Source organism: Lepisma saccharinum, chromosome 15, assembly GCF_977018435.1.
Source record: "Lepisma saccharinum chromosome 15, izLepSacc3.1, whole genome shotgun sequence".
Taxonomy (NCBI): domain Eukaryota; kingdom Metazoa; phylum Arthropoda; class Insecta; order Zygentoma; family Lepismatidae; genus Lepisma; species Lepisma saccharinum.
In genome coordinates this window covers 53508927-53635037 of record NC_139243.1, presented here as the reverse complement: position 1 = coordinate 53635037, position 126111 = coordinate 53508927, and the positions used below count along the sequence as shown (strand labels likewise).

The window sequence follows — 126111 nt, the reverse complement described above, 5'->3', positions numbered from 1 at the left end:
CCATTATATATTACCACACCTTAAAACGTATTATGATCTTCGATTACAAAGAAATTTTTCATTTGCAAGATTTTTTAGCAAGTGTTGTTTCTAAAATACTTTGCTACGCATCGGCTACAACACTCGTGCACAAAAACAAAATGTCAGAGGTGATTTTGTAAATGCCATTGAAATGAATATGTATTCATTCGAATGTATTGGAAATGGAAACACATAAATGTGAGACATTCCATTCCAGGATGAAACATCCACACATTTAACACAGTTACAGTTTTACAAATTAAAATAAAACATTATAATATATGCAGTGTTATATAATTAAAAGTGTAATACTAACAAGGGAGCAGGGGCGGCCGCTCATAAGGACGATACGGACGCCGCACTGCCGTGTGTAATCGCAAGTGAAAGTACATTACATTAACATTTATATATTGGCTTTTACATTGTCTGAATTGCAAATATTCCGTTGCTTACAGATCGTTGGTTAGTCGGTTCTGTATTCATTCTTCCGCGACAATTGCGAAGTTTGCACGCCACCGTGCGGGAGAATAAGCAACTTCGAGAGAAATCTGGCGGGGCGCCGTCCTCCCACTTTACGAGACGTAGAGCATTCTCTGGCGCGGCCGCGAGGGGTGAGAGGCGAGGGAACTGGAGGAATAACACGCGCAGGATTTGTAAATGGGAGGACGGAGGGTTTGTCGTCCGAAACCCACCTCCTAGGCGAAACTGGCCCTCTCTCCAGAGAATGGTAAACAATGAAGAGTTGCCAGAAGCAATGAAGTTAACAGAAGATAGAAAATTAGCAACCGTTGAAAAAAACACTGGTCTACGTCCATTTTGCTGACTGGAGGCTGATGGTGGTTCTTTAGTAATTTGGGGGTGGTAAATCCAAAACCGAAATCCGTTTTTTTCTATCACGTCAGGTTTCTGAGGAAAGTAGAAAATTATCTAAGATTAGGGCTGTATATTTAGGGCAATGAAACAACGTAGTCCGTAAAGAGGTCACAAGATGGCAGCACATGGAATATTATAATGGATATTATTTCAATCAGTTATTCGAGCATTGTTAACCCCAAAACAAAGGACAAATATTACTGACTTTGTAACGAAAGCATATAGTGCATATTTCGGAATTAAATTGGGTCACCAAGATAAATCCTGGGCACCTCATAAAGTATGCAGGACCTGTGTAGCCTAAAGGAAAGAAATATGTTAGTGTCTGGAACATGTATCGGGACAGAGAGAGGCATCTATTAAGATATTTTCAAAGGGACGAAGAACTTGTCTATTGTACAGATGTGAAGGGACTAATTGAAGCTATGGGATGTACGTATAACGCAGAAGAATGGAGGCTTTTTATTGATAGCTCGAAGAGGAGTTTGAAGTGTGTGTTGCTGCATAATGGCAATAAGTTAGCATCCATTCCTGTTGTCCACTCCGTACATTTGAAGGAAAGCTACGAAACAATGAAAGAACTGCTTCGAAAGATAAAGTATGCAAATGACAGTTGGCTTGTGTGCGGAGATCTCAAGGGCATTTCAATGTTACTTGGTCAACAAGCAGGTTTCACGAAATATCCATGCTTTTTGTGTTTATGGGACAGTCGAGCAAGGAACGAACATTGGGTACGAAGTCTGTGGCCTGCCAGGGAAAGCTTTGAAGTCGGGGCGAAAAACATCCAGAACAAGCCGCTTGTTGATCCTGAGAAAGTGTTACTTCCTCTACTGTACATTAAGTTGGGATTAATGAAGCAGTATGTAAAAGCTCTGGATAAGAATGGGGCTTGCTTTAAATACATTTGCTCAAAATTTCCTGCATTGACGCATGAGAAAGTAATAGCAGGTATTTTTGATGGTCCTCAGATAAGGATGCTAATGAAAGATGAAGAATTTTTACAAACAATGAACCGCACAGAGAAAAATGCATGTGTGCCTTTTCTGATGTCATTACAAACTTTCTTGGAAACTTCAGGGCGCATAACTACGAGGTTCTAGTTGAAAATTTGTTGGTGACGTTTCAAAAGTTAGGAGTAAATATGAGTGTCACGCTTCACTTCCTGCACAGCCACTTAGATGTATTTCCGTCCAATCTTGGTGCTGTAAGTGAAGAACAGGGCGAACGCTTCCACCAAGACATAAAAACCATGGAGCACCGATATCGGGGGAGATGGAATGAAAACATGATGGCCGACTATTGCTGGTGCTTGCAGTGTGACATTCCTAAGGCCACCTCCTCCAGAAAATCAAAGAAACGAAAATTTTTGCCTAAGTAGGTATGCATGTTGTGCTATTCTGTGGTGTATGTTAAGTTTAGCATAAGTACAGGCATCAGGTGTTGACCGTATGTGTTCGTGAAACAAATTGATCAATTTGCCGGAATTGCCTAAAACTTTTTGTCCATTAAGAACTCCCTATTGAGAAAATAGAAACGTATGTTTGTAAACAACGTGACGTGATACTCTGCATGGACATCTGACTATCACGCAATCTCTTTGCAAGTGCTGTTGGAATGTAGCCGGATATAATTTTCTGAAAATTTGGAAATGTGACTTGTGAAACAATGCAACTTAATATATGTTATCAGCTACGCCACCTATGTTTGTAGTCCTATAATATCATTATATGGAGATATCTATATGGAAAATTGTTGGAGTTTAGCCCAGTATTATAATATTGTGAAAATTTTCAAATGTGGTTTGTGAAAAATTGTGACGTGATACACTTTTTCTGACTACATATTTGGAATCAGCGACCTCAAATTATATAGAGTCAGCTAAAATATCTAAGTCAGCAGAAAATGAAATTTCATTATGTACAGATATCTATATGGAAAATTGTTGGAGTTTAGCCCAGTATTATAATATTGTGAAAATTTTCAAATGTGAATTGTGAAAAATTGTGACGTGATACACTTTTTCTGACTACATATTTGGAATCAGCGACCTCAAATTATATAGAGTCAGTTAAAATATCTAAGTCAGCAGAAAAAGAAATTTCATTATGTACAGATATCTATATGGAAAATTGTTGGAGTTTAGCCCAGTATTATAATATTGTGAAAATTTTCAAATGTGATTTGTGAAAAATTGTGACGTGATACACTTTTTCTGACTACATATTTGGAATCAGCGACCTCAAATTATATAGAATCAGTTAAAATATCTAAGTCAGCAGAAAAAAATATTTCATATGTAGACCAGTGAAATCATTCTGTATTCCATAATCTTATTCACTTATGAAAAGTGAGCAATAAATTACGCAATTTGCAATGAGGAAAGAAAATATCGGTAACTGAAAAAGTACAGACTCTTGCTTGATTTTTATTTACCGTCGCTTTCTGCTACTTTTCGGTAATCCGACGATGAGGATGAGTGATGATATAATGAAATTGATGGAGGGGCACTCACAAAGAACACCTATGCCCCTGCCGGAATTCGAACCCAGGACCCCTGGCTTTGTAATGCAGTATGCTAGCCACGGAAGTGAGCTACAACTTCTTGTTACTGGCAAAATTAGATTTAATTACATGTTTTGATTAGCACGTTTTAAAAAAGATCTTGATAGTGTGACAAAGCTTTACAATTTGTTTTCAAGTCGGCTGTTATATAATTAGAAGCTCGTCATCTAAACTCACGAAGAACCGCTACAAGAACCTGTGAACTACGAATTTCTGAATATTTGGCAAAATTGTCTGGCAACCACGAGGCAATAAAACGACCGGATAGGAAGACGATACTATTGAATTGAAACTTGTTGTTTCTTCGTTTTCCAGAGAAGTGAAGCTTTTTCGGCAAGGTGTGCTGTAGTTGTGCGTTTGTCGCGATGAACAGTGTGGAGAACTTGTTGGTGCGAAGTTTTTCTACCAGAAGTCTGGATGAAAGAAATAAACATAAAAAACCTAGGCCGAATTTGAATCTAGAAGATTTCTGGTAAGTGTGAAGTTTTTACTCTAGAGATTCTGCTAATGCACATATCACCGTTCCAGTGATATATTTACATTGCTGCCCTATTTCACACATCAATTTGTCATGTTGGACAGGAATATTTTTCTGTGTAACTTTTTTACTAGTAATTTTCGCGTTCAATGCACGTAAATATTCGTCATTGTGCTTATCAAACTGTGTAAAAATTAATATTGCTTCTTCTGAATTTTCCCCTCTGTTAAGTTAAAAAATGCTAGAACTAAATCTGATAGAATTCTTTTCTTCTTCCATCTTTCGTAATATTAGCATTACTGTTAAATAAGTATTAATTTATCATAATATGTTCAAACGTGCAAAACATGATATTCGGTAAAGACAAATATATCAATTTCTTATCACGTTGGCTGTTATGTACGAAATTCACCATTTAAACTCACATTACTAGTAAAGCAAATTTGTGAGCTGTCGCCCCTCCACTTTGGTTCACCACGAGCCGCCACTGCAAGGGAGGTTATCTAAGTGTCCCCCTCCGATTTCCATGAAACTTGGCAGGTGTATAGAGGGACCCAAAGGAAGAAATGTGTTTTTTGTTTCGGCTAAAAAACTGTTTTAGGGAGCAAACCCCCTCAAATGTCAAAACGAGGACAAATTTAAGTGGGCATTTGACCCCTGTGTCCCCCTCCGATTTTCATGAAAATTCGCAGGTGTATAGAGGGGCCCAAAGGAATAAATACGTGTTTGTTTCAGCTAAAAGAACTGTTTTAGGGGGGAAACCCCGCCTTAAATGTAAAGATGAGAACAAATTGGCGTGGGGATCTGACCCCTGTGTCCCCCTCAGATTTCCATGAAATGTGGCAGGTGTATAGAGGGTCCTATGCCCCCCGTTTCTTCCTATGCCATATTTACATGGTTTCGGGGTCAGATCCCCACTTCAATTTTTCCTCAGCTTGACATTTGACGGGGGGGGGGGGGTTGCCCCCTAAAACAGTTTTTTAGCTGAAACACAAAAACACGTACTTCTTCCTTTGGGCCCCTCCATACACCTGCTAAATTTGATGGAAATCGGAGTGGCACACAGGGGTCAGATCCCCGCGTCAATTTGTCTTCATCTTGACATTTGAGGGGGGTTTTGCCCCAAAAACCTTTTTTTTTTTTAACTGAAACACAAAAACACGTATTTCTTCCTTTGGAGCCCTCTATACACCTGCCAAGTTTCATGGAAATCGGAGGGGGAGACTTAGACCTCCCTTGTAAGTGTATTAATTAACGCACACACACTATATTGTTGACTTGTAGGTAAAAATTAGAAGGTGTACTTGAAAACGAAACATTACGGAGATAGGATGTTCTCGTCGGTTTGGAATGGAGACCTTACAAATTCCATTACTTGCCTCGTCCGTGAAAAGGTACCAGCCTGACAGACGGATATGAATCGACAGGTATTGGAATTTGTATAGCGAAGCAACCGAACCGATCTGAGAAGATCGGAAGGAAATTTCGAGATCAGTTTTGGATTTGGTTTGTGTGAGTCAACATCGAGGAATCTAGAGCGCAGGTATGTACCTGGCGTCACTCCGAACTATAAAGGTCTGAGCCTTGTTACACAACCTCTCGCTAGTCCCTTTTCTTCACCCTATAATTAAAGTCCGGTACTAAAATAATAAAATAAGGGAAAGAGGAAACAATATATATATATATATATATATATATATATATATATATAGTGTGTGTGTGTGTGTGTGTGTGTGTGTGTGTGTGTGTGTGTGTGTGCGTGTGCGCGCGTGCGCGCATCCCTACCCCGTAATTGCTTGGAGCTGTCATTGTGTGGAAAATACTTACTTTTTCCTTAGAATGAATTTATATATATTGTGAAGGACTTTTCCCAGCGTCCACCCCAAGGTTTATTTTTTTGTTTATTTTTTTTCTTATTTTCGAAAGTTTGCGTGGGTCGTGGGAACTCTCATGGACGTCACCCCTATTTTTGACCACCTTCTTTGCACAGCATGGTGCTGTCACAGTTATGTTAATTTACCACCATGCGACTTTCACGGCCGAGGGACAGAATGCAGCAGCCAGTCTAGAAAGCTGAAAAAAATGTAACAATAGAGCTAGCTCTCCTCAACGAAATGCGCGCCTGGACGTCAGTGTTGCCAGGCATGTCAAAATTTCACCGGCATAAGTACGTAAAGGTATCACTGTGTCTTTTCCTCTTTCAACTTTCTAAATCTAGTGATTTTCTTCCATCTTAGATGGCTCCACACCCTCCATTCTAGGGGGGGGGGGTCTCTTCCGATTCGAGTCGCACCATATTTTCAGACATTCTCACGTCAAGCCTTTCCTCTGTCCATCTGTGCGACCATATATTTGTCTCTCGTATATTTACAGCCTGTCACCATTTCGAAAACATCCCTTGCGTGTAAACTTTAGAATTAAGCTCAAAGGAGGACTATTTACCTTCATAAATTTCGAACCTAGGCATGTTTCTGTCCACTTTAGTAAAAGGGTGAGATATATATATATATATAACGTTGTAAACTTGCGAGGTCACACATCCTCCATGTTCATTGTCAATAGTGCGTCAGTTGTGCATAATGGAGAAGAAAGTGCAAGCTCCTGATTGGTCAGTGGAGCACAATAGTGCAAAATAGTGTTTCCAGGAGTGTAGAGAGTCCTGGGACAGACAGTCTAAGTTTTAACGGTGAAGAAGTAAGGAGGCGAAGTGGTCGCTTTCGAAAAGTTCTTTGATTCCTTGCCTTGTACGCATATGAGAGCAGTGCGTGCGGATCTGTTGACGCTCGGGCGCGTGAACGTGCAAGTGTTAAAACAGCGCCAAGTACGAACTGTGTGCAGTGCTGATTTGTTGACGCTCGGACGTGTGAACGGGAAAGTGTTGAAGCACCGTCAAAGTACGGCGAGTCCAACGTTAAGATGCCTGCAGAACAGCTTATACAGTAATCAAGCGTGCTGAAATGGACTGAACCGGAGACGACCAAGGAACCCACCAGTGGTCCTAGCTGCTATACAGAAGGATTGCTATCATTTCATCTATTACCCCTCCCCCCTCCATCCATATCTCTACAAACGTGACATCAGGACCACATCAGAAGACTGGGCCCCAACGATGAACTCAGTGCGCGCTAATATACATATTTTTCTTTCTGATGTGCATCGGCAGACAAGGTAATGTGCAAACTGTAGTGTAGTACGCGTACTGCATGCATTATGTAATTGGCCAAATAATTTCAACTCTTCATTGCTAATTTAGTTTGTGACAGGGTGTGTAAATTTTATAAATATGTTTATAGGTCTTGATTCTTGGATCAGTTTTGTTTCATGCCTCAGTTAGCTAAAATAATATAAATTAAAATTATGCAAATAATAATGATTGTGTTTGCATCTCGATTTACCTACTCATATTAAGTTTCACCTGCACATGTGTGTGTTACAAGGAGCCAGTTGAGGTTGTATGTATAGCTAGCCGTGGATTTAATTTTTGATTTGTCTTGTTTTGTTGCCCAACTGGTTCCCGGAGGCACTGTTGCCTCCATGAGGTGGTGGCTCCCTATTTCTACCGGTAGGCAGTCATTACAATATATATATATATATATATATATATGTGTGTGTACAAGTATATGTATGTATGTATATTATATGTATATTAGCAGGTAACAATATGTTATAAACACATTCTTACTTTTCAAAGAAGCGCTCATGTGGGATGGCAAAACGGGTCCGGATCCGGATTTCGGATCCGGATCTGGCCATCCCTAGTCGGGACCAGGTGCCTGCAGTCTCGTATCACGCCTTGCTTTCGTTTTGAAGCCAGTGGGCGGAGCTTAAGTTTGTCTGCGTAAGATGGCCGCATCTACTACAACAAATGACTTCAACAGACAGAAGAACATCGCATCGGCTGGAAGGAGCATGGAAGTAGGTTCCAACTACAAACGCAAACTCGAGGTTTACTTTACACTTAAATACTACAAAACAAACTATAACTATCTTTATTTGCATATAGAATATTATTCCTTCAGGTTTCCTGTCGCTTCTGTTAAGTAGTACAGCCGTGTGTTGAGCAGGCACCATTGCTTCCTAAATCTTATTCAAAAGTACACAAAATTACGTGCTTTTTTACGGCGTCTTCGATTGTTTTGGTCTGACTTCTCCGATTCTGTCACGTGACCCAGCTTCAGAAATAGCGCGCAGGGCTTACTCGGGCTCGTTGGTGCCAACCCGAAGGAAGGGACCGCCTGGAGACTGGCGGCATCCTTGTCATTAGTCCCTGCGCCAGAAAAGGGACAAACAGTCACCTGTAACTAAATCTTCATGCTTGGCCGTTTCCGGGAGTGGCCGACATGGTGCCAGTCCAGAGCTAGATGAAGAGAAGATGTTACAAGCAGAAAGATGTTTGTGGGAGGGGTGACCTGGTTAAGGCCCCTGGCGTGCGGGAAGGCAAAGTGTGTTTTCAAAAGGTCTCCGACTTTCCTGAAAGGGGCGGGCCATAAAATCATTAACGGCATTTCCTAACAATACATCTATTTGTGTTGAACAAGGAAGTAAAGTCCGCCCGGACAAAGAATGGACTTGAAGAAGCCCAGACACACTGCCCAGACTTTTCGTCTCCAGTTCAAGGGAAGCGGTGTTGCTACCGGTTGCTACACGCCTGATTTTTTTTTTTTATCCAGTCGGTACTTCATAAGGGATACACCACACCTCTTCCTGTCAACATGCCCCCTTCGCTTGCATTTCAGGGAGAGGCAAGGAATCTGAGACCCCTTTGCTTGCTGCGCTGCGGCAATCATTACAGTGAAGCACAAGGACCCTTGCACATCGACACGGAGACAGGTCAGGCCATAAACATTTTTGGGATCCAATGAACAGTTTGGGTGCGTTCCGAAAGTCTTAACGAAACGAATGAATGTAACTGGCCTCGTGAACCTGGTGAAACCAGTTATTTGTCAGACTTATGGGACGATGAGCCTCCTTGAGAAAGTGACCCTCAGAATGAGAACTCTCTTCCTGAAGCCTTGGATAGCTCCAGAAAATGAAGACACGGTAGACTCAGACGATTTATCGGAGAGCTCTGATGAAGCATCCTGCAACACTCCATCTAGCCAAAAGAAGAAGAAGGAAAATAGCATTCTGACTCTCCTCTTCACTCTGTTCTTGCCAGTCTGGCTCTTCTGTGTCATTGCACTGTCCCAAGCTCCGGGAATCATGACCATTCCTGTGGCGATATTAATTACAGACACATTCTTTATCCAATGACATTTTATAGTGATAATTACCCTCTCGTTCCGGAACGAACATGTAGTATGCAAAAGCTTAAAAAATATATTTATGAAAATTAGCATTTCTGTGCATAAAGTGGACTTTAAACTCAAATAGCAACACTTCAGAAATAAGGATTTTAGCACTAATCAAATGGGACACCCTGGTTTGGCACCCCTCCGAAGACGGCACCCGGACCTTAACCCTTAGACAACCGGGTGTGTTTTCCCGGTAAACGCACGAACGACCGAGGCGTTTTCAGCGGGAATTTTAAATTTCCGCATGCTTTTATATAAAAACATTTATAGTTTTTTTTTCAAAGGATTCCGCTCCCGTCAAATGAGCACAACGCGCTACAAAATCAGAGATCCTACAGTCCTGCCGTTGTATATTCTGTCAGAAAAGTACCGGGAATTGTTAAATAAAACTCACAATTTTAATTTATTCATCAATATTTATTTTGTCGCCTTCAAAGTAGGCCCTATTTGATGCGACACACATATGCCAGCGTTTTTTCCAGTCTTGGAAACACTTTTTATAGGCGCTTTCCTGTATGGCCTTCAGCTCCTTCCACGAATTTTGCTTTATGGCTTCAATCGAGTCAAAAACGAGTATCCCGGAGCGGTAATTTCAGTTTTGGAAACATAAAGAAGTCACACGGGGCCAGATCTGGTGAATACGGTGGTTGTTCGATGGTACTTATTGTGTCTTTGGCCTTAAATTCGGTCACAACTGTCGCTCTATGCGATGGCGCATTATCGTCGTGTAAAATCCACGAATGTTCTTCCACAAATCTGGCCGTTTCTGACGGCTTTTCTCACGCAAACGCTTCAATACGGCCAAATAGTATTCTTCGTCGACCGTCTGTCCCTCTGGAACAAATTCATGATGCAGAAAAACCACGAATATCGAAGAAAACAATGAGCATCACCTTGACTTTTGAGCGACTTTGACGTGGTTTTTTCGGTTTCGGTTCGTCTTTTGTCCTCCATTCTGATGACTATTGACTTGTTTGCATGCCAAACTTGTAGGCCCATGTCTCATCACCAGTTATGATGCATTCCATGAATGTGGGATCAGAATTGGCGCGATCCAGCATGTCTAAAGAGACCTCACGGTACTGTTTTTGAAGAAAATTCGGCTCTTTTGGAACAAGCCGTGCGGCGACGCGTCTCATGCCCAAAATGTCCACCAAAATCGAACGAACAGACTCGTGAGAGATGTTAAGGTCAGTAGCTATCTCTCTTAAGCTGGAATGCCGATTATCGGGCACAATTTCCTTCACTTTTACGATGTTTTCATCGGTTGAAGAGGTCGAAGGTCGTCCTTTTCCTTTTAAATTACAAATTCCCGGTACTTTTTTGACAGAAGGTATCTCCCGGTGTCCAGTCACAGCGCAGAATGGTTATTTTGACAAAATCCAATTTTCTTGCTGGCTGCTTCGGGGAGGAGGGAGTTTAATGTTGCTGCTTCTTGCCCAAGCAGTAGGCATAATTGGTTGCTTGACCGCGAGTTCCTTCGTACGTAAACGCGGCAACAGAGGGTCACTCCCATAAAGGCGGTCTCCGGATATAAGGGACGGTGGGACTGTAGGTTTGGACCCTAGTCAGCCATGGTTGCCTTATCGCGCTATTTATTCAGGTCATCATCATTCATCCTCATCGTCGTAGTTGCCTCTAACTAACTAACTAAACTAACTAACTCTCTAGCCTTCTTAAACCCGAAGGTTCATGGCTGCAGCAACACAGGCCATCCATCTCTCCCTATCTTGAGCAAGATCTATATACTCTTTTCCATCCCTACCGATTTCCTTTAGGTCCATCTCAACGTTGTCCCTACATCTTCATCTTGGCCTTCCTACAGGTCTCTTACCATCTGGTTTCCCAACAAGAATCCTGTAAACTCCTCTTTCCTCTCCCATTCGCACCACATGGCCTGCCCACCTAAGTCTTCTTGATATAATTATTCTAATAATATCTGGACATGAGTACAAATTATGTAGTTCTAAATTATGTAACCTTCTCCACTCACCTGTCTCCTCATCCCTTTTAGGTGCAAAGATTTTCCTAAGGATCTTATTTTCAAATACTCTCAATTTATGTTCCTCGTAGTTGCTTCAGAAGAAAAAAAGTGACATAAAAAAAACAAATTAGAAAAGATAGTTAGAAAATGCATCTTGAAGTTGCAGGAGTTGAGTTCAACACACAGGTTTATATTTCCGCTCACAAGAGTAGACAAATGGCAACAGAAAATGCTTGATAGGTAATTTGCTTCTCCACATTTTAGTATTACATTATGTAACTATTATTAGCTATATAAATTGTAAAAATTAAAGTGCTCCCCCTATGCTTTGCACCACGACACGAAGGTGTATAGGGGGTGTGGAGTTAGGGCACCACACTTTCTTGATCACGCCCGAAAGTGGGGGTTGATGTGTTCAGCATCACGCCCCTGGCTGCCTTTACCCCAAGGTACCAAGGTGCCGGGAGCAGTTTGAACAGGTGGAAAAAATCCTGGATTTCTCACTATGGGAATCGAACTACTCTCGCATGGTAATCAGACGCCCTTGACGACTAAGCTACCACTGCTCTTGCTATATAAATTGGCATTAGTTATGTATATGTGTATGTCTGTGCAACTTTACAACTAAGCAGCTGCCGCATTTGCTAGTGGAAATGAAGAGAAATCACAGAAAGTCAGAATGATAGGCGGAAATTTTTAAACCTAACATTCCTAGGGCATGGAGGCTATTATAAAACTCTTACTACATACCTTGGTTTCTTCCTTTATTGAGGAGTGACTTATTCTTCATTATATCACCTGTGTTAGCTTTAACCCCTCCATTCCTTTCGAAAGTCTATCTTGCACCTTCTATCACACGCAACCTAGTGGCTGATCCAGAAAAGTTTTGAGGGAGGGGCCCAAGATAATAAAAAGTCAGTAGTTACAGATGCCTCTCAGATCACGCCTGCCATATACACAGGTCGTGACGAGGCACAGGTAGATGGTCGAAATTCCAGTAAAGTTCTGAATGTGTTTCGGTACGAAAATCCAAATTCTGCCGCCTCCGGTCTAACTGCATTCTACACATGACATGACGAGGCTAAGTCTCTTCCTGACCAAGACTATTCAGACATCTGTAGTATTCCTCCCGACATCTCACGAGACAGTGACAAAATGGTTGAAGAGATGGTTGCCACGAATTCCAACCAATCAGAAGTTTACCATGTTCTGTACTGAAATGCCCCTTCCGGATATATTTCTTAGCAGTTCATGAGATTTGCAAAGAACTCTGAAACCATGATTTGGATATAAAAGTGTTGATGTCTCAGCAGATGACATCAGGGCCTCTGCCACTAGTGAAGATTTGTTGTCTTTCCATTTCTGCGTACATATCAGTGGTCATTTTCCAAATAAAAATATCTTTATCGAACAGGACAAACTCGTCAGTGTCGATTTTGCGCTTGAAGTAAGTTCCTCTTCTGATCGCCCCCGAGCAACTGATTCTTGAAGACATTCAAAGTTTTCCACATCCTTCAACTCACTATTCAGACACAGGTTATCAACACCAAGAAGTTGCATCAGAAGATGAACAAGGTCTTTCAAGGAAAACCCAGTAGTTAGGGCTTCTGAAGGCATAAGGTACGAAACTGTACACGCTATTTCCCAGCAGGAGCTGTTGACCACCTCCCGGGTAAAGCAACCGGAAGGGCCCATCGAGCTGGTAGAAAAGGGTTTCACCGAACCGACAGATCAAAAAGGGCACAAAGCTGTGAGAGAAAATGAGCCTCCTTGGGGAAGTGACCCTCAGAATGAGGACTCTCTTCCTGAAGCCTTGGATAGCTCCAGAAAATGAAGACACGGTAGACTCAGATGATTCATCGGAGAGCTCTGATGAAGCATCCTGCAACACTCTGTCTACCCAAAAGAAGAAGGAAAATAGCATTCCGACTCTCCTCTTCACTCTGTTGTTGCCACTCTGGCTCTTCTGTGTCATTGTACTGTCCCAAGCTCCTCTCCTGAGATCTGGGAATCACGACCATTCCTGTTGCGATATTAATTACAGACACATTCTTTATCCAATGACATTTTATAGTGATAATTATCCTCTCATTCCGGAACGAACATGTAGTATGCAAAACCATAAGAAATATATTTATGAAAATTAGCATTTCTGTGCATAAAGTGGACTTTAAACTCAAATAGCAACACTTCAGAAATAAGGATTTTAGCACTAATCAAATGGGACACCCTGGTTTTGCACCCCTCCGAAGACGGCACCCTGGCCTTAACCCTTAGACAACCGAGTGTGTTTTCCCGGTAAACGCACGAACGACCGAGGTGTTTTCAGCGGGAATTTTAAATTTCCGCATGCTTTTATATAAAATTCTATATAAAAATCTCTGGAACTAAGTATGCTGGAGTTACAAATCATACCTCGTTTTGTTCAGTATAGATGTGGCTATAAGCCTATGACATAAAAACCAAATTTTCCGTTATTGGATAGAAGAAGAAGAAAGAAGTAAAACTTTTTATGTTGTTGTTTTTTTTTTTTACGAAAATTGAAACTCTGCGGCCCCCACGGGGCGACACTGTGACGTACTTGTGCAAAATTGTACCAGAACATTGCATGATATGTTTTGCATTATCGTACAAAATATCACGCACATATTCGAGATACTGAGAAAATAACAAAAAAAAATAAAAAAATGGAATGAGACTTTCGGAGGGCTGCACCCCCAATATAACCCAAATGAAATTAAACCTTACTGATTGTTTAGCACATACCTCAAGACTCATGCAGAACTAAAAACATGTATATCACAACAAAAACAGACTCACATAGTATGTCCCAAAAGTCAGATACTACACGCAAAAACATCTTGTCCCCTATAGGGGACGAAAGGTTGTTGGCGAAAATACTTGCTGTCCCCTATAGAGAACAAACGGTTGTCTAAGGGTTAAGCCACCCCTGGATATTTGGCTTTTATTATTTTATTTATATAAAACTGGTGGCACATATTATGTACCTCCATGTCCCATTTGATTCATAGTCCATGCTGAATTGGTGACCCATACTGTGAAGAGCAGACTCCTGATTATGTAACAGACTATTAGGGAGCCCAAGTAGTGCATCGTTTAAAGGATGGAGGTTCGGTTTTATGCTCCAGATGATGAGGCGCCACCAGTTTGTAATATATTATGTAGACTCATGAAATATACCAAAATAATGTCAAAAGCAGAGGCACAAAAGTTAATAGTAAAATCCATCTGGAACGAATTTGTATGCAAAACTGTCTGTGAAAGAAGAAATGCACTTGCGGTGGGATTATGCAAGCCCACCTGGGGTGTCTCTAATATCTAAGTGATGCTTACTGAGCACTAGTTTCGCTTGTTGAGCAGATAGATCATTTACTTGACGGTGTATGCTCATTGATCAAAATACCAGTGCAGTGTCTAGTGGACAAGATTTCAGTGATTTGGAAAAACCGTTAACTAAGGAAATGGTTGACGTGGGCAAAACTTTTCCACATACTTGCACAACTTTCCAAAACTACGGTGTACATTTGGAATAAACAACACTTTTATTATAATCTAATTACAAAAAGTGGAAAATTATATTATCTTTTGTTACTTGGACTACTTCTGTAATTACTAGGGGTGTGCAGAACATAATTTTTTTTGGTCGGGACGGGAAATTTTTTAAATCCAGACATTCTGGATGGGAAAAATTCATGTCTGAAAATTTTCGAAATTTCCCAAAGCCCTGGAAATCTCTAATTCTACACATAATTTTCACCTTAAGTGATTGTTTTTACAATTCTGGAAAAAAACTAACAGTTTCCGATAAGTTTCAGACACTTACAATGCAAAAAAACGTCAAGAATTAAGGACTTTTTAAAATTACCATTTGGTATTTCCCGACTGCTCGAAATCCCGAAAAGTCATTTCCCGAAGTCTGGATCGGGACGGGAAATTTTTTTCCTGATCCCAGTCCCGACTTTTCGGGATCCCGCACACCCCTAGTAATTATGCTATATCGAAAGCTGTTAATCACAAATGCTTCATTAGCCGCCATCTTCATACAATGTTCCACTCGTGATCGAAAATAAAAACGAAATATTCTGTGGCTTGAACCTGTGGCTAGCAAGGTTCAAGTTCGCTCAGTAAGCAAGCAATGCTTATTTGGCTGTCAAGTAGCTGAGCAATCACATTGCTCACGGAGTGGTCAGATGCCCAACGTGCCCCAGCTGATACATTTCAAAATTCACAAGTTGTTAAAATTAGCACAATAAGAAAGAACGAGCAGCACATCTCGAGTGGTCTGAAGCGGAATATCCAAAATTTAGGAAACAATGTTTCCGCTACAACTTTCAATTGAAATAATAGAGCTCCAACTCAACCACTAGATTCGCTTTAGATTTTTTTTCTGCTACTTAGTTCCACAATAGACTGATTCAAAATAATAGAACTTTAACATTGGTCAGAACATTGTCTGCTGCAGATCCCTAAAAAAACAAAAAACACCATGGAGGAGATTTGTTTCCTTGACCTCTATCACCTGGTCCAACTGACGTAAGCATCAGACCACGGTGCTACTAGATTTGATTTGATTCAGTTCAGTTCAGTTTGATGATTCATGTACCGAGAAGCCTCCAGTTGTAAAACACCATCTAAACTTTGGAAATATGCCAAAACGAGGTCAGAAGTAGGAAGACCAAAGTTACTATGATGTGGAGAGAACACTTTTCTATGCAAGAGTGCCAGGCTGTTCGAGGCAAGCAAAAACTCTAGAACAGATGGAGCTTATAGCAATGTTATGCCAGGCCATCTGCAGATTCATTTTCAAATTTCTAAAATAAAAAATAATTAAAAGCAGTGTATCTCGAGTCTGTAGCAGAGTAACCAAAATGTACGAAACGTTTGACAATAGCTTTCCCGCTACAATTTGAATCGAGATAATAGAGCCTTAACTTTGTTACTAACATCAACTGCTGTTGGAAATCTTGGAAAAATGTTTTACAAATTAGAACCTTTAGATCACGAAGCTAGAAGCTGTGCATCTGACTTTTTATGCTACTTTAGTTGATCAATGGACTTTGAATCGAAATAGTAGATCTTTATTCTTGTTCCGAATATCAACGGCTGGGGTAGGTCCCTGAAAAAAAAAAAAATCCACTATAGAGGAGATTCGTTCCTTCGATTTCTGGCACTTGGATCAGATGCCTTAACATTAACAGCAGTCAACACTACCCAAGCTTCTCTCTTGAGTTTTCTTGCTGCAGTATTTTAGTTGGGCCATATCAAATTCAATTGCACAACTAAAATAGCACAAAAAGTAACGTGCAAAGCTATTGGCAGTGCGGTCTGTTTGTCAAGACAATGAAGGGACGAATCTACTCCACTTAGAATCATTTTGCAGAGATCCGCAGCAACCGTTAATGCCTGGAACAAAGTAAGAGCTCTATTATTTCAAGTCAATTGCATGTCGCAAAGTTGCAGAAAAATTCAACAGCAAAGTTACTGGCTGCGTTGTCTGGTGGTGATAGCTGATCCAACTGCCAGAGGTTGAGTCCTAATCTTCTTCATTTTGAAAAACTCTAGAGGTAGTGACAGCGTGGACAGGTGGTTAATTAAGGCAGCTGATCCAAGTGCCAGAGGTCAATGGAACAAATCTCCTCCATTGTGAATCCTTTAGCAGAGACCTGCAGCAGTCCTCTATGCCCGGAACAAAATTGAAGATTATTTCAATTTCGATTCAAAGTCCATTGCACATTCACAGTAGGAGAAAAATCAAGACCAAAGCTAGTGGAAGCATGGTCTGGTGGATTACACACCTGTTCCAAGTGCCAGAGGTCAAAGGAATGAATCGTTAATCCTTTATCAGAGACCTGGAGCAGCCATTAATGCTTGTAACAAAGTAAAAGCTTTATTATTTCGATTCAGAGTCTATTGCGCAACTAAACTAGCAGATAAATTCAAGAGAAAAGATCGTGGCGGATGATCCAAGTGCCAGACATTTGTTGAATGAACAAATCTGCTCCATGGTGAATCAGAGACCTACAGCAGCTTGGAATGAAGTTAAAGCTATACACTGTGTGTGAGACTGTGTGTGTAAAAATAAAAAAAAAAGGTAAAGTGCTCCCCTGTCCATAGCACCATGCCATGAAGGCGTACAGGGGGTGTAGGGGTAATGCCCCACACTTTCTTGATCCGGTCATGAGTGGGGGTGATGTGATCAGCATCACGCCCCTGACTGCCTTGACCCCCCAGGGTTTCCCTAGGTACCCATGTTATTCGATGCTGGGTGGGCACCGGGGCCGCTTCCAACGTTAGAAAAGTTCCCGGATTTGAACCAGCCGTAGATCGAACCCAGGACCTTTAGCATGGTAGTCAGACACGTTACCGACTGAGCCACAGCGGCCACCCAGCTATACAGTGTGTCCGAGAAATAAATATACCAATAAAGAAATTAAATAACTCAACAATCGTTAACGACAGAAATGTCAAATAATGTTTATTTCGAAGAGAAAATCATAGAATTTTTTTTAACCAAAGAACAAGAAAAAAAAATCACCTTAGTAGATCTCAATGTGTGCTCCTTTGGTGGTGCGACAAACATCAAGGCGGTACTCAACCTCCATCCAAGTGTTCTTCAACATTTGATGAGTGAGGGAGCCACATACATCGATAATTCTTTCACGGAGATCATTGAGGTCTTGCACAAGTGTTTGGTAAACCATAGTCTTCACATAACCCCAAAGGAGTCAAGTCTGGTGACCGTGGTGGCCATTTAATGGGTCCCAATTACGGAATCTTGTGTCAAACCACACCACACATTCAACTTTGGACTGCGGCGTTCATGTTCAATAACTGCATGGAGATTCTGCTCACGCCATATTCTACAGTTATGCCTATGCACTTTTCCGGAAATGTGGAAGTTAGCCTCATCTTCGCGTCAGGAATTCATTGTCATCATCAATGCATGATAGCACTTCACTAGCATAACCAAACCTAGCGGGTTTATCACTGCACTTTAGTTTCTGAACAAGCTGTAACTTGTAGCTCTATTATCGTACCTTTTATGTACGATATCATGCACAGTAGAACGTGGAATTTGAAGTTGAGAACTAGCCCGTCTCACAGATTTACGCGGGCTTCTCTGGAAAGCTTCCTGAACTGCAACCACTTTATCCTCGCTCACACGCTTCCGACCACTATCTTTCTTCCTCAACAAAGACCCTGTTTCCAGCAATTGTTTATGCCATTTAACAATATGACGTTCTGGTGCTTCCTGTCCATATTGTTGCCCGAATCATCTTTGTACCATTACAGAAGACTTCAATTCTGCAAACCAAAAGCAGCACTCAACTTTCTGACAAACAGTAAACGGCGCCATTGTACAGACTACTCACGAACAAAGCCGCGCATGCACTTAATTATGTTAAGATTTTTTCCCTTCTGGTGGTAAAAAAAATTCCTTTCTTCCCTCTTCCAAATAAATGTTATTTGACATTTTTATCGTTAACGATTGTTGAGTTATTTAAATTCTTTATTGGTATATTTTTTCTCAGACACACTGTACTATTGTGTAATTAAAGTAGCAGTAGTGAAACATCAAAATTTAGGTATTTGTTGTCTTAATATATTTATTTTGTCTTTGGTATGACAGTAAAAGATATGTAGGGAACCAGTTAAGAACTTGGGGGAGGAATACCCCGAAGTAATAAATCCTGAGATACACATTGTGATATAAATATGGTAACACTAAATCGAGGGATACCATGAAGAGAGAATGAAAATCCTCATATGCTGCTTCTCAAAATATTTTATTGTCTACTAAATGAGTCTAGATAACAGTAAGTTCCAATTCTTTATCACCATGAATATTTCTAATTACTTTTTCTTTTTTGAGATTCGCTGTTACAAATAAATTCAAAATAGATTTTATAACAAGTGACTAGTAATATTGTTAACGAACACGACAACTATTTTCAAAAATATGCTCTTATTAATCTCACGATTAATTTCTTTTCTCAAGCATTTTACACACACTTGTGCTTGACGTCAACATTAAACCACTATAGATAGTAAATAGTGACACATGCTTACCTGAGTTATTATAGAACATGTGCCATTCGTACATTACTTTAGAAGTCATTGGTCTGCATTTGTGAAACAATGTCCTCTTTCAAATATATTAACCCACTAAAAGCATCGTCAAAATGAGCTGTGCTGAATACAAAATCTTATGTAAACTGCCCAGTTCAATACAGTCCCTGCTGTGAAAGTCGTACACTCATATTACAACAGTAAGGGGAAAGGGGTAAAGAACACACACTATTCTTAATGGTCCACATATACAAAGCACGAATATTTGTGAATTTCTAGTTTGCAGACATACTTGTTTGCACTTTAGAACATGTTGCATCTAGACTGAATATATGTTTCTCATATTAGCAACTTTTTTTAACCAATGCTCTAATGTTGTTATATTTATTCTGGTTTTGAATTTAATGATATGCATAGCCTACAAACTTTGAGCAAATTGCTATAATTTACATCAATATCAGTTTCTAAACCTAAATTGCAATGCCTGTTGTAGGTCATGAAACTTAGTACCCCTGCAATCCTTAAATGTGTTTTGTATAATGTTATAAACATTTGTTATTAGTTTTGAACTTAAATCAGAAGTGTGTAATAGGACAGTATAGCCAATACAACCTTGAAATATCACTATTTAATTGTAATATACAGCATGATTTCAAAATTCATTTACAAGGAAATACAATACATTTCATGTTAGAAATACAGCTTTGCTTGCAGCACTGAAGTATGATTACGTACTGGTATGTTTCAATACTGGGCAATAGATGGGTTAGAAGAGTTAATACATGTTTGCAACTCAATTTAATGAATACAGAAACACCCCACAATAAAAAGAAAATGCTAACGTTGAAACGCTTCACAACCTGAACAACTTTCTAATAATATAGTATTCCGTATTGAATAATAATATGGAGTACTATAACAAATCCTATTTGTAAGCTTTCTTATCTTAGAGACCCTGTCTATAATATTTTGTATTGTAGATTTATGCTCCACAACAATGCTATGATGTAATTTCTGTCAGTCAAAGTACATTTACAGTATTTCATTTCCACTGCTACATCTCACACACATACTAATATTGAGTACAACAGCTGCAACAGAAGAAAACTGTTGTATGTAGATGCATCATAAACATAATTGTATGCTGTTTAGTTCTAATTACCATTCAGTATTGGATGCAAATAGTTATGGTGCACACTGACACTTCTTTTGTGAACAAGAATTGGAACTGTGCAAATTGTGAATTAGCATTTACAGAAATAAGCAACTTAGGCTCCAAAATCATCAAATATTTTACCATGAAGAAAAAAATCTTGTGTTACCATTTGTGAATGAGAAGTACGTCATCAACTATATATACACATGTGTGCTAATATACACATTCACATGTAACAATTATTTTCACAAGGATATTCTTATTTTCAGCTCTAATTTTCACAAAAATAAATCTATCACATAATACTGAGTTTCTAGAAGCAAATACGAGTACATGACTTAATATCCCTTGTGCAAAACAAAAACTTCCTAATAATACTGGACGCAGCATTACAATTTTTACTTATTGCCAATAACAGAAACTGCAAGGTATACTTCTTAGTCCTGAGATAGCTCATTAGTGTTTTCACTTGCTATCAACATTACTGAAATCAGAAAAGAAATGAAGATAAGCACAAGTGAAAGAGAAAAATCATGCAAGAGGAAAAAAAACTAGTCTAAAATTAACAGGCTACATGCAGTGTGACTGAAAACTCAATTCAAATTCCACCAGATTAAGGTTCCGAAAGCACACAGCATTTTCTTTTGTGCTGCTTGTAACTCCATATTCTTAAGTGAGCATGTTAATAAAGTTTGTAAAATATTCAACATTTCAAACCTCATAAGTTTTTGTTAACCCTTCGTGGATCGCACGAGAAGGTTACGTCTCAGAGACCAGGTTTTTAAAATATGCCAAATTAATGATCTAATATTATTACCAATAGATCATTTCTTTCAACAATTGAGATTCTATAAAACTTTAAAAACTGAAATTCTATAAAATTATAAAATGGTACTCTTTGTTAATCAAGCATGGAACGGCATATTGGATTTTCAGTAAAACTAGGTACGCCTATAGCCGTGCATGGACTCAAGACAGCAAGGGGCTTCAACAATCCCTCCCTAGCGGCTCGAATATCTTACTAACTCTGAAAACAAAATCGTGATGTACAAGGGTCGTTCAAGGTTGATCAGGACTTTTATTTCTAGACAGGAAATATACATACATAGAAGCACCAAACTATGTCAGTTTTTCAAAGTATTCCCCCTGAACATCCAGACACCGTTGCCGTCGTTGTGGAAGTTCCTTGATGCCTTTGGCGTAGAAAAAAGTAGGTTGGTGTCGTAACCACTGCAGGACAGCGTTCTTGAGTTCCTCATCTGTCTGGAAGTGCATCTCGCCCAAATGCTCTGAAAGTGCCCCAAACAAGTGGAAATCACCGAGGCATAAATGTGGACTGTAAGGACTGTGTGGTAAAACCTCCCAGTGCAAGCTGGCCAGTGTTGTTTGAGTCAAATGGACCGTGTGGGGCCTGGCATTGTCATGGAGAAGAATGACGTGTTTCGACAACATTCCAGGTCTTTTCTTCCGAACAGCCCCACGTACAGCACCGTGAAGCAGCGTTGAGTAATACTTGGCATTAATTGTGCCACCCTTCTCCACAAAATCCTTATGGATAACACCTTTCATGTTCCAGAAGACTGTTCCCAAAATCTTACCGGCAGACGGCAGCGCTTTGCTTTTCTTGGGTGGAGGGGAACTTTTATGACACCATTTGTACACTCTTGCCCGTGACAGTGTTTGTTCACCATACTGTGCTTGCAGTCTACGCCAAATTTGAGCAGGTTTCACCTTCTCCTTCACGAGAAATTTCATTATACACCGCTGTTCCACAGCAACACATACTTGCAGCCATCTTTGTTTACACTACTGCGCATGCGCCAAATGTGTCGCAAAGGATCATGGTTACTCGCAAGGAATCATGGTCTGTCCTGCCCTAGTAATGCAGCGCTACATTGATTCATTAATATTTTACGCACGAAAGTCCTGGTCAACCTTGAACGACCCATGTAAAAGAGGAAGGTCAGAAACTCGGCTAGACGGAAGGAGGGTGTTGAGAAAATAATGATTGATAAATAACGACATTAAAATCACACACCCGGAACGAGAGACCGTGCATGACCAACGCAGGGTTAAACTTGTGTTAGGTATGTACAAAGGTCGGTCAAAAAGTAACACACAATCAACTGTAGCTCAGGGATGGTAAGGACTAGGGAAATGAAATTTTGTAGATAGAAGCATAGGACCTTAGGAAATGTCACTCAATGTATGATCCATGTGCTTCACTGCACTGCAGCCATTTTTGTTTCCATGACATGAATGCATGTTCGTAAAACTCTTTACACCACTTTTTCACACATTCAATGAGCTCTGTGTCATCTCCAAATTACCCATGCAGATGAGCCTTCATTTGTCCAAACAGCAAGAAATCCGATGGTGCTAGGTCAGGACTGTATGGGGGTTGTGGCACCACTGTCCATCCCAGTTGACCAATCTTTTGAACTGTCATGAGTGTAGCATGCGGTTGTGCGTTATCGTGATGCAACTTGATGTCCTTTGCACATAACTCCGGTCTCTTTGTTCGAACAATAACATTCTTTGTTAATGGTCGTTCCACGTTTGAGAAAGTCTATGCAAATCATCCCCAAAAGAATGTCGCCATCAATTTCTTGTGTGACTTGACACGCCACGGAGATCCGGAATGCCTCCATTTCATAGACTGCCTTTTGCTCTCCTGATCGTAATGAAACAGCCGAGTTTCATCACATGTGATGACGCCTTGAAAGCATTGTGGACAATCCTTGGAGAAACTTTGCAGAAGATCATCACACGTGGTGTAAAGACCAACCTAAAGAGTTTTACGAAAGTGCATTCGTGTCATGGAAACAAAGATTGCTGCAGTGCAATGAAGCACATGGATCATACATTGAGTGACATTTCCAAAGGACCAATGCTTCTACCTACAAAATTTCAATTCCCTAGTCCTTATCATTCTCAAGCTACAGTGAATTGTGCGTTACTTTTTGACCGACAATTGTTATTTTCTGTCATATTTAGGTACATGGAGGAACACCTGTCAACCAACCCTTTAACTATCTTTAGCATGTGAAATACACCATGAATTATACTTCACAACAATGTTATGATGTAATTTCTGTCGCCCGAAGTACATTTACATGTGCATCTGTGCTGAACGTTCTTTGTCTTTCTTCTAGGATCAGCTGCACTCTGAGTGATGTAATATTATAAAGTTAATGTCAGTCGCATGCTTGTGGGCCAGTTATCACCACATGCCTAAACACGTAAAAACTGAAACATTGTCATGATCACTTTTGGTCACGTGGTCACTTTTATGTTCACTTTCGTCACTAACACATATCTACATGTCCTGCTTTTCCTCACTAACCCACTTCTGTATAACATCTGAATTTGCTGTGCACTCTTGTCTTTCTCACTTTGATATTTTTTTTTTTTTTTTTTTTTTTTACACATTTAGTCCCTCAAGCATGCAACTGACATTAACTTTATTATATTATGTAGCTTAGCAAAAACTCAATATGCTGACCAAGGCAGAATTTATTTTATTTTAAAAACAAACTAAACTTTACATTTCAACCTTCTAACAAGGTCTTCTTCAGAATCTGTAGAAGTCTGAAGAAGACCTTGCTACAAGGTTGAAACTTAACGTTTAGTTTATGTTTTTAAAATAAAATAAATTATGTCTTGGTCAGCATATTGAGTTTTTGGTTATCATGGAAACAAAGCTTATGGTGTTATCAGTAGCTTAGCAGTGAAACAGAAAACAGTTGAACTTAGAACGAAGATAAAGAAAGAACATTTTGCTACACAAAAGCACCCATGGGCAGTATAGTTCACAGTGTTGCAATCTCACATGTCTAATGGAGAGTTAAAATAAGTAAAAATGGAAACTGTATGCATCTGTTAATTTTTGTTATTTACGTCACTTTTCTGCCACTTTTGGCTAATTGCAACAATGAGGACCACAGTGAAATGTGCCTCTACTGGGAATCCAACCTAGGGCCCCTTCATTACAAGGCAATGACATGACCAGCAGGGAGGCCCCTCATTCTTAGTCTCGCATCAACTAAACCTTGATTGGTAATAAATATAATTTTCTTTTTATTATAATGCAGTTTCAAATGGTGGCCAGTGAGAGCTCCTTTACAGCTTGACTCAAAGTTGTAAACCTTCTGCCACCACTGAAAACAGCTGTAATATTCATGAAATCTGCAAAATATTCAGGCTCTGAAGAGTTTGATTTGATTTGATTTAGTTTATTTTACTTCGCGTTTTGTGCCTCTTGGCTAATTTGCGAAGATGTGGATGAGTGATGAAATTGATGAATGGACATTCACAAACAACCAAGCCCGACCGGGATTCGAACCCGGGACCCTTGGCATCGCAGCGCGATGTGCTAACCACTCGGCCACAGGGTCGGGCAGGCTCTGAAGAGGTACAAGCTGGCATCTGAATAAATTTGACTCATACATCTTGATACCTTATTCTCGGTGGAGTTGAATTAAGATCCAGTAACACTTGTTTACTAATAAGAATCACAGTGAAACAGTTTGCTATAATCTAAAAACTAAATGCAGTTGTAAAATAAAATGTTCAGTCCTCCTAAGAATCTACAACAGCAATCTAATAAAGTACTCTTTGCAGCAAAGGAGAGGTTTACATGTAAGAGACAAAGAACTAATTACACAGTAATTGCCTCACACACATTAGATATAGATTAGAGGAAGAACTATTGTGAAAGAAAAAAAAATATATTTTTCTCCACCTCCACCACTTTAAACTGCTCCTAAAACTATAAAAATACAAGCAAAAACTATTTTGTGGTCAATGGTATAATGTTTTTACCTTATTTGTCTGATGGCTACTTCTTATAGTATTTCTTAACTAGATAAACAATTACTGCTAAAAGAGAGAAAACAAATATATCATCATACGAGAACCTGATGAAAGTAAAACACCGAAAATCTGGTTTTCAGTTTTGTTTAAACTCCTTGGAAGAGTTTTATTTGGAGTCACTGGCATATCTCCACTTCTATTCCTTAGCATTAAAGGTGGAGTCATGTATCTTCAATTTATAGACTTCTTTTACGAGTCAGAATACATTATTTCCGCTCTTCTCTAAATTTGATAAATTGGAGTTACATACGTGTCCTCACACGATGATATGGTACTAGCTAGAATACAGTGTGAAGAAATGGTAACTTATAAAAAGATGCTTCGTTTACTGTGTTTCATGGGTGCATCTCTAGCATTCTAAACTCTGATGCAACTGCCCACAATGTCCATGAGATGCCGCCGAGACTACCAAAATTGCTGATTTTGGTTCCATTCGCTTCGAAATACACAACAGAACAGTGCTACACTTCAATTAGTGTATTATTCTTCGTAACTTACATGGCCTGTTAATATGACACTAGATACAAGCCTACTGCCATACGATGAATTGTGTTATATATGGGGTGACATAATTTATAATTTAATCATTTTTTAATTTTTTTTTGTAAATACAGAAATGGGCTTGTCTCCTGGTCAACCCCACTTCTTTTCAGGGGGAGGTGCCGGAAATAAACGCCAGCAGTCCCCGGGCGACTAGAGTTCGCCGGGAGTCTTTTGATCGAGAGAGTGAAGCACAAAGTGTGTTGCGAGACACAGTGTTAAGTCTGTCTGTCTAAAAGGTTTGGGCGAACTCACTGAGGACACCGTCGATGGACCGATACAGCACCACGTCGTGACTCAGCCGAGGAACCGCGAAGGAAACCAGGTACAGTGGTGACACTTTGGGTTTATCATTATCAGTGTTTAGATATCTTGCTGGCTCATGCATGATCATCTTCCCTCACTTGTGCAGATTCTATTAAATATTGGTCAAGGGCAATGAGCGTAATTTATTCCATTCCCCATACACACATCCTCTCGCAGCCAAGCAGTTCAAGCCGGCGAATTGCCTAAACGTAACACTAGGGCTTGTCAATCACCTCTCACTGAGTGGGGCATTGTCAGAGCATAGTCTCCCGTCACTGTTTTCTACCGTTTGAGACCGAGTCCACTTTTCATTGTCTTCAAACAGCAATGAAGCTATTATGCAATCAATGGACTAAATATGTGGCCGTGGTGTGAAATGTGCATGCTTATTAAGTTTCTACAATCATATTACAAGCTATGAGGGAAAATCAAGTTTCTATGGCTGATTCAGGACTATGGAACTAAGTATTAAGGCTCAGCCAGACCTTTGACGTATGCCAGGGCAGTTTGTTTCGAATTTTCCTCTCCTTTCGGAAATACACTATGATATTCCAAAAATCTGTGCTTATAATATGAACATCTAAGCAACAGCCAAAACAAAATACACCAAGACTCGCACGACTGCTCTTGAAGGAATTCTAAGCACTTGTCATTTATCAGATTTTGGAATATCACAGCGGTTTTTCAAAAGGAGAGGGAAATTAGAATACAGCTGCCCTGGCATTAAGTCAAAGGTCCGGCCAAACCCTTAAAGCCAGCTTTAGACGAAAGCATTTCCTTTAACATTTTTGCTAGCATAAATGCTACGTAAATGCTTCCAAAAATCATATAACAGATAGCATTTTACATGAAAGCATTTCATGGAACATTTCGGTTAGCTATTTTAATTACAATGTACAATACATACAGCATGAAATACACTGAGTTACACCGTCAATGCTGTGTGCACTGTGTTTAACAATTGAAAACATTGTAATGTATGTATTTATTCAGCACCATTCTTCACTACCTAAAACCATTTAATAAAAAGCGATATTCCTCTTGGTTGAATATTTATTGTTGTGTAAAAGTGTGAAGTGATACGTTGTTTTCATCTCACGTGACTGCCATTACATTTGCACTTGTGAGCATGAGGTCGCTTCTGATTGGTTATGCTACGAAAAAGAGCCAGTTCTATCCTTGAGAAATGCCATAACATTTCTCAATTTACACGGTAGCATTTTGGTCATGGCATAAAGGTTTGAAAAATGCTAAGGAAAAAGGCTTTCGTCTCGGGCGGGCGTAAGTCAAAAAGCCTATCTTCACATTATTTCTCTGTCAATTGTCCCCATGATTGTTTAAACCTATTTTTTTGTTATGAAGACTTAGTTACACATCAGTGGATTCTTAAATTCTTCACGATTTCACATGTATAAATTACATTATTCATAGAACGAGTACTAAACATGCATTCCTCATGCAGTCATTTCTTAGATTTGGAAAAAATAATACTAGCAGCCTAATACACACTATAACTAATGCTTTTCTACGAGCTAAAATAAATACACATTTCTTTTGAAACCCATTAAATAGGTGAACATGTAAAAGTACACACAGAAATGATTGATGAACAGAAATTACTAGTTCCTTTCTCTTTCTGCACAATCCAAAATTAATACTGAACATTGGAAATAATATAGGTCTATAAACAATGAAAATAAGCCTCATTTGCAATACAAAATAATACTGAAGATTAAAGCTACATCGACTACAATAGGAAATTATGCTTTGGCAGCTCTACAACAAGGAAAATGTTACCACGATTCAGCATTGTCAGATAATTCTTGTACTTGCAAAAGGTTGAATTTCTATTACGTCAATTAGTTGTAAACTGACACAGAGTCAATACTTATACATACACTACTCTCATGGTGTTTGTGAAGCCTGACCCCTGGCGCCATCCAGTCACTACGACAACTGCGTCACCTGACTTCACTAGTTGGCGCTTCTTTCCAAAATTGATTCCAAATTGTACTCTGGCATCAACGTCCTTGATCCAGTCTGGCAGTGGGGCCTCTACGGAAGACAGATGACCACAGTGTAAATTTGGAAGGTACATGTATGAGGAAACAGTGCAAGTTAAACACACCCATAATCTCGGAACTTATTCAAAAGAAATGGGTACAATACTTTAGTAGCGCATGTTATTTTAAATAATGGACTCATCAAAATAACCATAATTAGAACAATGCGTACAGGGTAATTCAAAATGAATGGTGCAACTTTACAGTTATTATGACGTTAGCGGGCTTTTTCTGCTTAGCCGATGCTCCAACTAGGATCGCCAGTGTCGCGAAATGGCTAATGACCAGTAGAAGGCGTATTGTGTGTTGGAGCTATCGAGAACTGATTGAATCACAATGGTGTAAACACATTTCTGCATTCTTTTCGGTAGTAATGCATATATTTCACCCTTCAGAAAGATTTGTCACAGTTACAACTGCGAATTGTTAGTGCCTTCGAAACCGTTGACAACGACTTCCTGTCTCGTGCATACCAAGTACTTGATTATTGTTTGGATCTTTTCCGCATTACACACAGAAACTTTGGACACAGAAGATATAAATTTAGTTTGCAACACTGTAGTAAATTTTCTCAAGTAGCTATAATATTTCGAGTATAAGGTACAAATCAACAATGTGCTAACTTATTTTTCTAGATCGCAAAAAGGTTCGCTAAACTACCATGAAAAAATTTAGGCTATACAATTTTAACTATATTCACAAATATTCTGTGCATCCAAATCTTGCATCAAAGACAGTTTAGTAATAAATGTTTTTTATCATAACATTTCCAACATGGAATATTTGTGAAAAACTTCACAAAACCACGAAAACATATTATGCATATATGCTTCTGTATGCTAATCATGATAGAGAGAATAAATGAAGAAATTTTGGCTGAGCTGATACTGATGTATGAATATCGACCAATACCAGTAGTATTGATTGATTTGTTGTTTTAAGTTCACTTTATACACAGAAAGGCTAATCGGGACTGGACCTACAGTTTAAAGTGGGATCTGACCCACTATATGCCTCCACCTGGTATTGAACCTGGGACCCCTTGATTACAAGGTGACGACGCTACCACTGCACCATCGAGGAGGCCCACCAGTGGTATTGGAAAGTATTAGTTTACTTTTATATCCTTATAGCGGCAGATATTTTCCCGATATTTTGTTTCTTCGCAGGGTCTGTAAAAATGTAATTTGGCACTTCACAGTCTAATTAAACTGGAAAATTTGCAAAATTCAAAATCTACATTTATTTTGCATCAATATTGTTTGAAAAACCTGTATTTCATGATTACATAACAGATATTTCTGAATATTTTGAATCAAGCTCTGGTAAATTTATTCTTATAATCAGAGTATAATACCACGCACCAATACATAGGTAAGTCAGTAAGTAGATCACAAACGTTTATTATAAAAATACTAAGTGAAATTCTGACTTGAAAACCATTATTTTTCAACATAATCTCAACCAACATTGATACAATTATCCCATCGATTATATCAATCTATCAAAACCTTCTGGGCTGCTGGCCCCGCCAGAGTCGCACCTCACTTAAACATCATCATCCCTGAAACGTTTGTCACCACCGTGCACACACTTCTCGGAAATTCAATCATGCATTATGATGTAGGCTAAACCATGAGAACACACTATTGCAGTTGGTATGCTGCCTTTTGTCAATCGCCTGTTAGCTCGAATCATCTCCTCCACCCATGCCATCTCCACATAGAGTCCTCTAGTACGGTTGGCATTTCTTAACTGAGCTGCCCTTGCGTGTCTGCTATCTAGCGACTACTAACTGAATATCATCAAGCTTGTTTGTGCTGCCACCTGATGACACTACTATTTTCGGCTATCGCACAGTGTGTGACCTATTTACGGACTTCCCCTAATATATATCCCATCCATCCGCTAAAGACTTATCATTCATTATAGCAAATTACAGAATCCTTCAGACTGGTCAGCTTGACTTACCTGTGTAATTCAGGGGCAGGATTCCTCTCCACAAGTGGCACTGTCTTGCTACCTGCAAGTTGCGAGTGACAGCTATGATTGGGCACCTGGGACGGTACTTGGAGATAAGCCTAGCTGATCGCCCTGTGGTGGTTATCACAATAATAGCGGTTGCCTGACTCTTGAAGGATGCCTCCACGCTAGCAATGGCTGTTGTGTGTGCAGTGTCTGTTGGGGGCTTTGCCTGAAATAATTATTACAATCAAATAATTATTACAATCAATTATACATCAAGCACTGCAGAAGGGGGTTGATCTGAACCACAAAGAACAGATATGAAATTTACTGGCAGCTACAAGAGATAAAAATCATTATTGTTACTTCCCTTAACCAACTTTAAACACACACTGTTATTACAATGGAAATTTTACATTTTTCAGGGAACCAAGGTGACAAAAAAATATATGAAGAAATATAATGAAAATATATTTTAAATTATTAATTTTATATATATATATATATATATATATATATTACACACACACACACACACACACACACACACACACACACACACACACACACACACACACACACACACACACACACACACATACATTGTATAACACCATTTCATTAGGAAATTATATGTTTAAGCTTAAGACATTGCCATTGTGTTAATAGTGGCTTTACTGAGCTCCCTTAGGTTCATAGAAAAGATGTCAATGGTCTTATTTTTGATTAACAGTTTATTGTAACTGGTGCACATTCTCCACAATGGAGGTTTCTTTTCAATTGCAGATCTAGCCTTCTTCATAAGAAAAACTTCATTCTTAAGTCTAGTTTTCGACGACTGGATTCGAAAATGAATCCGACAGAGTAGATTTTCAGCATCTATCTCGTGATTTAACAACTTCCACAAGAATACTATTTCATGTAACGTTCTTCTGTGACACAGCTTTGTAAACCGACATTCATATATTAGGTTTTCGTAGTGTTCAAATGTGGGGTAAACTTTCTGAAATTTGAATTTTAAAAATATAAGAAATCTTGATTGGACTCTTTCAATCGCTACACTGTACTTTGCTGTGTCTGTATTCCATATAACATATGCATATTCAAGTTTTGGTCTTACATATGAATAATAAAAAAACTTTTAATGTGTCAGCACTCTTGAAATCCCTCCCCATTCTAAGAATAACCCCAATATTCTTGAACGCTTCACTAATTATTTGTTCTACATGTTTATTAAAAGTAAGATTTGAATAAAAAATAACCCCTAAATCCTTGACTGTAAAATTTCTAGCAAAGTATGGTTGTATATTTGATATTGAAATTCAACTGGGTTTTTCTTTCGAGTATATATTATAAAATGGCATTTATTGATATTTAGTGTTAAATCATTGTTTATTGTTCACGTTTCAAACTTTGTAATATCATTTTGAAGTTGAACACTGTCATCTTGTTTTCTTATTTTCCTGTAAAATTTCAGGTCATCTGCAAACAGCAATTTGTGTGAATTTTCAAATGAATCAGGCAAGTCGTTAATAAGTAATGTGAAAAGAAGTGGCCCAAGGTTAGACACCTGAGGTACTCCTGAGGTGACTTATCTCTGAAGATGTGTGACCTTTATACGTCACGTACTGCTTACGGTTCTGCAAATAGGAAGCAAACAATTGGCACAGTAGTTCAGAAATATTGAAGCATGCTAATTTACTTAATAGGATATCGTGGTTAACCAAGACGAACGCTTTGCAAAAGTCTGTATATATTGCATCAACTTGACCTCCTTCGTCCAAGGTTGAACTTATAAAATTGGTAATATCTGAGAGATTGGTCAACACTGATCTACGTGCTTTAGATGCTGATGAATTTGGATTTTGTATGCATGCAAACGCAACCTTTTATGGAGTACCCTATGTACTGTCTCTGGTGGGATTTGAAGCTGCATACTTGCTTGCCGGATTAATTTTCTAGGGCTTCTAGTGAATGTCTCTTGAATCCTTTCAACGTTTTCTTCAGAAACCTTACGCTTTGCATGCTTCCCAGTCATCCGCAACAAAGATCCAGTTTCTCTCAGCTGCTTGTCCCATTTCATAATAGACATGTACGTTGGGACATCACCTGCTGCACCAACGTTATAATGAGTGAGAAAACTTCGCTGCACACATTTTACAGATTTAAATTCTGCAAGTGCCAAAACAAAAAACACCTTCTGTTGTGGTGTCCACATGGCAAATGATGCCTTCGCGGCAGTTTGAACGAGCCTATAGCTTCTGCGCTTGCGTGATCTGCCCCAGCACGTTACATTTAAAACTTTTTCAGTTACTCTTCACAGTGTTGCCAACTATCTGTCATTCCAACTATTTGTTTCAATTTTATGAATTTTCCTTTTATTATACTATACAGCGTGTTCCGCTTAGGAGTAACTTAACTGTGAAACAAGCAGTCAGTTTTAAAAAAAACATCCATTACATAACTGATTTTTTGTTAAAAAAATTTAACCATTAAATTTAACCATTATTATAACTGTACCTTTAATCAAACTAAAAATAAATATCTGATGAAGGAAGTATGAAACGTCAACGAAAAATTGTGTTTTTATGCTTGTATTAACTGTAGACTACCAGATAAATAATTCTACAATGCAAGCAATATGATCATACAAGAAAAATTATTATTTAATTTAAGGTGCAGAGTTTACAATACTCAGCCTCGAAATAAATCTACAAACACAAGTCACAAATGTTATGATATGGGTTGGTTTTGATTTGGTTCAAGTTGGTGCTTTATGCACAGTAAGGCTAATCGGGACTGGACCTACGAAAGTGGGATCCAAACCACTGTGCCATGTGCCTTCACCAGGTATCGAACCGGGGACCCTGGTAATTGTATGAGAATTTCGAACTCAAATTTACCTAATCAAGATATCTTGCAATAATCTTTCATCTGTCAAGATAGATTTTCCTGTAAAGGACACTAAAAAAGAAAACTGATTGAGAGAATTCTGTTGTATTTTCCAGGCAACTTCCTTTTCTTTTCGTTCCTCGATAAAAATAAATCCTAAACTGTAAAAAACTTACCTTATATCTACATATTTATTAATATAAATATGTACAAATTCAATGGGATTCGGATTAACAAAAGTTGAAATTTTTCACATCTACGGAGAAAAATTCATGCAGAATTTGCGCATACTTCCCAGAGCTCATAATTTATGCAGAATTCACGGTGAGTAGCCACATTATTCTACAAGGACCGTGACGATTGAACTCAGGAAATATATAAATTTCAGAACGCAAAATTACAGTTCCACTATATTTATCTTCACACTAGATGTTAGAACTTCTTCACTAGCATGAATACAGTAAGGTTGTTCGCTTTATATCTGACCATTTTTGATGGGTACTCACCTTAAAAGCACTGCCACCACTGATCATGTTCTATTGGATCTCCAGCATTGTGGACTATCGTCCGGCATCGCAGTTTCCATTGCAGCAAGCTCCGGTGCAGGACAGGCATGGGAATTCTGTCCCACTCCTCCTTGCAAGTCCACAGACCATCCAGGGTGCGGAGGCGGCGATGTTGAAGACGTTATTTCCAATTAATTTCGAAGGCTCTTCTGTCTTCGTTCACTAAGGGTACGGTGTCTGGAGCGGAGATGGTACCGCATCAAGGCTTTGCCCGGAAACTAACAAAGCAGTGATGCGGCACCATCTCCGCTCCAGACACCGTACCCTTAGTGAATAAGACAGAGTCTTCGAAATTAATCAGAAATAACCATAAATTGTGCAACGTGGAAATATGAAATTTCACGTAAGACTGTTTAGTTTTTACTTACTTTTTCGGCAAGCTCCACAAAGAGCTGCTTGTGCCACAAAGCACTCTCTGCCTCCTTGCAGATGTTGGCCATCGTTCGAACACATTCCAGTGGGTAATCTCCTTTGGCTGTCTCTCCAGACAACATGACACAGTCTGCTCCATCGAGGATGGCATTGGCTACATCTGAGGATTCTGCTCTAGTAGGACGTGGCTTCTTAACCATAGACTCCAACATCTGAGTGGCACAGATCACTGGCTTTCCTACCTGTAATTCAAATTAAGTGACATTTTACATCACACTACCAACAACAACAACAACCCAACCTTGAGGGCCAAGGTCTACCTACAGACTGCCGGCCTCTCTCTTACATGCCTCAGCAGAGGTGGATGATCATCCAGCGAGTTACGGGGTGAAATATGGTCAGCATGACGAACCCCCAGTTGTTGTACGTTTCCACAATCAAGTTATGCTGCTCATTTGTATCTCAATTTCCTTATGATGTTGGGTGGTCACTGGTCCCCTCGCACTGACCGAAATATCCAGAGAAAAGTTGTTACGCTTCTCCCAAGAAAGACTAGAAAGAACGTGTGTCGCACAGCCTGAGCCCAAAGCCTAATGCTTTACATTGCAAGGACTTGCATCATATTACTACTCTGGTATAAGAGTAGCAGGACAGATTCAGTACCACTTTGCAGTGATGCTGGTAGTAACATTATATCCTAGTCTGACATTTTTCATTATTATTGTATTTTGTTATAATGTATAGATCTTTGCAGACAATCCATGTAACCACATCAATTTTACATTAAACATTAATGTAAAAAATGTACATTTTGTGTTGAATATTAACTAAAGGTTAAAAGGTTATAAATCAGTAACTTACGTGTGTGAGCAGGAGATTTATCAAACTACATTTCGAAGGTTATACTACCTCCTTATTCAGGTTGAAGCGATGTTTTCTGACACCTGACATGGTGCCTCATCGAGAAAGTGTTGGTTGAGGATTTAGGTCAAAAGGTATAGGAAAAGACACTTACTAAAAAGATGTAAAATATACATACTAAAACCACGCAGGAGGATGGCTGGATAAACTTTTTTAAAAAATGGGATAAAGCCACCGGGAATAGAGCCGAGATGGGCTTCAAGCCACCGAGGTGGAAGTCGAATTCACCTTGGATTGGTGACTCATGAGCCCCAGTTGGGGAAAGGCCAGAGGGGAGGAGCTTTCCTTCTCCAAGCATGAGCTGACACCGTACATTTGCCTACAGCACCGATCGGCAGTTTGCCTTCAGCAGCTTTGAATGTTCGTTTTAATAGAGTTTTGCATGGTTTTAGTATGTATATTTTACATCATCTTTGTAGTAAGTGTCTTTTCCTATACCTTTTGACCTAAATCCTCAACCATCACGTTCTCGACGAGGCACCATGTCAGGTGTCTGAAAACATCGTTTCAATCTGAAGAGGGAGGTAGTATAACCTTCGAAACGTAGTTCGACAAATCTCATGCTCACGCACGTAAGTTACTGATTTTTAATCTTTTAACCTTTAGTTGATACTCGATTGTGAGCAATTTGCACATTATCAGTATGTTTGTGTTGAAGCATAGCTTACGCCTTGTGCCAACATTAATGTTAAAGCATAGCATTATTAAGAATAAATAATATATGTGATTTGTTTTCACTTTTATTAGTGGTACTGACACATACCTGCCTCCTGAGAAAAATGAGCTGGCACCTGAATTATTTTTAGTTTTGTCTACCTCTGGTCATATCTATCTTGGAAGAGTAGAACAACCAAAGTTACCACATGATTGCTGTGGTCACACAACTGTGAAAGAAAAGTATTAAGATTCCTCAAGCTAATTACCTTATTGCACTTTGCAATCATGGACTTCTGAGCCAGGAACACTTTCTCTGGGGGAATCTCAATTCCCAGATCTCCTCTGGCCACCATGATACCATCGGAAGCTTCTATGATCTCATCTAGGTTCCGTACTCCTTGGTGATTTTCTATCTTTGAAATAATTAAGATGTTTTTACCATCTTCACCTGCAACAAAAAATATATAAATTTAACGAATTATCAAAATATGAAGAGCTAAATCTACATAAGAAGTACAAGTAACATGTTTTTTCCACATTAATAAAAAGATAAAACTTTGGTATTAAAATACTTTTATACATTTCAAAATATACCAGATGACAGGAATGGACAAACATGAAATTTTTAAAAATACAATTAAAGAACAGACACAACGTCACAAAATAAACACACTTTTTTGTGTTATTTTTTATAATACTGCAATTTTCACCAAAAGTATCGAACAGAATCAGGTGATTAACACGTTGACTGCCACAATAGAAAAAAAAATCCTGGGGCAACGATGTCTTATTACAAAAATATAATAAGCGCTCATGCAGCTCTATAATCAATTATTATGCAGCGTACTATGTGAGATTTGCCGGCAGATTCAGGGAAATATAATTAGGTAGGTACATATGTTATTTTATCATAAATACCGTACATACAAAATACAGTATCATTATTGAAAAATTAAGGTTACACCTACTTCAAAAGGTAGCTTTCTGTTAACTACTGGCACAGTACTTATTAGGCAACAGAATTTGCCTATTCACCTCCATCACTACTGCCACTACTTCACTTCCGGTAGTCACTCCATCACTCTCACGGCTTTCCTCCAATACGTCGTCCTCCCTACCATCCAGTGCATTCAACAAGCATCTTTTGAAACCTTTGATGATGCTCTCTGATGATATTGTTGGCCATGAAGTTAGAATCCATTGGCAAGTGTAACTGACGGCTTCCTAAACTTACCAGATGGTGTGAGGGCATGATCGCCTTACAGAAGCCACTCCGAATACGGTTTTCGTAAATTATCTTTGAACGGCTTGTTCACCACGACATCAAGCACTTACAATTTTGAAGTCATACCAGCAGGTATGACGATGAGGTCTGTCTTCTGTACAGCAAGTTTGGTTTTCACTTCTGGTGTGAGATGACCCTTAAAAGCATTCAAAACTAACATGGCTTTCTTGGCAAGTAGAGCTCCAGGACTGCAGTTCAAAAAATATGGGCGTTTCATCAGTATAGCCTATTTGTTGTATTGGGTATGAGTGACGCTGACCCATTTGGATGACGTTCCGTTGGAAATTCATCAGTTTGTCTTTAAAATCTGCTGGCAGTTTCTGTGCTAATGAGGTTCTTTGCCAAAGAGCAAGACCATTTCTCCGCATAAACCGACGGCACCAACCGATACTCTCATGGAATTCTCTCTGCGAAATGTTTGAGGTCCTAGAAATTTCCAAGGCCATCAGTTGGATTATTTCGCGTAAAATAGGCATCCCATCTTTTCTCTTCTCTTGTACATAGGATAGAACTCTACCTTCAAGTTCCGGATATTTGCCACGTTTTGGTCACCTGGAAGATCTTCTCGTTGAAAGTGCATTTTTCAGTTTCAGTTCAGCAGCAACCCAACGTCGCACATTACATAGATTCGTCAAGTCCATATTTCCTTCCGGCCCCTCTGTTGCTTGTGGCTTTAGTGTAACGAACAACTGCACGTTTGAAACTTGCATCGTAACTAAGCCTTATTCCCAGGCTTGATGATGCTTTCTTCTCCACACGATCCTTCATACTGGTGACAAACCTGTAGATCCACTTCAGTAGAAATGAATACCTGTATAAGCTTCGAGAAGAACGAACACAATCTTAATAAAATCAAAGAGTACCTTATCAAGAATGGTGACAGTTTTTACAATGCCAAGTTCGAAACAACAATGCTAGCTATTGTTCTAGTTAGAAACGACAATGCTAGCTATTGTTCTAGTTAGAAACGACAATGCTAGCTATTGTTCTAGTTAGAAACGACAATGCTAGCTATTGTTCTAGTTAGAAACGACAATGCTAGCTGTTGTTCTAGTTACAAACGACAATGCTAGCTGTTGTTCTAGTTACAAACGACAATGCTAGCTGTTGTTCTAGTTACAAACGACAATGCTAGCTGTTGTTCTAGTTACAAACAACAATGCTAGCTGTTGTTCTAGTTACAAACAACAATGCTAGCTGTTGTTCTAGTTACAAACGACAATGCTAGCTATTGTTCTAGTTACAAACGACAATGCTAGCTATTGTTCTAGTTACAAACGACAATGCTAGCTATTGTTCTAGTTACAAACGACAATGCTAGCTATTGTTCTAGTTACAAACGACAATGCTAGCTATTGTTCTAGTTACAAACGACAATGCTAGCTATTGTTCTAGTTACAAACGACAATGCTAGCTATTGTTCTAGTTAGAAACGACAATGCTAGCTATTGATCTAGTTAGAAACAACAATGCTAGCTATTGTTCTAGTTAGAAACAACAATGCTATCGTTGGATAATATTATGGTATCTACAATGTGGCCAGTTTCTACAATGCTATTGTTGCATTATCATTATTTCAAAATGAGAAATCAGCACATTTTTAACAGCATATGATTTGACGAAATGTCAATTTTTTTAAGGTCATGACAGGCGCGGCTCGTGCATTATTTACCCGGGGGTTCACTGAAGTGATGTGACATATATTCACTTTCCGCAAAATATACTTCCTTCGCCCAACAAAAGGATGGGGGAGGGTTTAAAAGCTTTGTCAAGAATTATTTTTATCTGGGAGTATAAGGTTTTGTTGTAGGGGTGTGCAAATAAATTTAGGGCTGAAACTACAATAAATTGTGCCTTTATGAAAAAAGTTGAGTTTTGTTGGAATATCATGGACGTCCTCAAGTAGGGGCAAGTAATATATTTTTTCCCCACGAGGAGCAAAAAACACTCCTTCAGTCTGAAGTTACTGCAATGCTTTTATAATAATTACCAAAAATTACTGTGACTGAAATTAAATTATATGCGTGTAATATATAATTTTTGGTTTACATTCAATTTCCATGGGGGGCGGCCCCCTTTTTCCCCTTCCGGACGTCCATGCTGACTAATCAGAACTGATCCTACATTTGTTAAAGGGAAATGGCAACTAATGGCATGCGCATACTAGAAATCGAACCTGAGACCCTTTCATTTATACGCGACAGGTTTGTTCAAATTTGGGGCTGGTCGACCAGCACACGTTTTTTTTCAGTGGACAAGGAAGTTTGTTTACGTTAATTATGTGCATTTCTATCGGTCATTTCTTACCTGCGCGGACAGCAACGCCTACACTGCATCAAATGACATAACCTAGGTAAAGTCCATCCCTCGTTTCACTCGCAGCATCACTTAATACTTTCCAACAAGTATCCAAGCACTTCAAAAACTAAAAAACTTGAGACTTTGACACCGAGCGACAGCGAGTCACGTCTTCGCGCCATTCTTTCTCTTTCGCGAACCCGAAGTGTTTCCACCTTTAAGGAAAAACCTCTGAATGCATGCACAAGGTATTTTGGTAATGTATCTCCTTTATTTTAATTCATCGCATCTAATTCCAGCTTCTATTTGTTTCCACTCATCCATCTCTGACACAATCTTGCATTTATTCCAAGAAGTTCGGTGCAAAAATGATACAAGAGAAGATTGAATATGTAATGTGTGCGCTTCAAACTTGAACCGCACACAGCAACACTGGAAGCGAGGAAGCAGCGAGAAAGGAGCCTTGTCCCGCGGCTTCTGCGAGAGAACGAACTGCGCATGACCGTTGGGTAGAGACATAGGTTCTGGTATCTCATCTCCCATGTATTTTGTCCTATACCCTCCTCGCGCTTCTGCTCCCTCACGAAGCTTTCACAATGGCACGAGCTGTCCTGTGGGGGTTCAACTGAGGGTCTGTATCAGGGCGGCCGATTCGCGGTTTCTTCTTCTCAGCAAGAGAGTTCGCCATGTTACGGGCACAAATACATGACTTATTGTGTAGAATTTTTAGCAAAATAATGTGAAAATTTAAAGACATTGTTCATTCTCGAGGTGATTATCGTATATTACTGGGGGTTCACTGATCCTGTGCGCTATAGGGCCAACCGCGCCTGGGTCATGAATATGACTCATCCTAATTTTTCACAATTAAAATTTGGATAAAATGTGCATTTTATATTCGGGCCAATACGGTATTTGGCTCCCAGCATATTTATTGTTTTTTCAAGTATTGATATTGTTTTTTTTCTGAGCATTGAGTCTTTTGTTATTTGTAACATGACTGCCGTATACAATTATACCATCGTTCGAGGAGCTGTCCAGCAATAAGTCAAGGCCAAACACACAATTGGAAAAACTTGAGAACAGTTCATGAGAAAAATGTTTTTTTGTTTGTCAGATTTAAGTGAAATTTAAAGATAAAAATAAACATAAAAGAAGTTAATGAACATCTATTAATTTGACCATGTCTTTTAAGTTGTTTGTGGTCACCTTCCATGCAAAACAAAGACAAAGACCTTACAGGGCATGAATTCCAATGCTGAAGAGATTAGAAAGCTCCATAAGGACACACCTGCAAGTGTAAAGTAAATGAAATAAGTGACATTTCTTACCCAGAATCTGCCTTATGTCATGAACTCCGGCAGCATTTCTAATGAAGGAAGCAAACACCATGTCTACTCCCTGCTCCACCCCAAACCTCAGATCAGACTTATCTTTCTCGGAAACTGCTGGAAGGTCAACGGGGACTCCTGGAAGATTCACGCCCTTTTTGCTGCCCAGCAGACCACCGTTTTCAATCTCGCAGTTCAGGAAATCACTACCTACAACAAAACAAGAAAAATTGGTTTTAAAATCTTGTCCAATGCATTCAAATAAGAATGTATACAATAATTCTGGTGAAGCCAATATCAACATAATCAATACCACACTGTTAATGGTTTAACACATCCACATATCTAGTCGTCAAATCGACGGCCTGTCTGGACGTTCGCATGCCATACCTAGTCGTAGAATTGACAGGTTCCCAATTTTCATCACGTAGTTTCCTTTTCTGCCAATAGATGGCCGAAGTTGTATGATATTTCGAATCTATGACGTGTATGTTTGTGCTGCTAAGTTTTTCATACTATTTCAAGCATGTTTTGTTCAGTAATTTCTCATGTAAACAAACCTTCATTTGTTATGTCTTGCAAACATGTCACCTAAGAATGTTGTAGAAGATTCTGCGATTGAAAAGTTGCTTTTCGATAGCGATTAAGAGAAAAATGTGGATTTTGGAAGTAGAGAAACACAGCAATTTATTTTGTGTTAGTGTAAGTGAAGAAAGTAGTGAAAGTGAGGAAGAGGTGGATGTGGCAGGAAAAAAAAACGAAAGTTGAGGAATGGAAATGGACATATGTGTGTGATCAAAACTATTAAGTGAGTTTCTATTTATTTTTCAAGTAAACTGCATATGTTCATACTAATTACTGTACTTTTACTTCAATATATAAAATTTGCACATAAATTACTTTGATAGTTTTTACAATATTTCACATCTTGTCTTGCTGTGCAACCATCACGGGAGATGGACAAATTTAAATGGTATTTCATAGCAAAAAATTTGGCATTTAAATGGTATGCGGAGTTAATTGTACGCAATACAGATCATTCATATTGTTAATTCCAGATATGATGTAAAGAAGTGTTTTCCCCAAGTTATTTTTCCACACAGAACTCTATAAAAATTACAGAATCTACTGCGAAACCCCTATGTGGTTGTCTCATGCCCTTTCTGTCTAGCCAGCTTCCTTGGCAGAGTGAGTGTTTAGCACAGTGTGTTACGATGCCAGGGGTTCCGGGTTCGAGTCCCACCTGGGCATGGGTATTTTGTGAGTGTCCCTTCATCAATTCCATCGTATCATCACTAATACTCATCTTCGTGATGAGCCAAAAGTGGTAAAAATGCGAAATAAAATAAACCAAATCAATCAATCAATCAGCCCTTTCACACTACTGCTACACGTTCTTGTTCTCACTGTAAACTTTAAATTGTATTTGATTTCTGTCATTTAAAGTAGTTTTCACGTTCAGAAGACACAACGGTGCTTATGGAGACACCACACAGTGTTGCCAATACAGCGCTAGCTCATGTCGCCGGGAAATGATGACCTTCCTTCACAATGAAGGTGTTACATATTTTGTATATATAATGATAATTATATGTAATTATTAATATTAATATTATACTGTGAACGTTACAGTTACCCTTTTTACTATGATCCATTGCGATCACTACACGCGCGAGTGTAATGTACGAATATGACACTTCAGAAATCACTTAAAAAAGTAAAAATCACTGAGCGCTCACACAACTGAAAACACTTTTTCGAGAGAGGAAAAAAGTCTAAACAGACCAAAGCAGATCTCTCACTCAAGTAAGGGGAACCTGGCACATGGGTTAGATTCAAGTTGCAACCCAAACAAACAAATGAGTTATAGCCCACTTGAACTGATAAAACGTCAATGACTCAAGCAAGGCATGTCATAATTCTATCTTGAAGCCCCATATTTTGTCACGTGTTGGAAAGCCTTTCAAAGGTTAATATGGTGTCTATCAATGTATGTGTACGTAGGAAACTGAAAGCTGATCTTCATTTCAGTATTAATGTCGACAGTAATGTAAACAAAAATGTGTATTTGCGACAGCACTAATGTTGCTCACAACAGCAGCACTGGAAAAAAATGTCTATTAAATTTAAGTAATCGCAATTCTATTATAACAAACTGCATGAAGTTAATATTTTTACTGAATGGAAATAAAATAACAACTCAAAAACTTGGTGGTGATTAGCCAGAATGCTGCGGTGAGCCAGCTCAAGATGACCAGACAACGTCTCCTTACTTCTCACGCGGTTCGGGTTAAAAAGAAACTCCAAAAGCATGGAAGTAATATTTCTGGGAACCTTTTAGTGGTTATAAAAAATAATTTCATTATTTTCTCCACAACTCTGTCGCTGGAAGTTTTTACTTGGAATTACAGAACAAAAAATGGCCAGCGACGACATTTTCTACTGCACGAATATAAAAAATCTCCACATACTTTATTTTAATATTTTTTAATGCGAATATGCTTTAAAGTATTGATAAATTCTGAGCACCACCATCACCTATGACATTTAAAAAACAGTGTCAATTTTTTTCATAATGAATGCTTCAATTTCATGGCATGTTTCAACGTTAGGAATAAAAACAATAAAAATTTTGTTTTCACAAAAAATTTGCATTTTTAATTTATCTAAAAATATGTAAGCAAGTTACCAGTTTTTTGTGTTCACCATCTCTACAAAATTTCCTGCAAAACTGCAGGTACCGATTTTACTTAAGCTAAATTTGTAAATCGAGAAATTTCACAACAGCGCGCTCATATTTTCCCACAAGAAAAGCATTGTCCATAAGAGCCCATTGTGTCTTCTGAACATGAAAACGACTATAGCATCTCCTTTTTGCTACTTTTGGCTAATTGCAATGATGAGGATGAGTGAAAATATAAAGGGGCACTTGCAAAAAAAAAACATGCCAGGATTTGAACCAGGAACTTTGGTAGCAACACTGAAGGCTGACCACTTAATATGCTCAGCCACCGAATAGGCTATGAACTTTATGCAATGGAATTATACAGGGTGGTCCAAAAGTGTGGAACACGTTGAATAAAACCGAAATGCATGCGGTTATTGAAATTTTGTGTGTGTACTTGTAGTTTGCGGATGGGGGAAAACCTACCAAACTGCTTTTGAAATATGGTCGCCATCTTGAAATCTGCCATCTTGGATCAAGATCACTTTTTTTAAATGGGAACCTACTATCCGTGACAAAAATATTGAGCCCTCTGTTTGCATGCTTTTAAAACTACTCCGTGGGAGGAAAAAAAATATATACCTCATTGGAAAGCTACAAGTGTCCGCTTTTGGACAAAAGCAAGACAAAGTGATTTTAACTCTTGTCTGTTTTCTATTCTGACAAAAATGTTTGTAAAAGTGTAGTTTTTCGTGTAATTTTTACATTAGTCGAATTCAATTGTGTGTAGTTTCATGTAAAACCGTAGTAAAAATATGATTTTTATTTGTGATTGAAGCTTGTTTATGTGGAAATATCTCGGCCAAATATAATGGTACTACCAGCTGTGGAATATCCACAATTAATGATTAATTACGATGTTGCAATCTCGGTAATGGTCAGTGCAGTGGTCATGAAATGCATATCAAAATGATGGCTGTGGAATAAAAATCAAATTTCGATATCTCATTCTTTCACACTGTGTGAACTGAAAACAACAGAGAGAATTGTTTTCCTTGGCAACTGGTTCCCGCATTTTTCACATCGTTGCTAAGAACGCGTGAGCTTTGTTGCCAAGCATTTCCGCCTGTCCTTTAAACTCTGCATCCAAGCAGCTTTGACATGGGAAATGAGCCGAAACAATGTGTTGCGCAAAGGAAAGCATTGTAGAAATGCCGAAAGTTTATTTTGTCACTTCTGTGTTTACATTCCTGCCATGAATATTGCCTGAACACCCACATAACCATAATACTTCTTACGTGCATTCTGTCCAGGCAGTCTGTGTCTCACAAGTTCGCGTGTTTGTTCGTACACACAGTATTGAGTGATGGCAGTTCTGTGAAGTGATTTTCTTGTTGCATGATAATGGCAAGATGGTAATATCACAGTGGTGCAAAAGAAATGATAGTCAATGCCAAGAGATATTTCTACCAGGAGAAACGAATGGGCGCATCTCACGACATAAACCAAGGTGTCAAGTACACAGCAGAGTGTTTGGGGGTTAAGTCTCAGCACAGTGAAAAAGGTATGTAAAGGAGCAGCATTTTATACTTTTACCTTTCACTCATTATATTTATTGAAAATTTTAGTTTTTAGTCCTTCTGTCTCTCTAAATGAACCCACAACTCCTTGCTTATTACAACAGTTACAGCTGCGTAACATACCAAAATATAAAAACAATATTTCAGGTGGAATGTGTAGCAACACGTTAAATGCTGAAACCACCACCAGTACAATGCTCAAGTGAAATTTGAGAGAAACACAATTTACATGTGTTTTTTGCTCGAAATATATTTTAAAACGTTAGTTGGCATGAAGGCTTCAAATGTGCAATTTTTTAAATATAATTTTTATGCATTGCTATCACTAGTACGCACCTCGCTCTGTTTCCCTTGCTTATGAAATCGCTGTACACAGCGTGCGTTATTATTGTATACAGTGAAGACTGGATCTCCCATCGAACATCGTTGCACTCAATATATCTGTTTAACCCTCAGTACGCCGCGCCTTCTGACGAACGTAAGCCCAGTGTCGCCGAGGCTTTGAGCGCGAAATTTGAATTCGTATACATAATGGAGAAAAATCGTAATAACTCTGGCACTATGGGACCAATCTACTTCGGATAACTTTTGTTTTGCAGGTAATACATCGGTGCATGCAACCATGTAAAATTTGGATGCCCCAACCACGGGGGGGTTACGGGCGGGGGCTACATCCCCCGAATTTCAATGAAAAAAACATAAAATGTGGAGTTTGCTCCCTCTTCTCCAGCTACTTTGGGGAAAAACTGGAACTTTTGCTTTTTTTTTTTCTTTAAAGAATGGACCTTTCGCAACAGAATGAAACTTGATTCATGTTCCTAGCTGCCATACAAAGTGAAATAAGTCTCATTATGTGGAACAATGCAATGACTAAAATATTATGTTGGGTTACAATATTTGGCAAACCGTTCGAAAAAGAGACATGATCGAGGGGTAGTTAGTTATATATGTATAACACAGCAAAATAATTAGGGTTATATAAATAGGTACTCACCATCTATTGTACTGTGTGATACTTCTCAAAACAGGGATCAAGGCACAGAAAAACAAGACACTTCTTGCACTGAATAAACGTGCGGTAGTATCAGTTACATTCTACCAGAATAACGTCGAGAAGAGCATCCGCCCAGAATAGGCGGAAAGAATTGAAAGGTGAAGAATCAGGAGTCAAATCTGAGGTCTTGGGTCCGGGCCGGGCAGTAAAAGGTAAAGGAGTTGGACCCTGAACATGAGAGGCGCGTGGGCCCCAGGTTGACGAACTTGATGACGTCGATGATGCTGCTGTTGGGAGAGGAGAGTCATTTTCATGTGAAGAAGAATCAGATATCCCCCCCACATCAACATCATCATCAAAGTCATCATCTTGATCAACATCTGATCCCATGCTCTCACATTCATTGTCCGTATCATATAAAAGCTCATCAATCTCCCTAACGCATAATAGTTTCCTTCCGGACATATTTCCACAAAGAGCCGAGTCAACAGGTAACAAATGGATTCACAGTAGCTACACAAGATGCAAGTGCGAACGAAAAAAATCAGAAGCACATATCACAAAAAAATTACCCAACACAAGTTCAACACAGCTCAGGGGGCTAACAATCGGAAAGCACAAAACACGGTCTTTCACAGCCACTGCTCTGAACGTCGAGGCGAGGCCTTTCCTAAACAGAGGAGGGGAGGGAGCCTTTGCAATCCTTTGTTTTGTCTATACTTCTGGATAGACTCATGATTCTGGCTTCTGGCCTCGGGCTGTCGTCAGGCTTCATTGCATTTCTAACATAGAGGCGACAGAAACTGACACCGCTAAACCTCTTCCAATCCAGCCTCTCCTTGAAATATTTCTTTCTCACTAAATACAGTTGCCAACCTCCGCGGCAGAGTGGTTAACACAGCATTCTACAACACCAGGGGTCGGGTTCAAATCCCAGCCTGGGCACGGGTGTCTTTGTGTATCCCTTCATCAATTTCATCTAATAATTGCCCATCGTCATCGTCACTATTAGCTAAAATTGGCAGAAAAGCGACGCTACATAACAAAAATCAAAACAAAATTAAAAACAAAAGAATAAGAAATACAGTTGAGGAGAGGATTGATGACTTAGCAGGAAAGTGAAAATTGTTGGATTTGTTGCATTTTCGCTTGCATAGATGAAAGTATATGGATGTCTGTGGGGTAGCTAAGTTAACTGTATTTATTCGTGGATGTGATTCTCATGTAAATGTGTCAGAATATCTGCTTGATATAATTTCTCTCCGTAACACAACGGAAGATATTTTTAAGGAAGTGGAGGCCATTTTGCAAAGGTACAGTTAGTCTTCCTTCATCTCAGTTAGCAACATATAGTTTATAATTGTAGTCATTTCCCAACTTGTCAGGAATATCAGTGGTCAATCTGTGAACCTCATTTAAGCCAATACTTGTCCAAAGTAAATATACTACTTGAGTTTGAAAAGAGGTTTCAAGACTTCAAAGACTGCGAATGGCAATTTTCTTGCTCACTGCTCTGCTCTTTTCTCTTTTGATGCTGCGAATGCAAATCCGACATCCAAATGGAATTTATTGAATTACAATGTGACTTGTATTGATATAGAAATATCTCTGGGTGGTTGTTTCTAGATCATTCTCAAATCTCCCAGAGAAGTAACCTCCGATTAGAGATTTTGCTGCTGGAGTTCTGGTGATTTTGGCAGCAACTTGCCTTGATTGCTTGATTTGGTGTTTTATGTCCACTTTATGCACAATAAGGCTAATCGGGACTGGACCTACAGTTTAAAGTTGGATCCGAACCACTTGCGCCTCCACCGGGTATCGAACCCGGGACCCCTTGATTACAGGGCGACGATGCTACCACTGTGCCATCCGGAGGCCCCACTTGCCTTGCTGAACAGCTGTTCTCCATTATGAATATTAATAACTCATCCGCAAACCACATGTACACACATAAAATGTCAATAACCGCATGCATTTTGGTTTTATTCAGCCCGTTCCACACTTTTGAACCACCCTGTAGTTTATGGAACTGCCTACACTAGGCCTCGGGAATTTCTGAAGCAAGTGAATGAAAACAAGCTCTCTGCACAAGTAGAGACTAGAGAGGGTTCAACTTGTAAGAGGAGAAATGAGTGCAGCTACCAGCAGTATGCAGCAGCATGCACTGCTTTGTTCCACCCACTCGCTTTCTCCCCTTCTCTTCAGTTATGTGCAGCCTTGCTCCACAGATTCCCGAGACTTAGACTGTAGTTTCTTTGCACTGAAAGAACGATTATAATTTTGTACAAAACTTGAAATGGTACATAAAACTGAGGTTCATTCCCTTGAAACAGCATATAAACAATAAAACCATTTCAATTACACAAAAAACACTTTGGATTCAAGCAGTCTGGTCATACACGTGTGTGAGGCAACATTGCACCGATTTTCTACATCTAATATCTCAAGTTACCTGGAATTCAGTACGTGCTACATCAGGACAAATACATTAATAACATACAAACGTGTACAACAGTTCATAAACACTGAAATTCATGACAAAATGATTGTTCTTACCAACTTCCTTCACAATTAGAGAAATGAGTCCATCATCCACAAAGACCCTGTTTCCTGGTTTAACCACTTTTGTGATGTTAACATAGTCAAGATAGAGAATATCTTTGGAGCATTTTTCATAGTACTCCTTGTCAGTTGTCACCTTAATATTTTGTCCCCTCACTAACTCCAACTCAGCTGAAGCACCCTGTAAGAATAAAAGAGATAAATGCAAAAATTATATCCCTATTCGTTTCATTCTATACACTAATAACTTCCAAAGACTTTCATAGTATACCATCCAAAATACATTATACTACCCTGCAGAAGGATTCAGAATTTGCAAATGATGAAATAGCTATTAATGTATAACAGTTAAATTTAACAACCAACGTCAAAATACGAGGGCAAATCTAAAAGTCTTTGCGCCTAATTTTTTTCTAGCTTGTTTAAGTGTTATTACAAAAGCGAGATATGTGAGTGATGCAGTAGGCTTTTCTTGGAACGACCCTATTGTAACTTCAGATTTCTTCCACGGTGCGGCACTTATCAGTTGGCAAAGATGGCCGAAGTGCTCAGGAAGTCCACGCCTAATGAGTAGCAAAGTGTTATTAGTTTTTTATGGTGCAAAGGACAAAACCACAAACAGAAATTTGCCACTGAACTTGGCATTTCCTATGGTAGTGTTTACGACATTGTTCACAATTCGTTGGGTGTCGTGTCGGTGGGTTCCTAAGCTTCTTGATGATGTCTACAAGGACAAGCGAATGATCATGTCACTGAACCATTTGCAGTGTTACGTCCACGAGGGTGACAGTTTCCTGGAACCTCATTGTCACTGGCGATAAAACGTGGATACTGCATTACTCTTCAGAGTCAAAACAGCAGAGCATGGTGTGTTGTGTCCTTCAGATGAACACGTCGATCAGATTTCACCATTTCATCAACACTGTTAATGTTGTCCGGTGTCAGCGAGGAACAAGGTCGGCCCGATCCCTCATTGTCCTCCACATTTTCCCGTCCATTTTCAAACTCCTTGCACCACCACTGCACACTTCGCACTGATAAACACATATCCCAATACACTGGCTCCATTTCCCTGTGGACATCTGTGGCTGTTTGTCCTTTGCACCATACAAAACTAACACCACTTTGCTGCTCATATGGCATGCACTTCCTGAGCACTCCGGCCATCTTTGCCAACTGATAACAGCCCCGTGCTGTGGAAGAAATCGGAAGTTACAACAGGGCCGTTCCAAGAAAAGCCCAATTTATCTCTCTTATATCTTGCTTTTGTAATAACACTTAACAAGCTAGAAAAAAATTAGGTGCAAAGACTTTTCGATTTGCCCTCCTAGCAAAAATTGAACTTTACTCTCAAATTATCAGTAGGAATGTAAAGGGTTAAAGTTAGAACTTTGGTTCATTTATAATTTTCACTAAATTCTCAGAAACTTATGTATATCTATGTATATTGTGGAAGATATTGTATAATATAAATATGCAGACCTGGTAGTCTTGCATTCTAATACTAAACACTAGAAGAAGCTTGGATGTTTTATTGTAAAAGATAATAAAACTTACAAATGCATACGATACATGAGGGGCTCTGGTGTAAAATATGGTAAGTGTCATTTTGATCATTTCTGAGTTCATTAAAAAAGAAAAAAGGTTATTAGAACACTGTTTTCGTGTTGTGTTCACCAATTTCAGAAGGCTTCACGAGTCCAATGCAAATTGTATGACATGGCAATTTCACTCGAAAATTTAAAGATGGCACATTTTACTTTGCAACTCAAAAATTACCAAAATGTCACCATGTTTTACACGTGAGCCCTTCACATATGAATTGACTGTGGTAGAAGTTATCAAAATAGTAACAATCCTTTCAATATAAACAAGTTTATCATTGTCATTTTTTTTTATATTTTGTTATCCCATAACTGTATTATTTTCATAGGTATCTCATAAGTTTTGTATTACTGGGGTGAATACAGAAGAACCCCAATTTACGTTCCCGGATTTTATATTTTATATTTTTCCACATTATACATTCAATCTTCAAGGCCGCAATGAAACAAAATGTTATAATCTTTTCCAGATTTTAAGTTTTCTTTAACTTGGTCCCCTGAGAAAAATAAAATCAAGGCTACACTGTTTATTGTACAGTATGAAAATATGAAATTAAAAAATTTAAAATATATTCAGAAATTGCATGTTTCTGACATTTGAATAAGCACTTATCATATATTCAATTCTTACAAATGATATGCCAGCATGTGTGAAAAAATCTATTCATAAATAAAAAAAATACTAAAATGGTATCCTCATTTACCACTGTCCCTCTTACAGGACAGGCTTGTTACAATTGAAGTGGCAGGGCGAAAAACGATGAATGTTCATTCTCGAGCAGGGGTTTCCATTTGCGGCCCGTGAAGTCAGTTTGCAAAATACATTAATTTTATGTATTTTTATTAAAATATGTTCTATTTTTACTGAAGGAACGGAAGCTCTGTGAAGAAAGACAATATCACAGGTAGAATTTATTTTGCAGTCAATAATGATCATCAGAAGAATCTAAAGTGACGTAACTTTCTCTTCACATCATTCATTTCACCCCTTCGCTATGCGGAATGAACTCGCCCGCTTCCGCGAAGGCTTCACTCTGTGATCAGAAGCAAACTGCAGAGCGGTGCTAAAGAGATCTGTTTTACTATGCACAAAGTGAGTTCCAGCGTTCCAATTCAGATTGTACTGTAACTAATTGTTAAAGTTTGTGCAAATATCGAAATGAGCAATATCTCCAAAAAACGTAAGATTGAAATGAAAATAGAACCTACCAATAACGTTGGGAGAAAGACTACCTCGTTACAAACAATGGAAAGCTGCAGTGTTTGGTGTGTTTGCAAATTATATCAGTGCTCAAGGAATATAACGTGAAGAGACATTATACAACTAAGCATGAAGAAATATACGGAAAAGATGAAGGAGAATCTAGGGATTTGCTAATTGTGGACCTGAAGAAGAAAGTCAAACAGCAGACAGGTATGTTTAGCAGTTTTACAAAGGGGCAGATGTCAGCTCTTCATGCTTCTTATGCAGTTTCACTTGAACTTGCTAAGGCAAAGAAACCTTTTTCTGATGGAAACATAGTGAAAAGGTGCGCAATTGAAATGGCAAAGGCTTTCGGAGACTATCGTTGCTAGCAAATTTGAATCAGTGTCACTTTCTAAGCAGACTGTGCAAAGACGGGTTATGGATATGGGAGAACAAGTAACAGAAAAAATGTATAACATGGTTAAAAGTAGTTCCTATTTTTCATTGTGTCTGGATGAAAGTACAGATCAGACAGATGTGAGTCCGCTCTTGATTTTTATACATATAACGCAAGACGATTTTTCAACAAACTAAGAATTATTTGACCTCTGCTCTCTTCACAGAACCACTAAAGGGAAGGACATATATGATGCGGTAAAAATGTCGGTAGATAAGATCGGAGGTTTTGATAAGTGTTCATGCATTGTAACAGATGGAGCAAAATCGATGACAGGAGAAAAATCTGTATTTGTAGGAATGCTTAAGGAAAGTGGAGTAAATTGTCCAGCGTTGCATTGCATTCTTCACCAAATGGCTCTGTGTGGGAAATCAGTGAAACTAAATGAAGTATTTAAAACAGTTATACAAATAATAAACAAGATTCGAGGGGGGAACAGAGCCCTTCTACATAGAAAGTTACGAGAGTTTTTGGAGGATAAGGAGGCAGAATATGACGACTTACTTCTTTTTAACCATGTGAGGTGGTTGAGTGCAGGAAAGTGCCTTCAGAGATTTTTTGCAATAAGAAATGAAATCCATGCGTTCCTTGAACAGTTTGCCTCATCGGATGCAAGACAACTGGTACAGTTTCAGAGTATGGACTTCCTTAAACAACTGGCGTTTCTAACAGATATCACAGGTCATCTGAACGAACTGAACTTGAAACTGCAGGGAAGAAACCAGCTGGTGTCAGATTTAATGGGAAACAAATGGGTTTCGTAATAAACTGAAGATTTTCAACGTTACTTTGGAGAGGAATAACCTGGTCAATTTTCCAAGCTGTCGGCGGCTAGCAGAAGATGAAGAAACACTGGACTTTTCTGAATTCAGTGCAAATATTAAAGAAATAATGGATGAGTTTGACACCAGATTTAAAGATTTTGAAGAACTTAAAAAGCAGCATCCAGCTATTTAGCAATCCTCTTGGCGTTAACATCGAAGAACAAGAAGCTTCTCTCCAACTTGAATTGTGTGATTTGCAAGGCGATGTGTTCCTTCAAACTAGGCAAGATAAGGGGCCAGAGTTTTTCAAATACCTTTCAAAGGAACGTTTTCCAAACCTTCGTAGTTTCGGGCAAAGAATGACATCGATATTCGGCAGCACATACACGTGTGAAAGTGTTTTTTCTTCAATGAAGTTCATCAAGAACCGCTACAGAAGCCGACTGGCAGATTCTTCACTGCTTCACCTTCTCAGACTTTCAAATACAGAAATTGAACTGGACATTCCAACTTTAATAAAAGAAGCAGATCGGCCTCAATTTTCACATTGAACACTTACTATGAAGGACTCATTTGTATGGTGTGTTTTTCATTTGTTTCAATTCATCCATAGATATCGGTTTTTTGTGAAATAAATTGTAATTATACCATTTTGATTTGTGATATCATTGTTTTTTATTGCCTCTTTTTAGAAATTTAGGTCATTCGAAAGTACTACATTTTCAGTTCAGTACTTACAATCTTTGTAATTTTTAATCCCCTCCCCCCCCCAAAAAAAATGCGGCCCGCCAATCAACTGCTGGATATAATTTTGGCCCTCGGACCTTTTGAAGTTGGAAACCACTGTTCTAGATGATTTGCCAGGAAACTAAAAACAAATATTTCTATTCATAAATACGCCATTATATGCCAAAATAATTATTTTTAAGTATCTTTTTACTCCCACAGATGTAGGTAACCATAGGAAAATGTTTCTGGAGAATCAGAGGAAACCAAAAAAAGAGTAATAAGCAAAATTATGCTGAAAAATGTGCTTTGAATTCTACATTGCAGGTGTGCACTAATGAACAAAGACAACGTGAGAGTAACACTACAACATTAAAAAAGCTATGTTTGTTATTTATCAAACTATCATCAAATGAAAAAAGTTGGATCAGTCTTGGGGGTAACTTTCAAACTATTCCTCATCATCAACTAAGTAGTCCATATAGAGATCCTCATCATTTTCTACCGTAGCGTTGGTGGTTAGCATTGTCTCGTAAAACTGTTGAGCCTCTGGGTTGGTGAGAAATCACTTCAAATCCTGGAGATCCTTGTACTTGGCAAAGGAATGGGCAATGATCCATCGTACAGGTTTTTCAAAATGGTTCTAGGTGAAGTAAAGGTCCCTCTGTTCTTTCCTCACTTCGGTGGTTGCCACATGACATCAGCACGCAAGTAAGTGCCAAGATAGGCATTGCGGTAGAAAATTTTGGTAGGGTTTTCAGCTCGTATCTCCAAACAACGCACTGGCCTGGTAGGAAATTGGCAGGTAAATTGGCTTCAAGAACTCAGTCCACGTCTTGAAGAGCTCCTTCGTGCAGTTTACCATAGCAAATGGCGTTGGTTTGTGTTTGCTGCTCCTTATTACATCTCTCCATTCGTCCAGCAACTCAACATAGGACTGTTGATTTATGTAGCTCATGCTTTTATCACACTAAGTAGGAGTGGCCACTGATTGGAAAAAACATGTTGATGGATCGAAATGACGTTGTTCTGTTACGAGATGGTGGAGGTATCGAATGACAGTATAGTTCTTGTTCTGGCCGACACAAGAATCACAAAAGATGACCAAGCGACGAACTTTTTCTAGCAAAAAGTTGTGCACAAAACTGTCGACCATAGAGCACACATCATCTGACCCTTTATGAGCAATGGTCTCGTCGTACGTGAAGAAAACTGAATCACCAGAGGAAAGGATGTGAATACTGAAGCTGTAGAAGCTCATCTGACGTTTATAATACACATCATTGGTGCTAATGTTGGGAGTCTGTAAATTTTTCTGAACATCCATGGTAACTGCCGCTATGGTGCCATCCTTTCTACTCTTCTTTATGTATAACTTCTTGAGGAAATAAAACTTCTGAGCTTTCAGTAAATGAAGTTTGTGTTCTGTTTCCAGTCTTGACAGTTCTGTTTCTCTTTTTGATTTTTCAGAGTCACTGATGCCAGCTTCAACCACAGCTTTTTGCGACTTGTATGAGTCACACATATTGCAAGTATCCTTGCGTGGGTATCCGAAGGAAACATTGAAATTGTTGTTGAGAATTGATCGGAACGTGTCATGATGAACACGGTTTTCCAGGTGGATTTTGTTGTACATTTCGGTCAACTTCGTCAAGTTGAGCTCTTCTGGTAGGTATATTTTATCAGAATCCTTCAGGGAATAATGCGATTTTCGCCTTTTAATGATTTTATGAAGTCCATCACCAGTGCATGAGTTTCTTCAGACAGTTTGTGTGGTCTACTTGTGTGCTTTCCTCTCCCATCATTAGAAGTGCCTCGATAAACCAGAGAAGATTGGATGGTCTGCACTCGTCTAGGTGTGATACCATGCAAAGTGATTAAAGCTTTGAAGCAAACACTGACGTCTTGGATTGATTTCTCGACTTAAACTCTGACTCTGAAAGCATATGAAGCGATCTTTTCGTGCGTGCCGGCTTCAATATTTTTGCTGTGCTTTCGTTTCATCACGGGAAGGACAGTGATGAGTCCTGACAGATACTGATTCTGTTTGTCATAGGTTCCAAGAGTATTGAATTCCTTAATCAATCATTTTCCTTCACTTTCTCCCACCACTTCAAACCATCTTAACCGTTTACACTTGCAATCATCACCTGTTGCGTGAGATGGAAGTCTAAATTTCTTCATCACATCCCTCATTCGTCCAGTCTTTTTTCTCTTCTTGGTGGATTTCATCGCAACTTTTCCAACCTCATCACTATCACTTTGTATATTTTCCAAATCACTTTCCATACTACTGCAGTTACGGAAGAAATATGCAACATCCTCCTGTTGGAAAGTAGTCGTTACAAAGAAACACATTTAATGTAAAGCAATAAAACTATTCTGGCATTCCATTTTTTCAGTTACCACATGCTTATTGATTCCTCACCTTCACCTGTTTTTCAATTCAGTCCGTCGTCAGGAGAAAACATTCAGGCGGGTTCACTTCCTCTGTTGAGATGGGAACATGACATCAATGTGTATTTCTAAACATATATACAAGTTCCAACCAGAACTGTACCAATCTAATTAAAGTTGTCTGTGACATCTTGCACATAATTTGAAATAAAACATTTAAAAATCTTAATATCTCAACAAATATTAAGCAAACACTCAGGTTCGTCACAAATAGTACACAATAGAACTGATCACAACACTGAACGATTCAACACACGCACAACGACTGGAATAACTTTCCCGTAGCGCTAACCCATTTCAGTGAGGCACACATTATTTAACAGAAAACACTCATCGTTCTTCACCCTTGCCCCGTATGTTTGAATGAGTTTTTCAGGCACTTTTCACCGTTTTCTCCCCCAAGACTGTTCACATTCTTATAGTACAGCTTCTGAGCTATCAGATGGCGCTGCGATCTCAAAATGGGCAAAAAAATAGACATTCATCGTTTTTCCCCCCGGGTCTTCAATTGTTTTATGAAAATCCAGGCTTATTTAGGTCGTAAATAACAAAAATTACTCATTTCTAATGCAAAAAAGTCTGAACAATATATCATTGTTAATTTAAGAGATCTAGTATTTATCTTAAAACTAGAAATGCAAATTGAAAGAGAATTAGCTAACTTACACCTTCAAGTAATCCAGTACGAATTTCAGGTCCCTTTGTGTCCAATGCAATAGCCAATGGATAGTTCATACCCAGCTTCTTGCTGTAATTACCAACAGCCTCTCGGATGTTCTTAATGGTCCCTGAATGGTAGTCATAAGTTCCGTGGGAGAAATTAAGACGAGCGATGTTCATTCCAGTATCCATCATCTTCTCCAGTATGGCTGGAGGATTGGAAACAGGGCCTAAAACAAAAATATATGTTTTACATATTGCCAGTGTACTAAGTGGTCAGAATTAAAGTTAACCTACTAAGGTTTGAAATCGAATTGAGTTGAAACTTTAGTAGAGAGGCTACGGAGACCATAGGGAAGAGAATGCTGATGTGAAACAAAATGTTAGTTCAAATTTTCACCACCAGGTGGATATGTGATTCATTGATTGACTTGCTTTATTTTACTTTGGTACTTGTGCCACTTTTGGCTAATTTGCGAAAATGGGGATGAGTGATGATATGATGAAATTGATGAATGGACACTTCACAAACATCCATGCCCAGGCCAGCATTCGAATCTGGGGTCCCTGGCGTCATAGCACGATGTGCTAACCACTCCACCACGAGGGCCAGCTGGTGGAAATGTGAGCAAAACCATTAGTTATAGATCGACCAAGATGACAAGAAGTGCCACGTGCTGCAATCGTAAAAGTGTAGCTGGACTTCCCGCACTGTGGTGTTGCCACACGTAGGCATCATGTTCAGCACGGGCCAACATAAAAACCCTTCACAAAGCGACGCATAAACTGCAAGATGTTGATTAAATAAACGAATGTTATATCTTGTGGCAGCAATAAAATGTAGCGGAAATTCATGTCAAATGAAAACACGATATATGCAAAGAATAGAATAGAATGAAGTAAGTAAATGAAATAACTTACTTCACTGTTGCATGTGTGAAATTGGGAAAAGGGGTAACGGAGCGATGCCAGTCATGTGAGGATTATAATCTTGTTCTTCACCGGTGTCATCCTCACTCTGATGTGTCGTCATCTTCATCATCATCACTGTTCACGCCAAGTTCCACGACTAGCCGTTCCACCTCCTGCTCCATAATCCCGTCCCTCTTCCAGTACTCACGCTCCAGCCTTTTCACATGATCACAACAACTTTTATACTCTGTGTAACAGACGAAAAAGCTTGCCTTGCTAGTTCTTCAATCTTTGCAACTGATTCATCAATATTTGCTTCTGCCCCTCGCTTAACAAAACCCCAGATTAGTTCTATCGGCGACAAATCACAATGATAATGAGGCAATCTCAGTGGGGTGTGACCATGTTCATTTAATATATCATCTACCACATACTGCGGTTCTTGTTGGTGTCTTTTTACAGTACACATTAATTCACTTTTTGTCATGTCCTCCTCAAAACTAATATTATTTGCTCCATTCCTGTGCTTGTTGGTGGTTTATTTACTTGTATTGTGTGGTACGATACATTATCGAAACTAATAATGCTGTTGGGAGGTAAACCAGGCAACAGATGTTCTTTTAGCCACTTTAAAAAATTATCACCATTCACTTCATTGTGATAATCTCCAGTTGTGGACTTCGCTTTAAAAATTAGTGGAGGGCCTGGGATAAAACCACTTCCCTTCCCCCCTGCACCACAGAGGTTGATTCATGTATATTGAGCCAGATTCAATATGCGACTGTATCGCGCATGCACAACGCATCGCCGTGAGATTGCCACGAGGCAAGCAACAATATCTCGTTAGTCACGCAGTAAACTAAGCCATGAGAGGCTTCCTAAATCAGATGTACAGCGTTTAGAGAGCCACTTCTGGAAAAGTGTAACGTGTTTTAGTAATTGTTTTAGTGTTTTTATAGACTTTTACATCAGGATTCCAACGTAGGAGAAATAAGGCACCTACACATGTTCAACTGCCTTAAATCACATTTTAACCTTCTTATCCATTTTTACCATACCTCTTGATCCAAGTCTTGTTTGACGCAGCCATGGCATAATTAAATTGGCATAGCTTATCTACCTGATGAAGGGAGTAGTTACATCCCGAAACGTAGTTTCACGGAGATCATATACTCACCAACGTAGGTAGTTTTAGATATTTCATAAAAGATCTTTTCTTTTTATATTGTACTGATAATTACGCAGTAGAGCAGTGTGGTCGAGCATAGTCTGATGCTGCCGAAACTGAACAGATTCTGGGAAGGGTACATTGCTGCCCTTTGTGACAGGAAGTTCACGGTGTTGCACATCGTAGAAATGTGTAAAGTGCGTAATTTTCGTGTAGGTTGTGCCACTGTGATTTCGTATTATACGGAAATATGCTGCACAGAGTCCTGGGCCCACCACACAGACGCGAGCAGCTAGAAACCGGCCTCCCGTGAAGAGGAGCCCGCCGCTATTGCTTGTTGTTCGGCGTATGGCGACCTCCAAAAATCCCACACACAGTGTGCGATGGCCAGCAAATGCCGCACATCGCAGGCGACAATCAACCGTGCCATTCACAGGGATTTATGCCTCAAGATTGTTCGCAAGAGCAACCGTGTCATGTGGCTGATCGAAACCAGGTTGACGTGAACAAGGTTGTACTGCACCAAGACAAGGCATCCAGCCACATGGTGAAAACATTGCTGGAATTCTATCGCCGTATGGAACAGGAAACTGGAATTTCTGCAATTCCCTTCTCTGACATCTCTGTCAAGATTCCACATGCTAGTCCAATGGACTATTGTGCTTTCGGACTCCTCAAGTGGCCCCTGTCCCACTGTCCCCAGCCTGTGGAAAGCCTGTAACGAGGAGTGGGATGTAATACCCACGGTCTAGCTGCAATGCAGTCTCCTGCAATGGAAACTCCGATGCCGGGCAATAGTCAGTAGTGGTGGCCTGCAGATCGAACACAACCGGTGTTGGAAACAAGTGGCACATTCAAATTCGGCTCAATATAAATGAATCAACCTCTGTATAATAAACCTTTGCCCAACACTTCCACTTCAGTAAACCTTACCCTCTTTTTTATTGTGTAAAATTCCAGACCTTTTGACGTAAAATGCATCATTCCATATCATCCATCATAATCTTTTTTGGTCTACCACGCGTTGCCTTACCAGGAAATTGTTGAAACTGATTTCCCTGTGGCAGCGGCAGTTCGCTCGAATGCAGATTCCATTGGAAATAGCCACGATTTCAATCTTTTCTCTTCATCACAAAACTTGATGACGTTCCTGATTATATTTCTGGCCTTTATGAGACAGTATGAAACAAATATACACCGCACCACACACACAATGAAATACAACACAATCAAACTTCAATAAAAACAACGAACACATGGAAAAAAGCAAGCTCAAAAAAGAAAGAAAAAAATGCCATTTGTTGCTCCTACTTGATTTCTGGCAGGTGAACAATAGCAGAAGTTTGGCAATGACGTACGCTGGTGTTGTGTCGATTCTATTGGCTAGGCATGGAGGTATGTCGTTTAGTTCACATATTTCCCACAATTCATGTCATTCTGGTGCTCTATAGACATGCAAAAACTTACTTTTAGTTTACGTCAGTAGAGCAATGTTCAATATGCATGCCATCAACATGAATTACCCTTTGAAAATGTAACAGTGTGAATAATGATTGCACGAAGCATTTCCCAAGATGTTTAAGCACATTTCCACCTGTTGGTGATAATTTGAACTACAGTATTTTATTTACATCAGCATTCGCTTTCCCATGGTCTCCTTAGCCTCTACACCAAGTTTCACCGTAATCAGATGCTTCGAACGGGCTCCAGAGAGCTCTGTGTAGGAGAACATTAATTGTGAGCACCTGGTACACCTGGCCGCAAATGTAATGGTAAGAAAAAATTTTGCACAACCGAAAATAAGTTGGCAATGCTGCGCACAACATGACATTCCTGATAAGACGCTTGAGGAGCCTCAAGCAAAGTTTTCTCAATGCACAACTTCAGTACCGAAGATCATGCCACACGTCGATTGGCAACTTTCTGGAGCATGTTGTCTGCCTACACATGTTCTCCCAAATGCCTGTTTGAAAATGAATCTTGCGTTCACGTTTTCTCTCTCCAACGTAGATCTGACATTGCAGTAATCTTACAATATTGTTTTGGTTCTTATTTTGTTTTGCTTTTACCATGACATGTTTACAATTTATCGCAACTATGAGGATGGATGATCATTAGATTAAATTGATAAAGAAACACTACAGAGATAGAACTCCATGCCGAGACCAGGACTTGAACTCTGAAGCAAGCAGTAGCATACCCAGGATTTCATCAAGGGGTGTGTTATTTCTAAAGCTTTCTCCAAATTGAAATTGTTTGATTAAACTGTAATTAAATAATAATCATAATTAATTAATAATACTTATAATTAACTAATCAGTTGAATTACTACAAATAATACTAATACCACTACTACTATTAAATAGTAGAGATCTACATAAATATAGTATTTATGAAAGCAATAGAACGAAATTACTTTCTAGTCATTTGATTTTTACAAAGTCTAGGAACACAATTGTTTCTTTGATACGAAATAATTGTGTAGTCAACGAGGTGAGACATTTTAAATGTGAAGAAAATCCATAAAAACAAGAAAATATATTAAAATAAATTGAAATAATCAAAGTATGTAACTCATCCAAGGAGATGCGATGGTCTGGTTGGTAGGGCATCTGACAACTACACAGGCGATCAGGGTTCGATTCCCGGAATTTGTTAGAATTATTCAGTTCTTGTCCCCGATAATTCACATCTGGTATGTCTCACTGTTCTTACCAACAAAACATTTTACAATGGTTAATGCTATTGTCGTTTGAAATCAGAAATTAAAACATGCCAGTGTAAACAATGGGAAGGTGGTCTGGTGGCTGTGTATTCTCGTCCGCCTAACTATACATTACCCACTTACAACGAATGAAGAACTTTCTTTAGTTAATGCTTATTGCTCACACACACATACACATAATAAATACTCATTCATTGAACATTTGATGCAGTTGAGATACAAAACAACTTTTTTCTCTTTTGAATCAAAGGTCCCCTCATATTTTATTATCAGGAATTTGTGTGTATTTTGAAGGCATTCACTCTGAGTGACGTGTGTTTGGAATGCTGTGCTTTTCTCCATGATGCATGGAAATAATTCAAATTATTATTATTATTATTATTATTAAGTAGTAGTAATATTGTCGCAGATCTTTGACTATGATAAATTGGAAACCCTGCATGCTCCAAGGAGCTTTGATAACGCACCTGGATTGCCTCGAGTTGAACCAGGAAATGGGCGATCTTTAAACCTCAAGTCCAATCTGCAATACGAATGCCATAAGAAGTTGGTGTGTGGATTTGGTCAGCATGAAATTGCTGGTTGATAAGTGAATGTTTTTTTTTTTTTGTTTTTTTTCGTTATCTTCCGTTGCTTTTCTACCTCTGGATGTTGAATCGCAAATAGATTAATTTGGTGAACTGAGAAGCATCAAATGGACAATCCCGTGGCTAATTGGTTAGCACACGCGCTTCAAAGTCTAATATCTGGAGATAGAACCTGGACCAGAAAATATGGATGTGTCATTGTCTTCATTCCACTTCCATCTATCACATCTTTAATCACTATCATCGCGATTAACCGAGAGTGGTCAAACTGTGACTTGAAATGACAGAAAAAGAACCTTCGGTGTAGACTTCAGAGTTTGAAGCATTGTTGTTTCTTCAGTCAATAGAGACAATAGACTGTGACAGAGATATGAAATGCTTCTTATTTTATAAGCAATAGCAACACGAAAAGGGTGACAGATATTCCTCGTATTTCCGATTTTCCATGAAACTAATTTCCCGTCTGTGGTGATAATTAATTCTATTTAGTGTGTGAAATATGTTTGATATCAATTTGTGGTAATCTATGCAGATGTAACTGATTAAAGAGAGCCTCCACAATGGTGCAGTCAAAACGTTGCCTCATTGCAATCAACGAATTCACGGTTTGATGCCTGGTGGAGGCACATAATGGTTTGGATTCCACTTTAAACTGTAGTTCTCTTCCCGATTTGCCTATCTATGCACAAAGTGGACTTGAAATAATTACCTCTTCAAAATTTGTGGTAGTTAGTTACTGATCGTAAGTTGCATTGTTGCTGGATCTCCAAATAATAGACGTGTTGACAGGAGCTTCTAATTTTCAAATAATTTTAATTTTTGGTATTTCAGTGTCGTTTTTTATGCCACTTTTGAGAAATCACGACAATGAAGATGAGTGATGATATGATAAATAGACAAACAAAAAACTATGTCCAGAACGGTATTCGAACCCGGAATCTCTGTCCTCGTACTGCGCTGTGCTAACCATACCTCCACGGAGGTTGAAAATTTTCACACACAGTAGAAACTTACACATTTTCCTTACATATTTGGTTTACCTACCACTCTCTCGTATCATGAATATGAATATTACTTCTTCATTTCAAGTCTAGCTTATTTACAGCTGCCTCTGGGTAGTGAATGAGTATTGCATGTATATTTTAGTTTCCTGTTGAGCCAAAAAATCCATCACCCAGATTTAACATTTAAAAAATGTAGGTCCTGTTTAGTTTAATCATTATGAATTTGCGTAAATCAGGAAATATTTTATGTTGTTACGAGATTATCAATTAGGATACAGTTTAGATATAATGAGAAAATGAAACTTGCATGTCACAATCGCCATATCCGACTGATCTCCGTACGTATAATAAAAATAGTGATTTGAACGTCACACTTCAATTGTATGCTACGATTGTTTCTCTGTTATGAACGAGATGTGCCTCCCTCTAGCACCCGTCAAACAGAAAGAGGATTGTCCCCGAAGAAATAATTTTCGATCTAATACCAGCCATAAATTAAGTGTCCAAAAACAGCTATTACGCATGAATATAAGATAAATACTTCTTAGCAATTACATATAATTATAAGCTACTGGTGCCCGAGAGGAATACATGTCATTCGCCACCAGCTTAAAATTTGTGACAATCTCCACCAGTCCATTAGCTACGCGTGACCAACTGTCCCCTAACCTGAGGCAATGACCGCAGAACCTTCCCCTCTGCCTGCTAGCCCCGCTTTCTGTCAATATTTATCTGAAGAAGTTGTTCTGGAAATGGGAATGCTTACCATGACAGATGGAAGTAATTTTCTTTTGAAAAACAACAACACGGGTGGGGGAGTTATTATTTTTAGTGGATCATTAGGAAAAGAAGCTTTGAGAAGTAAGCAAGACTTTTTTTATGGATGGCACTTTTAAGAGTTACAGTAAACAATTTTCACAAATTTATACCATTCATGCAGACTTTGGAAGCTCAAAAAACGAAACAAATATATATCCAGTTATATTTGCTCTCTTGCCAAACGAAAGGAGAGAAACATATATTCGACTTTTTCGCCTTGTTATTGAGGCCATGCCAGAGTGGAATTCAGCGACGGTGACAGTCGATTTTGAATCGGCAGCAATTTCTGCTCTTAAAGTTGTATTTCCCGCAGTAGAGGTAAAAGGTTGCTACTTCTACATGAGAAAGTGCATCTGGAGAAAAGTTCAAGATTTGGGACTTGCTTGTGAGTTTATGAAGAACGAAGAAGTAGGATTGATCATTCGCATGTGTGCTGCTTTGGCATTTCTTCGACCTGAAAAACTTTCTGCATTTTTGGACTATTTCGTGGAGAGATGGATGGAAAACGAAGAAGTTCCAGTCGAGCTTTGGAGTTGTTACAACAGGCGTCATCGAACCACCAACTCTGTCGAGGGATGGCACAATAATATTAATAAGTGTGATGGGAATCAGTAAAATTCACTTGACTGTTCAAGGCAGAGCAGGCCTGTGAGAGCAATAATGAAAGAAAGCGGGGCTAGCAACTGGAAGGGAAGGTTCTGCTGTCATTGCCTCAGGGGAGGGAGGGAGGAGACAGTGGATCACCTTCAGCTAATGAACTGGTGGCGATTGTCACAAATTTTAAGCTGGTGGAGATTGACAGGACACCTCCGAGAGTTAGAACAATGTGACTAAACTTTCCCTTTCTTGCTTCAGAGTTCGAATCCTGGTCTCAGCATGGAGTTCTATCTCTGTAGTGTTTCTTTATCAATTTGATTTAATTACACTGATCGGCATGAAAATCCTCCCATGAGGATGAAAGGGTGTACCTTATAGATTTCGAGTCGCTGATTACGAATATCGCATTGAAAAAGTTCCAGCACGTAAGGTTTTTTTTAGGGGGCATTTTCCATAAAAATTTACCGAAAAATTGTATCTTTTTAATGAAATTGTATTTTTTATGCTTGGAATGCATAATTGTGTATTTTTACCTCAATCCAAGAATTGTTACTATATCCTAGGAACATTCTTTCCCCTGCCCTCACAACCCCCCCCCCCCCCGAAATAGAAACAAATTCCAAATACACCCCACCCACTCCAAAAAAAAACAGTGAATTCTGCCACAACACAGATTTTTTTGAGAATTCCAGACAAATGTCAAAACAAAAATGTGAATAATATTGCATTTTAACATTACTGCTGGAAGAAATATTTTCAAGATGTCCCATGAGCCATAAGTGACTGGCTCTAAAATGAATTGTATCTTACAGTTTTTAACTATGTGTGACAGGCGTATTTGTGTACATTGGAGTTCAACGTTTTATATTCGTTACACTCTTCCTACACTGTCACCTCGGCTTCCTTCAAGGTAAAAGGATTCGTAATCAACTTGTGGTCATTCGTTGGCACCCCCTTGTCTAGACGACAAACCAGATGTGGTTGGAAAAAGGTGCCAAGACATCCACCTCGTTGTCCCATGAAGCAGATATTTTACTTCCGAGGTGATCGTTGTGTAAGAGGGTCGCGTTACTCTGTGTCTGTTTATATCGTTAAGGAAAAATATTTCTGCGTGAAACATTGACATTTGTGTTAAACCAACATGCCACGAACTTGCAAAAACTCGGTAGATTCATTCTGCTACATATGTGGGGAAGTGGTCTTCAAGGGGCAAAGTAGGGCATTGTCACCGTTCCTAAAGACAGCGTACACCTGTACTTTGGGTGTAAAGTCGGCGACCAGGATCGCGATTGGGCTCCCAAACAAAGTTGTAACTCGTGTGCGCGTACTCTAAAAGGATGGTTAAAAGGTACACATAAATCGATACCATTTGCTGTACCTAAGGTTTGGCGTGAGCCCCGGGATCATGTTGCAGACTGTTACTTCTGCCTGACCAATATTACAGGTTTCTGAAAAGGCACGAAGCATAAAATACAGTATCCTGACTTGGATTCCGCGAGGAGACCTGTCCCACATGATGTTGTTCTGCCTGTACCCGTACCACCAGACTCATACACACTGAGTAGTGTTTCATCCGACGAAGAACCTTCGACTTGTCAGGATGTTGCACAATCTTCGAGTACGCATTCAGATCCCAATTACGCCCCAGTGTCTGACACTAAGGAACCACATGTGATAAGTGAGGAAGAACTGAATGATCTGATCAGAGACTTAAACCTTCCGAAGATCGAGGCCCTGTTGCTTGCATCACGACTTCAACAATGGAATTTACTTGACCGAGATGTGAATATATCGATGTACAGAAAGAGAGAGGTGAGCCTAGTTCCTAATTTTACAAAGGATGGTGATTTGGTGTATTGCAGTGACATTCCGTTGCTTATGGAACAACTGAAATTTGACTACATCACTGAAGAATATAGACTGTTCGTAGATTCGTCGCGGACTAGCCTGAAGGCAGAGTTACTACACAATTGCAATCAATATCCTGCCTACCCTGTTGCTCATGCTGTGCATATGAAGAAACATACGAGAACATGCGGAACCTACTACAGAAATTAAATTACGAACAGTTTAAGTAGTGTGTATGTGCTGACCTTAAGGTTATTGCCATCCTCACCGGTTTACAAGGAGGTTACACCAAACACTGCTGTTTCTTGTGTCATTGGGACAGTCGAGCCAAACAGCAGTATACCATCACAAAATGGCCACCAAGGAACCAACTGGTCCCAGGAGAGATGAACGTGGCTAATGAACCTCTTGTGGATCCGGAGAAAGTATTCTTACCACCTCTCCATATAAAATTAGGTCTAACGAAGGTATTTGTCAAGACCCTGAAGCGGGATGGTGAAGCATTTACTCATATCAGAAAACTGTTCCCAAGACTTAGCGAGGCCAAGGTGAAAAAAGGTGTCTATACAGGGTCTCAAATCAGAGACGTTTTGAAGGATCCTACATTTCTTTCTAAGCTGAGTGATGCGGAACGTGAGGCTAGGGAGGCCTTTCGAGACGTGTGCAGTAATTTTCTCCGGAATCATAAGTCACCTAATTACAAAGACATTGTGGGCAGGTTAATTACTTCATTTCGTACCATGGGATTTAATATGTCCCTCAAGTTACATTTCCTGCATTGTCACTTGGACTTCTTCCCTCAACAGTACAGCTTGGGTGAGGTCTCTGATGAACACGGTGAAAGGTTTCATCAACAAATAGCTACCATGGAGAGGCGCTACAGTGGGAAATGGAGTGTGAATATGTTGGCCGACTTCTGTTGGAATGCGACACGCGAGACACCCTGTACAAATTACAAGAGAAGCAGGAATACCAATTGACATGTAAATGTTGAACTTTTACTCTTTATGTAGTTGTATCTGCTTGTTTTATATTGAAATTCTGATGATAGCATGCAATTTTATATGGGGGGAGAATAGCACCTTTGCGTGGTAATTGAAACCCACCCCCACCCCCTCCCTCAAAACTGGTACGTCTTGGAGAAAAACGGGTTGCGGATTCGAACTCGGGAGCTCGAAATCTATAAGAATCACCTAATTTGGTTCATGGGAGCGACAAAAAGTTTAATTTTGCCGAACAGTGTTATCATTCATCCTCATAGTTCCGATAAATTACAATCATGTCATGGTAAAAGCAAAGCAAAATAAGAACAAAAAATATTAAGATTACTGCAGTGTCAGAACTACGTTGGAAGAGAAAACATGAACACAAAATCATTCTCAAACAGGCATTTGGGGAGAACTGTGTGGACAGACAACATGCTCCCGAAAGTTTCCAATCGACAACCTTCGGTACTGAAGTTGCGCATTGAGAAAACTTTACTTGAGGCTCATCATGCATCTTATCACGAATGCCTTGGCGTGCGCAGCATTGCCAACTTATTTTCGGCTGTGCAAATTTTATTCCTATCACATGCAAATTTAGTTTTTGATGGAAACACGAAATATGAAATAACACACACATTAACTCCACATCCTCTGTATGCATTCATGGCACGGCGCAAAACACAGGGAGCACTTTACATTTTAATATTTCATGTTTTTGAAAGGTATGAGGCACATTTTTCTACCATGTTTTGTCACAAAATGATGCAAAACTTTCTGAAGTCTGAATTATCCTCTAAGTTATTCAAATAATGGAAAATTGATTAATTCTGCTGCAAATATTTGAGAAGCAAAAATGGACTCCTTTACACATGACCAAAGAAATATCTGAACCACCCACATAAAATATTGATTGACTGACTTGCTTTATTTTACTTCACTTTTTGTGCCACTTTTGGCTAATTTGCTAGATGGGGATGAGTGATGATATGATGAAATTGAATGGACATTCACAAACATTCATGCCGAGGCTGGCATTCGAACCCAGGACACCTTGGCATCATAGCGTGGTGTGCTAACCACTGCCACGGGGGCTGGCACCCACATAAAATATGTACTACTGATATGGCAAATCATATGAGAAAGTCAGGTCTTACCAATTGTACAAATGATTCCCGACAGGCGGACATAGGAAGCTTCAGAATCAATGTCGAGTTCCGCCAGATGATCCACATGGGAAGACGTTTCAGCTGCCTTCAACTGCATGCTGGGAATGGTGCTATCACCAGTTGTCATCTGAAATTTACCATTATAATAAGTTTCACGGAATTTAACATATTGTATGCTACATGTTATTGTAACATATATCAGTAGCATGGACATACTGCAAAGTGAGATTATAATACCAAAACCACACACACCAAAATCATGCAGGAATTGTTTCTAAAGATATCCATTTGAAAGTTACACAGAGAAAGGTAATCCATTGAAATACATTTACAATTCATTCTTTCGTGCAGTTTTTTGATCACGCTCGATTTCGCTACCTGTCTGGTAGTTATGTCAGGCATATACAGTATGCACTTGGGTGACCAGACAGGTGGTAAAATCGATCATGATCAAAAACTGCATACAAAAATGAACTGTAAGGGAGAATTCACATCCAAATGACAACAGGCGATGTATGTCTCTTGGGAATGAGCCAATTAGCAGCAACATTTCACACCGTTGCATGGCAGGCCACACAAACCTGCATTTGATTGGTGAAATCCTCCAGTGACAAATGTTGCCTGTCACTTTGGTGTGAACTCTCCATAAGTGGATTAGAATGAATTATCATGCAGGAAGGAAAGCAAGTACATACAACAAACAGAACTGAAGCAAAGGAACAGAAAAAAAATCATTATGCGTCATAACTTCCACACACTTATTCAGAAAAATTAGTGCTTTTAAACCCTAACTGAAAAAGTTATCCCATTATTAGAAGGTAGTGCATATTTAGTAAGTTAAGTGGCTTAAAAGTTCCACAATATTTTATGAAATAAAGAGGTGTTGTATTGAGGTGGTGTTTTTTTATCAATGTATTTCAGCAGTACCAATTCCATGCAAATGCTATCCCTGATTTTTAATAATTTTTTAGTGAAATTCTGTTTATATGTTTACAAGTAAATGTAGCCATCTTTTTACATTTTTATTAAACTAAAAAAATAGATTGCATAGAGAAGAATTAAATTTATCTGTGAATCTAACAAATGGTAGTGTTTTCAAGGTGGTTGATATGGGAGAGGGAAAAATATTATTTTACTATTTTTATTTGTAATTATTAATTATATTTGGCTGCATAGAGTTAATTGTGCCTAGCTGGATTATTTATTTTTCGTAAGTTGATGTAAATTTAAAGTTAATAAGCATTGAAGTAATCCAGCCGAAGAAAGGTGGGTGAAATTATGGATTTTTATTTTTATTTTAATCTTTAATGTTTTGGTTTTGATCATTATTATATTTAACTGTGAAAATCCAGGAGATATGTCAAATAAATTAGCAAATACAGTCATTGAAGGTGGTTGCAATGTTTGTGGCATGCTACATGCTCAATACACAATATTGATTGATTAAAACTAAAGTATTTGGTATACAGGGACAATCATCTTAACAACAAGACACCAAGAAATGGGACATGTCTTGCAAATTACATGACAGAGAGGCTAAATTAAAACTCAGCATTTGGAGATCTCTTTAACGAGAATAAAAATGAAAATGTGTGAGGAAATCAATTGTGCTGATTTGGGATGTAAATAAATTTTTAATACAAGAAAACCATATTATAAAAATCATGTGTGTTACATAAAGAAACACTACATAGCCTATATATCTTGTAATGGCCATTTTAAGAAATATAGTACTTTTTTACATACCATTTGCATGTGATTTTATAGTTTTGAAGTACAAGTGCAACAAGCAATGTGCAACAATAAGATGAACATGATACGTTTATGAAATAAGGATTCTCAAATCATGCATCATTTTCAAATTCTAAAAATTAAGACAAATCATATTTTCAATGCTTTTAGTGTGTTTACATTACAAAACAAATTGCAAAAGTATTTCAATGCATTAAAATCTTGGTAAAGTTCTCTTTATATAAGCATAGATCAATTTCTGACCAAAGGAAAAGTGATATGCACACTTCCATACTTGTAATCACAATGAATGATTGTACGAATTTGAGTTAGAATACTAGAATGGATATTAGATTCGTAGCATTCCTATTATGGTAATGAACACTCGACCACTATTTCTGGTTAAGAAAGACCATAGAGCAGGGAAGACAGTGGCAATAACTAAAAACTCTGAACTCCGTGGTGCAACAACTCTTGAAGGGCCAGGCACTGCAAGAGAGGCTTTTCATTGGGTGATGCATGGTCAGCACATCGGATCCCATCGCCACTGTTTTCTTGCTTTCGTGACCAGAGCCTGCTACTTTTTGATTTCAAGTAGCTTCCCAATTGTCCACACGATGCTGTCAATGCCGTAATTTTGGGGGCACTTGCCAGGAATCGAACCCAGAACTGCTTGTGTAGATTACTTACGAATACCTAATCCTAGTACCTCAACTCTGCATTTAATTAGCAAAGGATAAACAATTGAGCATTATTTTTAACTTTTTAGATCACTTTAGGCACAGATAGGCTAATCACGACTGAACCCATAGTTTAAAGTGGGATCTGAGCCACTGTCCCTCTACTGGGTATTAAATTCAGGATCCTATGATTACCAGGTGACAACATTACTTCTATGCCATCGAGAAGAATAAACAAAAACCTTTATTGTATGTCCAGTTTAGAAATGTCTGAAGTTATGAAGTTGGCCAAGGAAAAGGTCAAACAAGTTTCAAGTTTATACACAATGTCCATTACATTGAACACATATATTGCCTCTTCTTATCAAAATAAACTAAATGTTAAAAACTAATCCTGCTTGCATCATACTTATATCAAGAACAATTCTCATCTTATTTGAATATTTTTCATGTTTATTTTACGTGAATTTATTGTATGAAATCTAAATTATAATGGTTGTAATTCTACTAAATGAATTGTAAAACCCAAGGTTTATACTGCACAGTACTGTAATTTAAAATCAACATACGATACAAGAAGTACATTAGGCCAAGTAGTTATTAATAAAGCCACATACAGAGATAGTACTTTCAAGTGTTTATGCGTAGAGTCCAGAAATGTCTGAAATTTGGATTTTATAATATCCTTGTTATTTGTTATTGGTTGTACATGTGAACTGCCACATTAACAAACAAGTATTTATGTTACATTATGTTTTGGCATGCACAAGATGTAGTCAACCAGGACTTGCACTCAGCATACACAAGAGATGTGCTATTGTAGAATCTTAACAAAAAATGTAGGCTTGAACAGAAATCCAATCCTGAACAAAGCCCCAGATTTTTGAGTTCTGGTCGAGACTGAATTCTTTGCTTTTGCCAAGTGTCTATACATGTTTGTGTGTTTGAAGAAACCATGAATTTCTTCAAATACATAAACACTTGTAGAAACTTGGCAACAATTATGCAAACAACAGTTACAAGGGTTGTTCAAGTCAAACTTGGGTTTTCGATTTTTTTCAGAATTACTGAACACAGCCAGACTAGCATGAAAGGCTTTACTTATAAGAGACACGCGAGTATAGGCCACGCGTTTACTTCGTTAACGTGGAAGAACTGAAGAAAGCCGCCGCCACGAACGTGGGTGGGGATAAATAGCAGGAGAGTTATTTTCGTCCAATCACACTCAACCTTCAGACAATGGGCGCAGCTGTCATTCTGCTAGTCTACTCCACGTGGAATCTCAGTCACATGACTGAAGATACACTGTTGCCATACTTTGCAACTTCAATGTGGAGACAGTGGGAAGGTGCTTGTGCACGGAGGGACAAGGTGACGTAGAGTAGGTGTGCAGAGTAGATGTGGGGCAATACTGTGCGTTGAATGTGATTGTTGCAGTGGGTGGGCACGCTCCGTGGACTTCAAAGCCAGCCGGTCGTTAACGTAGCTAGTGCATTGGCTATACTATTTTCCCATCATAGGTAATTCTAATAACTTGATAAACAAAATGGCAAACAAGCTTCAAGTGTAAACATGAAACATGTGATAAAATTTAGTATGAATGAAGGCATAAAACTGAATGAAAAAGTACAGAAGACTTGAAGCACAATATGGTGATGGGTACACACAGTTTAAAGATGGCCGTACAGTGCAAGACGATCGTGGTTGAGACGGCTTCGAGCCCATTGCAATCATTCCTGTGAAATTTCAGTGAGTGGAATGCTTGATCCTTGAAAATTGAGAGATAACATGTCAACAGCTTGTGTAACACATGCATCTTTCTGTGGTAACATTGAACACAATCATTCATGAACACATAGTTCCAGAAAGTTAGTGTATGACAGCTACCAATACAGCTCATGCATTTGACCAACACAGAAAAGTGCAAATCTGCAACGTGTTAAAAGGTACATTTTGACAGGGAAGGCCACTTTTTTCTTGATTGAATTGTCACCTGCGAACAAAGCGCAGGTGCATCATTTCACCCCAGAATCAAAACTTGTATCAAAGCAATTGGAGCATGTGAAGTTGCCATATTTCCTAAAAAGTTTCTAGCAACTGTGTCAGCAGGTGAAGTGAAGACCAGTATTATATGGGACAAAAGTAGCATCATTCATGGGAATTTTCTGTCAAGTGGTGTAACCATGAACAGTGTTTACTACTGCAAAGTTCTCTAAGTGTCGAGAAAAAACAGCCTGGTTTGATCCCTAAAGGTATGCATCCTTAAAAGCATGCCTGCATACTGCTCATCACATGATTTTCACATCCACCTTACAGTCCTGACCTCACTCCAAATGATGGTTTTCATCTGTTTGAGTCATTAAAGGAGTTCCTCAGCATTTCAGCAGTGCTGAAGAGGTGAAGCAAGCAGTCGGATCTCACCTCTGCTTTCTATGCTGCTGGTGAAATGCTAAGATAAACACACTAGTGTAGTCCTCCTCCGTGGCCATGCGGTCTAAGGTGCTGTGGACACCAACTGTGGGATGGCATGGGTTCAAGTCTGCCTGGGTTCTCGGCTTGTGTACAGGACCAGTGGCAACCCACCATCATGAGGAAATTGGCAGAGCTACAAGTGAGTAGTGTAACCCGGTCTGGGAAATCTCCTAAAACAGCTGAGGGTTCGACATGCTGACCCCACGTCACCCCATTACCGATTGAAGAACTCCACACCTCTAGGTAGGATTATGGGAGGGAGACTGGCAGTCGGAGAATAGGACAAGGCCCATCCACAGCGGGCAAGCCACAGATTATTATTATTATTATTAAACACACTAGTGTAGAGGGGGATTACATCAAGAAATAAAGTATATTTTACATATCCAAATGTGTTTCATTGTTCTGAAAACAATAGAAGTTCTGGTTTGACTTGAATACCTCTTGTACACACAAGAAATACATTAGAAAGCATTTAGAATGCCAACAAGGAAAATTTTAGCTCAAGCAATATTTACTGTAGCACATTCTACTGTTACATGCAAAGAACTTCACTACATGCAAAAGCACACAACAGATAAGATACCATGCACATTCTCACACCACGCAGAAATAAGATACCTTTACCGGTATATCATAGATTGTTGACCAAACCATGCTTCTTGTTTTTCCTACACCAATAAATGCTCTGATACTATTACTCCTTTGTTGTTTGAATAAGCCTGGACTTAGAAGTGACTTTACGGTGACCCTGTATGAAAAACCAAACTGCTTTAGAGTGAAAAACCCTCTTGACATGCAAACTTCACAATACACCCGGAACAAATGATGAGGACCCTTGATCCTATTCCAAAAAGATTTGATCCCATGCCAGGCCAGAAATATGCACCCAAGGTGAAAATAGATGCCTACAAAGAGAGAGTACACATCACAGCTTACAACTATGGTACAAAGTTCACAATGCAGAGGCTATTGAAGTATACAGATTCATCGCAAAAGCAAAGATTAGTACTTGTCTTAACTGCTTAAATTTCCTGAAAAAAATTGTAAGTACACAAGTAATTTATACTAAAAATATTATGAGAATAATAAAGCCGGTTTTCATAATTTCTATCATTAACATATTTATTTACTGTAAAACCAAAAAACAGTGGAACCTTGATTTAAAGGGTGCCAATGCGAAGAAACTTTAAATATGGTTAAAATTTAAAATATTTTGCTCTTTGGAACCATGCAGATTCAATGTACAAGGTTCATTCAATATATAACCGGAAATATGTTACAAGCACCAAAAGAACTACAGTACTATGTTTCAACATAGTCCCCCCCCCCCCACTAGTTCAATGTATGCACACCAGCACTTGATAATGGCACTGATTCCACAAGGAAAAAAATCTTTTGGATCCGTGCGTAACAACTCATGCACTGCTCACCGGACTTCGTGGTCATTCTGGAACCTCGATCCACTATGTGCATCTTTCAGTGGGCCAAAGGTGTGGAAATCGGAAGGTGCGAGATCAGGCAAATACGGAGGGTGGAGTAAGCACTCAAACTTCAGGTCCTCGATGGTAGACAATGTGATATTGGCAGTGTGTGGTTTCGCATTTGTCATGGAGCAAAAGCACACCATTGGAAACCAGACCATGTAGTCTCTGCAGAATGGCTGGTTTCAGTTTTTCGCGCAAAACGTTGGAGTTCATGGTTCTGTTTACATTATGACCTCTGGGCATGTAATGTTCAAGAACTGGCCCTTGTGGTCCCAAAACAGTTAACATGACCTTTCCAGCACTCCGTTGAGCACGCACCTTCTTTGGTCTGGGAGATGAAGAATGTTGCCAATCCACCGTAGCCTTCTCGTGCACTTGTCACCGTACTGAACTGCCATGCGGCTATGAATTTCTATTAGTTTCACGCCATCACTCAACAAGAATCTCACGACATTTCGCTGCTCCATCTTAGAGCATTCCTGTAAGGGTGCCGTCATCTTGTATAACTGCTTCCCAGCGTCCCGTGCGCGAGGCAGGTGTGCCAGCCCCAGCTATGAATAGCTTACAGATGCCTTCACAAAATAACAATCAGGGTTGTATTTTAGATTTTTTAAACTACTTTTCCGGTTTTTTATTGAATGGACATTGTATAATGAAGGAAAATGTAAAATCTGAGTTCCACTCTAAGAGAAGAGTTATCATATTTTACTTCAATCTACTACATACACTACTTTCATCTACTACATAATTTTAATAAAAACAATTCTTACTTCAAGTTTGATTTGACTGCTAGAGAAACAATGTTCTTTAATAACACAAACATGTTTGAAACTCGCTTCTTACACAAACATATAAGTTTGCAAATAAAATAAAATAAAATAAAAACATTTACTCGCCTATCGATTTCAATAGCTCACTATCACTATTCACAGAAGGGTGTTGATGAACATTCTATTAATTTTATAACAAAGAATATGGCAAATTTTGCCCATAGTTGTGATTTATGATTTCAGGCTGATTCACGAGATGTCACTTGTATGTATGTAAAATTATTTTGTTGTTAAGTTTGTAACTTACATTGGATCCTTGTGAATTGTAAAAGTGAGTTGCCAAAAATAGATTGACGAGTATTTTCCCTTTTCAAAAGTTAAATAAAATTATTATATATTTGAAAATGTTCTTTAAGTTTTATTTCCAAAAAAATGACAACTCATGATTTCATTAAATCAGGGGATGAGCCACGGTAGCTAGTTGATAGGGCATTTGACTACCATGCGAGAGACCTAGGTTCGATTCCTGACTGGATTTTTTCTCTGTTCAAGCAGCCCCAGTGCCCACCCAGCGTCGCATACAGTGAGTACCTGGAGCAAACTCTGAGGGGTAAGGTTGGCCAGTGGCATGGTGCTGATCACATCACCCCCACCTTTGGTCATGATAAAGAAACACAGGGGAGCACTTTACTTTTTTTACATCAGGGAACGAATATAGGGAATGTAGTTCATTAGGGATAACATTTTATCATCAAAAAAGTAATATGTTTGGTCTGAATTAAGTCTGCTTTTAATTTACTCTTTAATGTCAGTTTTAATTGTTAATATTACTTTCAGTATTTGAATTTAGAAATTGAATTGAATATATTATCTATAATTAGGTATTTATCATTACCGAACACTTAGTATTACAGGCATTTAGTTTTCTCCGTATTGACATCCAAACATTTTCTTTGCACTGTTTAGTATTTTTTAAATGTATATGCATCACTTCCTAGCATATCAACATCATTTGCATATGCATAGCGAGTTGTGCCATTCAATTTTATAGTCTTTCCCAATTTATTCATCTTTCTGATGGCATATTGTAAGGAAAAATTAAAAAGTATAAAGCATGTCCTGGTTCTAATCCATTATGATTTTTAATTTATTAGACAGTTACCTTATTTTGGATCTTATTTTGTATTTCATTAAGGCATATTCTTATATTAACAGGTTACTTCAAATACACAATTTATATATTTTCACTGCTTTTTAAAGTTTAATAACTGATAGGCATTGTGATTATACCACCATATTTGTGGTGTTTACCTAATACAAAATAGTTGATTAATAGTCAATGTTACGTTAGATTTTCTTTCATAATTTTATTAGCACATGGGATTAGACTTAAAGAACTTTAAATAAGATTTTGTATGATATTAAAACTAGGAATTGTTAAATTTTAAGCCATTTTCAAAAGCCACAGAACAAGAACCAAAAGTAAGGCAATCCACAGACTATAACATACGAGAAATTTCCCTGTGCATATTTGGGTATGAGAATTTTTTGAAACAAAATATTTTAACAGGAATATTATATAACTATTAGTTAACTTTTTAACAGTATTTAAGCACCAGAAAAATATTTTCCTCCCATTTTAAGCAAATTAATTTGTCTAAAATTTATTTTTTTATGTTGTTAATCATACCTTATCATCTGAACAGTTCTTTTGTGCATGCCACTTTGCAGAGTGGCAACTGATTGCAAATTCCATCACCTCGGCCCTAACAAAGGAACTCATCCAACACTTGAAGAGACATGAACCAGTAAATCACAGAGGCATTTGCAAGTAATGCAGTTCTGAAACAAAATAAATCCAGCCATGTCTATGATCTTCATGTCCATGATTGAGTGTGTTGCAGAGGAAGTGAAAAGTTATCTGGACAAGTGAATGTAACATTTAGATAAGCAAGTGAAGCTAGAATGGATGGATCTGAATTGCTTGGAGAAGCATTATGATCACAGCATGAACCTAGTGTCACGGAATCAATAAAAGTGATAGTGAAAAAGTGAAACGATTGTGTCCAAGAACGTCAAGGAGCAAGTAGCCAAGCTGCACTTTCTGACACTTGGTGCAGTGCACGTGTATCCTGGTGTCACGCTGGTGCAAGGGAATGATGTTCAACCAAGTAGACTAATGGCGGTGTTCAAGTTCAGAAGATTCAACAAATGCCTGTCTGTTCCTTTAAACGATAATTTGATAACTTAGCAAGCATCACGTGACCACATATTACACTGCTCCAAAATGTAGTTCGAATGGTGCAGATACCAATACACTACTTGACACCAAATCGACGAAGTAGACTTGTCCGTGTTGCACCTTGGAACTAACTAGATGCTTCAGTGCGAAGAGTCAAAAAGTGTATCGCACTAGACGGGGCTAGTAAAAATGGAAGTGCCTTGTGATGTGTTCCATCATGTTCACAGATTGAGAGCACTGAGCTACGATAAAAAATATCCCCTCTAGCATGTTTTAAGAACAAGAACAGGTATTTGTATTATTGAAAATCTCGCAAAACCAAATCTGGACCTTTTCCATTAGGTAGAACTGACCCAGAACTTCTACAAGGTGTGACCAACTGATATCTATGTACTTACTTTGTGTAAAGGCAATGTTGTTAGAATACGCAACCGAGATGATAATAAATTCAGCACCAACTAATACTCCTTCCCTTAACTTTCTTTTTCACATTGGTTGAATTGTTGTTTTAAGTTCACTTCATGCACAGATAGGCTAATCAGGACTGGACCTACAGTTTACAGTTGGATCCGAACCACTATGTGCTTCCACCAGGCATCTTGATTACAGGGTGATATATTTACTACTATACCATCAGGGAGGCCCTGACAGTGACATGGGGGTTTCATACTGAAGTGACAAGCAACAATGCATACTCCAGTCTGAGGTGACGCAAGCAACATGTGCAGCTTGTTGTGTCACTTCGATACAAAAGGATGCATTTATGTCTGAATGTTCATTTCCAAGTGACCTGAAAACTACCTACAATGGTGGTGATGTAAGGACAGGAACCTGCCATTGAACTCTTAACAGAATAACATGAGGATTGCAGGTACCCTATTACAATTTTTGGAGCAATTACAGAATACCGGAAGTATCTCAGATTGCTTTCAAATTCTGCATACTCACTAATTTTGGCATCCTAATCACGAATCTGCAGTTAAAAACTGGCGGTCACTCTAGAAAATGCGAAATAAGTAGAAATAAGGGGTTCCGTGAACGAAGTAAACACTGGTGATTTATGAAGGAAACAACAATTTTTTGCAATGATAAGCATTCAAAAACTATGTTTATGAATACCCTGAATTTTAACTAGGTTTGCCTAACCTAACCTAACGTGAATGGTTTGTGGGGCAAGTATGTTTTCCACATTTACTGAAGATGCCATATTGTCACATTTAAAGCAACGCTCCATGGAACGGATAGCGAACTTCACTTGTTCACATCAAACATGGCGACCATTAGTGTATCGACAATCATAGTGGTAATGTATGCACGGTATTTCGCATTTTCTAGACGTGACCGCCAATTTGCAACTGCAGATTCGTGATTTTGAGTTCAAAATTAGCGAGTATACCAAATTTGAAAGCAATCCGAGATACTTCCGGCATTCTGAAATTATACCTAATTTTTTCATTAATTTTTACTATTTTAATTTATTTCTCAACTTTATTAATATTATATCAACTTCTTTCAAAATTGTATTAATTTAGATGTCATTATGAATTCTTCAACTTCTTTTTCGGAATTAAGTAGTTTTTTACTAGATTTATTTGACAAGAAATGTGGTAGTATGTAAAGGAAATTGTAGTTTTATATTGTTAGGTTAGGAATGTTGGGTTTAATGTTAATAGTTATCTGACGTTTTTGTTAGGTTAGATGTTCAAGGATGAAATTTGGGTAACACTTCCGTTTAGTAAAAACGGATTTCTTCATTTTTACATAAGAAACTACTTACGCAAATAACTTTCTGTAGGATTGTTGAAGTTCCCGAATGTATTTTCTGTCATAGTTTCATCTTTTTTAGTGAAAATTCATGTTTTTATGTATAAAAATATCGCAATTGCCGTTGCTTCCATGTACGAACCAGATGTTCCGTGTGCTTGATGACGTAACCCCCTGTCACTGTTTCCAACCACCCAGTGTTTTTTCAAGATGATGATGTGAACCAAAATTTTAGCTATGCTTGCCTAACCTAACCAAACCTAACCTTCCCGAGAATGGTTTGTGGGGCTACCCGGGAAAAACTAGAAAATTAATAACAGTGAAGTAGGCATTTTTGGTTTAGAATGTTGGAAACACTGCATTACTCGACAAAACACAAACACGACGTGCAATGATCCAGAACGCTCGCGCCATACTGTGTCTCGCACCAGTGAAGAAAACGAACAACAATAATTACTCATAATATCAAAAACTGAAATTATTTTCGTGAGAAATTCTTAATTACACCTTACAAAATGTTCCACAATGGAGAATAAGTAAGTAGCAATCTTAAAAAGGACAAAATTATTGAGTTATAGGTGTTTTGACTAAACTGAAGTAGTACCGAAATTTGAATTTTAAAAAGTGATAAAGTGGTCGGCGACATGAGAAATTGGATGCACGTGACTAAAAATCTAACTTATTTGTGGTTTCCAAATCTTGAAATAAATTTCACCCTTTGTAAAACTTCCAAATTTGTAGATTAAATTCTAAAAAATCTAAATTTTTCAAGGACCTCCCCAATTAGAATTAATTAAATGATAGATGCCAGTAGTGATTCTTAATCAACATGTTTGAATGAATGTGTGCTAATAATAAAACTGGGACATTTTTGCATCGTAACTGCAGTTACAAAACATTATGAACAGGGATTCAAAAGAAATGACAGCCTGCAAAATACTGATAAGTATAATAAGAATTCCACATATGCAGGTCACATTTCAGGATTCAAATATCAGTTGTTTATGGCTTTGACATCTTTAATAATATTTTATAATGTAAAATATTGGAATCTGTAGATTAAAAAAAAAAAAAACTTTTTAAGGGTGTAAAATTTGTCACTGGTTCTTGGTTCCTTTCTTAAATAGATGATGTATGAATGCTTGTTGTGTGTGCAAAGAAAGCCCACGTTTGACAATTCACATTGTGTTTCACATTCAGCACGACTAATGTTGCCACCATGGTCTGTACTGGAATGCATCCAATTAATGAAATACTAATTGCCTTGTTTTCATGTTTAATAAAACAATCAAAATGCTGACTAAGGCAGGATTTATGTAAAATAACACACTATAAATATAATGTTTCCACCCTCTAACAGGGTTTTCTTCAGACAATTAGTGTAATGTGTGAAGAATACCCTATTAGGGGGTGGAAACGTTACGTTTATAGTGTGTTACTTTACAATAAATTCTGCCTTGGTCAGTATTTTGAGTATTTTATGAAATACTCCCTCTGTCCCATAATTATAGTCCGGTGTGCCAAAATGGTAGTACAGGAATTACAGACGAAGAGGCAGATGGAAAGCACACGCATGAGGAGAGGCACAGTACATCAGTCTTCAAGATTGTGAAGAGGAACAACGTGACCTTACCGCAAGGAGCAACAAATACCGACCAGCCGATTACCAATTATTATGGGACAACAAACAAAGGTGTATCGGACAATAATTATGGAACAGAGGGACTACTAGTGAAAGTAAATATATGACAGTGCTAAAGCAGATGCATTGCACACAACTTGCACGTACTAAAATTAATCCGTTCTTAGTTCCTGCAATTTTAGCAGAAATATGTGCAAAACCGTGCAAATAAATGCAATAATCAATACTTTAGAAACCTATTTACCGATTCCCAACATTGCGGACTCTATTTGCCTGTTATTTTATACATATATTTAAAATGTATTTTAAAATTACAGATTTCTCTTCAAAGCTATTTTGTCTCAATCTTTTTTTATGTATTAATGATGTGAAACAAAATCAAAATGCACAAGCTGCTCGTTTTTCAGACAAACGCTGTCATCATAACATTCAGAGCATTAACCCAATTTATACAATACCTTGTCTTTTATTAACTTCTGGGTCAGTAGCAAAGTCCAAGCTGAGAAGTCTGGAATGTAGATAAGCTAAATCCCCTTTGAACCGTATACAACCTTCAAACGACCCTGAAGAAACAGGATCAGAGTCAGACGATACCGGACCAGACGAATGTGCGAATAATACCGGTGTGCGCACAGGGATTAGGTGCAACACCAACTATTCATTCTTCACAGCAATGTGGCGCTTGTCTGACGTCATAGTGTGAACCAATTCACGACAACGTACTAATTTTTAGGTATTTTGTTCGAGAATGAAACAACAAATACATATATCTATATTTTATCTGCTACAGTTAATTATTAGTCTCGCTTTACACATAGATTTTGTTGTAAAAGGTATCAATTGAAACTACGAACGTCGTTAGCGTGGAGGCAGGGGGATGCGTCCCTTTCAATGATCCGTAAAAAAACATTTTGTACATGTGAGATGTTGGTGTATTAAATGTTCATAATCAAATGTAAAAAATAATGTGTATTAAATCGTATGTCCTCCCTAATAATTTAATGCACAGGCCCTATCTATGTTTAAAGCTAACGACACTTTGCTTGAAATTCATTAGATAAGTAATTTCTTCGTGAACAATACATCCCCTAAATTTGTGTACTAATGCCTAATGTATACTCACTAACTTACTTATTACGCCCACTCCCTCGACTGGAGTATCACAATGTGGATCAAGGAGAGGTGATGGCTCATAACCAGTGGCGTGCGCACTTTTGCCCCTGCACTATGCTAAACCTTAACACCATGGGAAAGAAAATAATAAATTGCCCATACTACTGGAAATCAGTAGCTGCGATTGGGTGCCAAAACAAAAGGGGGGAAGGCTTATCATTAAGAAGCCATAGTGCGGGAGCAACTGTCCCCTACGCCCCCTTATCACCCTCACTGTTGGAAATGAATAAATTATGTGTACCTAGTTGTTTCGAATCTGCCATACTAAACCATGTATACATGTAAAATAGTCTCTGACCCACAGAGAGGGGAAATAAAGGAGGTGGCAAAGAACATTGGTGCCAAGGAAGTTTGAATTCTTCTAATACAGCGATTTTCGGTGGGTCCTGTTTCGTGCCCATCAATACTATAAAACTGAGATGAAATGAGATTTTGCTTTCTCAGATTGAACTTTGATCAAGGCTTTGCCCCCTCTAATCAAAGGGTTTGCGCACGCTTATGGGGGGGGGTTCCTCATTTGGCCCAGTATTTCTAAAATTAACATCAAAAACAGGAAAAGATGATAAAATGAAGACTGACTATTAAATATCATATACATAATCCCTCTTTCGAAATCCTGGGTAAGCCACTGGTAGTACTAATGGAGCCAGAAAGAATGGGGAAGCAGAAGGAAGGCGGATATTTTGGGAGGACATTTTAACATGTGCTTGAGGTGGAAATTGCTAGCTGGAGGGGAGGGGGGCAACCTTGTGTCTAGGTGGAGGAATGCTCTGCGAAAAGTTTGCTATATGGGAAATACCAACCACCCTAATACTTCGAGCACTGTGTACTGTTAAATACCAAACAAATAGCCCGACCCTGTGGCCGAGTGGTTAGCACATCGCGCTGCGACGCCAAGGGTCCCGGGTTCGAATCCCGGTCGGGCTTGGTTGTTTGTGAATGTCCATTCATCAATTTCATCATTTCATCACTCATCCCCATCTTCGCAAATTAGCCAAGAGGCACAAAACGCGAAGTAAAATAAACTAAATCAAATCAAATCAAAACCAAACAAATATTCATATTTTGTCTAAAACAGCATTTATTTATCGCGCTTTGCTTACTTACGGGGGGGTCGAGACCTCACCAGCTGCCCCTTCTGGCAGACACTGATATTTGGTGGGTCTCACTTATTGCACAGCACTTGAGCAACTTTGTGTTCGGACGTCTCGGGAGAAAGCTTTTTAATTTTAGGCTAGATGCCTACGTTGTCAGGTTAGGTTAGCTCTGTTTAGTTCTCTTAGCCTAAATAATCATTTTTCATTGTATTTATGCTAATGAAACCTAACCTAACCTCGCAAGCATTCCTAGTTTGACGACAGAGTGAAAGGTTGCTCAAGTGTTGTGCAATAATGGATACCCATATTTGGTGCACATTGCACCGTACCATGAAGGCGCATATAGGTGGATGTGAAAGAAGGGCTCCACGCATTCTCTATCTCGGCCATTTTTGGAGGTGGTGACAGCATCACGCTCCGACTGTCTTTACCTCCCTCCTGCCCGCCGAGTTGTCCCCAAGTACATATTTATTTTAGCTGAGTGGCTAGCGCAGCGCGCTACGACGCCAGGCGCCTCGGCTTCGAATCCCGGCCTGGGCATACGGGTGTTCTTTGTGATTGTCCCTTCATTAATTTTATCATATCATCACTCATCCTCAGCGGGGGCTCAAGGGGGAGAACCGCCGTGCCATGGCACTACCCTCAGAAGAAATGCATACATAGCCCAAGTATTGTTAAATCAATACATTGATAGTTTACAGACAAGGAGATTCGAATCTTGCAATCGGTCAGCCCCAACCTCCTCACTGCATCGCCAACTGTTTCGTACCCTCGGCGAGCCAGCGGTCCGCGCCACTCAAGAGCTGGCCTAACCAAGTTGAAACACGTGAGAAGTCTCAGCGAGTAATATTTTCACCATGAGCCGGGAAGAAGGTGGCAGGGGGTGGTGTTAGCCAATGGGGTTAGCCCATAAGACACCTCCCGTGCCCGTTTTCGCTTTGGCACAGAAAGGGAACTTTCGCAGTGTTGACACAGTTGCCATCTTCAGAGATAAATCGCTAAATACGACGGATTTGTAAGACCCGTTGGGGAAGTAATTATTGGAAAAGGTACTATCTACTTTTCTGCCAACTTTTGGAGAAACGAACCTAGTATTTTTCCAAAGTTAAATGAACATTTTGATAATAGATAGATGCGCCTAGAGGGCCATCCAGACTTTTAAAAAATATAAAAGTAAAAAATCCTATGATGATGCGAGTTTTCTTTGGCATTTCGACAATTTCTCTTTACATCAAATGTCTAGAATATTTTCAACATCCAGTTAGAATACGTGTGCATGGGGGAGGAGAAGGTGGGAAGATTTATTTTCCCTTCCTCTTGTAATTGTGTTTTTGGTGAAGTGTCCTGTAGTGTATAAAGATAGGTTAGTGAATGAAGATGAGTCGTATTAGTGTGTTATTACTTAAACCCACACTGTTTTCCACGTTACCAAACGAGGATAAACATCTTGGCCAGTGGGGGCAACCTCAAGGAGGGAGCGGGGGCATTGCGGAGTTTTTTTTGTTTTTTTTTTCGATTTCTTGATCACGTTGGCACTACCCATCATACTTGCAGCCGGCCGCCACTGCTCATTCTCATCTTTACGATTAGCCAAAAGTGGCAGAAAACCTATTTATTTGAGGCTGGGTGAACCCCAGAGCCGCTTTATGCAGGAACAACGTTGGCAACGTGTGGCAGTCAGGCGCTCTACAAACTAGACTACCGCGGCTCCCAGCTACAGAAGTATAATGATAAAATTATTCCTGAGTCCAAGTCGATCATTAACAACTCACAGCACGTGATCATCTTAGTACACATTAACCTTTCTGTTTGGTAGAGAAGAAGTGGAACGTACTAGTTACAAGAAAATATGGAGATATAAGTAGAAATAATTATGTAATACCTACTACTTACAAAAATGTTAATGATAACCTTGTGACTTGCAAAAAGAACGACACATACATTTTTATATTACACTTAATCTCGTTGCCAAGGTGACGAAAGTGTACAGTGCTTCATATCCACTTTTCTGTTAAGAAAAAGGTGGCACTAAACTTCACCACAAGCGAATGCATAGTTTAATCTATTTTATATTTTTATATTCTATGTTCTATTTCATTGGACTCGAGCTTCCATTTATGCAGGGTGCGAAATCCCGGGAGAGACAGGGGGAATTCCCCCCACCAACAATCTTGTCCTAAAATTCCCCCTCCCCCAAATCTTTCCGGGGGTGAGTTTTTGTTGTAACAGCAAAAAAAAAAAGGTAAAGTGATAAGTAACAGCAAACATAAACAATTATTTTTGGAGTCAAATATATACTTTACTAGTGTTGCCCACGGGACGAGACGGGACAGGCTTTTAAAAATTCGAGACGAGACGAGATTGATCATGTGTCCCTTTGACAAACGAATATTTTCGAGACGAGACAGCATTTCACAGCATTTCCAAGAGACGAGACAGGCCAAAGTCTCGTCTCGTGGGCAACACTATACGTTACTGAAATAATATTCAAAACATACACAAGAACGGAGAGCAAAGAGCCTCCCTCATCTCTAAGGACACTGAACCCAGCAATCCCCAGAAGACACAAATTATTCCAACTTGTTATTTCTTCTCCATATCTCGTCGCCTTTCGTTAGCTACCGCAAAGTATACAAATATATTAATAAAACAAGTAATAGCATTTCTTAATGTCTCTTAATTTTTGCCGCTTCCCCCTTGGTCACGCAAATCATTGTTCATCTTCATAGCATTAGCAGTCCTATAGTATATTAAAATCTTCAATATGCAATCGAATTTTAAATGAAGGACAATTGATATAATATATTGTATTTACTACAATATAATTTGATTATTTAATAATTGTGTATGTATATGTGCATGTGTGCGCGCGTGTGTGTGTGTGTGTGTGTGTGTGTGTGTGTGTGTGTGTGTGTGTGTGTGTGTGTGTGTGTCTTTGTGTCTGCTTCTTCCCCCACCAATCTGCAGTGATTTCACACCCTGCATTTATGTTTGTCAACAGTTCGAGATAAATAACAATAAATAGGGGTTGAACAATTTTCCCTTTCAATTTTAAAAACCTTTATGCTTTTAATGGATGATATTCAGGGAACAACTTCCCCCACAATTCAATGCGCAAAATCACGCTCCGCCGCCATATTTCGGGCAAACTGACCAGATCCTGCGCTGACAACATGCCCGGTAAGCATCGTGCGTGTGGTCTTGGTTCAAACGCACAAAATATCGCAAATTTACCGCTGTAGGAAGGCTTCTCAAAGGCTTTCCTTATCACCTGCAAATCTGTTTGCCCGACTTCATGCTGTTACACAGACTGTTACTTCCCAAAGTTGCGTAATGACGTCAAGTTGAATTTCCTTCTATCGGTGCATGCTCACTTAGAACAGTAGACTCGCGATTATCCGTGCTAATTGGGACCGAGATTACCTCGGATACGGATAAACTAGGATAATACGGAGATAATGTGCTAATAGGTTGTAAATGACGAAACAACACTTAAAACTGTATAGTAATTATTTATTACTAGTACAACATAAATGAGAAGATTACTTTTTCCGCTTAGATCGGATACCGACAATATAACGAACACGTGCAGCGCGGACGGTGACTTGACTCCATAAATAAACAGGGGGCGGGTGCGTTATGAAGCGCCATGTTTTCCAACCACTCCCTCGGTTAACCCGGAGCCACGGTTAATCGGGACTCGGTTAATCGCGAGTGTACTGTATTACTTTTGTTGCCTCCCTGGTCTAATATCATCCTAATATTCTTCTTGGTCTCTTTTTTGTATATTTTATTTAATTATTTATTTAAAGTTGCAGATACAATATTGAACGACCATTTTATACTGAAACTGTAACAGTATCAGAAACAAGAAGAACAACAACAAAAAAACGACATAAACGACGGTTTTGTTAAATATTGTCAGAAACTCTTGATTTATTTCATTAACTATTCTTCTTCGCTTATCTTCCACTTTTGGCTAATCGCGTAATGAGGATGAGTGATGATATGATGAAATTAATGGAGGAGCAATCACAAAGAACAAATGTCCAAGCCGGGATTCGAATCCCGGACACTTGGCGTCGTAGCATGCTGTCGGAGGTTGGCTGTCGGAAACGAGGTTCCGGCAAGAAAGATCAACATTTGGAGCTAGGTTATTGTACATGTTAAGTTAGAGCCTGTAGAAAAGAAAATGTTGGACACAAGGAGAGCCTTGTCCCATACAGCACAAATCTCCAAGGGATATCCATTGGATATTCACAATGTCAAGATCAGATCCATGGATATCCATCGGACATTCATTAGATATCCAGCTAGAGATATCCAATTCTGGATTCAATAGCCCCTACCAACTGGCATGTATTGTATAATTTTGCCTATTATATTTTTAAGACTCAAATATTCTGTTCTGTATCACCAACTTTAACATTCTCGAGAATATTTTTTCAAGTTTGATTTAAGCCCACTTTATGCTCATGATAGGCTAATCGGAACCGGAATACAGTTAGTTGGATCAGTCCTACTGCACATGTGCAATATGCCTAACAAAGAGATCGAATCCGAGACACCGAAAATAGGTTTTTGTTTTCTTTGTTTATTCATATTCATATTCCTCATATCTAATCGTTCAGTTTACCGTGACAATGGGAGAAATTATGATAACGACGTAGAACTATAACAATCTATTCCAGCCCTGGACCTCTATTTTTGCAAATCAATACTCCAATCTAAAACATGGCTTGACTAGCTTGGTTCCTATTTACAGGATTTGTTAATAATAATAATAATAATAACAAAAACCGATCAGGAATAGCTTAGAACTGATTCTCGGTGAGGTGAAGTACCAGGCTGAAATTCGCCACTCACAACTGTAACTTCTGGATCTGACATTGTAGATGCATTCAAATTCAAATCAAATTCTTTATTTGCGTGGGCGAGGTTCAGCCTGAGGCTGTTCTGCCACCTGTTCTGCATAGGAACTTTAAAGCCGGCTTTAGACGAAAGCAATTATTTTAACATTTTTGCTAGCATAAATGCTACGTAAATGCTTCCAAAAACCTTATAACATAGTACTTTACACGAAAGCATTTTATGGAATATTTCGGTTAGCTGTTTTAATTACAATGTACAATACAATACATACAGCACGAAAGACACGGCGAGTTACACCGTCAATGCTCAGTGCATAGTGTTTAGAATTGAAAAAGCTAAAATATTCCTCCATACGTGTACAGTAAGCGTTGTAAGGTATGTATTTAATCAGCACCATTCTTCTCTACCTAAAACCATTTAATACGAAGCGATATTCCTCTCGGTTGAATAGTTATCGTCGTTTCAAAGTGTGAAGTGATACGTTGTTTACATCTCACACGGCCGCCATTACACTCGTGACCTAGAGGTCGCTTCTGATTGGTTACGCTACGAAAAATGCTTCATACCGAGATTATCCTTGAGAAATGCCATGAAATATGCCATGGCATCTGAAATGCCATAACATTTCTCACTTTACACGGTAGCTTTTTGGTCATGGCATACATGCTAAGGAAAATGCTTTCGTCTAAAACGGGCTTAACAACTTGTGAAACAAACAAAAGACCTTAACCTCACTTGTGAAATCAAATCGAAATATGTGTGTAGCATATAGGTTTGATCCACTCCACATAGTTGAAGAATATAGCAACATCTAAGGTGTAGAGAAACTAACTTCCTTTTTACTATGCCAATCGTAATTACCTTATTGAAACTTGTAAAAACAAGTACAACGAAGTGAAAGAAAATAAATTCTTACCCTTTAGCTTCCAATCATTGAAGCTTGGGAAACATAAGCTATCTTTCTCTCTCTCTCACTAACTATAACTACAATGTGAATAAACTGGGAATTTTATCGCTTCATTAAGATCAAATATTTACTAAGGAATGCATATCGGTTGGTGAGTTTATTGACAGTCATAAAAAAGATAATAAATATTATTCAAATACAAAAATGTCTGATTGAATATATTTATGTACAGATAGTACTATGTAAACGCTGTAATCGACTAATATCTGTTATCTTTAGTATTTACTAAGTAAATTTCCACTGAATTTCCTGAAATGATTTTGATGTGGTGTTCTGTTATGACGTAATTCTAATCTCAGAACGTGTTCAAGGGGTGACCCTTCCACGTAGTATACCCAAATGCCAATCTCACTTCCACATAGTACATCCTGGACTGCATTGTTGCAGACTAACGAGATTCTGGCGACTTTACTCACGACCAATATAATCCTCTGTGGGGTCTGTGTTGTGTGTTGTCTATTTGTGTTTGTGACAACAATTTCATCTTATCACAATTCATCCTCATCTTCATGTTTAACCAAAAGTGCAGAAAAGCTAAGTAAAATAAATTAAATCAACCAATCCCAGAACGTGAAAGTGATGCATTTAGCCCTTGATTCAACTCAAACGAAACGGTATAATTTAATTTTGTTCTGTTTTTATTATTCCAAGAAATAACGATCTTAATATTCTATGCCAGTACAGTGTAACAAACTTCCCAACATGCACAAACTATAGCCAAAATTGGCACGTGATATCATACGCCAAGAGGGCAAAAAAAAAAAAAAAAGTCATAAGATAATACATCTAACATTTGTACTTACCAAACTTAAAACATTCTGAAGCAATTTACAGAGGATTTCGAAAGCTTGAGAAGAAAATGCAACATCGTAAGATAAGGAGAGATAAGCTATCGGTTGGAATGGCTGTCTTTACTGCGCTGTTGGAGAACTTTGGCTTAGCTTCAAGGTTTTTTCACTTCCTACTTCAAATCGAAATCTCTCTGTGAGTGGAATAAGAATCAGGCAACACACCTTTTCAGATGTTATGCAATCAGAAACCACTTATTACGTACTGCTCTCCACAGAACGAAATAATGGGGAGGGGAGAGATGTCGAGACCCCTCCACACACCTCCCTCAACAAAGGTAAATTTTGATCCAGGTCAAACCGGTCAGTCAACCACCCACATCCCCTGGAAATTGGCATCGGGCGTTTCAAGTTACAGAAAAGTAGAGAGCATTGTTATTTTAAGGTATAGTATTCGAGCAGTAACGTATGTACATAGGGTATAGTAACGAAAGTGTAAAATGCAGGAACCAGGTTGTTTTATCCTTTCAATTCTAGCATTTTATCCGAAGAATAAATGGTTTCAAAGCTTCCAAATTCAAAAAAATGTATTTCTATGCAGGCCCGTAGCTAGGATTTTATTTCGCGGGGCTCATCCCTTATCAGCACAGGCGTCGCCAGAAATATTTGTAGAGGGAGGCGAACCACTGATAAAACTTGATTAGCAGAAATAATAATGATAATAATAATTATTACCACGGTTATAATTGTTAATTTACAACAATAACTATTATAAATTATTAAAAATAAACCAATTTTAATCCAAATTTATTGTTATTATTATTATTATATAAATGGAGAGATTTTGCTACTCGATCCACCGTATGAGTGAATATCCTACAGAATAGAATACTTTATTAGTCATTAGACAACATGATTGCAATAGACTTCGTCATAATAAGTATATAAATACTAATATAAAAAATTACAAAAGAAAAGAAAATTAAAAATACATATTAAAATATTACACATTCAACAATACAGTTTGCAAATTAAACTACATGTTTTATTATAGCGAAAGCAATTGGAAAATAGTACTCTATTTTGATTACAATACAAGTCATGTACGTGGTCTGTTAGGAAAGTAATGAGACTGATTTTCTGTAAACGATGAATTTTATTATTTTAAAAAATCAAGGTTATCCCCTTCCAAATAGTTCCCTTGGGCAGCTACACAGCGATGGAGGCGTTGTTTCCATTGTTCGTAGCAGTGCTGGAAGGCTTCTGCTGGAATACCTTTTAGCTCGTCGGTTACGCTCTTCTGGATATTATCCAAAGTATCAAAATGGCGTCCTTTCAAGTGGTTTTTCAGCAAGGGGAATAAAAAAGAAAGTCACAGGGACTGAGATGATTTATGATCCATTACCTGTGATCACGCAACTGAAGAATTCTGGCTCCCTGTCAAGGCGGTCCAGAAGATAAGACACACATCCCTCCGATGGGTTTTCTGCTCACACGTGAGGTTCTTTGGAACAATCTTGGGGCACACTTTTCTCATGTCCAAATCTTGTGTTAAAATTCCACGTTCAAATTTAAATCACTTCTGACCATTCTCACCGTTAATCGACGATCTGACCTCACTCTTTCCACATTGTCATCCGTTTTTGAGGTTGAAGGTCTTCCCGCACGAGGTTCGCCTTCCACTTGTTCTCGGCCTTCTAAAAAGGACTTGTGCCCTAGATAGTGTATGTTCTCCATAAGCCCTTTGTAACTTTTCATAAGTCACAGTAGCGGATTCGCCAAGCTTAACACAAAATTTGATGGCACAACGTTGATCAAACTTTTGCCAGTCCATTTTCGTAACGCACCTCACAAACACAACTTCACGTCAGACGCTCTCAACAATCGTGTAGCAACTGTAGCAAGTTGAAACTTGTACTGAGTCAACGGCAAGCGTTCACCTACCTGCCGTGTGAAGGTGGGGGCAGCAGCGTTGCCGGTTCGTGCACAGTGTTGCCAGTCTTATTACTTTCCTAACAGACCACGTACAAAAACCCATTTTACAGCTCTGTGATGCATTATGAGTAGACATTTACATTTTACAGGCCCTGACGGAAGTGTTCTTCAAATTCCGTGACACTATATATACAATATCATACTAATATATTATTAATGTGTTTAGCAAACTGCTTGTTTTCTAAATTACGTATAGAAGCTGGTATCAAATTGAATAATCTCATTCCATTATGTTTAAAATTTTGTTGAGTCTTGCATAGTCTAGCGTATGGCATTTCTATATTCAGATTGTGCCTTGTATTATAGTCATGTACATTAGAACGCAACCTAAAACTGGGGAGGTTTTCCTTTATGTACATTAAACTATGATAAATATTTATAGAGGGTACTGTCATAATACGGTATTCCTTAAAGAATTCCCTACATGACTCTATATCCTGTACTCCTTTAATACAACGTATAGCCTTCTTTTGCCATTTAAAGACTTCCTTTGCACCTGTAGAGTTCCCCCATAGTAAATTTCCATACAGTAAGTGTGAATGGAAAAGAGCGTAGTACATAGAGATCATCATTTCCTCACTTACAGACCTTTTTAATTTCCGCAGTAGTGGGATTGGTGGTAGGGAGAGCTCAGGAAAGGAAGAGCTCTCCTCAAGCAGATTTACCTACACTTAAACCTAGCTCAACATGCCCATATGAGCTTCTTGCTCTAGTGTGGAACCCCCTCTAATCCAAGATTTTTGTAAAAAAGCCCTCATGGATTCCATGAGAAAGGAAGAGCCCCTCAGATTTGTTTACCCATACTTACAAAAGGCACTTCTGTGAGATTGTTGTCTATAAACTTGTCAAAAATTGATATTTTTTGCCTATACTTAAAACTAGGCCAAGACACACACACATACACACACATACACACTCATATACATACATATTTACTTCCAATTTAAGTTCAATTGGATACCAGCTTCAATCTAATATTAAAACAATGCAATTCTTCTAGAATTGCTCTGTAACTCTCTCATTTCTTACATCATAAACATATGATTTTTCTCCTATGAGAATAACACTACATATGGTGTCATCAGGTAAAGCCTCATGAAATTCACAGATAATTTTAATATTTGTCCTGTCATTCACCACAACTTGTTTTCTTTTTGAAGTGTTAATTACAAACATGGGTCTCTGTGCCTTGAATTCATCTGGTGTGTAATACATGTCAGTATTGCCTGTAGTGACTCTTTTGAAGGATGTAAAAGCCTCATATAATTTAAGGAAATCATCCTTGGACATGTCTAAATTGTAATTTTCTCTAGGAAAGACCTCATTTCTGCCATTTTTAAGATATATGTTCTTGATGTTGCAGCTATCAAATTTACTTGAATTTTTTTCCTGATTATTGTGTCTTCCAGTCTGAAACAGTACCACTACGAAATCAGGCATGTCAAATTGAATGCTGGAGAATGAATTTGTAGCATCAAACTCATAATATGTACCAGATGCAGGCTTCTGTACACATTGATATGTATAAAATTGCAAAGGAATCTGTGGATTTTTTAGAATATCTGCTTTGTATCTAAGACCATAACTGGCTTCATATTCAACAACAGGGATTCTTAACTCCATAGTCTGAATAATGCATTTGCCTGCATCTGGTAAGGTATCAGGCAGAGCTTCTCCTGCAGGGTTTATTGCACTGTACCTCATCAAAGCATTGTTATCATTTGCAGCTCTTCTAAATGTGATTCTTAACCCACCCTTCCACATAATATCTTTGTAATCTGAGAAGAATCCTGGCAACAGGCGCATGGGGAACAGCACAGTGTGGTTCTTAGATAATATCTTATCACCAGCCTCGAATCCTCCTATTTTGTAGTATGAAGCCTCGGTTTTGGATAATTTTAATGTGGCCAAAGCTGTGGAGGTAATGCCGGGATAATCCACTCTGTTTATAACAACGCCATGCTTTCTGATCTCAATTTCAGAGAACAGATGTGGCACAAAATTGTCTACCAATCTTATATTTGAATTTGCCGGATAATCTGTTCCATCGAGCTTTACAACATCAAATTTGATGTATAGATCTGCTCTGTGGGGGTGTATAAATCCATCCCCTACATCAAGATCAACCTCAATTTCTGTGTTGGGTTGATTTAAATTTGCAAATGTCCTCCTGTTTGGAGGGAATGATTGTAGCTCATAACTCTCAATATTTTCCATTGTATGTATTTTTATTTAAATATTAATCTCTATGATTGCAGTTGTTGTGGCTCCAGCAAAATCAACTAATTCTTCTTTTTCATTAGTGACCATCAACTCAATATAATCTATTCTATTATGGCACACAGGAAAATATAATGTTGGTGATGGATTGTAGATGATGGGCTCCATGAATTCAGAATTAGGTTTGAATGTTGCAATGATGCCTGTTTGTTTGTGAGTGCCTATGCCATTTGATTTGGTGATCATACCCTCGGCCACATTACAGTGAATATTCAGAGTCTCTATGGCCAAGAATTTAGGTATATTCATAGCAGTGTGTTTGATGCCTGGTTCAAGTTTTGTGTTGTTCTCAAAGCCCAACAGCTCTCCTATGGTACCCAGATTCACTGTTTCTGTGGCAGATACAATTTCTACTCTGTGAGTGACAGAATTTTGACTTAACACTATACCTCTGGGTAATTGAGCATTTAGAGTGGACAGATTATACTGCCCTGGAGTGATGACAATTTTTTCATCCCCTACTGCAATTGTGTTGTTGTGGTGTGTAATATTAGGGATTAGGTACATGCCATAAAATGCTCTGAGAGCTATTGTTTTGGGATATACAATGTCATCATGCAATTTGAGTTTCAATATTGAATTTTGGCTGGTGAGATGGAATACCCCCATGATGTTTCAGATACCACAAGGCTTTTTGAAAATCTTCAATTGATGGTTTATTTATTTGTGACATATATCTAAGAACTGATAAACACAAATGTCCACAATTAACATCTTTGAAGTTTTGAACACGGGCATTATTGTAATAAAGATTAGTTGATTTTAGATATTTTACTAAATTTTCAGGTGGAACACCTCCAAATGAATCAAACACAAATGCCTCATTTTTTAAATATTTAAGATAGCAGATCCAGTGAGTGCCCTGATTTTTGAACTCATCCAAATTAACAATGCCACACTCTTTGTTGAGTGGTTGTTCTGGTAAAGAATCAGACATGTACACACCTCTAAAATGTTTGATGCCCAGGGGCCTGATTAAAGCTTCAATATCTTGGTTTGTAAGCGGCTCTTGTTTTTTTTAAACTTATTCATGGCTCTCTTAACACCTTTGCCTTTTTTCTCCATTGCCAGGTTATGGCGCCTCTGCTCATCTAATTCTGCCCTATTTTTCTTGGCATCTATTACTGTTTTTGCTATGGCAGCTGAACCCCCAGCCAAGCTCCCAACAGCCCCGAGGGCAGCTAAGATGGCAGGGATGGTAAATATAAATCCCCCCACATGTGATTTTTTTCTTGATTGCTGTAATTTTTTTAATTGGGGGGTACTAAGCAACAATTTCATACCATGGCCCTTGGCAATACAAGAATTTTTTTTCTTGCGCTGCTTTTTGGTTAAGAGACTGTCAATAGTTTTAAGAGATTTGAGACCTGCATAAGGTATTTGATACATAACACCCTTGGCCTTCATTGTAGGTTTATTATATACATATTCACAACCCCCACCCCAGTTTTTGTTTGGTGCTCATAGCTATGGTGGTTCCCAATGCTGCTATTTTTTCACTCAAAGAAGCATCTTTGCTTACAAATCTACCAAATGCAGCCTCTTCTAATTTCTTGTCTGCAACATGTCTCTTGTCAAGATCAGAATGTGTGTTGTATGCAATGTCATGGTCTCTACAAGCAGCATCTAAAGGATTAACACCAGGATCCCCTCTGTTTAATCTATGATCCAATTTTGTGCCTGGACCACAATACTGATAACCTGGAATATGTAGTTCAAATGGCAGCTTGTTTATAATGTCATTAACCAAGCCCCGACCCTCAGAAATATTCCAGAATTTAGGTGGTAGAGTATTAATAATTTTTATGAGATATCCAATCCCCTTAGTGTCATTCACTATAAAATTAGACAATTTGGTGCTTATCATGTCCATAATTCCAACCTTTTCATTGTAAAAATTGTGGTTGCCAGCATTTTCCTCCCCAGCTATCACCAATAACCTATCTACAAGTTTCCTGACATCATCAACCCACACAAATTCTTTAGGCAGGGTGTTGTATTGTTTGATTCCACTACCTGTCTTGATCTGTGACCATATGGGCTTGATTAAGTTGTTGTATTTTGCTCCACTGCTAGACTTGACTCTTTTTTGTGTGGGATCATTGTTCTGGTATAGAGCATCTGATTTTATTAATATTTCTTTGTAATCCTCATAATCTTGATCTGTATAGCTGCCAGGTCTCTTCCTGGTCATGAGTTCCCATAATCCAGGTGTACCGGTGTACTTAACAAAAGCACCCTTTTCTCCGAGACGAGATTCTGAATATACAATTATATCATCTCCCATAAATGTTACTCTGAAATTGCCAATTCTATGAATAATGCTGCCATCAAGCTCTGTGTCAGCATATAAGCCAAAAACCTCATCTTTATTGTCTTTAGGTGTGGTTAAATATTTTTGAGCAAGAAGACCCAATTCAATAGGATCCTGACTAGCTTCAATTCTTCTAGGAGCAACAGGACTAGGTGTATGAATACTTGAAAGTGGGGTGAATGGATAATCTAATATGTTCCTTGCAGCTACAGGTACAAGCTCTGTGAGCAAATTTTGATTTTGCTCTGTAACAGTTTTGATATTCTTACCTAAATTATTAATAGCATCAATTACAGGCTGTTCTGTTTGTTTGTGTTTTTCATAAATTCCACGGTTCTCTGATTTCCATCCCTTAAATCTTTTTACAAGATAATCTCTTAACTTAAGATCATCAATAATTGGCCTTTTCATGGTTATTTATATACGTCTCAACGTCTAAAAAATTGTTTCAACGTCTAGAAAATTGTTGATTTTATTTCTGTATTTACCACTATTGGGTGTTCTTGTCATATCAATTGTGACAAACCCATAACTGTCCTGGTTCCAGCACTTGCTGCAAAACTTGGAAAAATCATTGTAGCTCAAGTCCCCACCCACATATTCATCATGTATGTGTTTGAGGTTGGTATGGTCTTGATGAAACACACATATAAAATTGCTGTTGTCCCGGATCAGTTGCTTGGGTATTTTTGAAAAAGTCTGTGCCAGGTAGAAGCAATCAATGTTTTTGTGTCGGCCCTGTGTAAAAAAGTTTCTAACCTTGTTTTGATTATCCAATATAATGTCATCAAACACAACAACAGAATTATCGAGACATTCATCAAGTGGCTTAACATCTGGTTCAAAAGTGGCAATATCCAATCCATCATATAGCTTCATCAGCTGCTGATATTTTAATTGTTCCAAGCTCTTAGAAAAAATATACAAGTGCCTGTTTTTCCAGTCTAACCAGTTGGGTGCCAATAAAAAATTATCAACCATTAGTGTAGTTTTACCACAAGCAGATGGCCCAACAATAAGACACCTAATATTATCAGGCAGCAAGTTGCCATTTCTCTTATTCTGTTGTTCAGGTTCTGGCAGCCTTTTTATAACATCCCAGGTGTTCATATTATTATTTTGTTTGCATCGATCCAGCTGTTTTCCGGATGACCCAGCCATTTGACAAATAACTTGTTGCCTTTTCTGCGAATGATTTTTTCTATGAGATATGTGTCAGGCTGTTTAGTTTTGCTGAGCTCTTGTTCATAGAACCTGCCTTTGAGAATTTCTCCCCTGTGATCCTTTATTATATATGTGTTAAGGGTCCCGGGTTTAACTTGAACCACTGTAAATAATTCTGTGCTCCAGTTTCTTGTGAAGCCTCTCTTGAATAAGTGCTTATATTTACTGATTCTTACTTGATCCCCTACCCTGTATTTGGCCTTTCTTGTTGTTGGCTGATATTTAGGATAATAAACAGTGCTGATCAATTTTTGCTCATCAGATGAGCTTATTACTTCAGAGGGCTTCATGTTGATTGTGGAATGGACCGAGTTGTTATATTTATGTAGAAGTTCTGGAAGAATATTAACCCATTTATAATTACCCTGCAGTGTAAATTGTTTATACATAAGATTTTTTAAGGTTCTGTTGAATCTCTCTACAATTGAGGCCTTGAGATCACTGTAACTCGAATAATGTTTTATTGACTGGCTTTTAATAAATTGTTGAAACACTGAATTATAAAATTCTTTGCCATTATCTGTTTGCAAATAGCGCGGGGATCTTCCACTCTGATTGATGATTGTCCTAAAAGCTTCTGTAACACATTTTCCAGTCTTGGATTTGAGTGGCACAGCCCAGGCAAATTTTGAAAATGTGTCTATTACAGTGAGTAGATACTTGTAACCCTTGTTGATTTTGTCTAAGTTTTTCAACCCCCCACTTGCCATTTCAATCAAGTCACTTTGCCATAAATCATCTATGCCCTTTGTGACTACTGGGAGTCTCTTAAAATTATGTCTGGCCTGTCTGTGTAATTCATCAACAATAATTTGTCTAGACATAATATGTAAACAAGAATATTGCAACTATAGGGTGTTCAGCAGCTGAGACTGCAGGATTTTCTAAATATAATTTGTCCCCTATCTGTATTTTAAATTCCAGAGTGCCATCATCTTCAGTATAGGCTGTTTCTAATGTATTGGGATCTGTAAAATCCTCTAATTCTACACTGCTGATTTTCACTTTGTTATCAGCATTTGTTATTGATAATGTAGGGTAGTGGTGTGCCTGTGGCTGTAGCCAATATTTGATCTTGATTGGTCTCAATGTACCCCCAACAAAAAACTGATAATAAAATTGTGCAGGGGACAGCATATATATTTTACCACCCGGTGTAAATGGAGAATCATATTCTTTGTTGGGGATGCTGTACAATTCAAGAATTACTGTATGTTTTGGATTCTCGATTATGCCTGTTATTTCTTTTTCTGCTGTGAGCAATCTGCTTGTTACAGATTCAAGGTGCTCATTGATAGTTCTAACAACATCATCATGGCCTGGCTTTATTTTTATGTCCACAGCAAGTCTCTTGTATTGTTGCACAATATCTTGTAGCTGGGTGGCAAAAACAGACAGAGCATTTGCTTGATTGGATTCCATGGTCCCTAGCTGTTGCTTGATATTAGCTACAATTTGTTGCAAATTTTCAACAACTGCCAATTTTGAATTTTGAGCTGTAAGATCATGGACCTGTCTTCTGATATCCTCAAACAGGGCATGCAGTTCATTAATATGTTGATTGGTTGGAAGAGTGGCCACTGTCTGTGTGAGATGTTTGATCTCTGCTTGGATATTCTTGATATCTTCTGATTTCAATATCCTATTCACTGCTCTCTTAATATTTTTAAGTTCCTGTGATGTAGGAAGATTTGATACTGTATTTTGCAAAGATTCAAGTGCCAATTTCACAGTGTTTAATTCAGATGCATGAGCCACATTTTGCATAGCATTTTGGAGCAGGGCTATATCTGCCTGAGAGGGTGTTGATTGTTGTAAAATTTCAAGTTTTGTTTGGATATCATCTATCAAATGATGAAAATGAGATAGTTCAGATTCAGTGTTGAGGTTTTCAAGCTTTGTGATTTGTTGCTGGACACTGACAAGGGTATCTACAATGCCAGGCAATCGGGATTCAAGTACATTTGCCAAATCACTTTGCACTGCTGCTATTGTACCTTCAAGATGGGTTATGGAACTTTGAATTTTTCCAAAATCTTCATATGTTTCAAGTTGCAGCTTAATATTTGCTACACTGCGAGTTATTGCATTCAAAGCATCAGAAGATGGCAAATTGTTCATAAAATTTTCAAGTGTCTCAATTTTTTCTTTAACCTCGGCTATGGCATTGTTCAGAGGGTCCAGATTAGGTATTTGGAGTGACTGAATCTGTTCCTTTAGAGTGGAAATCACTAGATCAAAATCTTCTTGTGATTTTATGCTTTTGACAATTGTTTGGAGTTGTGTCTGGACATTATTTATTTGCTCTTCTAATTGCTGTTTCAATTGCTCAGAGTTGTTAGCCTGGGTCTTAAATTTGGCTTGAAGAGCTGCAACAGCCTCTTCTAAACTTTGAAAATTATTTAATGTAGCCAGGTCAGTATATTTCTGAAGCAATAATTTGAGTTCAGAATCAATTTTAAGAAGAGGGTCCATGCATTGTGATTGTAAATTTGTAATTTCTAATTGAAGACTGGCATTGAGTGTGGTTTGTAAAGCTTGTAAATCACTTCTTAATTTCTTGACTCTGACATCAAGCATCAAAATCTCATCACTGTGATCTTCATGTCTTGTGTGGCCAAAAATATCATTAGGCATTTTGTTTAGTAGTTATTTATTATTGAATACCTGATTCTTAATTCTATAAAAAAGGGTATAAGCTTGTCATAAGATCCAGGGACCTCAATATATAAGCAGTCACCAGCAGAGACAGTATAAACAGTGCCAGAAACCATGTTTGAGTGCTTAATTCTGTAAATATTTCTTCCTACTGAAATCTTGACATCACCCTCAGGGGTTGTAATAAATTGCAATTGCCCACCTACAGGTAATTGGTAATGATTTAAATTGTTGTTAAATATGTACAATATTTTGCCTGTTTCATCGTCAATATCTGTAAGTATGCTGTTCAGATGAATTATTAACAAGCCACTCAGTTTAGACAGCATATCAGAAGAGGGTTGTGGGGTTGGCAGGTCCATAACAGTCCGTTTTTTATACCCAAATAAGTTCATAGGCATGTTTATTTATTTCAAATCATGCTCTGTAATTGGGCATTGATTCCCATTTTTCAAATCACAATGACCCCATGGTAAAGTATGTATGCCACATGATAAAATGCATCTCTTATCATCACGTGGGTCCAGAGCCACTTTTCTTACAACATTTGAAGTCAATAGGTGATCCACGCTCTGAATTCTGGATTCTGATGTTTTGATTGTTCTACATGATTTGATGCAATTTTTGTAATCTTCAAATTTAAGCTCTTTTTCCACAGTTACTCTGCCAATGCCCTTGGCCTTTTTGACAACAGCACTACATGTTTTAAAACTGTACATCTTGGCACTTAACCCAGCAAATTCCACAATAACATCACCAAGTGTCTCATCTTTTAACTTGCCGGGCACCTTTTTGTTGTGGGGTTGAATCCTTTTATGTTCACTGGTATCAAAATATTCAAGCAATTCAGGCTGTGACATATCTTGATAAATATCTTCTGTTTTAATATCAAGAATAAAACTATCCGTGTCCATGTACATCAATTTTACATTATCACCATAAAAAGGTTTCAACACATCATAATACAATGTTAACATATGTAATTTGGACAATTCCAATATTGCAGCCCCTACATAAATAGGTTTATCAAACTTAATTTTTGTTTTTTTCATGTTGAAAAGTGCCATATCTTCATTATAAATTCTTCTATAATTGAAATTAGGCTTTGCAACCAATTTTTTACTCAGGCTGGGGTCAGTAATTATTTTAACATCGGTATGTTTTCTGACATTTTCAATTGTTTTGCCATATACAGAATTGACCATCAATTTAAACAAGCCCTTATCAAATTCGCTCTTTGCAGATGTTCGAAGCTCCGTGTTTGTATCAATGTATGGTTTCAACCATCTTGAGTGCCTGAACCTCAAAACTTTTCCAAGTTTGGTCACTTGAACACCATGTTTCGTCAGGAACTGGAGGTTCTTGTAATATATGACATAGCCCTGTTTTGACTCCAGTGTCATCATGAGCTTCTTCTGTTTAGAGCCAGGTGAGCACTGAACCTCGGGAATTGGGGGCAGATCAGAAAATTTGTTGTGTAAATGATCTGGAATTGTCAAATCAACCTCTAAGAATAAGCCATAATTACTGTCATCAAAGTCCTGAAGATCCTCAATATTAAAATCTTCAACCCATTCAAGCCCTGCATATGGCAGTTTTTGCATCATAGCGTGACCATATAGGCTGTTTGCATCCACATACAATATATAATTTGATGGCAGTGCTGGATCATAATCGGGAATATGCTTGTTATTTGCTCTGGCATATCTCTGAGAGCATTGCACCATGCCTCCTCTTATACCTTGCTCCACAAACAGATACATATCTTGATCTTGGATCAGATCCAATTGCTTTTTGGTGTTTAAAAACATTGCAGACCATGCTAGGCCCGGGGCACTGTAAAAATACACTGGGTCCAGTCCATAATTTTGCATACAAGATTTTCTGAATGCTTGAAGTATATCAGCTAAGAGGGCCACATCAAGTTTCAAATATGCCATGTGATAATCACCAAATGTCCGGCATTTTAAATTGTTCCACATCAATTGGGCATGGTGATAATGTTCATCTGTGATTCCAGAACCTCTGATTTTGCTGTAAAACTCATGTTGTGGTGGAAGAGAACACTCATCAAATTTAGAAAAATCTGTAACATAGTCATATGGATATACCCCCTTCTGCCTAATTAATTTCAGATCCAGATTTGGAAACAATGCACGTGTGATTTTGAATCCATCATCAGGTAATTGAGAGGTCAGTGTAGCCAGGCTATCAGATAAAAATCTGTAAGAATCAAGAAATCTCATGTGAATAGGAACACCATTAACTTTAATTGTTTTGCTAATAGATATATATTTCTCATCATTTTCAGCTAAAATATTTAAATTCTGCTTCTCAAACCCCTCGTATCTAATCAGATGATGAAAATCATAATTGGATGCTCCATGGCAAAATATGGGGACAAATCTTGGTCTCTTGATCTTAATATTACAGCTATTACACAGGGCCTGTTTATATCGACCATCTGTATGGGAATGGTGATGTACCTTGATATTTGTATCTGAAAATTTAGAATCACATAGTGGGCATTTTTCTGCATTGTTGAAATCTTCAATCTGATCCTCTGTTAAAGGCAACATGGGTTTTGATTTTAATAAGATGTTAGATGCTATGTCACGGCACTCATTTTCTATTCTATGTGCAAATATTTTGATGGCATCTGGCCCCATGTATGAATATTCTTTAGTAACAACACCATCCTGTACAACCACATAACAAAAGCTGGAAGGTTCATGTAGCTGGTATGGTGTAATTGAGGATTCTTCAGGATCTGGATTGCAGGATGCAAGAGATTTGAGGTTCGATTCAAAATCATAGACAATATATGCTGGGTGTTCCAACAAGGCTTCAAACTTTTTGAATTCTGCATTTTCACTTGGATTGGGCATCACCATATGAACAGGTTTATGATTGCCACAATATTTCAGATGCTCAATTAATCTGTTCTTGGCAATTTCTGCACTCTCTTTACGAACCCCATTCACCATTTTCCTGCCATCAATTGCAGTTGAGCATCTTCTGCACACCTCGAATATTCTATTAGATTTGTCTAGTTGTGCTCTCACTAAAGCTAGAAAATTATGTATCAGAGTGTAATGGTATGTATCTTCCCCTTCAATTAAGAGCAAATTAATCGGAACAGCAGAATCATCATGATCACTGATTCTGAGAGGTGCTATCAAGCAATTATCACGGCCAGTGGAACAAATATATACGTTAATAGATAATTGTTTGCCATTGATATCCCGAGCCTTTTTTTCAAATTTATCAATATTCTGAACAGACATTGGATATTCTAAACCCTCCATTGCATCGTCAAAATCATGTTCATGTTGTTTGTAATAACTTATTCTCTGAGAATTTCTTGAAACTGGATACAAAGCAGCTAATATACACCACAAAAAGCATTTATTATCATTATTTTCTATATTAACCACGGCTCTTCTGTTTTTAATATTGATAGGTAATGGCAAATATGTAGAACCTTGTAATGGGCTGAATTCAGAAATATTAACATATAACCTGTGTGGAGAGCCACATAGGCTCCATCCAGACTCTTTTGTCGCAAATTCAGAGTGCTCAATATTCAATTGATCTATTAAACTGCTTATTATTGTGTCTGAATTTGCATTTGAATATACAGGTACAGTTTCTGTTATGTGGGGCTGTGTAAATTTTGTGCCATTTGGTTTCTTATATTGTGTAAACAATTTGAGGGAGAGCTTATAAGAGCCATTTTGTGCATTTAGAATTGCCTGCAGATCAGGTTTTACACTGTTCAAGAAATTCTCAATGCCACATCTTGGCTCTGATACAAACCGATAATCCCTAAGTTGGGCATTAAAACTGCTATGGATAGGTGCAAAGCATGGCTGCTTTGCTACTCTGGCATTAAGAGGTACTTCATGCTTCCTTTTCAGACCAGATGTAGATGCTTGTGGGGGCAATGTTGATGACTGTGCAGAACAAGTATTTTTATGTGTATATGTGAAGTATTGCATGCTGTATTTTCTATTGCATTTGGGGCAAATTTTTGTGGGAGCTCTGCATTTGCCTGGGTCACAAATCTTTTGGTGTCTAGCCCAATTAGAGCTGGATATATTTTTATTGCACTGATTACAATATTTTTGACTTGGCATTTTTTCCGTTGTTTATTATATACAATTTCCCGGGTTTCAATTCAAAACTTTATACTGAATAAAAAATATCAGTTGGGTTCAGCACTGTGCTTTTGTGTGTATATATGTATATGTGTGCATATGTGTGTTAATATTTTTGGCTTTGGTATTTATAAAATTTCCTGGGTTTTTAAATCAAATCTTTATGCCTATTATGACAGGTTGTAATGCCAATAGCCCACAAGTGGAAAAAGAGAATAAATATTGATTCACACTGACCTTCCGCAAATGCCTGCACGAACATGCATATCTTGAATGGCAATGACCCAGCACTGAGTGCTATGTATTGATTTTTGTATAACAAGCTGTGACAGATATAGGCCTAACCCTAAATAACAACAAACAAGCTAGATGTAACAAATATCAGGCAACAATATATATTTAATTAAATCAAACAAGCCTGTAAGTATGAGGAGCAATGTAAAAACACATCTGTTCTTCTCAGCCACTCTCACAATACTGGCTAATGCAATACAAAATCTCTTTATATACCCTAAATTCACGGGAATTTCCCGGCTGATGTAATTTTGTTTGCACGCAAAGCTTCAATACTCAGAAATTGCATCAGCCGAGAAATTTCCGTGAAATTTGTTTTTTACAAGAATTTCCCGAGAGTTTTTTCACAGGAAATTCCGAGGGGGGCATATTTTTCACGGGAATTTCTCGGCTGATGCAATTTTGTTTGCATGCAAATACTCAGAAATTGCATCAGCCGAGAAATTTCCGTGAAATTTGTTTTTTACAAGAATTTCCCGAGGGTTTTTTCACAGGAAATTCCGAGGGGGCATATTTTTCACGGGAATTTGTTTTTTACAAGAATTTCCCGAGGGTTTTTTTTCACGGAGCAATTCTAGAAGAATTGCATTGTTTTAATATTGGATAAACAAATTGAAGCTGGTATCCAATTGAACTTAAACCAGAAGTAACTATGTGTGTGTATGTAGGTGTGTGTATATGTGTGTGTATGTGTGTGTATGTGCGTGTGTCTTGGCCTAGTTTTAAGTATAGGCAAAAAATATCAATTTTTGACAAGTTTATAGACAACAATCTCACAGAAGTGCCTTTTGTAAGTATGGGTAAACAAATCCGAGGGGCTCTTCCTTTCTCATGGAATCCATGAGGGCTTTTTTACAAAAATCTTGGATTAGAGGGGGTTCCACACTAGAGCAAGAAGCTCATATGGGCATGTTGAGCTAGGTTTAAGTGTAGGTAAATCTGCTTGAGGAGAGCTCTTCCTTTCCTGAGCTCTCCCTACCACCAATCCCACTACTTTCCGCAATACATATAAGACACGGGCAAGTTTCTTACATAGTTCCTGGGTATGAACTGACCAGTTTAATTTTGTATCTAAATATATGCCAAGCAATTTTACATAATCCTGATTATTTAAGGTGCATGGTGGGTTATTTAAGTAGAAAAAGTGAGTTTCTGTTTTTGTCGTATTTAACACCAAGCTATTTGTTTTAAACCATAAAGAGGAAGCATTTAACATTTCTTTATGTTTGATGCTAAGGTTAAGAATACTATGATCATTTGTAATAAAGGTAGTGTTGATTTGATCCATATTTTTATGTGACGTCACCAGTAGAAGATATGTCACTAATGTATTTATTTTTGTAAAAGAAAGCGTAATTTCTTTGTTATTATATGTAATAATGCACCTTGTTTGTAATGTATATCTTTCGTTTAATGTTTATTCTATTTTATGCTCTGTTATGAGTAGTTTAATGTATCTTCATGTTTGCAAGAGTGCACTATACGAATTTGTATTTCTAAAGATGTATAGATGTCAGTTTTGTTGATAGTATCCTTTTGTAGATAGTGAGTGATTCATCTGTACTTTAATCTGTGTTCTCGAAAATAGTATAAGAGCGAGGATATCGCGTAAGAAATCACCACACTTTTTCGCCACGGATCGACGAAGCTTTTAAAATTAAAAAGAACTCCTCGGTGTTGTGCATACATCTTGGTATGGTAGTTCGGGGCGCAAGCTAGGCCTATGTGATCATAAGTACGCCGATAGTCATGCATTGATGATATGCACAATCAGGCACGTATCCAGAAATTCCTTTCGGGGGGGGCTAAACAATTTTTTTTAAAGAGGTATAGATATAACCTCGCAAGGTTTAAGGTCGATGGTGGCGATCCAGTTCCAAAACTGGGGGTGGGGGGGGGGGGGGCAACAGAAGTTTACTTTCTCTTGGTAGACGACAAAGGTTAGCATTAAAAAGCCATACTGCGGGGCCAAAAATGGGGAGCAACTGTCTCCTAAATCTGCCACTGTTTAAGCTACTGTTTTTCTTATTTTTTCAGAACATGATATCGCGACATTTTTTATCACTCGACTCCTCTGTTGCAATGTACGAACGTTGTGTTTGTGCCGAAACGATCTCGGTATGTGCATGTGTGTCCGTTTCACGAAGCTGTTATGCAATGGACAATCCATTCGAATGTGTTCTCCCAGGTTTGGATATGATCCTTTATGGTGTTGTCGCCTGCATTCGAAACGTAACCTTAACACAATCCTAATTTTCCATCCTTGTGAGTTGGATCTTCAAGATTTAGGAAGAATTCAGACCGAAGGCACACACACGTCGTTTGCAATGACCCAATCAACAGAAACTTTTCACACCGTAGCGGCTTGTAGCTTCGGTGTAAAACTTCCCTCGGTAGGTCAATCTCATTGTCACCTTGAAACGGCAGCTCGTGTTGACCACGGAAGAAAAATATATCTTCAACCGGTGGGAATGTCCCTTAGTTTTGTTCTATCTCCTTTTTCTGTGCTTGTTAATTAAACAGGCGGGGTGTAAGGGGTGCTCCTTTCATGTAGTGTACCCAATAGTCAACCTCACTTCCACGTAGTACACCCTGGACTGCAGACTAACGAGGCTCTGGCGACTGGCCCCATGGCCAGTAAAATTTTGTTTGTGTTGTCCTGTGTTTTGTCCTTATTTGTGCTGAGTGCTCCTTTACAGCCTCAGCTTTTAACGAAAGTCAGAAGATTTTAATATTTTATGATTTTAGTTATGCAACGTTATAGTTGTTATGTGTAACGATAAGGGACTGGACCCCGTATAATGTGACGGGTGCAAAATAGCCTTAGTGCTGACGCACCCAAAATTTTTATTTCAAAATATGTTAAAAAAAATTAAACAGGCAACATCTTACGGTTGGGCATACACAAGATATGTGCTATGCAGAAATTTTAGCTGAAATGCAGGCTCCACCAGGCATACTGTTACATTGCTCTACAGCGACAGCAAAAGATCAAGCGAAGCCAAGGGTGACTCGGTAGCTCACTTGGTAGAACAAAGAATGGCACGGTATATGCCAGAGACCCTGATTTTGGAGTCATGGTCGAGCTTGCTTTTTCCGCTAAAATTTCCACATATGCAATTTCTTCTTGCTTTCTCTTCTCGACATTCATAAAGTTTTCGGCCTTCATGGCTGCCCCTTTGTGGTAGTTAGTGTTTGAGTGTGTTTCCAAAACAGTTGACTTAAAAGTGCTTCTTACCCACGAAAATCTCGGACTGCATACACGAAACTGGATCCGGTCACTAATAAATCGTCACTCAAAACTTAGATTTTCAGTCGATCTGTGCAGCTTATTCCTTTGTTTAAAAAAAAGAAAAAAAAATGATGCTCCAATGCCCATTACTGCTGAAATATTCACTTTACAGACCTTCGATCTCTTCGACTCATGACCCGAAACTAGCACTACACTGAGGCTCCACTGTCGGCAATGTCTTCAGCTTTGGGCCCGAACTGGTACTAGTAGTAGACTTCAGCACTTTCCAGGAAAATGTGCCACTAGTCCTCCCCCCACCCCCCGAATCTCTACATCTTATAAACTGTCAATGGGCACTGACTGATCACTAATCGACTGTCACACTTACTCCTGAAGTCTTATTGAATGATTCTGTTGTACAGACCAACCGTGAAATTGAATCCACGTATTTATATCCATATTATATTCTGGAATGTTCCGTACATAAAAGGTTTTGTTAATACTGCCAGTAGTTCGACTCCACCTCCTAATCAAGAACGTTCCCTCTAGAGCTTTTCAGAGAATGAGTAATGCAACGAATCGCCCGACTCATGGCACTACCTTCAACAGTGTTTTGTTGTGCAACTTCCAAATGCTGACAAATCTTTAAATAATGCTCACGTTCGTTGTGACGACACCGAAAGAGCAAGAAAAGTTTACATACAATATCATCAGTAACAGGGTTATCTCTCAGGGTTCTAGAACATTCTCCGCCTTTCCTCGATAATTATATCCCTCCTCAAATTATAATCACAATATTTTATTTCACATACACAAGCCAAAAACCTCATTTTATCTAGTGTAAACCGAGAAATTTCGGAGGGGGCTCGAGCCCCCTGAGCCCCCCCTCTGGATACGTGCCTGTGCACAATACTGCAACCATTCTACGTCAAATAATAAAGTTAGCCTATGGATTAATTTGGAAATAAAAGGCTAAAGAGCAAATATTGGCTCAGTTATCATTGCATATCTCTTGGTGTGGTAGTTCGGGGCGCAAGCTAGGTCTATGTGATCATAGGCTTGCCGATAGCCACGCATTGAATTTATGCGTTTTAATTGAGTCAATTCATCGACAAAGCGAAATCCTCGCCTTCGTCTCAAGTATATTTGCATTATAATTGCAATAAATAAAGAATAAAACCTTTCAGTTGATACATACTGCAGTAATGTGGTTTTATTTCTCTGTGCTGTGAATATTGTCTTTGCCTATTACTATCCCTGTACCTGAGAGGAGTCTGTGTACTTCACCGAGTCTCATCGTTCACCGCTGAGTATTATTAAGTTAATATTAATAGTATAATAATACAACGCGTGAATTAATTGCAAGAACGTATCAGTGATAGTTGCATAGATAGTTGTTTTATACGGTGCGCAATTAGGTAGGTCATTCATATAAACTAAAAACAAAAATGGACCTAATACTGATCCTTGGGGGACACCAGACAAAACGTCTAGCTCATCAGATTTCTTCTTATTAAATTTTACTATCTGTCGCCGATTAGTGAGATAAGACTTAAGAAGGGATAGTTCAACACCCTTTATTCCATAATACTGTAGTTTTTTAAGCAAGATTTCATGCGCAACTGTATCAAAGGCCTTACTTAAATCTATCAAAGTACATGTATATGAGCCAGACTCGAAACCATTAATTATCTAATTTACGACCGTCTCTACCGCATTAATAGTTAAAAAAAGCTTTCAAAGTTAGGGGGTAAATTTTACTCATAAAGTTTATATTATGTGACCTCTCACAAAGAAAACTATACATTTTGAGAGCTGTGGATCCATTTATTCTTTGGATTAAATGGTAGAATATAAAAATATAACTTGGTTCCTCTATTATACACTAAACTTTTTTTTTATCTGAATCCAAAGTGGGCTACATTAATAAGTGAATTCTGTTCAAGATAAGGGGTCAATTGCTTTTTTTTACACAGTACTCTTTAATTTCAGAAAACAGTGGAACAAGGGATATAGGCCGGTAGTTACCAGGGTTATCTCTATCACCCTTTTTGTGGATAGGGACTGTTATAGATATTTTTAGGTTATCAGGAAAAATACCATCATTTAATGTCCCATTAATAAGATATGTAATTGGAAGTGCTATTATGTCAATTATATGCTTTATAATAAATGTTGATAGACCGAAAAAATGTTCACGATAGGAGGTTTTCATTTTTGACACAATAATTAAAATTTCATCCGTACTAATCTGTATCCACTTAAGGTTTATATGATTAAATTGTGGGAAACTTTGCCTACCAAGATAGCCATTAAGGTCATTGTTGACATTGTCTTCATAGTTCACATGAATTTTGTTTAAATGTTCTTGATTGTTTATAAAGAAACTATTAAACTCAATGGGTGTGATACTTGGCAACTTTGTTTCGTCCGATATCTTAATTTCCTTTTTGATTATTGACCAGGCAGCTTTGCATTTATTACTTGCCTTAGCTATGTACTCTTCATTAGCTTTTAACTTTCCTTTCTATTTTTTTTAATCTCATTATAGTTCAATTTAGCAGTTTGATCGCCATTTTCAGTGCTGATAGTTCTGTATTTTATTGGACAGTACTCATTATAAATATCGACAATTGTATGTGTAAATTTGTAGCTAGCCTAACCTAACAACGAAGGCATCTAGCCTAAAATTAAAAATCTTTCTCTCCCGTGACGTCAGAACACAAGGTTGCTAAAGTGTTGTGCGATAAGTGAGATCCATAACCTACTGCATGTGTAGCTGGGACTTTGCCAGATTGGCCAACTCCTGAGCTGTGGTAGGTCAAGGCTGGGTATGACGCAGAAACAAAGCCTCTAACCAATTCAGCTGTGCCGCTTAGCTAAGCGAAGGTCGGCCAGCGACAGAACAAAGGGATGGCAGGAATTACATAATTGCTTTGCTAATAATGCTCCTGCAGACTTCTGCACTTCCCAGTTGCGCGACGTCATGCCAGCTTAAATAGATCTCGATACAATGCTCAAAAAATATCTTCGTTTGTCCATATAACCGGTAGAATGCAGTGGCGGATCAATGACCTTCTCTCATGCGTATGCCAAGGGGTTCCCGGTTCGATACCCGGTGGACACACATAGTTCATAACCCTCTTTGGGTTACACCCAGGACTGCAACTTGCAGACTAGCGAGGCTCTGGCGTCTGGACCAATATAATCCTTTGTAGAGCTGTGTTATGTCGTCCCTATATGTTTGTAATGAAGATTAACTTCATCCGTTTTATTTTCAGGCCCGTAGCCAGGAATTCTTTGTAGGGAGGGCGAAGTCAATCCTAGAGGGGGCAGTTTCTTAATATATTGTGTCGCATTGGCAAATATAGCAGGGTACACAGAGGCACTTGCCCCCTCCCCCAAAAGAGATAAGTAATAGAAAAGGGATATAGCAATATTTCGATAATATTTTAAAGAATGTCAAAGGCAGGAAAATATGGCAAAATGAGGACTGACTACTTAGAAATGTAGACATAACCCCCCCCCCCTTTCGAAAATCCTGGGCACGCCACTGCAAAGAATATAAAGTTTAACATAAATAAGCTAATAGGGAATGTATCTACTTGATATTTACAGGTCGATAATGTTAATAGATGATTAATATGTACCAACAGCTTTGGGCCTCTCTGCAAAACTGATTAGGCTAAGGGAGCCCTTTATAATTCATGCTTCATAATTATTCTCTCTAGTTTCCAGTATGCAAGATCTTTACTCACAAAGGAATCTATCTTGAATCCAACAACACCGTTGTGTTGTTTTATGCAAGAAAAATCGAATTACTGTAATTAAATAATAATGGTTACATATTATCTACACTTTGATGAATTGTGTAAAAATGTGTAATACTTTTTTTTGTACTTGCTAAAACATTAAAACATGGATCCCTTAGTCCACCAGGGACTATATTTTCTTGAAAGGGGAGCCTCTTGCATCACTACAGACAATGTTTGCCTACTGGTTACGGTAACCATTTTGTAAAATATTGTGTGAATTATATTATATTATAGTTGAAATACATGTATTGACACCTGACCAAGAAATAGGAATCCCTTGATTGATCAATGACTTCTTGGATTACAGTGTCATCATTAATATTTCATATTAAGTTTCATAGAAAGAAATTGTTTTAATAGGGCGCAAATAACTTGACGGGGCGCCATGGCATTCTCTTTATTTTTTTATTTTTTTTTTACTATAGATCGTTTGGCTCCCAGGGCCGACTCCCGCCGCCCCATAGCTATGGCTCTGAAGTTGGACTGTAAGAATAGCAGACATTGAGAGCGAAGCGAGCAAGAAAATTTTACGAAATGTAAATGGAGGGGGCAATTGCACCTTTGTGCCCCTTGCAAGTGCCCTTGGCCGTCTGGAAGAAAAATGCAAGGAAGACGTAAAAACTAATTCCATCATGAGTATCCAATCGCCCTGCTATTCTTAGATTCTCCTAGTCTTGTTTTTGTACTTCAATGTTTGCTTCCCCTAGAATGGACTTCCGTCCAAGGTCGCGGGGGAGGACAATGCCCCCTGCCCCCTGTGGTTGCGGCACTGTTTATGAGTGTCTCTTCGTCAATTTCACGTCATCACTCATTGTTGCGATCAGCTAGAAGTGGCAGAAAGCAACGATAAGTAACAAAAATCAAATATCCACTCCCTCTCCCTACCACATGAATCACTATTACCAAAAGGTAGACTTGGGAAACAAAAATTTAAGCAGTTCCAAGTTCATAGCAACACATCCAAGGAAAACATCCGACACCTTTAGGCACCTTTAATACAAGACTACTCAAAATGTCACAACTGTTCTAGATACTGAAAATTACAAAATCATTTTCCGAAGTCTGAATCTGGAAGGGAATTCCACTCCCCCCCCATCATGAAACGACATTATCCCATACACCCTAATAAATCACAAAATCAATAAGTGTATTTGTTATGTTGCTAGAGTAACATATGATAAAATTGTAAAGATTATTGAGAATTTCAGGTAGGAATGTGTTCTGTATTTTTCACAGGGGGGGAGGGCAAAGGAGGCTCTCAGGGGGGGCAGTTGCCCCCCATGCCCCCCTCTAGCTACGGGCCTGTTTATTTTATCACCATCCATCCTCATCTCCGCGATTAGCCAAAAGTGGCAGAAAAGCGGAGTAAAATAAAGTAAATCAATCAATCATTCCATGAAATCCAACTTTAAACTGTAGATCCAGTCCCGATTATCTTATCAGCATAAAGTGGACTTAAAACTCATACTCAAACTCTCGTGGGTAAGAATGAACTTTTTTTTGCATATATCCTGCCCGTTTGCTTAGTGGCGAACATTCCATATACCTAGGGGAAGAACCCGTTTTCAGTTATGAAATAATATTTCATTTTGGCGTTCCTTATAAAGGTAGTGATTGCTGCTAAGCATTGCCATTGGCTGGTAGCTCTGTGGAGTCTGTGGAATGCGTTCGTTGTTAGGTTAGGCTTGTTGGGTTAGGTTCTCTTAGAAGAAGAAGACGAAAAATAGTTGTAGCAGCAATACCGACCTATTGTAGCAATGCCGTTCTATTACGGAGTGGTTATCACATCGCGCTCCGACGCCAGGGGTCCCGGGTTCGAATCCTGGCCTGGGCATAGATGTTTGTGAGTGTCCATTCATCATATCATCACTCATTCCGATCTTCGCAAATTAGCCAAAAGTGCAACAAAAAGCGAAGTAAAATAAAGCAAATCAATCAATCAATAGACCCGAGAATTAAATATTGGCAAAGCTTCATATTTTGAGGTTGTGTCGCACTACCATGCAGTGGCGAACACTACATAAGTATATACCAAGGGTAGTGCCTGCAGTGATTGGGAGCAGTGACGGCGATAAGGGGATTAGGGGGGCTTGGGGTGGGGCAGTTGCCCACCCACTTTTTGCCACTTTTGCACCCGCACTATGCTAAACCTTATGTACGAAGGGAAAGTAAAACTGTCCTTGCTCCCTAGTTTGACACCTCCCTCCCTTCTCAGTTTGGGAACCCAATCGCCGCCACTGATTGGGAGTAACTATTTACTTGTTCCAATATTGACTTAGACTGTTAATTTGAAACTTTGTAACGTGGGGAAGAGCTAAATTTGGCGACTAGGTTTCCAACTGCGTGTTTTCTCTGGATGCTAAGGTGAAAGGATTTTTGTGAAATCGCCTAAGGCAAGGAGGCGATTTCCAATTCGCAATTTATAATTTCGCGCGAACATTTCAGCGTTTTAAGTTGACTGCTACATTCATTCGGAACGTTCTGGTAGTCGAGCTAGAAGGAAGATCACTAATGCCTAGAGAGTATAGACATGGGCGTCCGGGGGGGGGGGGGGCGAACGGGTCGGTGGACGGACCCCCCCTGGAAATTGACATCGTTCATTTAAAGATACAAGAAAGACGAAAGTTTGTTACTCTTATTGTTAAGAACAGAAATAAAGTTCATTTAGTTAGTATTCGAACAGAATAATCAAAGTAAAAATGCCTTGGATCGAAAACATTAAGTGAAAAATACAGGAAAAAGATTATATTCTACCACTTCATCCAAAGAACAAATGGTTCCACAGTTTTCAAAATTATAATAATTATAGTTGTAGGTGAGAGGTCACACAACAAACTATATGAAAATAAATTCCCCCTAACATTTAAAGCATTTTCTTGAAATAGACGTGCAAAAGTTAATATCGAAATGCATTTCAGATACTAACTGCATAAAATGCAAAAGAAATAATGGATAAGAGTTGTCCTGGTTTTCGATCCTTTAGTGGATCGAGTCTCCACATTTATATAATAATAATAATAGTAATTATTATTATTACTTCGAAAAAAATTTGTTTTTGTTAGTTTATAATATTTATTATTGTATAATGACATTTATAACCCTGGTAATAATACTAATTGTTATTTTTCCTGCAATTCAATTTTTATCATTTGCCCGACCCCCCTGTAAAAATGTCTGGCGACGCCCATGAGTAGAGATCTTGTTGAGCTTGTAATGAAATAGAAAGAAACAGGCGCAAGCGAGATGGTTGCCAAGCACGTGCAAAGTGCCTTGGACTAGGACACGAAGGATTTTTCGAATTAGAAATATTGAAGCACAGCTGAGTCGTTGTTCCATAATTTATTTGTTTTGATTATACAAATAAATACATGAACAGTTACCTATATCATGTAGCAGAAACATTAATCTTCATGTATATTTTTTTATTACAATTGAGGATCACTGATTGTTCGTAATTTATTTGGAAGAAAATCTTCAGCAGAAAGTTAGTGTAATAAAAATGTTTCGAAAATTAATATTTAGTTTTCATGTAGACTTAACTTACCTATTGCAATTTCTTACGGTTCTTTTGAAATTTTGTTTTTAACGATTGTACCTAATCAGTATTTTTCAGGAATTTTGAACCATTTTAAGTCTTTTTGGAACCTACTTCAGGATTTATCGAGCCTAACTTAAGATTTCTAGAACCTATTTTAGGATTTTTAGAGCTTAGGAACCTAAAAATTCGAGGTCAAGTTATAACAATACCATTAATAATAGTTTGGCACCTAAATAATTTATAGTTATTATCAGTTTATAATAGTGGTCGAAGTGAGGGAGGATTCGGGGGAACGGTATTCTCCCCGCTAGTAAAATTTTCGCAAAACACCACCTCAGCTGTCTCACTGTCATCATGTTAAACCATGTTATCCCCCCAGATGAAACCAAGGCTCATGCAAGCATCTGCCCAGTTAACAATTTTCACTTCAAGTTCTGTTTCGTAGTAATTATTATAGTTATTAATTTTAATAATAATACTGAATTTTATATCAGCGGCCTGGCTTCGCCTACAAAAATTTCTGGCGACGCCATTACTCAAAATGAAATTGTTATGAAAGTGTTGTTATCTGGCACAGATTATATTTTGGCAGTAAATATTATATTAAGTGTATGTCTTACCTCAGGAAGTAGCTTCATTGCGGTTCAAGATCTGCTAGACGTTGATAACAGGAAGTTTACAAACACAACTAAATCTAATGGATGTGCTGCTACTCACCAAGTAAGCTGTTTGCATGAACACGGCACAGATAAGTCAAGAATCACGAGGGTTCCATATGACCTAGAAGGTTGAATTTACCCATTCAGGTGCTTGGAGAGTGTGACAGCATGTGGTTGAGATACTGCAGAAGCATACCAACAAAGTAAGAGAGATTAAATGTCAAGGTCAAATGCCAGATGATTACATTTTTCATATTAATTCCACTCTGCTGATTTCTTGCACCCACTACTGCGAATGGCCTATGATAGATAGCTGCACATGGTTGATAAGCGATAGAAACGTGGCGCAATCTAACTAATCCATGCCAAAAAATCATAGACCAGTAATGTATGTATTTGTGCTCTATAACCCTGTCATTTCATGTATTTTTAGTGACGCACTTACGATTTTATTTTGGGATGATAATTTCTTTCTTACATCTATTTCTTTCGATGTTAATTTGTGCAGAGTCCGGACAATTGCGATCGCGACAATTGTGACCAGCGGCGGCGACGGGGGGGAGGGGCAGTTGCCATCTAATTTTCGCCACTTTTGTCCCCGCTCTATGCTAAACCTTATATACAAAGGGAAAGTACTGTCTTTACCTCCCCCCAGTTTTGCACTTTGCCCCCCCCCCCCCTCCGGTTTTGGAACCCAATCGCCGCTACTTGTGACCCATTCCAAGCAAACCAGTTTAAAATGAAAACTCTGGTGGACATGGGCCGAACTCTTTTCCCTTCCCACGTATCACACACGAAAATTTTATAATTAAATTTCTTTCTCGCTCTGGAAACAATCGTCGCTTTTTGGAAATAGATTCTTAAGTGTCGATTCTATGTTTATTGGTGATGAATTACAGCCGACCACCGTGCCAGGGGTCCCTGTTCGAAAAAGTAGCAGGTTTCTGGTGTTTGTTGAGCTTAGAGTGGGGATTGCAATGGCTCATGAATAGAGTAGGTGGGGGTGATAATTCAAGTTTGTGGTCGCAATTGTCCATCCATTCACTTTTAAAGAAGTAAGTGATTGCAACTGTTTGCATTTTTGTTTTGATCGTAAATTGTTCTAGACTCATTTGTACATTCAAGTAAGCTTACATTTGTGCGGGACAAATTTGGAGATGCAAAGAATGTGCGAAGATTAGACGTAGTAGTTTACAAGACGAAAGTGTAAGTGAAACGAAAGTGCCAACTATTGTTGATATGCATAAACTACTTCAAGTTGTAAAACAGGAAATTGAAAATTTGAAGAAAGCAAATATAAACTGTGAACGCGAACTAGGTAAATCATTTGAGTTAGCTCATCAAAAGCTGGATGAAAATGCATCATTCATCAAAAAGCAGGCAGAGTCAATAAATACTTGTTTGGTATAAATTGAGCAGTTGAAAGGGGAAAATGTAACTCTAAAACAAGTTTAGGATAATCAGGAGCAACTACATGAATTAGATCAGTATGGTCGCCGCAAGACAATAGAAATATACGGTGTTCCTGAACAGCTGCATGAAAATACGACGGATGTAGGAAAAACTGTTGGGCGAGCATTGGACATAGAAATCAAGAATGAGATGATAGACTGTTGTCACAGGTTGCGCAAACCCTCTAATCAATCTTCAAGTGGAATCATTGTGAAATTTGTCAGGCGAGTGGACAAGGATGCCTTTATACAGAAGAGGAAAGTGAAAAGGAACTTAAATTCTGTACGTCTCGGTTATACCAAAAGTGAAATCATTTTTATTAACCAAAGCCTCACACCTTACCGAAAGCGCATTCTTAGTCAGGCTAGGAAGATAAAATACGAGAAAAACTATGCTTATTTATGGGTAGAACATGCGGGATTAATTAAGTTAAGGAAAAAAAGGGATGATACTAACATCATATTATTAAAATCACTTGAAGACGTCACCCAATTAATGTAACTTTCGAGGATCGTGTAAATGAAATATGTATTTATTATGAAAATGCCCGTGGTCTAAATACTAAGATTATGGAATTTTATATTAATGTTTTCAGTAATAATTTTGATAGTATAATTGTTACTGAAACCTGGCTGCATGAGAGTGTAAATAGTAATGAATTATTTTATGGCAATTACAAAGTGTACCGTCGCGATAGACCTGAAAATACGAGGGGATGGGGAGTTATGATGGCAATAAAGGAATCACTGAAATCATAAGTAATAAATTTGAATTGTGAGGTAGATACATTGGTTGTTAAAATAAGTATACGTAATAAGATTTATTACATTACTGCAGTGTATAGAAAAATATTTGTCATTTTATAATATGTTTGATTCTTTCGTGGAATTTCATGGCTCGAATATACTTATAATTGGAGATTTCAATTTACCCACGATTACCAGTCCAGGTTGAGTTACAGAATGGTGGACTCTCTTGTAGAGCTTTGTTAATTTTTTTGAATTTTTATAACCTTCATTCATTCTGTAAACAATATTAAAAATAGCCTCGATAGAACTTTGGACCTTATTCTTACTAACATTCCAAAGAATGTGAATATATGTAGGGAGGAAATGCCACTTGTTAAAGAAGATAACCATCATCCTGCATTGACTGTACACCTAACTATAAGGGAATCTACTGATGTAATAACAAATGAAGCTTATTACTCTTACAATTTTAATATAGCCAATTTCATGCAGATGTATCATTTGCTTGGAGTGATAGATTGGTCTGTATTAGATAATATGACTGATGTAAATCAGGCGGTTAATTTTTTTTGTAATAGAGTTCATGAAGTATTTCTTGCCACAGTCCCAAAAAGAAGACGAAAGACAACAAATAAATACCCATGTTGGTTTAATAATGATATCATTAAATTGATAAAGTTAAAAGAGTATTACAGAAAAAATATAAAATTTAGAATAGAACATAAGACATTGTTTCGGCAAACTAGAAAGCAGGTAAAAACGATGATAAGTAGTGCTCATTACAACTACATAAAGGAATTTGAAAGCAATTTGAAATCAAATACTAAAGAGTTTTGGAGTTTTATTAGAAATTAGAAAAGTAATAATGGTGCTTGTAACAGAACAATGAATTTTGAAGAAAATTCTCTCAAATCTGCAAAATATATTTCTGATAAGGTAAAAAAAAAAAGTAAAGTGCTCCCCTGTGCTTAGCACCACGCCATGAAGGCGTATAGGGGTAACGCCCCACACTTTCTTGATCCGGTCGTGAGTGGGGGTGATGTGATCAGCATCACGCCCCAGACCGCCTTTACCCCTAAGGGTTTCCCCCAGGTACCCATGTTATTCGACGCTGGGTGGGCGCCGGGGCCGCTTCCAACGTTAGAAAAGTTCCCGGATTTGAACCGGCCGGGGATCGAACCCGGGACCTTGAGCATGGTAGTCAGACGCGTTACCGACTGAGCCGCCGCGGCCACATGTTTCTGATGGTTTTGCTAAATATTTTTGGTCTGTATATGCTGAAACATCTGAACCATGTATAATAGCGCCGAGTCCATTATATCATACACATTAGCAATTTCGCCAGTTAGTCAGAAAGAATATGAAAGTGCTATAAAACAGTTAAAAGGCAAAAGATCTAGCGGCCCAGATGAAATACCACCTTACATTTTGAAAGGATGCTCTGAGGTATTGATGTATCCTCTACTTAGAATTTATAACTTAATAATGAAAACACAAATGTCCCCTGATATCTGGAAGGAAACGCGTGATGCCCCATCTTAAAACCTGGTGAAAGTTCAAAAATAGAAAATTACAGGCCCATATAAATTCTCTGTGCACCGGGGAAAGTATTCGAGTCCATCCTATACAATCGCATATTTAATCATGTACAATGTTTCTTAAGTGACAATCAACATGGTTTCTTGCCAAGTAGATCAACACAAACAAACCTGATAAATTTTGTCCAGGATATACATGATGCGTTCCATGAGAGACTTAGTATACATGGAATATATATAGATTTCGCAAAAGCTTTTGACAGAATAAATCATAATATTCTTCTAAGAAAACTTGCAAGTTTTGGGTTCTCAACACAATATGTAAATCTTTTCAAATATTACATTATTAATCGAAAACAATATGTAACTTATAAACAAGCGAAGTCTTTTGTTTAAGATGTTAAATCTGGGATTCCACAAGGTTCAAATCTGGGTCCTCTGTTCTTTGCAATTTACGTATATTAATGATTTACCAGGTACAATCAAATTTTCAAAGTGTTTAATGTATGCAGATGACGTTAAAATATATAGAGAAATTAGGGATATTACGGATACTAGGAAATTACAGACTGATATAAACATGGTTCATATGTGGAGTGTAGAGAATGATATCAGGTTTAATATTAAGAAATGTTCATACATGATATTTACCAGAGCACGAAATAATGTGCGAAATGATAAGTATGTTATTAACGGTGAATTTGTAAAAAGAGTGAATTCCATTAAAGACCTAGGAGTAATTATTACCCATAATATGACTTTTACTGAGCATATTTCTTGCATTACCCAGAATGCCTACAGGAATCTTGGATTTCTAATAAGAAATGCTAAAAGTTTAAATGATATATGCTCTTTGTGTATGCTCTACAAAGGTTTAGAAGCAAATTAGAATATGCTTGTTCCCTATGGGCGCCAACCTGTGACTCCCAGAAAAATATGATTGAACGTATACAGAAGAAATTTCTCAGATTTTTATATTATAAGAAGTATCGAATATCGCCAATAATTCTTAAAATACCATACAATGATTTGTTAAATTAATTTGATTTTGTAAGCCTGTCAAATAGACGTCAAATTTCTCAACAAATGTTTCTGTATAAAATAATAAATGGACATATTGATAGTAGTTCTATACTGGAGAGAATATGGTTTAATGTGAGACAGGGTCATTTACGTAATAGACGTTTACTCTCATACAAAATCCCAAGAACAGAAATGTATAAAATTTCCCCACTACAAAAAATGACCTTTGAATATAACAAGATCCAGGGCCGTAGCTAGGTTGAGCAGTTTGGGGGGGGCCCAAACGTAAGATTTTTTCTATCAAACTATTATAAATTAACAAACTATTTATACACCATATAGGCGTATATGGTATACATACATTATATATGTATGTATGTGTGTGTGTGTGTGTGTATAGTCTTGAAAGAAAAGGAGCAAGAACCTCCTCGGTGGCGCATGGTAGCATCGTCGCCTTGTAATCAAGTGGTTCCGGGTTCGATACCCGATGGATGCTCATAGTGGTTCGGATCCCACTTTACACTGTAGAACCAGTCCCGATTAGCCTTACTGTGTATAAAGTAGACTTAAATCATCAACTCAATCAATCAATAAATTGGAAAGGGACATCATTTTCTTCTGTAGTCCCCAACAATCTACGGATATACTCTTGCGAAATCCACAGCCATTATTCGGGTAACTAAATGCAGAATGAACTCATTAGCTTAATGGCTGATACACCAAGAACAATGTTATTAGTATTTAGATTTGTAAATTTGCTGGAAGAAAATTGAGAAGTATATAAAACTTTTCCGTGGTTTTAGATATAAAGTGCAGGAACCAGGTTTACAAGTATTGGCAACAGTGCAAATATGAAATGTGCGCGTAATGAGTTCAAGCTAGGCATATCATGTATAGTTTATACCGGAATCGAATCCGGTATCGCTTAGTTCAAGGCGACTGCGTTAAGCACTATTCTAAAGGGTGGGCCCGAGTCTTCTATTGCATCTGAATGTTCACTTGGGAAATGATGACTGTAAGAAATTATATGCACACGTCGAATTTCTTAAAATTAATCTTATTTGTGTGTGGAAAACTGAATACATATATGATGGCACTGGATAAAACAAAGTTCCCACACGCCCAAATGATTACGCTCTCGTCTTTTGTTTGGCAGGTTCAACAACCTGCCCTGGTTCGATTCCCGAAGGAGGCACATAGTTATTCGGATGTCACTTTAAACTGTAGGTCCAGTCCCGATTAGCCTTACTGTGCATAAAGTGGACTTAAAACACCAGTTCAATTAATCAATCAATCGAAAGGTTCAAGGTTCGATCGCTGGTGGTCAGGCCGGTAGCCAGAATTTGATTTCGGAAGGTGCTTATCCCTTATCGGCAGCCGCTATCTAAAGACGAAAAGGTTGGGGGGAGGAGTAAATGCGCTGAAAATGAATTTCTTGGTATATTGCAACTTACCATATACAAGATGTTTAATCCTGTTAATGAAGTAAATTTAATTACTACTACACATTATTCAAATCAGATATTTGCAGGATTTCGGGAAAGGACTGCAGCTCCCGAACCCCTTCCCTGGGTATGTGCCTGCTTGTATTAGTTCCAAAATTTCTTTGCTGTTCCAACATCGTGAGGACAATTTGGGAAATACATGAAAGCGATATATATGGAAGCAAATTCTGTTCTCGAAACTATGGGACTCGATGTGATGACCACGCGCAACCGAATGAAAGAAATCTTCGAAGGCCTTGTCCCTCAATATTAATTTTACTGACTAACTTTAAGTTTTTCTCGGCCTCCTCGATGACGCAGTGGTAGTGTCGCCGCCTTGTAATCAACGGGTCCCGGGTTTGATACACGGTGGAGGCACATAGTGGTTCGGATCCCCGATTAGCCTTACTGTGTATAAAGTGGACTTAAAACACGAACTCGATAATTGGAAGGTTTTAGAAGAACTAAACATGGCTTTTTATGCATCGTACAACTTTGCTTCTTTTCACCCTACTTTTACAGTTTTTCTTCCTAAGAATTCCACTGAGTATAACACGCTACGAAACCAGAGGTCCAAGGTTCGGACATTGGACAGGTATGGTTGTATCATGTCTGTCCGTCCCATCGCCATTCCTTCGGCTCATCATTCATCCTCATTGTCGCATTTAACCCATGAGGTAGAAATATATAAATGATTGATTTGGTTTATTTTACTTCGCTTTTCTGACACTTTTTGGCTAATCGTGAAAATGAAGATGAAAATGAGTGATGTGAAATTGATGGGAGGACCATCATAAAGAACACACACGCCCAGTCCGGGATTCGAACCCAGGACCCCTGGCATCGTAATGCACCTTTTTAACCACTACACAACAAATAGAAACCGAAAATGCTTGATGAGTTATTTGCTTCTCCATAACTCCTGATTATATTATAAGTATTATTCGCTGTATGAATAGGGATTAATTATATTTGTATGTCAAGGCAACCTAGGCACCTAAGCAGCAGCAGCTTCCGCATTTGCAGGTGGAAGCTAAATGAAGAAAAATCACAGAAAGTCAGAAAGATATACAAATTTTGTAACATAGCATGCAGACGGCTGTAAAAACAATTGCTACATACCTAGTTTCCTTCCTTAATTGAAACGTGGTTTATTCTTCATTATACATGAGATCAACCACACTGGGAATCGAACCCAGGATCTTGTGTGGTAGTCAGACTCTCTTTTAGAATGCCAATATGTTGGATATTTGGTCGATCAGTCGATCCTGATCCATTGTTTCCAGAGGTAGACAATCTGGCAGCTTCTCATTCGACATTTCACTCGCGATGTAGGAAAACGAGATCACAAACACTTCACGATTCTATCTTCTCGCGTTTACAGAAGTTTATCACCGCTCGGACCACAAACCTTACTTCAAACTATCTGACAGATATCAATTGTCCACCAAATCAACAGATGAACCGACCGCTTCGATGTTTCTCCGAATTTTCAGAAAGTGGCATTTCCCCTCCTTTGCAGGGCAGGTCATTAGCGCAGGAGGGTTGAGTGCATGTGAGAAAGAACCGCTATTTCATTCATTCCCGCGCCGAAAAAGCAATAAAATTCTGTTCTTGGAATTTGAAACGCATGGAGATATTTTTTCTGAACCATAAAATAATTAACCCAGAAAGTTCTAGCCACCCGTAGCTAAATCTTCCTGTTTGTGTCGTCCTTTTGGCGCCCATGGTGCCAGTGCAGGGCCAGATGAAGAGAAAGTGCGGGTTTTGGGGCGATCCTGGATCGGTGTGCAGCAGGGAGGAAAAGTGCATTTTCAATAGGTCTCAGACTTCCCTGACCGGGGCGGACCACAAGACCATTAACTGCATCCCCTCCCAATACATCTGTTTGTGTTCAACAAGCAAGAAACAGGGAAATAAGAAAGAAATGCCTTGCTTGGGTTCGTGCTACTGAAAATTGAAGAAGGGTTTCAAACTGCAAGCAAAATTTACTGAAGTATTATTTTGCAATATTTGTCATCAAAAGTAAAATTTCCAGCAAATACAGAACAGTTTCCCGGGGCCACGTGGACGTTTTCCGGGCCAGTGCCCCCGCGTGCCCCCCCAACGACGTCCCTGTATCTTAACAATGTATTTATTATGAGAATTGGATTTGTCATATTGAAGTTTGTTGCAATGATATATTGTACCAGTGTTTGTAATACTTGTTTTGTGTAATTCAGATGAAATGTGTAAATATCTGAAAATTGTTCTTGTCACAGTTAAGCAGTAAACCTCTTCTGTCACCAAGATGTATGTATATATACCGCGTGAGGCACCTAAAAGTACCACCTGAAATAGCGAAGAAACCAGAAACAGTAGCGATGTGAGGTTTGCGGGAAACAATAATATCAAATGGGGCTCGTAAATCGGAGGTATGGTGTGGGTCGAAAAATATCGACAAATGGTGCATCTGGAGCAAAGTCATATTTTTTTTAATGGAACGATATACAATAACATGCATAATATAAAAGAGCACACGCAGAGAAACACAACGCCGTTGGTGTCATGCATCTACTGCACATAGGAACTACGATATGGCCATGTGAAAATATGTAAAGAAACTAACAAGTGGCCCACTTGACCGTCAGTACCACGGCATGTACAAGTATGAGATGTCGGAAGCCATTGGACAAGATGAAGACAGAACGTGTTAAAGGAAGAAAAAATACAGTAGTCATCGTCAGCACCATGTATTTGACAGTGTTACAGCATAATGAAAATGACCATGACAGTATGTCGAAGAACCACTGCGTAAGAAGCGAAAACCTGTCAAAGTGTGTGTTCAAAGTGGTGGCCGTCAGCTGCGATACAGGCAACGAGGCGCCCAAGCAAAGATCGTTGCACAGAATGTAGCATCTCGTAGGGAATGTCCCTACAGGCCGCAGTAATGCGGTGTTGCATATCCTCTGGAGTTGTTGGCACATCCCGGTAGACAATGTCCTTCAGCTTTCTCCACATGAAAAAGTCTAACGGTGGCAAATCTGGGGAACGAGCCGGCCATTTGACAGGCCCTCCACGTCCAATACAACGATTTGGAAATGTATTTTCCACACATGCTGTAGCGCGTCTTGCACTGTGAGCTGGGCACCCGTCATGTTGGTACCACATGTCCCTCCTTGTCTGAAGTGGTATGTCCTCCAATAGTACAGGCAGTTCATGTTGTAAAAACTGTATGTATCGGTCAGCATTCATTGTCCCTTGTATAAAAAAAGGGCCAATGAGATGTTCACCCACTATACCACACCACACGTACACACTCCATGGGCGCTGGCGTTCCACTTGGCGAAGCCAATGTGGATTTGTCACCGACCAATAGTGCATGTTCCTTAGGTTGACATTTCCATGATTGGTAAAAGTTGCTTCGTCAGTGAAGAGGACACGTGACAAATCGGGTGTGCGTGTCGTAACATCCATGTCCAAAACCGAACACGGTCCACAAAATCATTCCCGTGAAGTTCCTGATGGAGGGAGATATGATCTGGGTGAAACTTGTGTGTGTGCAGAATGCGCAATACACTTCCTGACTCATCCCAGCATCCCTGGCAATTTCACGGGAGCTAACGTGCGGATTCACAGCAACAGCGGCGAGAACATTTGTTGCACCTGCCTCACCTGTAGTTGGCTTGTTCCGCACACGTGCTCGTGGTACTACACTTCCGGTGTCTCTTAATTTAATAAATAACTTACCAAACAGACGTCGAGATGGCTGTCGTCTGTCCGGATATCTCTCTGCGTACACACGGTAGGCTTCTGAGGCATTCCTTCGGATAAATCAGGATCATGTCCGCTTTTTCTATGTTTGTGAACACCATAATCTTTGCTCTTACCGCTACGACTGCATCCTATGAACTAACACGATCTCGTGGACCTGCTATCAAAACTTGCTCTGCGTAAAGGCAGTTCTGTCAGGCACCTGAGAAGTCTTACATGCCGTGGTACTGACGGTCAAGTGGGCCACTTGTTAGTTTCTTT

At 38.5% G+C, this 126111-nt stretch overlaps 1 protein-coding gene across 5 annotated transcripts; it reads right to left on the bottom strand.

Moving 5' to 3' along the window:
- Positions 1 to 19001: 19001 nt before the first annotated feature.
- LOC145999707 (pyruvate kinase-like) lies at positions 19002 to 116048 on the bottom strand. Of its 5 annotated transcripts, none has more exons than XM_083136973.1 (11): positions 81244 to 81407; positions 73502 to 73631; positions 67986 to 68124; positions 56192 to 56415; positions 48326 to 48512; positions 40531 to 40740; positions 35883 to 36064; positions 34035 to 34280; positions 30215 to 30437; positions 28079 to 28235; positions 19002 to 20943 (listed from the first exon to the last, which is right to left on the bottom strand). In XM_083136973.1, exons 2-11 carry the CDS (start codon positions 73535 to 73537, stop codon positions 20925 to 20927), a joined length of 1623 nt encoding a protein of 540 aa, XP_082993099.1. In that variant the 5' UTR covers positions 73538 to 73631; positions 81244 to 81407; the 3' UTR covers positions 19002 to 20924. The 5 variants fall into 5 exon arrangements, with proteins under 5 accessions (XP_082993099.1, XP_082993100.1, XP_082993102.1 ...); XM_083136974.1 differs by having other exon boundaries at positions 73508 to 73631; XM_083136976.1 differs by lacking the exons at positions 73502 to 73631; positions 81244 to 81407 and adding an exon at positions 115910 to 116048.
- Positions 116049 to 126111: the final 10063 nt, after the last annotated feature.

What these genes read in the sequence shown, in the direction of transcription:
- LOC145999707 (XM_083136973.1), bottom strand. Translation starts at nt 73,537, where the DNA reads ATGGTTTGGTCAACAATCTATGATATACCGGTAAAG. An exon ending in TCTATGATATACCGGTAAAG is followed by an intron (nt 68,125 to 73,501) that starts GTATCTTATTTC and finishes GGTAAATTTCAG; the next exon opens with ATGACAACTGGTGATAGCAC. An exon ending in TGACATAAGGCAGATTCTGG is followed by an intron (nt 36,065 to 40,530) that starts GTAAGAAATGTC and finishes TTTTTGTTGCAG; the next exon opens with GTGAAGATGGTAAAAACATC.